The sequence below is a fragment of the Myxine glutinosa genome, chromosome 8 (genome assembly GCF_964187855.1).
Source record: "Myxine glutinosa chromosome 8, kmMyxGlut1.1, whole genome shotgun sequence".
Classification (NCBI taxonomy): domain Eukaryota; kingdom Metazoa; phylum Chordata; class Myxini; order Myxiniformes; family Myxinidae; genus Myxine; species Myxine glutinosa.
Window position 1 is genome coordinate 109,055,228 of NC_136268.1, and position 144,179 is coordinate 109,199,406.

Genomic DNA, 144,179 nt, shown 5'->3' on the forward strand with positions numbered 1-144,179 from the left:
GGATGTTGTTGATGCCAGCGGGACGGCCTCCGGCCACCTGGTGGTCCTGTCCACCATCGTGAGGAGGTGGGTGAAGCCCCGCGAGGAGGGAAGGGGTCCCACCAGGTCCACATTGACGTGGTCGAAGCGCCGCGTGGGCACGTCGAATGGTGCCAATGGGGCCTGGGTGGACCTTCGCACGCTGGCAGGCGACACAGGCATTGGCCCAGTCACGGACGTCCTTACGGAGCCCGTGCCAGACGAACTTTGCTGCCACGAGCTTCTGTGATGCTTTCCGGCCCCGGGTGGGAAAGGCCGTGGAGGGCGTCAAAAATGTGCCGCTGCCATCCGGTGGGCACGATGGGGCGAGGTTGGCCCAGGGAAACGTCGCACAGGAGAACTGTGCCTGTGTCCTCGAAGGGGACGTCGGCCAACCGCAGGCCTGTGTCTGCTGTCCGGAGGGCTTACACCGCGGGGTCGGCGGTCTGGTCGTCCGCCATGCGGGCGAAGTCAACACCCAGGTGGACGGCGTTCGCGCCGGACCGGGAGAGGCAATCGGCCACAGCGTTGTCCTTGTCCGTGACGTGCGGATGTCCATCATAAATTCGGACACGGCGGAGAGGTGGCGCTGCTGGCAGGCCGACCACGGCTCCGTAAACTTGGCCATAGTGAAGACCAGTGGTTTGTGATCCACAAACGCCGTGAACGGCAGCCCTCCAAAAGATGGCGGAAATGGCGAACAGCCAGGTAAAGGCCGAGGAGCTCGCGGTCGAAAGTGCTATACTTGCGCTCGTTAGGGCAAAGCTGCCGGCTGAAGAAGGCCAGTGGTTGCCAAGCCCCGTTCACCCACTGTTTATGCACGGCGCCCACCGCGTAGTCGGAAGCGTCCGTGGTGAGGGCGATGGGTGCTTTGAGCGCCGGGTGCGCCAGCATGGTAGCGTTGGCGAGGGCCAGCTTAGCGCCCGTGAACGCCGCGTCCATCTCTGTGGTCCAGGCGACGTCGTGCTTGGCCGGCTTGCCCCGGAGGGCTTCGTACAGGGGGCGCATGAGTTGGGCGGCGCGAGGCACGAACCGGTGGTAGAAATTTACCATCCCCAAAAATTCCTGTAGGGCCTTGATGGAGCGGGGGCGCGGGAAACTTGTGACTGCCTCCACCTTGGTCGGCAGCGGGATGGCCCCGCGCTTCATGATGCGGTGCCCCAGGAAGTCGACGGCCGTTACGCCAAACTGGCATTTCGCCGGGTTGATGATGAGGCCGTGCTGGCCGAGGCGCTCGAAAAGCGTGCGCAGGTGGACGAGGTGCTCCGCCCGGGAAGTGTTGGCGATGAGAATGTCATCCAGGTAGACGAACAGAAAGGTGAGATCGCGCAGCACACTGTCCATCAGCCGCTGGAAGGCCTGGGCCGCGTTCTGAAGGCCGAACGGCATTCGGAGGAACTCAAAGAGGCCAAAAGGTGTAATTACAGCCGTCTTCGGAACGTCGGCCGGCCGGACAGGTACCTGGTGGTAGCCCCGAATAAGGTCGACCTTGGAGAAGATCACCCGCCCCGCCAAACGGGCGGAAAAGTCCTGTATGTGTGGTATCGGGTACCGGTCGGGGGTGGTGGCGTCGTTGAGGCGGCCGTAATCGCCGCATGGTCGCCATCCGCCACCCGGTTTGGGCAGGATGTGCAGGGGCGAGGCCCACGCGCTATTCGAGTGTCGCTCAATGCCCAATCGCTCCAGCGCGTCGAATTCCGCCTTCACCACAGCGAGTTTGGCCGGGTCGAGGCGGCGAGCCCTGGTGTAGACCGGTGGACCTGTGGTCGGGATGTGGTGTTCGACACCGTGCTTGATGGCGACGGCCGAAAACGTCGGCTGCGTGTGGGCGGGAAACTCGGCGAGTAGGCGGGTGAAATCGTCCACGGCCGGGAGCGCGCAGGCTAGCTTGGTCGGCGCGGAGCCGCTCAATGAGCAAGCGAGCGAGCTGAAGGTTTCCGCGTTGATGAGCCGACGCCGTTTGACGTCGACCAAAAGCCCATGCGCACAAAGAAAATCTGCACCCAGCAAGGCCATGGGCACGTTCGCCGTGATGAAGTCCCTCCCACCTGAAGCGCTGGCCCCCAAAGCAGAATGCGACGCTGCGCTAACCGAAGGTGCGGATGGAGGAACCGTTTGCGGCGACCAAGGCGGGCCGCATAGCGCGGCCTGTTTGTCCTCCACCGAGGCGGGTATCACGCTCAGCTGAGCGCCGGTGTCACACAAAAAACGCCGCCCGGACTCCGTGTCCGTGATGAACAGAAGGCTGCCTGAATGGCCGACGCTCATGGCAGGCAGCGAGCGCCGGCCTGGTCGTTTCCCGACCTGCCGAAAGTGCACGGTGGGCGGCACGTTCTGGCCTTCTGCCCGAACCTGGCATGGTAATAGCACATGGTCCGCTCTGGTGGAGGCTCCGGCGGTCGCATCGGGTTCGGTCGACGGGGCGTCGTGGCGGCCGCTGCCGTCAGTGGCGCGGACTCGGCCGGTGGAGGCGCCGGTCGTGGCGCAGGCGTTGCCTCGGTCGGCCCAGGGTCCCAGGCGGCCGCTCCGACATGTCGCCCGGCCGAGAAAAATTTATCAGCCTCCTTGGCCAGGGCGCGAGGGTCTGTGATGGGCGAATTAGCCAAAGCTAACCGTACCTGCCTGGGTAGCCGCTGGAGGAACAGCTCGCGGAAGAGGAAGTCCGGGCTGTGGTCACCGAGAAGAGCAAGCATGTGGTCCATGCTTTCGGATGGACGGGCCTCGCCCAGCTCTGGGAGGTGTAGTAGTTGTCGTGCGCGTTCGGTCTCCGTGAGTCCAAACGCACAGATGAGTAGGCCTTTGAGCGCGCCGTATTTGTCGGCGTTCGGCGGGTGCTGGAGGAAGCTCAGGACCCGGGCAGCGGAGGAGGCGGTGAGCGCAGAGACCACATGGTGCTAGCGCCTCGTGTCCTTCGTTATCTTTCGCAGGGCGAATTGAGAATCCGCTTGAGCAAACCAAACGGCCGCGTGCGACTCCCAGAAGCCCGGGAGCTTCAAAGCTGCAGCTGACTCCATCGCCGTGTTCTTAGAAAGGGGTCACCAATTGTGGGAGCTGTGTTCGCACGATAAAGCCAGACAAAATGGACGACACAGGAACGAAGTTTCACCGAGCTATTTATTTAGCTCAAAACCAAAGAACTGAAAAGCACACTGAATCCGCCCCTCGAACGGGCGGCAATTTATATCGCAAACTGAACACACAAAAGCCACGCCTCTCAGGCGGGGCGTGGTATGCAAAATAGGTAAGTCACGCCTCCCGACGGGGCGTGGTATGCAAGGCAAGTGTTCGCCCGAGAAGGGCAAGTCTGGACACGCCCGGGCGAGTCCGGACACGTGACCGCTTGCCGGTTGCGTCATCGGCCGGTGCACGGTAATTGTGTCATGCTTCCGGTAACCGCTACAATATACTGTACTGTACAAGGAACTTGGACACAATGGATACAATTAGGATAAACTGTACAAGGAACTTTGACACCTCACGGATACAATTAGGTTATACTGTACTGCACAAGGATCTTGGACACACACCCCACTGATACAATTATGATATACTGTACAAGGAACATGCAGGACACCGTCGATACAATTAGGACATACTGTACAAGGAACTTGGACACTGCAGATACAAATAGGATATACATATACTGTACTGTACAAGGTACTTGGACACACACCCCGCAGATACCATTACAATACCGTGTACTGTACTGTACAAGGAACTTGGACTCGGTCTAACAGGTTTGACTAGGTTTGGGATAACTGGGTCTAACAGGGTCCTCATGCCCAATGTCACGTTACATATTGGTGACCTAATGACCTCAACTGGGAAACCATGCTCTCAACGTCCACTTATGTACCTACTTATCAAGTACGGCCAAGTGAACCATGAGTAAACGTTGGCTATTTACTACTGGAGCGAATCATTGGGTACCGGTACAACTTTCTGTCTATGTATTATGTACATACTATGCCAGACCAATGAAGGAAAGGACAACCAGACAGGTTTGAAAGATGCTTACCAAACAATGCAGCAAGCATTTATTTACAATCACTAGGGGGCCCGTTGGTCCATTGGACCAAATTTTCATTGGTCTTCACCGCTTTGTAGCATACCTGCCTGCCAGACTCGGGGATATTTTGGGTCCTCCGAGTCTTTTGGGTGCTTGCGGACTTTTGGGTCTTCAGTCTTTTGGGTCTTCTAGTTATTTTTGGTCCTCGGGGACTTTTGGGTCTTCTGGGTCTTTTGAGGCCTCGGGGACTTTTGGCTCCTCTGGGTATTTAGGGGTCTTAAGGATCTTAGGAGTCTTAAAGGGTCTTCAAAGGTCAAACGGGTCTCAGCAGTCTAAAAAGTTAAAAGATACATTTCAATAGTATGTAATATGTAATTAATTAATAGACACAAAAAATATGCCTCACACACACACACACACACACACACACACACACGCACACACACACACCTTGTCAAAGCCAGACAGTTCAATCTTGGTTTCATCAGACCAAAGAATCTTGTTTCTCACAGTCTGAGAGTCCTTTAGGTGCTTTTTTGCAAACTCCAAGCGGGCTTTCATGTGTCTTTCACTGAGGAGAGGCTTCCGTCTGGCCACTCTGCCATCAAGCCCAGATCGGTGGAGTGTTGCAGTGATGGTTGTCCTTTTGGAAGTTTCTCCCATCTCCACACAGGATCTCTGGAGCTCAGCCAGAGTGACCATCGGGTTCTTGCTCACCTCTCTTACCAATTGTTCTTGTTCTTGCTCACCTCTCTTACCGCCTTCTCCCCCGATTGCTTAGTTTGGCCGGGCGGCCAGCTCTAGGAAGAGTCCTGGTTGTTCCAAACTTCTTCCATTTAAGAATTATGGAGGCCACTGTGCTCTTGGGAACCTTCAATGCAGCAGAATTTTTTTGTACTCTTCCCCAGATCTGTGCCTCGACACAATCCTGTCTCTGACCTCTGCAGGCAGTTCCTTCGACCTCGTGGCTTGGTTTTTGCTCTGATATGCATTGTCAGCTGTGAGACCTTATATAGACAGGTGTGTGCCTTTCCAACTCATGTCCAATCAATTGAATTTACCACAGGTGGACTCCAATCAAGGTGTAGAAACATCTCAAAGATGATCAAGAGAAATGGGAGGCACCTGAGCTAAATTTCAAGTGTCGTAGCAAAGGGTATGAATACTTATGTCAATGTGATATTTCAGTTTTTTCTTTTTAATAAATTTGCAAAACTTTCTAAAATCCTGTTTTCTCTTTGTCATTATGGGGTATTGAGTGGAGATTGATGAGGGAAAAAATGAATTTAAACGATTTCAGCATGAGGCTGCAACATAACACTAGAGGTTCCAGGGAAGCTGAACTCAACTGGTCTATATCAATATGGTTAGAATATGCATAATAGAACCACAAACTATATAGTTTATATGTGCTAAAGAGGTACAGTAACGTTGAAGGTATCTCGTGTTTAAACAGGAAACTAGAAAAAATTGAGTTTTAAGTGAGGCATGACAAGTAAAACTACAATTACTTTTCTCAGATTTCAGATTGACAAAAATTGATTTTTCAATATGGCTGCTTTGCCACGCCCATTTTTCGGCGTGCAACGCCCAAATGCAATCTCAAACTAGTTTATGTCTTAAAGATGCTGCATAACAAGTTTCATCAAATTTAATCAATATTTGTGACTTTTAGAGCATAGACGTCGAATTGTTTACAGACGACAAACAGACAGACAGACAGACAGACGGACGACGGACACTGGGTGTCGACAAAAACTCAGCTAGACAGAGCCCAGTTGAGTTAAAAATGTGAAAAAAATGAAGGGGTCTGAATACTTTCTGAATGCACTGTACCTGACCCCCACAAACGTAACCATATGTTAATGATGATGTCATAGATGCCTCCATTATGATGTCATAATTCGACAAGTACAAAACTTTATCCGATCAAGATGAAATTTATTGAGCGTCATCTATGGATACATTGGTGGAGAAAAAAAATGATGACGTCATAGGTCACGTGGTTCGGCCGCCATATATTTGCTTTAACACAAAAGCTTTAAAAACCACTGAAAACACGTCCTGGTGAGGGTCTGCAAACTCTGATTGCTCGTTCTTGTTTTAATATGTAGTTTGTTGATTATCTCCACCACCGAAGATGGACGGGGGTTATGTTTTCACCCATGTCTGTTTGTCTGTGAACAGGATATCTAAAAAAGTTGTGGACGGATTTGGACGACATTTGGTGGAGAGGTTTGGTTTGTTACACAGACGAAATAATAAGATTTTGGTGAAGATCTGGATCTGGATCTGAGAATTTTTGAGGTTATTTTTCACCATTAAGAGATACCGCTAAAAGCTATATATAGCCCTATATCGCAAAGATTTGCGGACGGATTCGGATGAAACTTGGTGGACAGGTTGTGTGTGTGATCAGGAAGAATTGCTTGCATTTTGATGAAGATCAGAATATGGATCCGGATATGAGAATCACTTATAATACGAACTTATAAGTGATTACTCAGCATTGACAGGGCCAAAAGCGATGTATAGCATGATAGTTCAAAAAGTTATGGATGACTAATGACAAGACGAGGTGGATGAGTTGTGGAGGTGACAAGAACACGCAGATTCAATTTTAGTTCAGGTCAGAATCCAGATCTGGCCTATCAGTGGGATATACATTACTCGCAATAAGTTAGGGATATTGGCAGGTTCTTCGGTGTGGTTGATTTTGTGTATTAATTATGTTGAAAAAAGTTGTTGCTCCAAATTCTATGGTTATTAATGAGTGTGAAAAAACACAGCATTCTTGATTTCAATACCCTAAACCTAACCCCTATAAGAAAAAAAACTCACTCCCACAATATCCCTAACTTATTGTGAGTAATGTAAACGTAAACTGTTCAGCTTCGCGGAGGTATGCTCTCTACCAGCATGCCAATTCTAGTTTCCACTTGTGGTCAGTTTATTATTCCGCAGTGGTGTTGGAGCACCGGCACTGCTCGTTGATTTATGGCTTTGATTTTGTTGTTTGGGGAGAGGTATTCATCCTCGTTCTATGCAGGTATTCTTTAGTAATTGTTTTGCGCATTTGTTCGTGACATATTTGTTGGTCCTCTTTTACTCTGAGGTATTTGTATGATGCTTCCTTTTATAGCTCCTGTATTGTTGTATTTGTGTCTATTTTTATGTTGTCCGTTTTCATTGGTCAACCTTGCATGAGTGTGCACTTGGCACACTTATCTAGGCCAAATTCATTTTGTTTTTTTCGAGGAGAAAAGTTGTAGATCATCCATGTACAGTAATTGGATGTGTCACCTTTCCTGTCTCTTTGGGCGTTCTCTTATTTGATGTCAGGGTGTATATCTGCCCTTGCTCATTAATGAGGTTGCCCAGTGGGTCCAGGACCAGGCAAAACAGGAGGGGAGAAAGGCGGTCTCCCTGCAACATCCACGTCGTATGTTCACTCTTGGTGTTTCGATCTTTCCTTCCAGGTACTGTAGTATCAATGTCGTGTTCCAGAGCTCCATTTCTCCCTCCATCAGGTTGATTATTTGTGGGTTGGTCAGGGGGTTGATTATTTGTTGATTGTTGATTATTTGGGGGTGTGGTGTTTCATGCGTGGTGTGTTTCTCCATCGTTTTTATTGATTTCGCAAAAGCTTTCAATTCCATCAACCGAAATGCCTTGTGGAGGATACTTAAACGTTTTGGTTGCCTTTCAATATATATATATATCTATCCTCAAAGAATTGCATGAGAAGATGGAGGGGAAAGTTCTCCATTGTGGGAACCAACCAGAACGCTTTCCCATCAATGGATGTGTGTTAGCTCCAACCCTGTTCTTAATGTGTAGGGGGCATGATGTAGGGGGCATGCTGGTTTCTTACTCGAGTTACCACAGAAATCACATATGGTATCAACACAAACAACAACAACAACAAGATGCATTTTGAGGCCATTTTCCCGACTAGAGCGGGGGTTAGCCTTGCTAATGACATGACAATCTTCTCCATCTTGCCATATTTTCTGCATCTCTCCTTGTTAACCCCCTTGCCCGCATTTCTTCTTCCACCATCTTTAGCCAAGTCTTTCTCGATCTTCCCCGTCCTCTACTTCCTTCTACATTCATTTCCATCACTCTTCTCAACCAGTCACTTTCATCCTTCCTCAACACATGACCAAACCATCTCAACCTGTTCCTCTTCACAGCATCAATCACAGGCTCTATTCCCATCATCTTTCGCAATTCATCATTTGTCTTCCTCTCTCTCAACGATACTCCGCACATCCACCGAACCATTCACATTTTCACCCTTTCCAACCTTCGTTGCTGCTCTACGTTCATTACCCATGTCTCGCTCCCATAAATCATAACACTTCTCACACATGCAGCATACACCTTTCCCTTCAGCTTCAACGACACTCCCCTCCTTGTCAGCACGCCACTCAATTCCCGAAACTTCTTCCATGCACATCTCACTCCAGCAACCGTTGCCGAGTCTGATCCACCTTCTCCATTCAGCATGTCTCTGAGGTAGCAAAATGTTTTCACACCTTCCAGCTTCACGCCGTCTCCAAGATCCAACTCAACATTTCCTCCATCTGCAGCTACCTGTGTTAGATATGGTATCGAAATAAAATATTGAGTAGATGGTAAATTATTTAATTTAAGACGTCTTCAATCAAAAACTAAAGTCTCTCTCACCACAATATCCGAAATGCAGTATGCAGATGACTACCATTTTTCTGAAGTCTGCTGAATGAATTAGAGTCAGTTGAGATTTTCCATACCTCTAGTATCCTCTCAAGAAATGCAAACATTGACGACGAAATCCAGGCTCGTATAAAATCAGTCTCGGACTTGAAGGCATCAGCCGAGGATCCTGAGAAATTTCACACTCTTACTATGTCTCTCCGAAAAGACCGACTGGACAACCCCCTCCCACCCCCTCCCCCCCCCCCCCCCCATTTCTACCTCAACAATCCTCTCCAAGAAGTTCTGTCACTCAAGCTTTTGGGTCTCCCTATCTGCCATGATCTTTTCTGGGAAAACCACATTTCCAAGTTGGCCTCCAAAGCCAGTCGCCGACTGGGCATCCTCATCCTTCCTTGGCACACCTGAGCTCCTCACCACATACAAGGCTTTCATCCGCAGCTCAATGGAATACTGTTCTCCCCTCTGGGCCGGTGCTAGTGCCTCACACCTATAGTCCTTGAGCCAGACCAAAAGTAATGCTCCGGCGGGGGGAGTAATTCTCATTTTGATTTTCCATTAGACCAATGTCTCAAGTGTCAGAAAAGGTGTGATGGACATCTGAGAACGGTAGCTTAGTGCCCGGATGGACGCCATCTTTGAAACCACCCAGCTCGAAAATGCCCATTTGGTGGGGTACATTGTTGCACGTGTATCTGGACTTCTATACTAGCTATCGATGTGCGGTTGACGACTAAATATACGTCCGATGTGTACCGTCTAAATAAAAAATAATATGAAGCATTTTGTTTTAGATTAATTATTATAAAAATCAATTATCGAAAAAAAATCATATATTTTTCAATATTTTATTATTAGACTTGTACTTTTTTTAGTGAAACAACACTGGTATGATTTTCCAAATTATGCATTGTGCTACACCGTTTATCTGTCTATAAAAATAACTCAAAAACTAAAACATATCATCCACCACGAGTTTACAACAAATAAATGTAAAGAGGCATAAAATGACTTAGGCCGCCGCTGGCATTATCTATTCTGACGATAACGCAAGTTAGGAATGTCGTACGGAGAGGATTTTAACACCATACGATATCTAATAAGCAGGCGGAAATTGTTACATAGGAAATCTGCACTTTGGTGGCCATCTTGGATTTCAAAATGGCCGCCAATTATATTAATTATTCATTACTAGAGTTTGGAAAGACGTATGGAGCTGATTTTAACACCATACGATGTATATTCCTAATAAGCAAGCGGAGGTATCATTGAACATGTCATGTTTTAGTCAAATAACACCGGTATGATCTTCCAAATTATACATTTTGCTAAACCGTTTATCTGTCTATAAAGATTTTCAGGCAATTTGGCCTGCATTATAATAGAGAACAACATATGCTATACAATATACAGTGCACACAAAGTTAATCATCAGAGTCGCCATCAGAGTCATTGGCATCCTGAGCCACGATAGCATCATCCTGCACCATGTTGGAGCATCCCTGCAGCTTACACACAACAGTGCACTTCAACCCATTCAGTATGCAGGAGCAATCTGACGGTCGACACGTCCTTCTGCATGTGCATGAGATGAGATTCAAGACGACATCTGGAGCTGGTAGACCCGCCATCCATCGGATTGTGAGCGAACCGCCATCATCGAGTTCCCAACCATGTCCTGCTGATGGTGTTGGGACGTCTGGTAGGTTTTCAAGGCTGCGTCGCCAGATAGCCGCCTGATAGTTGGCCCTAAGCGTATGCTGCATCAAGGAGTCTTCACAAGGCGGCAATTGTCCAGATTCGATCTGGCCCTTCTTTGCACAGAACATGTGATAACGGAGCGAATTAACACCGACGATCTTCGTGTTCTTGGCGTACAGCTGACACGTGAAGGCCTGAATGCTATTGAAGACGTCTGTTGGTACATTCCACGAAGATCCCAGATCTGTGAATGCTTGAAGATACAGCTCATTCGCTTGCACAAGCTTCAAAGCCTTTATCTTTCCTTGGCTAGCCAGAGCACTCACAGTGTCACACCCGCTCCATGCATGAAGCCCTGGCAATGCACTGCAAACTCCAGACCCCAATACCGCAGCCAACTTTCCAACGTCGATCATTCTGACTCGAACCTTTGTTCCTCGTCTGATGAAGAGCTGACTTTCGATGGTTCTGCTGAGATGAAGACTGATGATCAGAACGTCGGTGTCATCTGCCACTAAGATGATCGTCTTGTAGTGGGTAGCGGCGTGCTTTGCGTGGAGAAACATACGCGTGTCTGCTTCCTCGTGGCTACATTCGAGTGCTTGCACCAACTTCCACCTATCGCGGGTCAGTACCAGACATTTTTCACCACAGGTGACATACAGTGTTCTGTTGCCTAGCTTTTCGCGATTTGTTTCATGTTTCCACGACTCCGCCAGAAACACAACCAGTTTCTCCTTTGTCTGGCTGCAAGCAAGGAGACGCCGCCAGTTCATGATTTTGTGTGCGGGTCTGATCTCGCTGAAACTGATGCCTTCATTTGAACCGCGGTTCACACGCTCAGCTGCTTTGATGGATTCTTCTGTGTATGTGTCAAAGACAACATCGATGCGCTCACTGCCTTGACCAGCGTGAAGCGCTGCAGCAAGGATGCGGTCAGATAGTTCTTCGAACGTGTCGTTCTCGCCATGCATCTTTTGTATGAGAGCCATCGCATCAATTATTGTTGCACTTCGCTTGTCAACGTTCTCGGCTGGTTCCACAAGACCTTCCATGTGTTTCGCAAGTGCAGCTTTGTTCGTTTTTTTCATTGACCCATCAACGTTTGCCAAAGACCATGGTAACGGCCCTAGTGGGTGACAAAGGACAAGTTGCATGTCGAGGTTCCTTGTCTTGGCGATGAGTATCATGGTGGCAAACAGTTGTCTGTCAGCTCTCAGGACGATCTCCTTGTTTGTGCCCTTCACAACTTTCTGCTTGATCTTACCAAAGGTCTTCAAGTTTAGCTTGTTCAATGTGTCATGAAAGCCTGTTCCCTCTTCAAGACGTTTCTGGAAGCTTTGATACGCCGCTTCCCCCTTTTGCAGGGTGTTGAGTAGGTCATTAGAAACGTCCTCCCTCGCAGCCGCTCCGGTAGATATACTGAGAAGACATGACGGATCATCGGCGAATGGATTGGTCCAGTCATTTTCCAGTAGATCACAGATAGCTGTGACGCCAGACTCATCACGTTTGATGCGAGAAGTAGACAAGTCAGGGTGCTTGGCGTGAGATGTGTCGCTGCCATTCACAAGGATAGTTTCTCGTAGTTGCCTCAGTGCAGTAGCCCGATTTTCTGCAGTTAGATAGTATCGTGACACAGCCCCTTGTCGAAGACTAAAACCTCGTGTTCCTCCAGCTGTTTGCGTATCTTTGTTTACTGTTTCTTCTGTTGTCTGATCAACAGCGATTCTGGCAAATGGATTCCCTGGTCTAAGCTGTACGGAGAAGTAGCCTTGATTGAAATGCCTGTACAACTCGGGGCATGTTTCGTGGAGTTGCGTCATCTGTGCATAGTACACTGGTAGATATCTAGCATAGTTCACCTTGTTCATTGCGAAACACCAAGGGATCACTCTTCTGACACAAGCCAAGTGAAGCATCCAGTCGCCTTCTCTATCCGCACGAATCAACCCCAGCAGGGTCTCTACCATATCAATATACATCATCCAGAAGCGAGCCAGGTCTCCATGTTTGGTTCGCAGAAAATGTAGGTATTTCGCGAACATGTCAAAGCTCTGTACACATGAATCATCATCGAGAGCAGCAGCGAGAGTCTCGTGGCAAACATCCTCCTTGATGCTGCGAATTTTGAGGTCAGTGCTTCGAATCTGGGGTTCCTTGTCAGGATGATTGCTTTCTATCCACACCTGGAAGCCCTTCCAAATGATGCGCATTAGTGCCTCGTACATCAACTTGTGGAGTCGCACAGCACGGTTGTATTGCTTGCCTTCCAGAACCCTGTTTATGGAACCTTCAGCGATTACTCCTGACTCAACAGCTACATCCCGAAGGCCTGCATCTCCAAACATTTTCCCAATGCTCGACATGAAGTTACAGATGGTATGGAAGTTCCCCATCATGAGCACGATTCTTCCATATCGATCGACATCTTTCCATGCTATTTCGGTCGCCTTAGCAAATAGTGCCTGGTCTAGCACCACCGGTATACGCTCAAGCTGAAGTGATGACATGATGTTCAGAGCTTCTCTGAGGATTTCTTGCACTGTTGCCATATCTGTGGCAGGCGCGTTTATAGTCGGCAGGTAGCCAACTACATCTTCCGTCACCTGAACACGATCTCTAGTCATGATGTTGAAACCAGTCCACGAACTGATTGTCTGGTCGCATGGTTCCAGCATGCGAGTCATAATGCATACGTGATTTCGGCGCTGCGCAAGGGATGTTGCGCCTGCAAGAGTGTCAGAAAGATCTGCAGGCTTGATTGCAGGTGGGCCCTCTCGTTTCCCACCGCTGTATATTGGAACTAAATCGCTGGATGACGGGATAGATCGCTTCTTATCTGCTTTGGATACTGCCGATGGAGGTTGGGGCGGCAAACACGACTGCGACTTCGGTTGGACGATGATACCGTTGACGCGATGCGATGTTCCGCCACCACTCAGCGATTCCTCTAGCCTGTCGATGTTATCGAATGCTAATACAGTCGGGACCGAAGGGTGCACATGTGACGGAAGTGGTACTGTATCTTTCTCCACACTTGCTAATTTGTCTATGCATAGCGCTGTCTCGATTTCTTCCAGAACTGTGTACGAACATCCGTGCCCGAGTCGATTCAATATTCTGATGACCTCTGTATTACCGGTGAGCGTTTTCATGACCCATGGAAGTAGGACATGCTTCGATGTTCTGATGGTACCCCGGTGTACAGCATTGATGATATCTTGAGCCATCGACCATACCAGTGTGTCGGCACGCGCAGAGCTACCCCCACTCCCGCAAATCAAGGTATGCAGAAATACACGAAGAGAATCTGGTATCTTCACGTAATCTGAAGTGAGTTCTGCTGGCTGAGGCGGCCAACGTTCATTGTAATGAGCATCTTTGATCTGGTGTCGCAGTGAAGTAGCTGCACGCACAATGTTACTTTCACCGTCCGTTCGTTCAAATGCTTTCACTTCTGCTTTCAGGTTTACGCACTCTGCAGCAATCTCTCGCTTTGTCAGATTATCGGGCATCAAGTATACACGGTGTTTCACATTGAAGAAGATGAGCGATTCTCCAAACTCTCTTTGTAATGTGCGCTGCAGATTCTTCTTGATGGAGTCACGAACATCAACTGAAAATGTATCTGAAGACAGGATATCTGTTGCAACATCAACTATTGGAACAATCCTCGGGTTCAAGAACAAGTCAGTGCGAATGAAATTGAATATACATCGTATCATTTCTTTTTTCTCGATATTATCTTCAATGTCAATTTCTACTTGAGGTTTTTGGGGCCGTGTGTAGTTTCTATAGCAGGAGAAGTGGTAGTGAGCCTCAGCTGCAACCATATCTCGTGTAGTCAATGCCAAAACTCTCTCATCATTGCGAGCTGTCGCAGCATCTCTTATTGTCTTATCTGCTCGAAGTTCAACAGCCAAGACAACTGTTTCACGGGTACGACTGCCTTTTATGAATTTTGAAGCACGCTGGCAAAAAATGCATTTATCATCGTAGACCGTTGAAGTTGATCCTGTCTCTTCCCGTGATGATCGCCGTCGCACCGCATCGCCAGTATCAACTGAAGAACTTCTAGCTGCATTGGTCAAAGTAGCTAGGTGGTTTTTGTGAGTGAAGTCTGATCTACAAGCCCTATGGTATAATATTGGAATATTAGGAAGTTCAACTGCACCTTCTTGGACTAGCTTTAGAATTGGATAAAAGTTTCTAACTGCGGCTGCGTCACACAATGTCTTCCAAGAACTGTTGCCCGCTGCCTTGCTTAGTTCAGAGAGTGGCGACTTCTTGCTGCACAGGATGCACGTTCCGGACTCAGGTTCAATCTTCGCCCGTTTCGCCTCGACACCGGCCATCTCAGCTGAAAGAACAAAAAGACTGACGTTAGATTACTCCGATATCCGAAAAGCTCGCCAGCTTACATAGACATACTCATCCAAGTCAGTGAACATGTTAGATGGCGCCACAATACAACTCTATAATAGAGTTGTATGTGGCGCCATCTAACATGTTCACTTTTAGTTCTTAAGCCACCCACCCCCCCACCCCCCTCAGAAATTAATCAGGTCACCGCAACAAATCTCAGACTGAGATATAGAATATAGAATATAGATATAGAATAGACTGACGTCACTTTCGGCACTGGGTTCTGTGGGTTGATTATCGGCGGGAAATTCCAACTGACATAGTTTCGGTTTGTGGAAAGTGCATGCCTTTTCATATATTTTTTGTGTACACTCGTGGTGGATGATATGTTTTAGTTTTTGAGTTATTTTTATAGACAGATAAACGGTGTAGCACAATGCATAATTTGGAAAATCATACCAGTGTTGTTTCACTAAAAAAAGTACAAGTCTAATAATAAAATATTGAAAAATATATGATTTTTTTTCGATAATTGATTTTTATAATAATTAATCTAAAACAAAATGCTTCATATTATTTTTTATTTAGACGGTACACATCGGACGTATATTTAGTCGTCAACCGCACATCGATAGCTAGTATAGAAGTCCAGATACACGTGCAACAATGTACCCCACCAAATGGGCATTTTCGAGCTGGGTGGTTTCAAAGATGGCGTCCATCCGGGCACTAAGCTACCGTTCTCAGATGTCCATCACACCTTTTCTGACACTTGAGACATTGGTCTAATGGAAAATCATAATGAGAATTACTCCCCCCACGGAGCATTCACTTCAAAAAATGGCCGGTTGGCTCAAGGACCACTAGCTCGGCTTCACGCCGTTGAAACCAAAGCTTTCAGAATCATTGGAATCTCCCGTGATTAAGCTAACTCCGAGGGCCTTTCACTCACTCACCGCAGGCAGGGTGATGGTCTTTCTGTCTTCTACAGACTCCTCTCCGGCCTTGCTCCCCCAGCTCTCTCTGTGCTCTGTCCCCCAAATATTCCTACAGGTCGCACAAGATCTGCCAGCAACCCTCTGATGGTTAAACTGCCAAAATCTAGACTCTCTGCTCACCTTCACTCTTTCATTCCCCTTTTCTCCCGCCTCTGGAACAAACTACCCCACTCCCTTCAATCCCACTCCTCCCTCCAGGTCTTTACAACAGTTGTTCACCACCATCTCTTATCATCCCCCCATCCAAAACCTTGATCTTTTCTACCCCCGCTAATTCACCCCAGATACACTTTTTTGAAATTCCAACTTCTTTCCTGGAGATCCTTGCAGTGTCCATATGTTTTATACCTCTCCCACCTCCCCCCAAGCCCTCTCCCTCTCACATTTCTCTCGATGTCCTTGCTCTCAAATGTTGTGTTTGTGTCCTTCCCCCTCTCTCCCCATCTTGTCTAGGCCTACCGCTCCCCTTATTTTGTGTTTTATGTGTCGGTTTGACTTTTTGTGTGATTAATGTTAGCTCTTTCACGAGCCTCGATCTTGTATCCCCCCCCCCCCAAAAAAAAAAGACACTTAAGACCCAAAAGCCTCTGAAGACACGGAAGACCCAAAAGTCCCTGAAGACCCAAAACACCTCAAAGACCTAAAATAACCTTTAATGCCCAGAGGATCCAAAAGACCCTGAAGACCCAAATGGCCCTGAAGACCCAAAACACCATGAAGACCCAAAAGACACCGAAATGGTCAAAGATCATAAGATGCCTACCCCTCTGAAACGACGTGTGGTGAGGTGTGCGGGGCGTGCATTGTGCGGGGCGTGCATTTCAACATGTTGATTTACTCACGCTAGTCGTATTAACTCTCCTCAAGCCACCATATCCTCCGCGTGTTGTGTGAACAATATTAAGAATTAAAACAAATCCTTATCGTTTCCATTTCGTATTTTCCTTTCTAACGATCTTATTGGTTCTGGCTATCACATGCGAAGAAGAGGCGTAGCGTGGTTGCGCATGCGCAGCGTTGGCACGGATCAGCGCATGCGCAGTACGTGGCTGTGTTGGGAAGCCAGGAAGGTTTTGTTTGTTTTTATTTTTTTTAATACTCTCGCAAATCTATTTGTCCGTTTTGTTTATTTCAACATGTTGATTTACTTCATTTTCCCAATTATGTCGAGTTAATAAAAGTTAATAAAACAACGACGTTTCCTGATGGATGTTGTTGGTGAAAGTCATAGAGAAATTTCTGATCCGGCTGAGGGGAAAAGAGGGATCTGAGCAGGAATTTAAGATTTCATCGCAGGATGTATAGAAATCGAGACGAATAAACAATCTCCTCACGTTTGAGCGTAATGATTGAGGTTTGACTTTGCTGAGTGCGAGGAAATAATGGAAAAAGGATTGCGAGAAGATGGGGACGGCAGAGGATCTGCGATGGAATACGAGCCAGCACGAGCCAAGCTTGCGGCCAGTCTGACATGGCTCCACAAAAAACTCGATGGGCCAGGTGAGCTGGGATTCCTGGGGCGGGGGATGTTTCTGGTAGCCTGGTTTGGGGATGGGCTGCCTCCTGTTAGCCGCGTTGATGATGGGCTGCCTCCTGTTAGCCGGGTTGATCATGATGATGGGCTGCCTCCTGTTAGTGTTAGCCAGGTTGATGATGGGCTACCTCCTGTTAGCCGGGTTGATGATGGGCTGCCTCCTGTTAGCCGGGTTGATCATGATGATGGGCTGCCTCCTGTTAGCCGGGTTGATGATGGGTTGCCTCCTGTTAGCCGGGTTGATCATGATGATGGGCTGCCTCCTGTTAGCCGGGTTGATGATGGGCTGCCTCCTGTTAGCCGGGTTGATCATGATGATGGGCTGCCTCCTGTTAGCCGGGTTGATGATGAGCTGCCTCCTGTTAGCCGCGTTGATGATGAGCTGCCTCCTGTTAGCCGGGTTGATCATGATGATGGGCTGCCTCCTGTTAGCCGGGTTGATGATGGGCTGCCTCCTGTTAGCCGGGTTGATGATGGGCTGCCTCCTGTTAGCTGGGTTGATGATGGGCTGCCTCCTGTTAGCCGGGTTGATGATGGGCTGCCTCCTGTTAGCCGGGTTGATGATGGGCTGCCTCCTGTTAGCCGGGTTGATGAGCTGCCTCATGTTAGCCGGGTTGATGAGCTGCCTCATGTTAGCCGGGTTGATCATGATGATGGGCTGCCTCCTGTTAGCTGGGTTGATGATGGGCTGCCTCCTGTTAGCCGGGTTGATGATGGGCTGTCTCCTGTTAGCCGGGTTGATGATGGGCTGCCTCCTGTTAGCCGGGTTGATGATGGGCTGCCTCCTGTTAGCCGGGTTGATGATGGGCTGCCTCCTGTTAGTCGGGTTGATGATGGGCTGCCTCCTGTTAGCCGGGTTGATGAGCTGCCTCATGTTAGCCGGGTTGATCATGATGATGGGCTGCCTCCTGTTAGCTGGGTTGATGATGGGCTGCCTCCTGTTAGCCGGGTTGATGATGGGCTGTCTCCTGTTAGCCGGGTTGATGATGGGCTGCCTCCTGTTAGTCGGGTTGATGATGAGCTGTCTCCTGTTAGCCGGGTTGATGATGGGCTGTCTCCTGTTAGCCGGGTTGATGATGGGCTGTCTCCTGTTAGCTGGGTTGATGATGGGCTGCCTCCTGTTAGCCGGGTTGATGATGGGCTGTCTCCTGTTAGCCGGGTTGATGATGGGCTGTCTCCTGTTAGCTGGGTTGATGATGGGCTGCCTCCTGTTAGCCGGGTTGATGATGGGCTGCCTCCTGTTAGCCGGGTTGATGATGGGCTGCCTCCTGTTAGCCGGGTTGATGATGGGCTGTCTCCTGTTAGCCGGGTTGATGATGGGCTGCCTCCTGTTAGCCGGGTTGATGATGGGCTGCCTCCTGTTAGCCGGGTTGATGATGGGCTGCCTCCTGTTAGCCGGGTTGATGATGGGCTGCCTCCTGTTAGCCGGGTTGATGATGGGCTGCCTACTGTTAGCCGGGTTGATGATGGGCTGCCTCCTGTTAGTGTTAGCCGGGTTAATGGGCTGCCGCCTGTTAGCCGGGTTGATGATGGGCTGCCTCCTGTTAGCCGGGTTGATGGGCTGCCTCCTGTTAGCCGGGTTGATGATGGGCTGCCTTCTGTTTGCCGGGTTGATGATGGGCTGCCTCCTGTTTGCCGGGTTGATGATGGGCTGCCTCCTGTTTGCCGGGTTGATGATGGGCTGCCTCCTGTTAGTCGGGTTGATGATGGGCTGCCTCCTGTTATCTGTGATTTGTGATTGTGTTACTCATGTTACTTGGGTTTGGTGATGGGCTGCCTCTTGTTACCTGGGTTTGGTGATGGGCTGCCTCTTGTTACCTGGGTTTGCTGATGAGCTGCCTCCTGTTAGCTGGGTTTAGCGATGGGCTGCCTTCTGTTACCTGGGTTTAGCGATGGGCTGCCTCCTATTACTTGGGTGTCATGATGGGGTTCCCCTTGTTACCCGAGCTTGGCAATGGGCTGCTGCCTGTTGCCTGGTTTGGCGATGGGCTGCCCCCTGTTGTCCCAGTATAGTAATGGGCTGCCTCCTGTTACCTGGATTTGGTGATGGGCTGCCTCTAGTTACCTGGATTTGGTGATGGGCTGCCTCTTGTTACCTGGGTTTGCTGATGAGCTGCCTCCTGTTAGCTGGGTTTAGCGATGGGCTGCCTTCTGTTACCTGGGTTTAGCGATGGGCTGCCTCCTATTACTTGGGTGTCATGATGGGGTTCCCCTTGTTACCCGAGCTTGGCAATGGGCTGCTGCCTGTTGCCTGGTTTGGCGATGGGCTGCCCCCTGTTGTCCCAGTATAGTAATGGGCTGCCTCCTGTTACCTGGATTTGGTGATGGGCTGCCTCTAGTTACCTGGATTTGGTGATGGGCTGCCTCTAGTTACCTGGATTTGGTGATGGGTTGCCTCTAGTTACCTGGATTTGGTGATGGGCTGCCTCTTGTGAGCTGGATTTGGTGATGTGATGGGCTGCCCCTTGTTACCTGGGTTTGCTGATGGGCTCCCTCCTGTTAGCTGGGTTTGTCAATGGGCTGCCTCCTGTTACCTGGATTTGGTGATGGGCTGCTTGTTACCTGGATTTGGTGATGGGCTGCTTGTTACCTGGATTTGGTGATGGGCTGCTTGTTACCTGGATTTGGTGATGGGCTGCTTGTTACCTGAATTTGGTGATGGGCTGCCTCTTACCTGGGTTTGCTGATGGGCTGCCTCCTGTTAGCTGGGTTTAGCGATGGGCTTGTGTTACCTGGGTTTGGTGATGGGCTGCCTCATTACTTGGGTGTCATGATGGGCTTCCCCCTATTACCTGAGCTTGGCAATGGGCTGCTTTTAGTTACCTGGATTTGGTGATTGGCTGCCTCTAGTTACCTGGATTTGGTGATGGGCTGCCTCCTGTTACCTGGATTTGGTGATGGGCTGCCTCATGTTAGCTGGGTTTGGTGATGAGCTGCCTTCTCTCCTGTTACTCGGGTTCGTTGATGAGCTGCTTGCTGTTATTTTGGTTTGTTGATTTGGCTACCCTTTGTTACCTGAGTTTGGTAATGAGCTGCTGCTTGTTGCCCGGGTTTGGTGATGGGCTGCCTCGTGTTAGCTGCGTTTGGTGATGGGCTGCCTCCCTGTTGGCTGGGATTGATGGGTCTGCATTATTTTGGCTGGGATTGATGGGTCTGCATTATTTTGGCTGGGATTGATGGGTCTGCATTATTTTGGCTGGGATTTATGGGTCTGCGTCCTTTTGGCTGGGATTGATGGGGTCTGCATCCTGTGGGCTGGGATTGGTGGGATCTATGATCTGTGGGCTGGGATTGGTGGGATCTATGATCTGTGGGCTGGGATTGATGGGATCTGCCTTCTGTGGGTTGGGATTGATGGGGTGTGCCTCCTGTGGGCTGGGATAGGTGGAGGTTTGGGAGTGCTGCCTTTGGTTGGCCTGGATTGGCAAGCTGGAGAAATATAAGATTTTAACAATGGCAACATGGCATAAAATGTAGTTTATGATTACTGTTTGCTCGAAACACAGTGCCTCAAGTTAATAAAATAAATAAAATATTCAGAGTCTTGCATTACTGTCGAATGGGATCTTTTCAAGATGAGGCGAGTGGGTTTCGTGCATTCTTGCGATGTGGAGTGATAAATCGGGAGTTGCAAGGAACTTTGGCACAAGAGCAGGCCTGTTGGCCCATCAGCCAGCATGCTTACACCTTAACATTCATTCAAATCAACAGTTTATCCACTTAATTTCACTGGAGGTGAAGGGGTGGAACGGTCTACACATGTCCACAATAACCATCCACACCGAAGTTGTGAATAATAAGTAACGGTCCTATGTACCCAGAGGTACCCTATTACTTGCATCCTCCCAGCTAGACATCCTTCCACTCGCTCTCTCCTTCCCATCACTAAACAGTTTTTCAATACCGTTAATTACTCTGTGAGGTCATGTCTGACTGTTTTTATTCTTCATTTTTGGTTCTCGATACGTCCAGAGTCTCAGCTGTGAATATCATTATTGAATGAATGATCGTTTTAAGGCCATTTTCCCCGCTAGAGCGGGGGTTAGTCTTGCGGGCCCCATGGCAATCATGGTTCCCTGTTTGAGGCAATGTTTTTATGGCCGGATGCCCTTCCTGACACCAACCCTTGGTCGCCTCTTACGGTGCGCAGGGATACGGTGTACCTATTCTAAGCCGGGGTACACACCGGGATCATTCATCCCAGAAAGCTGGTGCTCAATTTGCCGACCTCGGAAGGATCACAGGCTGAGTCAACCCCCCTGGTATTAATTCAGCGATCGACCGGGATTCGAACCTAGGATCCCAAGCCGGCACCCTAACCGCTAAGCCAACACCAGGATATTATTGGCAAATTAATTTAAGTACACTATTTCATGGGTTAGGTTGAGACGTATAGTTTGAGGGAACAAGGTAGGAGGAAAAGAGGTAGATTGTGGTTGAGATGGGAGGATTGTGTGAAGAGGAATATAAGTAAGGTGGGGATGGATGGACAGAGCGGAGTGGAGGAGTATCGTGGTCAAGGCAGGGCAGGAGCTTCGTGCCATCGGACCTCACCCCTTATAAAGGGAAGAGGAGGACAATTTTTTTTTGTCATGGATACGAAACCCTGATTTTTTTTGATTTTTTTTAAAATTTGAATTCCCAGCGTGAAGATCCAATTTTGTTTGCAAGTAGAGCATGTCGCATTGATATGGAAAACTGGCGCATAAGCAGTCGTGGAAAAGGAACTGAATGCTGTGTGCCATATTTATACCTCCATGGAATGCTGGTTTGGCCTAGTTTTTTTTTGTAAAGGTGGTGTGTTGCCAATCGCAATCTCTGGGCTGGTTTAACATGCTTCCCTGATTCTTTGCATTGTTGGTCGTGTCTGTGTAGCAGATTCGTTATGCTGCGGCACCACCGATGAACCACTGGTTTCGGTACCCGATACGTCGAACTGAGTACACCTTTGTTGTTAATTTTGTAGTTTTGGAAAGGATGCACATTCATAATGATTTGTAGCTGCATTTGTGTCCGACGGTCTTGCACGCTGATGAAGACAAAAATCGAGATGGCAGTGTTTGTTTAAGCACACTGCGACGTGCTACGTTGAGTTGGCATTTCCTGATTGTAAAGGAGTCTTCGTTTGTGTTCGACGTCTGTTGGGACTGGCGTGGAAGGTTTTGCACTAGTGTCGGCTGGCATCATGTTGCCAAGTAACATGTAACAGGTATGTCACACGCCAGTCGAGCAAGCTTGTAATTGTACGATCCTGCGTGTATGCCAAACAAAATGCTTGCTTCCTGAAACGTGCACGTGGTGCTTCTTGCTTGCTTGGACGACCTGGTCCGTCCAATGTTGCGTGTAGACAAAGCCATTGTTTGTTCGTTTGTTTTCTCCTCTTGGCAGATCTCGAGGCTGACTTTGCCTCGACGCAAGTGAACTGCACAATGTGGATTAACCTCAAAGTTGAGGACTTGAAGTGTGCTTAGAAACACTTGCCCACTGTTATCGGAGTGCTAGCAATACGAGTTCGGCTGTTTTTTGGTTTGCAGCTTCATTTGAACCTTTCTCTATGTCGTTGTAATTCCACCGCATTCATATTCGGCTGGTGCTCTTTGATAGACATAGTTTCAACTATGTACCAACTTAAGGTCTGATTTAAACAAAAATTTTTTTTTTTACATAATTGGCTTTAATTCTATGTATTTATTAATTCTCTCCTTTCTGAAAAATTTGAAACGGTGTTTATTGAACTTTTTTGAACACTCGCAATATGACTTTGAAAATGTGTCCCGCAGTTGGATTGCGAATGACCTCCGCTTGTCGCTCTTCCAAAACAATAACCTCTTGGATTCGAGCCCAAACACACACACAATTGTTGTGTACTATCCGCGCCGCCCCTTTTATTTTAACCGAAAAATACAACTTGTTTGGGCCTCGGTAGTCTGAGTCGAGGGTGTGGGGGGCTCGCATCTCTGGTTTCACTCGGTTGCATTCTTTGTTTGAACGAGGTGCTTGAACCGCTGATGGCAGCAATGTGGCTTTGGTGATGTGCTCGCTCCAACGTAATTCAGGATATGCCTCCAAATCTGGTAACTTGTACATTGTAATTACCTTTAGGTTTGGTAATCTCAAAAGCGCCGATAAACATCGAGTTTCATAGGTGTGCAAATATGATCCCTGACGGCAATGGAGAGGCTTTTAAGGTACTTTAGTTTTTCTTTCGCCACAGAGTAATTTGGGCACTAATTATACCCATAATCCTTTGTTACAGATGTCCTTTTGGAGCCGTTCGTGGCCGAGGGCAGCGGAAGCGAATTGCACCCAGAGCTAGCTGAGACTCTTGCATCTGGGGAACTCTACAACCGGGTCCTGTGCCGGTGGTTGCATCCTTCGGGACTCCCAGCTGTGGGTGGTCATTGGGCTGTGATCCAGGCGCTGGCACGTCGGGGACTCTACGTCGTGGACAATGAAGAGACACCGGTGACTGAGAACGACTTGCTGGAATTACCTCTGCACGCGGTGAGATTGGAACTCGATGTCGTCACTCGTTTTTAACCGATAATCCTGATGAGGATCTCTACCTGCCATGACCGTCTGGACTTCACTAGTTGTTGTTGTTGTTGTTGTTGTTGTTGTATAGCCCAGGACGATTCTCTCGAACAAGCCCACGGCACGGAGACAGCTGGTCAATCTCGCAGGAGTGACCCAGAGAAACGCCCCCTCACCCCCCACATCCAGGCTCGTGTACCCCCCACCTTCATGAAGTCAGGGCCGTGAGAGAAGAGAAAGAGGGAGGGAGGGAGAAAGAAAGAGAGAGAGAGAGAGACACACACACAAGAGGGAAAGGGCCAGTCCATGGGGACAGATGGGCACCGTGACCGCTCTTCCCTGACGAATCCGGGCAGCAGGGAAAAATGGGGAAGATTTGGCCCCTGACTTGCGTTGGGGGGGGGGGGGGGGTACAACCACCGTGAAGAAGTATCCCCGATAGTTGTGGACTGCACTAGTTGTATCGCTTGGTGTTTAGTTAAACCTTTTAAATGGATTCGCCAAGCTGGTCTGTTGGCTACCCCGTTAAGAGCTAGTAAAAACCTGCTGTGACTTGAACCCTGGTGTGACTCCCTGTGACGAACGTAATCGGCAGGTTGGCACAATATACAGGTATGGCATTCCTGGTATCTGCATTAATAATTGAAGACTGCTTTGTCCACTCGACTCCACTGGGCCGTATAACAACGCTCACCAAACGAGCTATTTGTTTGCTATGGTTATTGGTCTCGAGAACGAAATGGACTTATGAAGTGGGAAGGATTGGGTTTAATGGCTGCAGACGTTTAGTAATGATCTTTTATCTCTGGCTTCCTCTGAACTGGTTTAGATGGCTGGATATCAAGGGTTAAAATATCCTCGTAGGGGATTGTGGGAAGCTTTAATCCACCAGCGTTTGTATTGTGTGCTATTTTCCGTGTGTCGAGGGGTTTTGTATCCATGAACAGAGCGAACGGAGCATTTTCCATTTTGAACCCCACATACGAATGGATCGTTGAGTAATCACGTCGACGTCGATGTTTGACCTGACAACGTGGGCACATGTTTGGTGGTACATGTGAGTGCTGAGCTCGTGATGTTGAAATTCCACGTTCAAACCCCGACGTGCTGTTTGTCTACCGTCTGCCATCTGCCGTGCGTGTCCCCGTACGTTATGCATTAATTTCTCCATCACTGTTTGTACGAGGTGATAAGAAAACACCTGCTCTGACATGCACCTGGTCTTCAGATTCCCTGAAAAATCTTTGTAAATATTTTATTATTTGTCATTGTGCGGCAAGCCTGAGCAACACGCAATTTGAATACACCACAAAGGGTTCATACGTGTACAACAAAAATGGTGTAAAGTGCAGTCTGCAAGGGGGTTTGTAGATGGAGGTTTAGCTCCTTAACTTCCGTGCATGATACAGTTCGAGGGAAACAAAACGTGTTTAATCCCTGCATACGTGTTTGAGCAGGCCAATAAAAAAAATTTGTCGGCCCAGAAAATGTGTTGGGCCATGAGGGTTGCGGTCAGTTCCGTTTTATATAATTTGAACCTTGCAGGAGATTAAATGTTTTGAGTTGAGCTGGACGTGCAGTGTGTTTTAACAGGTGGTTGCATCGTGTCGAGTTGCAACACCTTTGTCTATTTCCTCGGTGCGCCCTGCATCATGTTTGCTGTTTCTCAATCATTCTATGCCACGTTGATATCCTGCGTGCCTGAATGAAATGAATTTTCCTTTGCAAATGAGAGTAATCTTTTTTTTGTAAAATGACAACTCCACAGTTTGAGGGAAGTTATTGAATTTGTGACAAAAGTCTGTGCAGTGGTGAACGTAACATGATTTGCAAATTGCGAGTATGGGGTAGGCACGGTTGAGGCAGTCTCCATTGATGAGGACGAACAGAGATGGACAGGTGTGGACAAGGATCTATGAATGGGATCCTTTTTCTCAAAGGTCAAGACCTCTGACTGTTCCCCAAGTCACCTGTTGAGTTGCTCTGCAAAGGAAAAGTGGTTTCAAAATCACAAGGATGTGAGGTTTGCTGCAGTTACGAATCAACATTTGATTTATCTTCAATACGAGAGAGCTGTTTTTAGTCTCCATCTCCCCTCCTCCATCTCTTCCATAACCCATCTCTCCATCTCCCCCTTCCACATCTCTCCATATTCTCCCCCCCCCCCCATCTCTCCATATCCCCCTTCCACATCTCTCCATATTCTCCCCCCCCCCCCCATCTCTCCATCTCCCCTCCCCCATCTCTTCCATAACCCATCTCTCCATATCCCCCTACCCCATCTCTCCATCGTCCCCTACCCCATCTCTCCATATCCCCCTACCCAATCTCTCCATATCCCCCTACCCAATCTCTCCATATTCCCCTACCCAATCTCTCCATATCCCCCTACCCAATCTCTGCATATTCCCCTACCCAATCTCTCCATATCCCCCTACCCAATCTCTCCATATCCCCCTACCCAATCTCTCCATATCCCCCTACCCAATCTCTCCATATTCCCCTACCCAATCTCTCCATATCCCCCTACCCAATCTCTCCATCTCCCCCTACCCAATCTCTCCATATCCCCCTACCCAATCTCTCCATATCCCCCTACCCAATCTCTCCATATTCCCCTACCCAATCTCTCCATATCCCCCTACCCAATCTCTCCATATCCCCCTACCCAATCTCTCCATATCCCCTTACCCCATCTCTCCATATCCCCCTACCCAATCTCTGCATATCCCCCTACCCAATCTCTCCATATCCCCCTCCCCCATCTCTCCATATCCCCCTCCCCCATCTCTCCATATCCCCATCCCCCATCTCTCCATATCCCCCTCCCCCATCTCTCCATATCCCCCTCCCCCATCTCTCCATATCCCCCTACCCCATCTCTCCATATCCCCCTACCCCATCTCTCCATATCCCCCTCCCCCATCTCTCCATATCCCCCTCCCCCATCTCTCCATATCCCCCTCCCCCATCTCTCCATATCCCCCTCCCCCATCTCTCCATATCCCCCTCCCCCATCTCTCCATATCCCCCTCCCCCATCTCTCCATATCCCCCTCCCCCATCTCTCCATATCCCCCTCCCCCATCTCTCCATATCCCCCTCCCCCATCTCTCCATATCCCCCTACCCCATCTCTCCATATCCCCCTCCCCCATCTCTCCATATCCCCCTCCCCCATCTCTCCATATCCCCCTCCCCCATCTCTCCATATCCCCCTCCCCCATCTCTCCATATCCCCCTCCCCCATCTCTCCATATCCCCCTCCGCCATCTCTCCATATCCCCCTCCGCCATCTCTCCATATCCCCCTCCGCCATCTCTCCATATCCCCCTCCGCCATCTCTCCATATCCCCCTCCCCCATCTCTCCATATCCCCCTCCGCCATCTCTCCATATCCCCCTCCCCCATCTCTCCATATCCCCCTCCCCCATCTCTCCATATCCCCCTCCCCCATCTCTCCATATCCCCCTCCCCCATCTCTCTCTCTCCACATTATGCATTTACTCTCTCTCATCATCATCAAACTGATTGATCTCTCCGTAATTATTTATTTTGTTTTTTTCTCACCTTTCACTTTAAACTGCTTTTTCCCTTTTCCATGCTGAACTTTGACATATCTAAGTTTCTCTACCCCAAGTGTGCTGCATTTTATCGCTAGTTTTGGGTTATCCAAGTCTGCACATACTGTGCAAGTAAGATATGGTGTCTCTAATGAGAGAACATCGGGAACACTTTGACTTTGAAAGGTGTGTGTGTGTGTGTGTGTGTGTGTGTGTGTGTGTGTGTGTGTGTGTGTGTGTGTGTGTGTGTGTGTGTGTGTGTGTGTGTGTGTGTGTGTGTGTGTGTGTGTGTGTGTGTGTGTGTGTGTGTGTGTGTACCTACGTACACACAGTATAGTATGTACTGTATTGTGTTGAGAAAAAAACCGAAACATTGAATCGTCTCCAGTGTTTGCTCATCGAAGGTGGCATGTGATGGGCCATGCATGATGGAGTTTGGTTTCCTCGAGTTCGTAGAGAGGGAATTTGTTTATCAATTATGCCATTCTGGAGCACCCCCTTCCTCAGACGTTGGATTATATTGATCATCAAGGAGGTGGATTCAGTCGCCATCATAATTCCAATTTTTTTTTTTTTTTTTTTTTTTTGTTCCCGGATTCTGCCATCCAGTGGTTCGTGTGTCTATCCATAAGTTACTGAATTATGAAGTAACGTGAGGGTTAACCCTCACACTGATTTCCCCCCTCCTCCCCACACTTGTTTTTAGGACTCTCACATGGCCATGCTTGACTCTCTCATACTGGCATGTTCTGTTGAGCGGATGAGTGTGGAGCAGGCGGTGGCAGCTACTCGTCGTATATCTCCTCTTACTCCCGGCCGAGACCTTCCTTACGACCTCGAGGGGGCCATGTTGCTCTGGATCAACAAGGTGCCCATATGGATGTAGTACTTGATCTCGGCTGGTAAAGCAGTTCGAGTAATTCCTCCCTTCATCTATTGTGCTCCCTCTTCGCGTTCATTACAAGCCATCTCTCGGGTTACCGTAACTAGTAACCTCATTAACCAAAATGAAAGTTATTCGTGCTGCCATAAATCGACTGCAATGAATTCCATTTTAAAGTCTTGAATTTTGAGATTATTTTCCCCCATATAATGAGAATTTTATTTAAATGCTCGAATATTGCTTGTAAGGTTATCTACTGCAAGTAATCATACCTGCACCGAAGTCTGTACTTTGTTAACTTTGTTAATTTGAGGCTCAACTGATGAGACATGCACATTAAATTATATAAGCCTGTCAGGCATTGGAATTGTGTGTAGCTTTAACTGGATCCACAAACCTCCTGTGATTGTCAGAGCTATATTTACTCGACCAACTTGGAGTCTCTTTGGGCTAGAGAAGGATGGAGAGGCTATAAATGAAGGAACTGTTATTGATAAGATGCGGTAGCAAAAACAATTACATGTAGTGAAATGTTAAAAAATATTCTTTATCAACACTAGGAATTTTAAAAGTTTGATGAGCTTGAAGTTGAAGTACATAGTGAAGAGTATGATAGTTGCAGAATGTGAGGCCTGGTTTTCTGAGAGAAATTGGAGGACAGGATTAGAAGGCTACAAGGTGTATCGGTGTGATGGGAAAGGGAGAATTGGAGGTATCGCAATTTGGGTAAAGCACAACATTGTATCGCGAGGAAGGGATTTTTTTTTAAATTATTTATTTATTTATTTATTTTTGTATACTGAATCGAGGCTCGTGAAAGAGCTAACATTTATTTCACAAACAAATCAACCAGACAAACAAAATATACAAAAAGAGGGAGTGGAAGACAAGATGGGGAGAGAAGGGGAAGCACACAACCACAACATTTGAGAGCAGGGAGAAGTGTGGGAGGGAGAGGGCTTGGGGGCAGGAGGCGTGGGAAGGGGAGGGGGGAGGGGGGGGAGAGGTATAAAACACAAGGGGACCGAAATTAGCGGGGGTAGAAAAGATCAAGGTTTTGGATGGGGGAGGATAAGAGATGGTGGTGAACAGCTGTTTTAAAGACCTGGAGGGTGGAGTGGGATTGAAGAGAGTGAGGGAGTTTGTTCCAGAGGCGGGAGAAAAGAGGAATGAAGGAGTGAAGGTGAGCATAAAGTCTTGATTTTGGCAGTTTAACCATAAGAGGGTTGCAGGCAGATCTTGTGCGACCTGTAGGAATATTTGGGGGACAGAGCCCAGAGAGGGCTGGGGGGGCAAGGCCAGAGAGGAGTCGGTAGAAGATGGAAAGACCACCAACCTGCCTGTGGTGAGTGAGTGAAAGGCCCTTGGAGTTAGCTTCATCGCGGGAGATTCCAATGATTCTGAACGCTTTGGTTTCAACAGCATGAAGACGGGCTAGGTGTGAGGCAGGAGCACCAGACCAGAGGGGAGAGCAGTATTCCATAGAGCTGCAGATGAAAGCCTTGTATGTGGTGAGGAGCTCAGGTGTGCCAAGGAAGGACTTTGCACGACGGAGGATGCCCAGTCGGCGACTGGCTTTGGAGGCCAGATTTGAAATGTGGTTTTCCCAGGAAAGATCATGGCAAATAGTGAGACCCAAAAGCTTGAGTGACAGAACTTCTTGGAGAGGATTATTCAGAAAGTGGATGGGAGGGTTGTCCAGTCGGTCTTTTCGGAGAGACATCGTAAGAGTGTGAGATTTATCAGGATTGAAAGACATGTTCCATTTGTTTGCCCAGTCTGTGATTTTGTCCAGGTCTGCAGAGAGTGAGGAGGCTGCAGACTGCCGATCTGAGGGATGAGGAATGGAGCGACAGAGAGTAGAGTCGTCAGCAAAGAGATAGAGAGGATTTTCAAGAGAGTCAGAGAGATCATTGATGAAGACCAGAAAAAGCACAGGGCCCAGAACACTACCTTGGGGAACTCCAGCCTGAACAGGAAGAGGAGATGAGAGAAACCCATTCAGGGCCACACGTTGACTACGACCAGAGAGTAAGTCCGCCAGCCATGCGTGGAGATTTCCATGGATACCAAAGGAGGAGAGTTTGGTGAGCAGAGCAGGGTGCCAGACCGTATCGAAGGCACGTGAAATGTCAAGGGAGACAGCTCTAATTTCCTGTTTGGCGTTGAGGACCTCCATCCATTGTTGAGAAAGCAGAAGCAGCATGTCCAGAGTAGAGTGACCAGGTCTGAAACCAAATTGATGATCAGAGATCAAGCCATTGGAGAAGAGGAAAGATTTCATATCTGAAGCAATGATGGATTCCATGACTTTGCTGATAATTGGGAGAAGGCTGATTGGTCTGTAGTTGCTGGGATCTGTTTTTGCACCTGTTTTGTGCAAAGCGGTGATGTTGGCTGATTTCCAAGCAGATGGCAGATGACCTTGAGCAAAAGAGAGGGTGAAGAGAACAGAAAAAGGGAGTGAAAGAGCGGAAGAACATGATTTTAGGACCCGTGGGCTGATGCCGTCAGGACCATTTGCAGAATCAGAGTCGAGGGTTGACAAACTTTTTCACCTTGTCAGGAGGAAAGGACACAGAGTCCAGGAGCAGCTGGGTACGACTGGGTACACTGGGTACAGTGGGTACAGAGAGGGATGGGTTTGGGACACAAGATTTAGAGGCAAACACAGAGTTGAGGCATTCAGCTTTTTCACGTGCGGAGTCAGCCGTTAAGCCGTTTGAGGTGAGGGAGGGGATGGAGGGGGAACAAACACCAGAAACAGATTTGACCAGACGCCACCAGGATTTGGAAGAGGGAGACAGATAAGAGAGTTCGGTCTTGAGAACGGTGAGATATTGTTTCCTGGCTCTCCTGAGGGTGGACACACACTTGTTTCGGGCGTTGTGAAAGGAAATGAGATTTCCTTCTGTTGGATTTGCTTTCCAGGAGACGAAAGCAAGTTGTTTCAGGGCAACAGCCTCACCACAAGATTCCGTGTACCATGGACGGGAGGAAGGGTATGACAACTGAAGACGAGATGGGATAAATCTGTGCATGAGAGAGAGCAATTTACTTTGAAAGAATTCCCAGGATGAGTTGATGTCAGAGGCGGTAGAGATGGGAGACCAGTCCAGATGATTGATGGCTGCTTGAAGACCGTGCCAGTTGGCCTGAGTGAAATGCCAGACTCGTCGACGCTGAGGAGGCTCTCTGAGAATGGTCAGAGAGATGTCCACTTTGACAAGCACATGATCAGATGAGCCGATTGGAGCAGAAGAAGAGCAGCAGACATTTTCAGGGAAGTTTGTCATAACCAAATCCAGAAGAGAAGATGCTCCGTTGACTGAGATCCGGGTCGGGAAATTGACAGATTGTGTCAGTCCCAGTGAGTCGCAGAAGTCCTTTGCTGAAGTGCCATGGCTGGTGAGAGAGGTACCCACACCCAGCCAACTGGCATGGTGACAATTGAAATCACCACATATGAGGAAGAGAGAGTTGGGATGGGTAGATAGAAGTTGGTCCATATTATCAGACAGCGAGATGTAGATGGAGTCATCGCTGTTTGGTGGACGGTACAACACACATATGAACAAAAGGTGGGAGTGAAGGGGAAGCCGTAGCCAAAGGTATTCCTGGGGGTGAGGTGGAGAGAGGGCAGTGGAGGGCGAGTGAGGAAGAGAGTTTTTTATAAAGATAGCAACCCCACCTCCAGGACGAGGCTCAGGTCTATCATACCGGAGGAGGGAGTAACCTGGGAGAGATACCAAGGCATCAGAGACATCCATTGATGACAAGGCATCAGATGACATTAACGAGGGAATTGATAGAGAGGATTCTGTGCAGATGGAGATTATAGATATTTTATGGGGCTCCTGGTGTAAGGGAAGAGCAGGCAAGAAGAGTTCAGTAAGGCATGTGGTAAGGGAAGAGTATTGATTTTGGGGGATTTTAACTTGCCAGGAATAGATTGGGTCCAGGAACACTGCAACAGGGAAAGGGCAGAGCTGATGAGGATTTCCTAGATCTAGTCCAGGATTGCTTTTTAACCGAGTTTGTAGATCAGCCCACGATGGAAGGGGAAAGGGGGGTGGGGGGGGGGGGGCGCAGTGTTAAACTTCCTTTAAAGTAACAATCCCAATATGGTGGAGGTTGGGGAGCATTTAGGATCAAGATATTAAATCTTCAGATCAAGCTTCAGATATTAAATCTTTCCTCTTCTCCAATGGCTTGATCTCTGATCATCAATTTGGTTTCAGACCTGGTCACTCTACTCTGGACATGCTGCTTCTGCTTTCTCAACAATGGATGGAGGTCCTCAACGCCAAACAGGAAATTAGAGCTGTCTCCCTTGACATTTCACGTGCCTTCGATACGGTCTGGCACCCTGCTCTGCTCACCAAACTCTCCTCCTTTGGTATCCATGGAAATCTCCACGCATGGCTGGCGGACTTCCTCTCTGGTCGTAGTCAACGTGTGGCCCTGAATGGGTTTCTCTCATCTCCTCTTCCTGTTCAGGCTGGAGTTCCCCAAGGTAGTGTTCTGGGCCCTGTGCTTTTTCTAGTCTTCATCAATGATCTCTCTGACTCTCTTGAAAATCCTCTCTATCTCTTTGCTGACGACTCTACTCTCTGTCGCTCCATTCCTCATCCCTCAGATCGGCAGTCTGCAGCCTCCTCACTCTCTGCAGACCTGGACAAAATCACAGACTGGTCAAATATGTGGAACATGTCTTTCAATCCTGACAAATCTCACACTCTTACAAAGTCTCTCCGAAAGGACCGACTGGACAACCCTCCCATCTACTTTCTCAACAATCCTCTCCAAGAAGTTCTGTCGCTCAAGCTTTTGGGTCTCACTATCTGCCATGATCTTTCTTGGGAAAACCACATTTCCAAGCTGGCCTCCAAAGCCAGTCGCCGACTGGGCATCCTCCGTCGTGCGAAGTCCTTCCTTGGCACACCTGAGCTCCTCACCACATACAAGGCTTTCATCCACAGCTCAATGGAATACTGTTCCCCCCTCTGGGCTGGTGCTCCTGCCTCACACCTTGCTCGGCTTCACGCTGTTGAGGCCAAAGCCTTCAGAATCATTGGAATCTCCTGCGATGTAGTCAACACCGAGGGCCTTTCACTCACTCACCGCAGGCAGGTTGGTGGTCTTTCTGTCTTCTACCGACTCCTCTCCGGCCCTGCTCCCCCAGCTCTCTCTGTGCTCTGTCCCCCCAATATTCCTTCAGGTCGTACAAGATCTGCCTGCAACCCTCTTATGGTTAAACTGCCAAAGTCGAGGCTCTCTGCTCACCTTCACTCTTTCATGCCCCTTTTCTCCCGCCTCTGGAACAAACTCCCCCACTCCCTTCAATCCCACTCCTCCCTCCAGGTCTTTAAAACAGCTGTTCACCACCATCTCTTATCTTCCCCCATCGAAAACCTTGATCTATTCTACCCCCGGTAATTCACCCCAGAGTCCTTGCAGTGTTCATATGTTTTATTCCTCTCCCACCTCCCCCCCAAGTCCTCCCGATGTCCCTGCTCTCAAATGTTGTGTTTGTGTCCTTCCCCCTCTTCCCCCTCTCTTTTGTGTCCTTCCTCCTCTCTCCACATCTTGTCTGCCGCTCCCCTTGTTTTTTGTGTTTTGTGTGTCGGTTTGTCTTATTGTGTGATTAATGTTAGCTCTTTCACGAGCCTCGATCTTGTATCCAAAACAAAACAAAACAAAACAAAACAAAACAAACAAAAAAAAAAAAAAAAAAAAAAAAAAAAGCCATAACATCGTGTGTGCAAGAATTGTGTTAAGGGCTAGAGTGCAGGATAGTAGAGCAAGGTTATTAGATTTCAGGAAGGCAAGCCTTGAGGTTAAGAGGAGAGAGTTAGGTACTGCATATTGGGATAAACTAACAGTAGGGTAATCAGCATAGATAAATGGGAAACCTTGAAGGAGCTATTGTGCTGTGTACAGAGTAACTATAGGGTGTCCCACAAGTCCCTTTACCCCCATGTTAACATTGTTTTTTTTTTGTTTTTTGCTGTTCCAGGTAAATTGGGGTAAGGGTTTTTGAAGATTATGTGAGATAAGAGTGGAGGAAGTTAAGAAGCAGCTTTGAAAGCAAAGCAAAGACAAGATAAAGCTCCAGGAACAGCTAAGATGCATCCAAGAGTAATGACTGGGGTGTTGGAGCAGATAAGTGAGGTGGTAATGGATATCTTTAATGGATCATTGGAGTCAGGGCATGTACCAGAGGATTGGAAAGTAGTAAATGTAACAGTTATTTAAGAGAATTCAGAGAATAATTGGGGAACTTTCGATCTGTTAGTTTGGAAACAGTGGATAGGTTTAAAATTTAGTTGAAGCAGTACCTGGACGCTTTTCAGATAACGGAGTACATTGATATTTTTACAAATGGTAGGTAGCTGAGATATGAACCACCCCTCCCTTCCTCGGTTAATGTTTAAGTTGATAAACTGTCAGATTGAATAAATGCTGTGTTGATGTAGCACCGGCTTTGTTTTGTGGGCCAAATCACCTCCTCCACCATCAAAGTTCCTCGTGTATCCTCGAACCACCATCTTGCTTCGGTACTTAATTGCCATTACTTTTTGAAGAGATTTGAGCATTCGATTGCTTTGGATATCCCTTGTGGTTGTCTGTTTTGCAGGCAGTTAAGAAAGTGAAAGAGTTTGAAAAGGACAAGAGCCTGGGAGATGTGCCACAGGCAAGTAAACCACTGGTGTCATGGAGCTGCACGGAGAATGATTCATTGTTTGCTTTGTCTTGTTCTTTCTGCCCTACTTTTAACACAGTGCAATTTCACTTCCTGTCTTTCCAACTGCTGATAAAATCAAAATTAACTCCTTTTAGTTTCCTCTATATCCAGATATAAGGCTCTCAGTGGGGCTTGAACATAAATCACATGCAGGACAAACATATTGGCAGACATTGTACTCAAAAGTGAATTGCAAGGACGTTGGTAAACAATGGACAAATACATATTACACTCTTGACACAAATATTGAGCAACAATAGCTTTGATGCTTGTATTGTTTCTCTGGTTGAAGAGAGACCAGCACATTCACCTTGCTGTAGATGCCATAAACAAATATGTCAGCGGGAGCCACGGTTACGTTTTTATGCAAAAAAACATTGCAGTCTGAAATGAGCATGCAAGTTGGCAACAACAATCAAGACAGGTTTACAATGGCAGAAATGGCTTTTGAAGTGTACCATAACACTTGCGTGACCACCATTGACCCGATTACAAGCTTGTGCACCTCTTGCCATTAACCAAAGACTATACAGCCAACCAGATCCAATTTGTCATTCGAGAGACTCGAGATGCCACCCGAGGATGGCCCAAGCATGTTCAATGAACATAAATCGATGTCCCAATATAAATATTCGCCTCTGTGTAAGTTATTTTGCACTCTGAAGCAGGTCCTCTTCAAGTATTTGCCTGTATTTGGCTCCATTAATTGTTCCCTCTATCCTTGCATGTCTCCCAGTCCTTGCTGCTGAAAAGCATCCCATAGCATGATGCTGCCACCACCATGCTTCACAATAGGGATGGTGTTAGATTGATGATTAGCTGTGCTTGGTTTCTGCCAGACAAAGCACTTCGCATTCAGGCAAAAGAGTTCCATTTTCGTCTAATCAGACCACAGAATCTTTTGTCTCATGCTCTTAGAGTCTTTCATGTGCATTTTTGCAAACTCTCGGTGGACTGTCATGTGCCTTTTTCTCAGGAGTGGCTTCCGTCTGGCCAATCTCCCATAAAGCCTATATTTGTGAAATGCTGCAGAGATTGTTGTCCTTCTGGGAGGTTCTCCCATCTCAGCCAAGGAACTCTGTAGTTTTGTCAGTGGTCATTGGGTTCTTGGTCACCTATCTGACCAAGGTCCTTCTTGTCCGGTTGCTCAGTTTAGTCAGAGAGCCATCTCTAGGAAGAGTCTGGGTAGTTCTATATTATTTCCATTTCCTGTTAATGGATATTATTTCTATTTCCTGTGCTCTTGGGAACTTTCAACACTCTAGAAATTATTTTATCCCCTTCCCCATATCTATGCCTCCTCACAATGCTATATCGGAGTTCTACGGACAGTTCCTTGGACTTCATGGTAGAGTTTCTGCTCTGACATGCAATGTCAACTGTGGGACCTCATAGAAAGGTGTTTCTTTCTAAATCATGTCCAATCAATTGAATTGACCACAGATGAACTCCATTCAAATTAGAGATCTCAAGGATGATCAAAGGAAATTGGATGCACCTGAGCTCAATTTGGAGGGGTTGAATACCTGTTGACTCGAGACATTTCAGCTTTTCATTTTATATTATTTTGAAGAAAAAATTCCACTGACATTATGGGGTATTATTATGTGGAGATCAGTGACAAAAAAAATCTCAATTAAATCCATTTTAAATTCAGGCTGTTGCACAACAAAATGTGAAAATGTCAAGGGGTGTGAATACTTTCTGAAGGCACTGTATACAAAGATCATGATATGGAAGATGATCGTCTCTAACAAATGTAACCAGGTATTACAAAAGAGTCGCAAGAGATGTCATTATCCAATGTACCTACTGACAAAGGTAGTCGACCAGGTGAATTGATGTGAGTGCATGATTGAACAGAAGTAAAATGAGATCCAAAACCCCCCAATATTGGAGTAAAAGATACTAAAGTAGTTTGAGCATTGTGCATGAGATGGTGGGTTGACCTGTGCATGTATAGTTATTCTTCTGTGATTGTAACATCATATTTCGTCATGATTAACAGACCAGACATTATCAGTCACAGCTAACTAGAAAGTCCAAAACAAGGCGAAGACATTCCATGGGGGTCCAAGGAACTCAAACCAACCCATTGTTGTAACAATGCCACTCTGATGGCCTCAGTAATGCAACCAAAAGTGGCTGCACGGACCACCATCCATGCATGTCCATGGCAGTACAACCACTTTGACACTGCACCTGTTGATAGATCAGCCTCCCATAACATTAACAATGGGTTCGGGATCCTATACTACCAGGCGGCCATGACCTGTGACGTGTTTATTTCCGGTACCCTTCAGAGAGGCTGAATTAATCAGATTCCACAGAAAGTACCAGTCAGGAAGGACACAGGACAGCTGAAACGGAAAGTAGCAGAATATAATAGAAATAAAAAGAAGAAGAAATGGGGAAATGAAAAGGAAGAAGAAAAAGAAGAAGAGGGATGGGGAAAAAAGAGCATAAACCACGACCCAAGATGACACAGAAACCAAAATAACCAGCTCTTTGCTCTGAAACAAAACATGAGAATCCAGTTTATTCACTGTGCAAGTGGAACTGGAAGGGGTAAACAAATCCGTGTCAAGGCAACAGGAGGTGCCTCTCATGCTATTGGTGGTAGACCGCCGGCCAAGGCTGACGAGCACTACTTGTCCCGGTTTGAAATAAGAGTTGTCCTTCTCTTAGTCAGACGGCAAATCAAAGCTAATGAGTTCCACCTACCTGGAGCAACCACCTGGATTTGAGATCCAGACACCCACCTTTCTCACCTCTGCATTTGGTTAGAAATTCTTTCTTAAAAGTGAATACTTTCTGAAGGCACTGTATGTCCAGAGAGATGGCCCCGAACTCATGTCTGACATATATATTATACTAGTATAAAGCCTCGCAAATGTGACGGGTTGGAACAGTTTATTCGACCGCGCAGCCTCGTGAGCATGCCAACGTCTGAAGTCTCAGCCTAGTGTCAGGCATGCTTGTATTTTCTTTATTTATTGACATGATGACATTATTAGAGACTGGATGTAAATGAACACTCGTTTTACTCTGTGCACGTTGCATATCACGTGCAGCGAATTTCACCTCCGTGCCTTGTATTTGTTTTTGTTTTTAATGCTGCTGCACACACTGCCTTTGAGGCTCGGTTTGCAAGCTTCAGTCCAATATGTCCAATTGAATAATTCCAATAGAAGAGACGTGGGAAATGTTTTTCGAGTTTGTTTTATCCTCAAAAATTTACCGTAGTGAACAGACATTCATGTTAAAAGGTTGGCCTTTAAAACCTACCCTTATGAAGGAGGACAGCCATCTGTACAAACACACAAACTGACATTGTGTTTTATGTTTTATATGGTGGATGTTTAAAAAAAGTTTCCACGAGCTCATCAGTGTTTTTCTTTGTTCTCCTTTTGTATTTTCCTACTTCAGCTTGTTGTTTCCCATTTATTTATTTTTTGTATTTGTATTTGCAGGTGGAATTTGTGCTTTCTTTTATTTGCTTGGTCAGTTAACCCAGCACCCCACATGTCACCTGCAGTTAATCCATAGGTGGAGTCGAGAGCACATTTATAAAAGACTTTTTGCTTTGGCAGTGACTTTAAGGAGTCTCTTGCTGCATATGGAATTGCGACAACCAACCCGACCTGTTGGGTTTTAGCTGTGTGGATTCTAGGTAACATTGCCTGTTGGCTTTCCATCTGTGTGGAGTTAAGGTAACCTTGCCTGTTGGGTTTCTAGCTGTGTGGAGTCAAGGTAGCCTGCCTGTTGGCGTTCTGTGTGGAGTCGAGGTAGCGTTACCTGTTGGGGTTCTGGCTGTCTGGAATCAAAGTAACCTTGCCTGTTGGATTTCTAGCTCTGTCTGGAGTCGAGGTAATCTTGCCTGTTGGATGTCTAGCTGTGTGGAGACTAGGTAACCTTATCGGTTGGGTTGATCGTGTGTGGAATAGAGGTAACTTTGCCTTTTTGGTTTCTGGTTGTGTGGAGTCGAGGTAACTTTGCCTGGTGGGTTTATAGCTGTGTGGAGCCGAGGTAACCATGCCTGTTGGGGTTCTGGCTGTGTGGAGTCAAAGTAACCTTGCATGGTGGGTTTCTGGCTGTGTCTGGAGTCAAGGTAACATTGCTTGTTGGATGTCGTCTCGCTGTGTTGAATTGAGGTAAACTTGCCTGTTGGGTTTATTGCTTTGTGTGCAGTTGAGGTTACCTTGCCCATTGAGTTGCTAGTTGTGTGTGCGTGTAAAAATTGGTCGATGTGACTAAATGCTCGGAAATGGCACCCCGCCCTGTTTCCTTTCCACGGTTCATGCCAACAGCCTACTTTACTCCCTTCTCTGCAATTTCGTTTCGCAACGATTTGAACATTCTCAAAGTGCTTCTCATTTATGCTTCATGGCAGGAATTTTAAATTACTCCCGCTAGGGAGTAATGCATTCACTCGTGTCCGTGTGTGTGTGTGTGTGTGTGTGTGTGTGTGTGTGTGTGTGTGTGTGTGTGTTCGTATGTTCTTGTGTTCGTGTGTTTGTGAACAAGATATCTGGAAAAGTTCTGAACGGATTTGGATGAAAGTTGGTGGGATGATTGCCCTTGGGATAAGGAAGAATTCATTAGTTTTTGGTGAAGCTCAGGATATTGTTCCGGATCCAGGAATTTTTTTGAAGGATTTTTTACCATTGGAAGATAGGGCTCAGCAGCGGCCACCCACGGCGGGAGTATGCGCTCTACTGAGTGGCGTTCTAGTTTATTATGTCATGTTTGAAGAATGACGTCAGTTTGATTTTGCTGGGTTATAAAACTATTAAATAACATTACCTTTTAAAAAAATGCGTTAAATCCTTTGATACTCTCCACGATAGACCAAGCCGTTTCCACAATAACAGCACATTACCTGCGTCCTTGTTTGGTGCACATGATCTGCAAGTGAGGTACACCTAAACGTTATGCCCACCTCCCTTCATCCATTCCCCTCTTGTCTCGCACGTGGAACAGTCTTCCCGAGTGTCGTCTCGTGCGCTTCCTTCCTTCCTTCCAGGACTTTTTTTTGTATATTTAGTCGAGGCTCGTGTAAGAGCTAACACATATAAACTTATAATAAAGGGAGCGGGAGACAAGAAGGGGAGAAGTACGAATAAGAGAGTCTAGAGGGGAAGAGACTTTAGTATGTTGCCCACAGCCACCTCATGTTCTCGAGTTATTCAACTCTGAATTCCACTGCAGCTACTGTAACCCTGTCCCCCTTTAACCTACGAGTCTCCTCATGCTGTGCTGTACCTGTGCCGCCACTTAGTCTGTTGATCATTTGACCCCAGTCGTTCCACACTTCCATGAGCCTCGATACGTATCTGAAAGGAAACGCAGCTCTCCCATCAGTCATGGGGGCAGAATAGTTTGCCTGAAGTTTGTTTCATGATCCCTGACATTGATCTGTATAAACTCTCGTTCTGGTGTGATGCAGGCAGGGAATGCTGTACCCTTAAGCATGTTGAATTGTTTTTATTTATTTTTTGCACAATCAAAATAAAGTACTTATGAACACCAGACTGAAACAAATGTAAGCTGTTTTTCACAATGCTTCCTTTACAAGTACAATACAGTCCATTTTTTATGTCATGGTAATTTTTGGCAGTTTTAAAACAACCGTAATGTTTAACTCCTGTGTCGAGCATTAAACATTTGAAGGCGTTTGCAATCTTCTTCTGGATGGTGTACAGACTTGTTTGATTTTCTTGGTATTGGTAATTACTACACATGGAGTGAAAAGTGCAGTTAAGCAATTGGTTCATCTGGTCTGTCTGTCCACTAGCGTTAGTCTATGATAGAAGAACGACTTGATTTTTTTTTGAACACGAATCGGAAAACGAAGCTGTAGTTTATCGGCACTTTGGCTCTGAATCCGTTCCCATTGCATATGAGCAGAGGAGTTGGATACTTTTTAAGCGGTGAAGCCGCTTCGCTATTTGGCTATGTCCTTCCTTCCATCCGCCTGTCAAAAATGAAGAAGAACCTTTCTAACCCATCATGTTTAATTGTAAAAGGTTCCAAAGGGTAATTGTAGTGGGTTTTAAAGAGTAATTCTAATGGGTTCCAAAGGGTAATTATAGAGGGTTCTAAAGGGTAATTCTAATGGGTTATAAGGGGAAATTCTAATGGGTTTTGAAGGGTAATTATAATGGGTTCTAAAGGGTAATTATAATGGGTCCTAAAGAGTACTAATGGGTTTCGTTCGTTTCTAGGCTTTGCCAATTTCATATTAATAACTAGAACAATGCGACTGTCGCCAATATGCCTCCGCATTGTCCCACAACAGGTAGATACCATCGTTCACTGCCCGAAAAATAAACAAGTTTGAATTTAAATCCCTTCAGCTGTTTTCAAGTATCACATTTTCACCAGCCATGACAGGTTTCATATCGATCCGTGAAACAGTTTGAGACGTTTTTAAATATCGGCTTTCAAGCTAATATGGCTGCCATACCACATGCCATATGGCCTTTAAAAATGTACACTCTGCATATGTATGGGTAGGGAATCACGTTTGTGAAGTTTCGTGTTGATTGGATAAGGTGCGTTTTTCTATCCAAGATATCTGCCAAACCACGTGACCTATGACGTCATAATTTCCAAAGTATATGCAACAGTGCTGTTCGATATTTGTAAAATTTTACATCGATAGGGTGAGCGGTTTCAGATATAATTATTTAATATTTTCCTTCAATCCAATATGGCTGCCACACCATGTGACCAATTATATTTTCATGATCATCTTTTAATCGTCATGCCTAGTCAATGACACGTAGTTTTGAGTCAATCGATTTGGTGGTTTGGGAGATGTTTTTTTAAAGGTTTTCGGTTAAATCCAATATGGCTGCCAGCCATGTGACCTATGATGTAATAAATTTAATCTCAATACAAATGGGTCATAGATCATGTGCATGCAATTTCAGATTTTTAGGATAAGGAATTTGATTGAAACATTTTTGGTTCATACACCACTTCACCTATGATGTCATCATTATCATGCTTTTGCTCCCCATTGGGAGTACTTGACAATGTGAAAAGTTTCAAATTTTTCCATTCAGTGGTTCCGAGAAATAATTTTTTAATTATTTGCTTTTAATCCAAGATGGCTGCCATACCACGTGACCTATAACGTCACAATTGTCATAAAAACATTCTGCATGGGTGTCACTCCTACCCTGAAAGTTTCGTCCCAATCGAACATATGGTTGCTGAGAAAAACGAGGTTTAGCCCGTATGGACGGACGGACAACGTCCCGAAAATTAATGCTTCCGTCGGCGGAGGCATAAAAATGCCAAACTGAACCACTTGCTTCACACACGGCTGCGATTTTTTTTTTTTTTTTTTTTCTTTTTTTCCTACTCTGTACTGCTAATCAGGTTCACTATGTTTTTTTCGTTCAAAATCATGGTAGATTAGCAAACCTATACATTTTTGGAAACGTTATTACATGGAAAATCTGAAAATCAATGTTTACATTTGCCAATTCCGACCAATTCGATTCGACCAATTCGACCAATCGACCAATTCCATTCGACCAATTCGACCAATCGCTTCGATCGACAATTCGTTCGATTCATCGAATTCGATTCGTTCGACCAATTCGATTTGCCAATCAATTTGACCGACCTTTGCTTGTGTGGAACGGACTGTGAAAACGATGCGGACTATATTGTCGGATACGACACACAGGACAGTGATGACGAACTCTAAATGGCATATTCTGTAATCGTGTATGTTTGATGCCATTGACTGCCTGTGTATATTTTGTCATTGACTGCCTGTGTAGATGTGAAGTTATACTGACTGCATGTGTATATATGATTTTGCTGACTGCCTGTGTATGTTTGGTGATATGAATTATTGTGACACATTTTGATGTTATTAACTGCCTGTACAAAATGATAACATGTATTTGATTATGCAACTTATCGCGAATATAAAGACAGTATTTTGCAATTCAAAACCTTTGATTCGTGTCTTACCATTCCCCATAGCACTAATTTGATACTTTCATTGGATTCCTTGTCCCTGAAAATATAGGTTTAGTATATTTTTTTAAAGTTTTTCGGGTAATTAGAGGCAGAAATAGAACAAAATATGTATTTTATAGTGGCCATTTTGAAAATCCAAAATGGCCGCCATACAGGTATCTCTCCAAATGTAAACATTGATTTTTAGTTTCCTTATGCTATAACCTTTCCAAAAATGTATAGGTTTGCTAATCTACCATGATTTTGAACGAAATATAATTTATTGACATAGTGAACCTGACTATGCTGCCTGTCTGGCAGTCAAACAATATTTAAAATCATTCGAAAAGGAAACTTACCATTTTTAAGGGCATCATAGATTACTCAAACAACAGGCACGAAGAACTAACTTTGTGCACCAAACGTGCATCCTTAAATTGCTTCCGTGCAAACTTTGTGCATCCTTAAGCGAAGAGATCCCTATTTCCTTCCGAGCATATATATATATATATATATATATATATATATATATATATATATATATATATATATATATATATATATATATATATATATATATACATACACATCTATATCTATATCTATATATATATTTTGTATACAACATTGAGGCTCGTGTAAGAGCTAACATTAATCACACAAAAAAAAAAAATGGACACATAAAACATACAATAAAGGGAGTGGGAGACAAGATGAGAGAGAGGGAAGCACACAAGTACAACAGTAGAGAACAGGGATATCGGGGGATCTGTGAGGGGATTGAGGGGAGGAGGCATGGGAAGGGGGTGGGTGGTGGGAGAGGTATAAAACACATGGACACTGCTCGGACTTCCACGAAAGAAGTCGGTGTTTCAAGAAAGTGTATCTGGGGTGAATTAACGGGGGTAGAAAAGATCAAGGTTTTGGATGGGGGAAGATAAGAGATGGTGGTGGACAGCTGTTTTAAAGACCTGGAGGGAGGAGTGGGATTGAAGAGTGAGGGAGTTTGTTCCAGAGGTGGGAGAAAAGAGTGAAGGTGAGCAGAGAATCTTTATTTTGGCAGTTTCACCAGAAGAGGGTTGCAGGCAGATCTTGTGCCACCTGTAGGAATATTTGGTGGACAGAGCACAGAGAGAGCTGGGGTTGCAAGGCTGTAGAGGAGTCGGTAGAAGACAGAAAGACCACATACCTGCCTGCGGTGAGTAAGTGAAAGGCCCTTGGAGTTAGCTTCATCCAGAGAGATTCCAATGATTCTGAAAGCTTTGGTTTCAACAGCGTGAAGCCGAGCTAGGTATGAGGCAGGAGCACCAGCCCAGAGGGGAGAGCAGTGTTCCGTTGAGCTGTGGATTAAAGCCTTGTATGTGGTGAGGAGCTCAGGTGTGCCAAGGAAGGACTTCGCACGACGGAGGATTCCCAGTCGGCGACTGGCTTTGGAGGCCAACTTGGAAATGTGGTTTTCCCAGGAAAGGTGGTGTAAAAGACCCTGCATCAATAGTAGGAAACCTTTGAAGAATTTTTTTTTTCCACCATTAAAATTTGATCTCAATTGAATTATATACTTGAACAATGTAGAACACAAATCGCCTTTTTGGCACTTTCAACAACCTTTCGTTTAGCAGTACTTGGACAAAATATCACTGCATTTTACATCATCTCGAACAATCAAATTTGCTGCCCGCAGACCCCGCCCATGTCCTTGTTTCTCAATACTGCATGGGGCAAGGTGTTCTCTGAAATGTGCAGTTCTGATTGTAGTGAGTTTATCTGGTTGTCCTCATCACAGTTAGCCTTTTTGGTGTTCCCATCTAAGCATGTGACTCTTCGTCCCGGGATTCCAAGTTGGAATCCTGCACCAATTCGTTAAATAGTTTGCAAATGTCGTCGTGATTCGTGCAAAAGTACATTACGCTAGAGACGCATCAATGTTACATTGTCGTCTCCTGCGTCCTTGTCCTGCATACGATCTGTGTACAAGCTCCTCCATAAGTGAAGAGCAGTATTAACTGTGTCGTAAATTTAAGGTTTGAAGTTGATCGATTTAATTTTTTATTTTTTTTACCTGTCCTGGTTCCCCTTCAGCCAGCATTCCCAATACTTCATGACCTGAAGGACATGCACGATGGAAGAGCCCTGTTGATGTTACTACATTATTACTGCCCCAGCGTCCTGCCTCTCGACGGTGTGCTTGAGCAGAGTCTCATTTTACAGCTTCTCCGAGTCGGGTGACCTTGCATCTTTGCTTTGCCCAGCCATGCTCTGTATATTTATTCTTTGTCCACCCTCAGACATCTGTATGCATGAGCCGATGACTATGGTCGACTGTCTATACAATATACGGCTCCTGCAGGAGGTCTGTCAGCAGCACTTGGGCGTCTGTCTGTTGCTCACACCAGACGACGTGCTCCACTGTCTCCCCGCCCTGCAGGTCGGTTTGTATTGCTGGGAAAATCCACACATTTTTGCCAGAGTATGGATGATGTGTGGGAGATGGTTTTGAAGAAATGTTCATTTTCTTACGGCTTCATTTGTAAACCTGTTTGGAAGATCTAAGAAGGTGATTTGTGTGTGTAATAAGGGGGAGGCTCAGCATTATTGGCACACTTTTTTTTGGATGTGTCCCGACTCGTCTCAATATTTACAAAAATTAAAAAGAGCCTGTTCTGAGCTTCATGGCAATATTAGCCTTGCTGTTTGTGAAATGAATAAACAGACATGTTTGATTATCACAGTCATCTGTGACATCTGCGCTTCCTCCCTTGTGGGAGGCTGTAATTTGTGCAGGGCGTGGGTTTCATTGGGAATAGTGTGTAGCACGCAGATAGGGCAGGCCTGCTAATGAACGGCCACACCCAGGTTGGTAAATTGCATGACTTGACCCGACAACAGGTATTTGAAAGGTTTATTTACTAAAATTGAGACCATAAAGAGGAATTGACTTTTGTGAATGGTTGCTTAATGAAAATTGAATGGATTGACAATGATTGCTTTTTAAATTTTGCCTTTTCTAATTATTAATTCCTCTTCTTTCCCTTCCAAATTGACTTGTTTTCATTCTTTAGCCCAACATAATGGATTTTGTGGCTGATATTTTTTGGAGGGTGGCAGTCGAGCCGGCAGACTGTGTGCAGCCACTCGGGGGAGTAGAAGATCCAACGATTGACGGTGAGGGAGGAATAATTGAATGGAGAGAGCTTTTATTTAGTTAGTTTCCTTTCCAAGATTGAGGTTCGTGGAGGAACGAGGTAACAGATGGTGAAAAAAAAAAATGGCCTGATAAATGGGGCAACAGTTGCACACTAAGCAAGGGAATGAATGAACAAGATGAGAGGAGGAAATGCCTTAACCTGCAATTAAGAGGGTTGGGTTAGGTGGGGTCAACAGAAGTAGAAATGATTGTGGGTAAAGTTGGAGCAAACATGAAGATGTGGTATACTGCTGGTGTTGGAGCCCTGGAGGGAAGTGGAGCCTTTCGAAGTCTCTAGAAGGCAGTTCCACAGATGAGAGAAGGAAGGAACAAGTACAGATACATTCAAAGTATCTGGCCCCCATGCCAAATAAATAAATATCCTCTAGCACGGCATTGCTGGGGCGCCTTAGGCCGTAAAATATTTTCTTTCTCAATTGGCTAATAACATACCTAAACCACCAGTGCTTCATCCGAAGCTGTAACTTTTTGAAAATGTATTAAATAAGTCATCAATCTTTTGGGAAATTTTTTAAATAAATAATCAATCAATTAATTGATTAATCAATAAATCAAAAATACCCTTTACAACCAAATCACTTGGTCATTGTCATGTCCAAATATCAGCTTCCTAGCTCAAAAGGTTCCTGAGATAATGCCCAGAAGAGAAAGGAAATAAATAAGTACTTAATTTATCGATAATAATTCAGTAACTAATCAATTAATTCATTAATCAAAAAACGAAAAATACCGTTTTTCCCAAAGAACTTGCTCACTTTTGTGCCGAAATGTCAGCTTCCTAACTCAAAGGATGGCTGAGATATCACCCGGCCAAACAAACAAGAAAGAAAGAAACCGGAGTGAAAACCGAGTACTCCCTTTGTGTGCGTCATTGCCGGGCTCCCTTCGGTGCCCGGAAATGACGTCATGCAGCGCCTGGAGATGGAATAGGAAAGGAGCGGTGTACAACAAAGTTGAGGTGTGCAATCATTCTTGATTTGGGAAGATTTGATCTGCCAGGGGTTCCTGGAGTAGTTTTGGGAGGGTCAGTGGGATTTGGGGGGCCGGGGGGGGGGGCACAGGGTGTAAGGGAGGCTTTTAAAGAAACATAGGGGCAATACCCCTGGTGCTCACCTGGTAGAATAAACAGTATACTACACTGACTAAAGGTATTTTGAACCAATTTCATTGGTTGATAGAAGACAGGGCAGCATGTAGAATCATACTAACATAATCATAAGACTTTAAACAAACAAACAAAATACCTATTTTGGGGGGCAACCTCTCACCCCTCCCCCAACCCCCGTATACCTCCTCAGACCCCAATTTTTCTCATGCCTTGAACAAACATTGATACATCACGGATGATGAAAGTTGTGGTGAAGTTTCATCGAAATCATGTGTGTAGTTTGTCAAGAAAGCAAATTCCTTTGGGGGGGGGCAACGCCCCCCCCCTCCCCATTGACCCTCAAAAGTGAAGGGCAGATATATATATATTTTTTGCTGTGAACAAACGTACTGGTGAAGATTATGGTCAGGTTTCATCGAAATTGTGTGTAGTTTCAGAGGAAAAAGCCAATTCCTATTTTGGGGGGTCAAACCTGGATCCACTTTGACCCCGGTAGACCCCCATAGACCCCAATTTTTTTTATTTTTTTTGTTAATGCCGTAAACAAACTTTAGTCACAACACAACAAATATTTGTACCAAGTTTGGTCACATTCCTTCAGCGGTTTCGGAGAAGAACTTGCAAGTGTTGACGGACAGACGGACGATGCGCCATCGCATAAGCTCCTCTGAACTTCATTCTAGGTGAGCTAAAAATGAATAGATAAATGAAGCCACCGGCCTGCGTACAATGTGAAAGCAGCATACCTTGTGCTTCAGTGTTATTGTGGGATATTCCAATAATGTTGAGCTTTAGATTCCACACAATCCTGAAGAGATGTGAAGCCGAGGTACCATCCCATAAGGGAGAGCAGAACTCCATTGAGTTACAGACAAAGGGTTTTTTTAGGCTAAGTATTTCATATTTTAAGGAAAGACTGAGTGACAGAGGATGTCCATTCTGTGGATGGCTTTGGTGGTCAGCTTTGCTACATGGTTGGCCCAGGAGAGGTAATGAGGTTATCTCAAGAACTTTGGTGAGGCCTCAACCTTCTTGAGATAACCCATTACGGTGACTTTGTAAAGTTTGAAAGTGAAGTGGACATACATGGGGGTAGGATGAGATAAAGTCCAGCAGTGGTTTCAAATTGACCAAAGAGCTACATGTCAGCTGATTTGTTTAATCACAGGATTATCATTTTGTATTTAAGTTTTGCATTGCAGGTTGGTTCTTCTTTTTCTTCTTTTTTTTTTAAACCACCTCTCCTCTGATGTAGTTATCTACTTCCCTAGCTCCTTCAGAATGCACGTTCTTCCAGTAACTCACCCCACCCCCTCCTGGTTAAACTTCCAAAAGCAAGGCTGAATGCACACCTTTACCCTATTCTCCCATTTGTGTAACTGCCCTCTGGAGGTGGTTTGACTCCACACTATCCTGCAGTGTTCCAAACTGGCAGTGTGCCACCATTTCATGTCCCCACCGCTCTCCCCCCACCCTGCCAATCTCTACTCACTGTCTTTACTACCCTCATTATTCCTACATAATTGGCCCTCTTACTTGCTGGATATTCATTATTCCTCTCGCTTGTTTTGGCCAACGTGTGTGTGTGTGGGATGTGATATAGTAGTAATGAGACCTCCAAATGTGTGAATTTCAGAGCCTGTAGATGCAAGTGATGGAGGTGTTGATATCTCTGATGGAACAGACGCTGAACAGAATCAAAGGTAAGCAGATTTTTCCTGGTGTAAGCATGTTGTTCATACATGTAAGAGTAACAGATGTACTTGTGTAGTGGGTAACGTGTTTATCCACCATGACATTTATTCAAACCACCTAGATAGAAGTTTTTTATGCCGTCACCGGAGGCATAATGTTTTCGGGTTGTCCGTTCGTCCCTCAGTGATAGGTTTACGTTACCGCAATAACTTGAGAACGGCTGAAGGGATCCAAGTCAAACTTGGTGCAGATTTGTATAATGAGGTAAAGATGAACTGATTCGATTTTGGGGTCATGAGGTCAAATGTCAGATGTCATGTTAGGTAAAATGCCAGTTGCTGTGATAACTTGTGAACAAGTGATAGGATTTTGATTAAAGTTTGTACAAGTGTATGTACGATGATGCAAAGATGAACTGATTTGATTTTGGGGCCAAGAGGTCAAAGGTCAAAGGCTGTAATAGGTTTATAACTTGAGAATGACTGAAGGGATCTAAGTCAAACTTAGTACAGGGAGGTATAATGATGTAAAGATGAACTGATTAGATTTTGGGGTCAAGAGGTCAAAGCTCAAATATCAGATTTGAGGGTAAAAATTCCCATTGGGTAAAAATTATGTTAGCGAGCTAACTTGTAAACCAGTCAACTTGATGTCATGGGATGTTCACCAAACTTGGTGTAATTATATATTTTATGATGAAAACAACAACATGCATTTTAAGGCCATTTTCCCCGCTACAGCGGGGGTTAGCCATATTTTATGATGAAAAGAGGAACCGATTCGATTTTGGGGTCAAAGGGTCAAAGGTCAGGTAATGTTAAGTAAAAATGATGTTACCAGGCCAATTTGTGAACCAGTGATGGGAGTTTGACCAAACTTGGTAGAAGTATCCATTATTATGCAAAGATGAACTGATTTGATTTCTGCATGAAGAGGTGAAAGGTCAGTTTCTGTAATAGGTTTTTAGTACCATGATAACTTCATGACTGAATGGAATTGAGCCAAACTTGGTGCATGTATAATGATGTAAAGATAAATGGATTATATTTTGGGGTCAAGAGGTCAAAAGTCAGATGTCCCATTAAGTAAAATTTGTTACTGCACTAATTTGTGAACCAGTGATGGGACTTTGACCAAACTTGGTGCTACTATATATGATGAAAAGATGAACTGATTAGATTTCTACATCAAAGGTCAGAGGTCATGTCCGGTAGCAATGTGATACTTGAGAACAGCTGAAGGAATTTAAATCAAACTTGGTATAAATATGTATAATGAAGTAATAATGTGGGTGAAGGCATATTGGTCGACGTCGTGACGTCGAAGAGTGCCGTTCTAATTTTATTTTAGTTTTATATAACGTCAAGGCTCATGGAGGAGCTAGATGATTAAAATGATGTTACATGAATAAGTTCTTAAAACGTACATCGTAGTACATTTAATTTTTTGGAGAATCGACCATTTAAAATTGTTTGAATGCTCTCCTGAAGCAGTGTTTATTGTCATGTTGTCCTCAATTTCAATTTAGATTTGATTTTCTGTTTGAAGGTCTCTTCCACAGTCCATCTCCTTTGAAATAAGCTTCGATGATGACAACAACGGTGGCAGTACTGTACGTCATGCGCCTCGCAATGGTCTTCCACGTTCCCGTAGCAAAGATGGTCTTCAGCGTCCCACCAGACCCCGTGTGCGCGCACGCAACAGTGACCTTTCACCTGGCTCCCCATTGAAGTCTGCAGCCATGAAAAGATTGCAAAGTGACGAACCACATTCGCTTGCAAATGGCAATGGAAAAGAAATTCGGAGTGAAGATCCCTTTAAGGAGATCGGTTCTGTCGGCCCACTGCAAGCTCATCGCCGCTGTCACACACCGACAGCCAATGAAGGCTCCGATGGATTCTATCTGCATCCTGGGGGACACGGTGCCAATGGGACAGAGAAAAATGTTGTAGATCGTACAAGTTACATCTTGAATTCGCCTTTCGACTCGCCTGAAAAGGCGATTGCTGCAGGGCTGCCTCTTGTGCCTGTGGTCAGTGAATGGGATGAAGAAAATAAGCAGGATCCTGATTTTGGAGAAAAGTTTGACATAGATGGTGGTAGTCACCAAAGGATGTCTCCAGAAGCGAGTCCCAGCCCTAGCCCTTGTCCAAGTGCTGATAGTACAGCCTCCTCCAGTTCTGGTGTGCGTTTAACAAGCTTTGCAGAGCGGAAACATCATAAACTAATCGGTGGAGGTGAGACTCGCTCAAGTGTTGGTAGTTCTTTGCGCTCCACACCAGACAGCTCAGAAAGCAGTTTTCCCCAAACTGTGACAACAGGTGGCACGCATCAAGGCATACGCAGCACTCACAACCCCTCTTCGCAGTATACTTCATCACTTTCTGATGGTATTGCAAGTGACGATTGTACCGTTGTGCCACCCAGCCGACACCCCATATCCAGCGAGGTTACGCGACTGCAATTGAAGTTGGAACAGAAGCGACGTGCCATCGAGACTCAGCGACGCCAGGTAGAAGCACTGTGTGCACAGCAAAGAGAGCGCTGTGGAAAGGAAGCATTTCTACACGTGATTAAAGGCAGTAAACGAGAAAGGCCGGAGCCACAGGGGGCTGGTGAGACTGCAATGCCATTGCCACGCAAAGGACAAAATAGGGAGAAGGGAGAAACCTCTGCTTGTTTTCAGCAGAAGTTAGAGAAGGGTGGCCATGACTTGGTTAGGCAAGAAAGCTGTGGTGGTGGTGGTGGTGGTGGTGGTGGTGAAGACTGGGCAAATCCTGAAAGTACAGAAGAAGAGTATGGTGAGAGCGTTAAAGCAAGTGAAGAAGCGCATGAGGGCGTTGAGGATGGTGGAACATCCGGAAATTCAGACCTTGGCCAATACAGCAAATCGATTGGAAAGCTCAATGAAACACTACGTGGATTGCAGCAGGAAATGGTGCGCTTGGCACATCAGCAAGACAACCTCCTTGCAATGCGTGACAGCCAACAGGCCATGGCAGATGCTGAAGCAAAGCTGCAACCAAAGGCCTATGACACACTCCCAGGTCGTCGTACTCCATCCAGGTCTCCAGCACGCGGTGCCCTTCGTAGCCGTCAATTGGCTAAAGCCAAAGTCAAAAGGCCAACAGAGCTTCGTTGGTCTGCATCTCAACTGTCTGCCGACTCCCCAAAACCAAATTTGGCACGTGTCCTCAGGGCACAACCTTTTATTGATCACATGCCACACCTTAGGCGCTTTTCACCTGAGCAAGTTCGTCTCCAGACTAAATCAAGTATCCAGTTTGGCTTCAGCGAGGAGGAAGACGACGGAGATATTTCAGGAGAGACTCCAACCGATCCAGCCCCAAATACTCGAGTAACTGCTCGGCTTAAGAGCGAGTCAGAAGAGCCTCCAACACCCACTCAATCTTCATCACCTCTCGATTCTGATTCCCCAATACTCCTCAAAAGCTTGGCGGTCAATTCTGGAAAAGAGCCAGGAAATGGAGAAGGTTGTCCCAAATCAGAGAGTAGTTCTGCCAGAAGTCCACACTTCGTGGGGAGTCTGGCAGTACAAGTATCCGTCGAGGAGGGAAAAGAAGATACCAAGAGTTCAGAAGTGAGCATATCAGATGTGGATGAATTGAATGCTGCAGAGATGGACACAGCTGAGTTGGAAAAGAAATTTGCTGAAGGATTCTTCTTTGTAAGTACTGTACAAGTTTTGTTTTGATATGCTGTTTTTATAGTATCCTTCATGTCTTCCCTGGTTTTGGGCTAGTGGCTAGGGTGCCGGCTTAGGATCCTAGGATCCTGGGTTCGAATCTCGGTCGATCGCCGAATTAATGCCAGGGGGGTTGACTCAGCCTGTCATCCTTCCGAGGTCGGCTAATTGAGTACCAGTTCACTGGTAATTCCCTGTTTGTCGTTGAAGGCGGCAAAAAGGGTTGGCGTCAGGAAGGGCATCCGGCCGTAAAACATTGCTTCAAAAAGGGGACCAAAAAACAACAACTACCACGGTCCCCGAAAAGGCCAACCCCCGCTTTGCGGGGAAAAATGGCCTCTAAACGGTGGTTTATAGTATCCTTCATGTGCATCATAATTGTCCTGCATCTTTTTCTCTTCACCCTTGCTTGTCTTTTCTTTTATTATTGCATTTGGCCATTTTCAACATTCCGCCGAAGGTGGACGGAGGTGGACGGAGGTTATGTGTTCACCCGTCTGTCAGCAGGATATCTCAAAAAGTTATGGCCAATTTAGGCCGAAACTTGGTGGACAGGTTGGGTGTGTGACAGGAACAAATTGATTCGATTTTGGTGAAGATCTCAATATTATAATTTTTGAAGTGATTCTTCACCATTTTGCGATAGGACCAAAAACTATATGTACCATGATATTTCAAAAAGTTGTGGATGACAAAACTTGGTGGATGAGTTTGTGAGGTGACAACAAGCCGAATAGATTTTGGTTGAGGTCTGAATGCAGATCCAGCCTATTAGTGAGCTACAAAACGTAAATTGTTCATCCTGGCAGAGTTATTCGCTCTACCGAGTGCTGTTCTAGTTCGTGCGTTTTGGTTTGCCTAAATGAGGGCTACATGAGATTACACTGGATCATTCCGGTAGCTTATTTTAGAAGGTAGTTCTGCTTGGAATTTGTTCTTGAAGTGACAGTAATTGGGGAGGGCACGGGGCGGAGGGGTGGTTAGATAGACGGGCAAGTAGTTTAATTTGTCCTGCAGAAGAGTGCAAGGCAGGTGAAGTGACATCTTGTCACCAGCTGGTTGTTATACTTGAGAATGAGAGATGTGAGGGGAGATTTTAAAGTAGTGTCTCGTTGGCAGCAGAGCGGCGGTCTGCCTCCGGAAGAGTGCGAACGGCGGAAAGCAGCTTTGTTGCAGCGACAGCAACAACGGAAAAGGCAGCTTGCAGCTGAAGCTGAACAGCGGCGGGAAGAAGAAAGGTAAGCAGGACTGTAACGTGATTGTGATTTAAATGCATTCAGGATAAATAAATAGAGGTATATGTTTTATCACTTGTTCATACTATCGGTGTATTTGTCAGTTCTGAAATTAGGTTTCGTTTTCCGAGTATCAGTACTTCAACCACGCTATCTTCTTAACGATGAGTTGTAATTGTACATGCTTATCACAGACGTCGAGCGGCAGAGAATGAAGAGAAGGAGAAAAAGGACGAGGAAGATCGAGCACGGCAGCAGAAAGCTGAATGGAAAGCTGAGCGCGAGTACATTCAAGAGACTTTCCGACGTCGGCAACAAGAGCAAGCGTGGCAACAGCGGCAGCAGCCACGTCAGCCAGCTAAAGGCCTTCGGCCACGACCGAAATCTGCGCAGCGTGGGGATTCAGCAAGCGTTGCTACTTCGCCGTACAAACCACCGCTTGGTAAGCTCTGGTCATCAACAACCAAGCTGCCGCTACGCAAATTCGGGTCTTGTTAATATATTAACTTGATGTGAATCCATTTTTCTGTCGTTGGTTCATCTTGATCTAAGGAATATTGAACAAAAAGCAACACCTCATACTTCCAACGGGTTATGATAAGCAGTACGAGACCACGTTTCTTGCAGGCACTTCGATGAATCGCTTCCATTCGGTTTCCAGCCTCTCCATTGCTTCGACAACTGTCAGCGATCCCAATTCCAGCACGCACGATCACAGGTTGCAGGCGACTTGAGTCTTTTATTAATCTGTTCTTTGCACTTGGTTTTATTTTTGAAGACTTAAATGTTGATTGGGTGGATAGTTCACTCCTGTCTGGAGATTGTTCTGATTACGGTCTAATTGTGACAGATCTGGCTCTGTGGATATGCTCGACATCGATGATGGCTCTGGAGACAGCCGCAGTGGTGAACGAGATTGGGATGCGGTATCTCAGATATCATCGCAGGTCTCCACTGGGGAGTACTCGGGTGAGAAACTTTTCCGTTATTGTTCTCTATTTGACTACACCCGATGTGTGGTCCATCGCAGAATGACCGATACTGTATAAAAACCAGGACCGAAGCTGTACAAGGAGCCGAGTGCAAAGTCCAACAGACACATCATGCACAATGCGCTGTCCCACTGCTGTCTTGCTGGGAAAGTTAATGAGCCTATTAAAAACAAGGTCATCGAGGTATGATCTCAGTTTCTTATGTCATCCTTACCACTCTCCCCTTGCCCCCTCCAATTTTATATTTATCCTTTGTTGCGCAGTTCTCTGTCCATCTCCATCACTTGTGTACTGTACAAGTTTCCACTTTTCTGCTTGTCCTCCTGGGCCACTCTCCTTGCAGGTCCTCGATGCCTGTGATGCAAACCACTTCCTCATCCTGTTCCGTGATGTTGGTTGCCAGTATCGTGCGCTGTACTCATTTATTCCCGAGTCGGAATCCATCACCCGTCTCTCTGGCGTCGGCCCGAAGACCATCACCCCTGACATGGTCGATGGTCTCTACAAATACAGCTCCAGCCGCAAACAGTTTACAGCGGTGCCCGCACGCAGCGTCTCCGTCAGTATGGATGCGCTTACTATCTACAACCACCTGTGGCATCCACGGCGCATGTCGATGCCGACAAACACCTCAACCCCATGGAAATCTGGACCATCCAAGGCCTAGCATGGAAGCCAGTTTGTCTGTTTTCTCTCTCCTTCGATGTAGTTGTTGTTAGGGCTGCCAGCCATATCTGCCCACTGGGTGTTTTCATTCCCAACTCTTTCAGCTCTTTCCTCCCACCCTCACTGATGGATGTTTTTCGAGTCTCACGGGTGACGTTGCTGATACGTGGGGCTTACTGCAGGGTTTTGCTTTAGGATTAATTGTGCGAGGTGGGAGAGGGAGACTTGGGGAGAGAATGGTGCTTTGCTGGAAGTCAAGCCACAATTATGGAAGCTGTAAATGTTCCTTTGTATTGTTTTGCACAATTCAGAACAAATTAAGCTTTATCTGACAACAGGATTTTGGTCCTGTTGCTTCATGGATTCCTTCGTTTGAAATTTGAAATGCACTACACAAGGAAACTACTGAATGCAGCGCTTGGAAATAGGTGCTGAATACTTGTATCAAATGAACTTTTTTGATACTTGGAGACCATTCCCTTTTACCGACCTGTCGCCTATTCCGTTGCACCTGTGAACACTAATACTGTATTCAACACTGAGTTCGACTTTAAAATCGCAAGCCAGGCAATTATTCACTTTTTTAATCCGCATTCTTGAGGGGGCCATTGAGGAAGTTCCTACAGTACTTACGGTCCACCTGGACATCAAGGCCAATAAAGGGCACTTTTAACACAGCAGGGCTGGTACGGTCCCCAAGTGTTTCAACCCAAGCCCATATAGTGCGACGTGCTTGTCGAATCAGGAAGCAATCATGGGTGCTGCTCGTCGTCCCTTCCCATGTAATCCTGTGTGTATTTTCATTCCCATAATTGTGCTTGAGGCACAAATGTTTTTGTATTTATCGTAGTTTATTTACATGGTATGCCCGATTAAGTTCCGCAGTTGCAGCCATCGAGTGCTTCCCAGTGTAGCGTGACGAGTCTTTTCCTGTAACTTTCCGTTCGTCGAGATTGGGTTGGGGACCACAGTTTAAACTGCTAAACGCTCTGCACATGGTGTAACAGCAAATTATGAATGCATGCTCTTCTTTTTGTAAAGGATAATATTTAAACTATAGCTTCATACAAGGATGTAGAAATTGCAGTTTTAATACCGATTCCTCAGTGTACATAGGCAAAAGGAAAAGCCCAATTATGGACCAGGCCTGCTTGTAGAAATGAGTATATGAAAAGGGAGAATGTGTGATAAATCAGCATTTTAAACTTCTGCTAATAAAAGCATGGAAACACTAACTCGTGTCTGGAGTTTTCACCACTCACCGTGGTGGCTGTAAAAAGGATGGGTTTAAACTTTATTTACGAAGGGGGAGTCGGGATGAAGGTTTCTACCAACTGGGTAGGATCGACAGGAAGATAATCACTTGAGTGATGCAGAGCACAAGCGAACGCGACTTGGAGTCACAAGACGCAGCTTCAGTCCTGTTTGAGCCCACCAAAAACTTCTGTTGGCACGGTTTTCTGTTCAAGTTGCACTTCTGCAAAGAAAAGAAAAGAAGAAAAAAAAAGTAGGAAAATCAGTTTCGAGCTCCATCTCCCAAACGCTTGCACAATGCCTCGGAGTGAGTTTTCAATAAGCATGGTATGAGGAGAGCGAAGGTTTATTTTAAGCGGGTTCGAGTGTCTTACCGTCTGGTTCCTTGTCTGATCCTCCGTCAGAATCAATATTGATTTCATCCGGGTTTGCCTGTTGCTGCGTCAGCTGTTCCAGTTCGTTCTGCGTTGTATCTCCCCTGTGCACAATCACAAATGATGCCTCACTGACCAGACCAAAGTAAAAGAATTGTGGAGCATCAGTTCAAATTTGTTTTTGATGGAATCCAGGCTCGCCAATGGTTCAAGAATGTATTTTCACTTGAAAGATTGAGGCTGAGCAGAAGTGTGAGAAATCATGTGATGCTCTACGCCCTTGGTGAGATATTGAACATCCGTCACATGATGCCCACACGGTCCTCATTGAAGACCGTGTGCAGGGGTCGAAACGTCAGACCTGAGCCTTGCTCGCTGAGCAGTTGCACCAGTTGGTGCCTTCAGTTTTGAATCTCATGGATCTTCCCCACTGACAAGATGATTTCATAAATATCTGTTCCCTCAATCCAGAAACACCTTCCATAATGAACCACCACCTACCTGACAAAAAGGATCTTCTCCTTGGGCTTGTCTTTTTCCGCCTCTCCTGCGAGTCTATGAGCTTTTTGTTCGAGCATCCGCATTTCGTCGGTGCGCCCAGGTGCCAAATCGGACACTGCATACGAAACACACAAACATGATTTACCAATAAACACCAAATCTATGATGGCATCAGCAGAGACAGAGAAAAATAAATAACTCACCGACTTGGTGTTGAACCAGTTGAGGCCTACATTGGCAGAAGTGTGACGTGCCAAAATTACAGGATTGAAAAGCCAGTACCACATACGCAATGCACGAAGAGATCAAACCTCAAAAAAGGAAGATAAATCTCGTGAAGGTGCAACGGTTGTCAGTTTGTGTAGCATTAAATACAAAACGTGTGAATATTATTTGTTTTGCACTTTTTCACTTTAAGGGAGGACTTGGGCTGTGAATTGTAGGGCCTACAATGAGGGACTCCACTCTTGCCAGGGCAAGACCAACTAACAATGCAAAGGAGGCAACGTTTTCATGTGGGGCTTTCAATTCGGACGGAACCAATATATACCCTGCACTCGCGAAGCGAAAAGCAGGGTTCGGCATCCGGTTGTGCACGTGTGGCGTGTCTGCATTAAAAAAATTCATTTTCTCGGCAACCAGTGGTTCGATTGACCCAATTTTCACCATAGGAGCGCCCCCACCTTTAGAATTGTAGTGATAACTATGACATCATATGCCACGTGGTATGGGCACCATCTTTGAAAAATATTGCACCTCTATATCTCTGAAACCACTCCATGGAAAAAGTTGAAACATGGCTCGTTGTCAAGTACTCCCCATGGGGAATAAGATATGATAATGCCATCGGTGCCTTCGTTATGACGTCACAACTCGACAAGTACAACGCTTCATCCGATCAGTAAACTTTTTTTTCTCTGCAACTATTGGTCTGATGGACACGAAATTTTCACTGAAGGAGCACTTCCTCCTCAAGAATATTTAATGACAATTATGACGTCATTGGTCACGTGGTATAAGTGCCATCTTGGAAAACCAAAAAACGTTGCACCTCTAAATCTCCGAAACCGCTCCATGGAAAAAAATTGAAACGTGGCTCATTGTAAAGAACTCAATGTGGGGAATAGGTGTTGTTAACGATGACGTCATAATTCGACAGGGGCAACACTTCGTCTGATCAGTTTGAAATTTATTGAGCGTGATCTACACAACAATTATATTAGAGAATATAAATTTATGATGTAATCACTCACGTGGTCTGGCAGCCATATTAGATCAAAGAAAATTTTTCAAAAACAGAAAAGTTGGCTCGCACCAATTTAACTGTGCAGGCCAGTCCGATGAATACCATCTATGCAGATGGTATTCATAGGTTTTCTATGAATACCATCTAGTTTGTTTCGTGTTCTTCCCACCCTGTCCGACAAAGCCTGCTGTGTCTTCTGCAACTACATCCTCATTATTTCATAATGTAGTGCATCGAGTTGTCGGCCCATTTCCCTCTACCTTACTGTTAATTTCTGAACCAGTAACCCCGCAGAAGTACGAGTCTCAACGTAAAAGATAACCCAAACTGGCCGGACTTTGTCTTGGTCTCACCCGTGCCCGGTGCAGCAGAACCAGAGACTGCAAGCATTTGTGCCGTCATGAAGTTGACTTGAGTGTTGTACGTGGCCTGTACACTGCGCTTGATTCGTAACATTTCTCGCACCGTGTCCTCGTTACCGTGCTTGATCTCGAACTCCTTCCACGTCTGCCAGAAGCTGGCCGTCACCTGGCACATCATATGTTACGTAAGGACGAGACGCATTGAAAGCAATCGGATACATGACAATTCGAACTGGGGTGAAAAGGATCGATAAACATCATATAATATTCACAATGCTCCATCAAATTCAATCGCCATTTTATCGCAGATTCCTTTAACCGGCCCTCCTGTGCACTCACACGAGGGTCAGACATCTGTGAGCAGTACGAGTAGATCGCACGGGCACGATCGATTTCGCCAAGCTTGCATTCCATATCCGCGAACCGGATACACATGTCCCGTGCCTGATTGTCCGGCAGCATCTGAAGGGCCAACATCGTCACGGTCGACAACGGAACCAATTCTATAAGTTGGAATGTGATAGCGAAACATCATGAAATATAAATGGACAGTTTTTCTAAAGCTGGACGTTTCAACATCACCGTTGTATATGTGTAGCATGTCGATAAACGTTCTATGAGTAAAGCAAAGAAGAGTCGTTTCAAATCGACGACAATCGTCAATCAGCACAACATTCCCCACCTCAACCGCCTTCTGATAGATGGCACGTGTATATGTAACTCCGTATATCTCAGCAGCACGGCGCAGGTAGATGTTGAACATGTCGTAACGTTCCCCGGATTCGACAGCGCTTGTTGCACGATCGTACACCGCCATGGCGTGACGCGCCAGCCCGTGTTCCTCCTCCAGCTTGGCGTACAACAGGAATATGTCTAAGTTTATGGATGTCGGTGGATAGCAAGTGTACAAAAAAGCTCACATTAGTATCCTTTCGAGTCAATACCACCGTTTAGAGGCCATTTTTCATTAGGCCATTAGAGGCCTTTTGAGTCAATATTATAATAAAAAGCTTTAACTCATTTCAAGTTCATCCTTTGTGCCAACAACAGTGGCTAACTAAACATACCTGAGCAGTCTGCCACCACCTTAAAGTACAATGCCAATAGAAAGCCCACACCCCCTTTCAAAATGTTCACCTTTTGTTCCCTTATAGCCTGGAATTAAATTGCATTAAATCAGACTTTTTCCACCTTTATTTACACATCGTAACCCACAACTTCCAAGTGAAAAACAAGTTCTACAAATTTCAAAAAATTAATTAAAAATACAAAACCAGAATGTGTTGGTTGGATAAGTATCCACCCCCTGAGTTAATACTTGGTGGAAACACCTTTGACAGCAATTACAGCTGTGAGTCTGTTGGGAAAGGTCTCTACCAACGTTGTACACCTTGATTGGACAATATTTGCTCATTCTTCTGTATAAAACTGTTCAAGCTCAGTAACGTTGTGTGGGGAGTGTTGATGAACGGCAATATTCAATTCATGCCACAGATTTTCGATTGGATTCAGGTCGGGGCTCTGACTGGGCCACTCAAGGACATTTATCTTTTTGTTCGTTCGCCACTACAGTGTATCTTTGGCTGTGTGCTTTGAGTTGTCATGCTGAAAGGTGAAATTCCGTCAAAATATCAGCTTTCTTGCAGAGGGAAGCAGGTTTTCCTCGAGGATTTTTCTGTATTTTGCACAATCCATTTTCCCTTCTATCCTGCCAAGCGCCCCAGTCCCTGTTTATGAGAAACATCCCCTTAATATGATACTGCCACCACCATTCTTCACAGTAGTGATTGTGTTCTTTGGGTGATGTGCTGTGTTGGGTTTGCACCAAACATTTAGGCCAAAAAGTTCCATCTTGGTTTCGTCAGACCACAAAACGTTTTGCCACATGGCTTCAGAATCTCGTAGTTTTTTTGCATACCTCAAACGGGACTCAAGGTGGGCTTGTTTGAGTAATGACTTCCTTCTTGCCACCCTCACCTTCAAGCTAGACTTGTGGAGTCCTTGGGATATTGGTGTCAAATACACACAGTGAACAGTCTTTGCCATAAAGGCCTGCAGCTTTTTGATCTCTGATCAGTCTCCTACTTGCTTGGTCATCCAGTTTGGAGGAACAACCTGATCTAGGCAGGGTCTTGGTGGTGCCATTCACCTTCCACTTCTTAATGATTGTCTTGACTGTGCTCCAAGGGATATTCAAGGCCTTTGAAATATTTTTGTACCCATGCCCTGATCTGTGCCTTTCCACACCTTTATCCGGAGGTCTTTTGAAAGCTCACCTTCACTTCTCACCTTCTCACTGAAGGTCTCACCTTCACTCCTTCATTCCTCTTTTCTCCCGCCTCTGGAACAAACTCCCTCACTCTCTTCAATCCTACTCCTCCCTCCAGGTCTTTAAAACGGCTGTTCACCACCATCTCTTATCTTCCCCAATCCAAAACCTTGATCTTTTCTACCCCCGCTAATTTCACCCCAAATCCACTTTTTTGAGGTGACTTTTGACTTCTTTCCTGGAAGTCCTTGGTGTCCTTGCGTTTTATACCTATCCTGCCTCCCCCCAGGCCCTCTCCCTCCAAAAACATCTCCCAATGTCCCTGCTCTCAAATGTTTTGTGTGCTTCCTCCCCTTCTCTCCCCATCTTGTCGACAGCTCCCCTTTTTATATACTTTGTTTGCTTGTTTGATTTGTTTGTTTGATAAATGTTAGCTCTTTCACAAGCCTCGACTCTGTATACAAAAAAAGAAAGAAAAGAAGAAGCTCTTTGGTGCCCATGGTTGTCTTTGCTGTGAAATGCACTACCCAGCAGAGGAAACATACAGGAACGGCCGATTTTATTCTGAAATAATCAGAATCACTCGAATTTAACAAAGGTGGAGGCCAATTAACTTGGTGTGTGATTTTGAAGGTGACTGTTTACACTTGAGCTAATTTACATTTGCTATGAGGAGGGTGGGACACTAACTCAACCAACATATTAGTTTTGTATTTTAAATTAATTTTCTGAAATTTGTAGAATTTATGTTCCACTTGGAGGTTGTGGGTTACAATGTGTAAATAAAGGTAGAAAAAGTCTGATTTAATGCATTTTAATTCCAGGCTATAAGGGAACAAAAGGTGAAAAATTTGAAATGGGTTGCCGACTTTCTATAAGGACTGTATTAAAAAAAAAAAAAAAAAAACCTTCAGAGGCCATTTTTCCCCGCAAGCGGGGGTTGGCCTTTTTCGGGGACCGTGGTTGTTGTTTTTTTGTCCCCTTTTTGAAGCAATGTTTTACGGCCGGATGCCCTTCCTGCCGCCAACCCTTTTTGTCGCCTTTTTACGACAAACAGGGAATTACCAGTGAACTGGTACTCAATTAGCCGACCTCGGAAGGATGACAGGCTGAGTCAACCCCCCTGGCGTTAATTCAGCGATCGACCGGGATTCGAACCCAGGATCCTAGGATCCTAAGCTGGCACCCTAGCCGCTAGCCTAACACCAGGCTTCTATAAGGACTGTATACAATACACAAATACAACAACGCTTCCGAACACGAACTACTCTTTTTATCAACAAACAACAGGCATTTTAAGGCCATTTTCCCTGCGAGAGCAGGGGTTAGCCTTGCAGTCCCCATGACAATCTTCTCCATTTTGCCCTATTTTCTGCATCTCCCCTTGTTAACCCCCTTGCCCGCATTTCTTCTTCCACCATCTTTAGCCAAGTCTTTCTCGGTCTTCCTTGTACTCTACTTCCTTCTACATTCATTTCCATCACTCTTCTCAACCAATCACTTTCATCCTTCCTCAACACATGACCAAACCATCTCACACTGTTTCTCTTCACAGCATCAATCACAGGCTCTATTCCCATCATCTTTCGCAATTCATCATTTGTCTTCCTCTCTCAACGATACTCCGCACATCCACCGAACCATTCACATTTTCACCCTTTCCAGCCTTTGTTGCTGCTCTGCGTTCATTACCCATGTCTCGCTCCCATAAATCATAACACTTCTCACATGCAGCATACACCTTTCCCTTCAGTTTCAACGACACTCCCCTCCTCATCAGCACACCACTCAGTTCCCGAAACTTCTTCCATGCACATCTCACTCCAGCAACCGTTGCCGAGTCTGATCCACCTTCTCCATTCAGCATGTCTCCGAGGTAGCAAAATGTTTTCATACCTTCCAGCTTCACGCCGTCTCCAAGATACAACTCAACATTTCCTCCATCTGCAGCTCCCTCTGTGCACACCTTACATTTGAATGTAGCTGCCACACTGGTTAATGACCCTCTCAGACCACTACATTTTTGATGAACCCACTCAGTGCACATTGTACATTGAATGGAGTTCACTCCGACACCCTTCCTGCACACAGCACACGGCCACTTCCCAGTTCTTTCCACCTCACCACATGTTTTACCACTTGCCATCATCTTCATCTTTCCAATATTCACCTTCAGACCTTTTGTCTCCTTACATTCCTTCCACTTGTTCATCTTTTCCTTCAGTCCATCCATACTTTCCACAATCAACACCAGATCATCTGCAAACAAAACTCCCACGGTAAACCCTCCTTTACATTCCGAGCCGGCACCTCCATCACAGCTACAAATAGTAGTGGACTTAGTACCGACCCCTGATGCACTCCCACCTTCACCTCAAACTCACGACTGTTCCCGTCCTTCGTCCTTACAGCTGTGCGCGCTCTTTCGTACATTGCCATCACTACTCTGATCAACCATTCCTCAACTCCTAACTTCCTCAATGCCCATGTCACTACTTCCTGTGGAACCCTATCGAATGCTTTCTCCAGATCGACAAACCCAAGAAACAACTTCTTCCTCTTCTCCATATACTTCTCCTGCAACTACCTCAATAAAAAGAGCGTCCGTCATTCCTCTTCCTGGCATAAATTCAAACTGCATTTTGTCAATCTTCACTTTCTTCCTTATCCTCCTCTCCACCACCCTTTCCAATCCCTTCATTCCATGCTCCAATAACTTGATCGCTCGATACGAGCCACAGTCCAGAGGGTCACCTTTCCCCTTGTATAGAGGGACAAGGGTACTCAGTTCCCAATCCACTGGAATGCGGTCTTCTTTCACCACCAGATTACAGATCTCTGTCATTCTCTTCACACCCCAACTTCCTGCTGCCTTCAACATATCTCCCACAACTCCCGTCGGCCCTCCCGCTTTTCTACTCTTCATTGCTTTTATCGCTTCCTCAACTTCCTTCTCAGTTATCTTCTCTGCCGGTCCTAAAGGGTTACTCCCTATGTTGCCATCCCATTCATTCTCTGCATTCAACAGCATTTCCATATATCTCTTCCATCTTCCTTTAATTCCATCTGGGTCCACAACTATTTGTCCCACTTCATCCTTCAAGTAAAACAACCCCATCACATCACACCTCTTTCGCTATCTGCTTTGCAATCCTAAATACCGGTATACTGCTCTCTGACACTCTATGATATATATATATATATATATATATATATATATATATATATATATATATATAAAATAATATACAGTCACGTGAAAAAGTAAGTACACCCCATGTAAAGTTTTGACTTTTTCAACATATTTCAACATACAGCTATTTCATCTTCATTTCAACAATATTGACAGATAAAGGTGATATAATATAACAAATATCATGAAACATTTACATTTTGTAGTCCATTGTATAATTTAAATAAACAAATGCAAATTTTGCATGTGGAAAAAAGTACACCCTTGGCTCTAATAGGTGGTATTGCCCCCTTTGGCAGAAACAACCTCAATTAGGCGTTTCTAACTGTCTACCAGTCTCTGACATTGACTGGGAGAAATTTTTGCCCACTCCATGCAGAATTCTTTCAGCTGTGCAATGTTTGAGGGGTTTCTTGCATGCACAGCTCCTTTCAATTCCCCCCACAACATCTCGATGGGATTTAGATCCGGGCTTTGACTTGGCCATTCCAGAACCCTCCATTTCTTTCTTTTCAGCCATTCCTTGTTGGATTTACTGGTATGTTTAGGGTCATTGTCATGTTGCAAGGTCAACCTTCGGTTGAGCTTCAACTTTCCGACAGATGGCCTCACATTATCCTCAAGCACCCTCTGGTACAATGAAGAATTCATCGTGGATTCTATGATGGTGAGCTGCCCAGGCCCTGATGCAGCAAAGCTGCCCCAAACCATAATATTTCCACCACCATGCTTTACAGTTGGTATCAGGTTCTTGTGGTCAAATGCTGTCTTTGGTTTTTGCCAAACATGGCTTCTGGTACTGTGGCCAAATAGCTCTACCTTTGACTCATCTGTCCAGAGCACATTGTTCCAGAAGTGCTGGTCTTTGCAAAGGTGTTCATTGGCAAACTTTAGTCTTGCCTTGATGTTCTTTCTGGACAGCAAAGGTTTCCTCCTGGTAAACCTCCCATGTTGATAATTTGTGCAGCCTCTTTCTAATGGTAGACTCGTGCACTTTGACATCAACAGTGGCAAGAGCTACCTGTAGATCCCGTGATGACATTCTGGGGTTCTTAGAGACTTCTTTCAGCATTTTGTGGTCTGCTCTCGGGCTGAACTTGCTGGGGCGGCCTGGCCTGAACAAGTTGGCAGTTGTGTGGAATCTTCTCCACTTGTAGATCTTCCAGACAGTCGAATGATTGATTTCAAATTGTTTGGAGATCTTTTTAAATCCCTTCCCAGACTCGTAGGCATCGATAACCTTCTTTCTGAAGGCCTCAGAGAGCTCTTTTGGTCTCGGCATGGTGACACCGCACACTTCAACAACAGAGCAAACCAAACTAAATGTCTGAGGTTTATATAAGACAGGTTCCTCCGAGATCCTCTCTAACGATGTTCTAATCATTTGCACCTGAGCTGGTGCACCTGATTCTAATTTTAGGTATTTGAAGTAGTGATAAATGTATGGGTGTATTTACTTTTTCCACATGCGAAATTTGCATTTGTTTATTTAAATTATACAATGGACTACAAAATGTAAATGTTTCATGATATTTGTTATATTATATCACCTTTATCTGTCAATATTGTTGAAATGAAGATCAAATAGCTGTATGTTGAAATATGTTGAACAAGTCAAAACTTTACATGGGGTGTACGTACTTACTTTTTCACGTGACTGTATATATATTATAGACTATATTTATATATATATATATATATATATATATATATATTACCTCCTCGACTATATATTTGGTGGAGAACATATCTCCGCCAACTGAACAGTTTACGTTTTGTATCCCACTGATGGGCCGGATCTGAATTTGGACTTGAACCAAAATCTAAACGGACTGTTCTCGTCATCTAACCAACTCATCCACCTAGGTTTGTCATAATCCGTCCACAACTTTTTGAGATCATGCTATGTATCGTTTTGGCCCGATCTGTCAATGGTGAAGAATCACTTAAAAATTATATTATCCAGATCCGGCTCTTCACCAAAATCTAATCACTTGGTCCTTGTCATATACCCAACCTATCCAAAAAAATTCGTCCGAATCCATCCACTATTTTTTGAGATATCTAGCTTGCAGACAGACAGGGCTGAAAAAAAGGAAAGAATTTTTTTTTTAAACGTTCAATTTTACAGAAAACCACAATTTCCAATAGAGCTTGTTCGTGAAATCGGACCAAGCTTTCAGCCAATTTTAGTTGGAGACCTAAACACAGAACGGTGGTGCTCACTTTTGGCAAACTTTGGTGGACACCCATCCAGGGCCTGCTCAAACAGATCCCGTGCGCGCTCCAGCTTCTTGCCCCCATAGCGCTCGATAAACTTCACCAGGTACGTGTTCCAAATGTCAAACACGTTGGGCCAACGGAACAGCGCCACACCCCGCTCGTACGCCTGCCAGGAATGGTCGTGTCAGCTCGGCAAGCAGAGGTCCACACCACATTTCTCAAGGTGCTGGATTCACCGATACCTTGAAGCTCTCCTCGAAGTAGTTGTGCTCCTCGAGGAACATGGCGTAGTTGATGATTATCTGCGGCGTGGTGATGCGGAGGTCGATAATACGATCGTACACGGCCTTTGTTGACTGCACAGACCAAACAGAGAGATTTGGTTAATTGTAGCCGACTTGTCCCATGTGATTCTCCAACAAGGAATCCCAGACGTGACAGTGCATCTGGGATTCCTTGTTAGAGACTGCCTTGGTTTACAGAAACAGAATCAAAGTACATCATGCTGCTACCCACATGCAGATTTTAAACCCATGACCTCCGGAATGCCAGACCAATGTCCTTACTAATAAGCTACCCCACGACATTGAAACAACATTCAGGAATACCACATACAAATGGACAGACCTTGAAGGTTCCCAGACTCTCTTCGAGATCAGCCAGCATGGACCAAACTTTTAGCGATTTGTACAACCGTGCCTGGACAGTCTCCGAGGGATCAAAGTAATCTGCTTTGCGTGCTGGCATAGCTGTGGCTCGCTGAGGATGGAAAGAGGAAAAAGGGCAAAAGAGGTCCAAGGAATAATCAAACATCATTCCACAGATACTCTCTCTCCAGTGCCGGAGAAAAGTTTTCCACGTACTACGGACAATCCGAATTTCCAGTTACATCCGAAGCCCCAACTAGAGATCAATACCAACAAAACAAGGCTCTACCCGAAGGAGACGCAGAGCAGTGTCGTAGCTCTCGTGCCGAAGCTCCATCTCGGCATACTCGCAGCACACGGCAGCTAGGTCGTCTACCGCACGCAGGTTTACTTTGGTGGCCTTCTCAAAGATAGTCCGTGCCTGTGGAATCATATGCATCCCAGCGAGAGTGTACAGAATCATTTCACAGTTTTTTGTTCTATTGCTGATGCACATTGGATGAAACCTAGCATGTTTTTCAAAACTCTTAACACACCATATCATACTATGACTCAAAGATACTCCCGGAAAGCCAATTCTCCGAAAGCCCAAATTGGACGACCAAACAATACTGCAAACTTACATCGTCCAACTGGTCATTAGCTTCATAAAACTTGGCAAAGGCAACCCATAGGGTGTGTGGTTTTCCCGTGGCCTTGGCAGGGTTCACTGTCTGCACAGCCTCTGTGAAGGTGTTAATGATCTAAGGAACGGCAGGGAGAAGGAGATCCGTGTCAAATCTTAGGCAAGGAGCAGTGGTCTCCTGAAAGAAAGAGAGCAAGATGGATTGAGAAAGAGAGGGAGAGAATGACTACAGCGAAGGAAATGTGGGATGGTTATGAAAAACAGAGCGGGGATGTTGTGCGTCAAATAATAAAGAGAAAGAGTGAAATTTATGAGAAAACTAGAATAAGTCCTTGTAGATAGAAACTGAGCAGGGGCAGGTTGAATCCACAGGTTGTACTCTGTGCACCTCTCGAGGATGTCCTTCGTACAGCTGCACACGTCGGTGCCATTCATGCACATTGTGAGGGTTCTGTCGAAGTAGAACACTATTGAGCAGGAGCGGGCGTCGGTCCATCAACAGCTCAAACCGTGCCAGACGCAACTCCAGGTCCACGTCGTCTGAAAAAGGGGAGCTTGACCTTAATTTACGGGTCTTATGGAAGGTTACCTGGCAGCTGCTCAGGTTTACAAAGCAACACATTTCCTTGACTCTGACCTCGTCCTGCAAATACACCTTTGAACAATTGATGAAGTCAAAAAGTACTCAAGTGAGCTTAGTTTATGGTTACAAATCAAAAAAGAAGTCCATATTACAAAACTTGCAAACATCACCACCTTCTTCAGTCGGACCAAGCTCGGTGGTGGACTCGATGCGAGCACTGATCAAGTTTTCCTCACACTGGGCAAACGCGTCAAACACGTGAGAGAAGTCTCGCACTGTCGTCACAGTCTGGATTGCCTCCTCGTACACATCCCGGGCCTATCAGGAAGCACAGTAATCACTTAAGCACATTACACAACCATATAATGGGCAAAACAGTTTATGGGTTGTGAACCCGAGATGAGCATCACGGTGCTCAGAAAGAAACACAATTCCTTTGGCTACTCCATCCGAATTTTCTTGCACCAAAAGTATAAAGAATCAAAGATTGCTGAACAGGAGATTTACAGACTAAACAAAGTTTGACTGAAATGTTACAGTAACAAGACCTTCTCAAAGTGCCCGCTGTGGATGTAGTAATTGGCGAGTGAGCACCACAGTTGGCCGAGTTGATCCGTGAAGCGCGTTAGTCCACCCCGGATAATGGCTCCGACGTCCAAAGACTTCACCTTGTCTGGGTTTTTGGAAATCAATTCGCACAACTCGTGCCAAAGCTGAAATGGATAAAGAAAAAGGAAAACGATGCGAGTTTGAGATTGATGAGTAAGGGATACAAAACAAAAGGGACTTGTTTAAAATTTTAAAAAACGAAAAACGTTGCACCACTCTATCTTTGAAACCGCTCCGTGGGGGAAAAATTGATCGTAAGAACTCCACATGGGCAATAAGTGGTGGCAATGATGACGTCATTAGTGCCTCAATTATGACGTCATATTTCGATAGTGACAACGCTTAGTCTGGTCAGTTTGAAATTTATTGCGCATGATCTACGCAGCAATTATATTCGAGAATGTAAATTGATGATGTCATCGCTCACGTGGTCTGGCAGCCATATTAGATTAAAGTAAAAAATACCTTTTAAAAACAGAAGAGTTGGCTCGCACCAAGTGGATTGTGCGGGGTAAATATTCTATGAAAACCATGCACTTTAGCTCAAGTTTTCACAAACCTGCTGGGCAAGTCTAACGCAACTGAACTTGGTAGGAATTTGTGATTTGTTCAAAGTTCCAGCAATAACTACTCTACACAATCAACACCATGGGATATTTACATACATAATTCTAGCAGATTGGATACTCAGCTTATCATCCACCCAAAGGTCGTCACACTTTGTGATGCCACACCTTGCTTGCGAAGCACCAGTTTGACAGTATATAGTTATCGGTCAATAATATAACAACGCTAGGGTCAAAAATCAAACCCGAACTGGATAACTCAAAAGTGTACTACGTCGACACCATCCTGTCAGAATATCAGACGGATGATACCTGTAGAGTTTTACTTTAATTTTAACAGTGGCCCTCTTAGCCCCCCCTACCCCCCACCACCCTCCCCAACCTACAAAACACAGCCCCGAAGCTTTACATTTTTGTGCTGACAAGTAATTTTGACCATGTGGAAAACATTTTCATGAAAAAAAGGCAGAACATCTTCACTCCAACCAAGTTTGTGCTCGTTTTATAGGGTACTCACCCCAATGATATCCTTTGTAAAACATAGTGTGTGATCCGAGGCAATTTCATTAACACGTGTTGTTCAACAACACCAGCCCATGCAGCTGAACTTGGGATTAATGAGTCAAAGCATAAATATAAATAGCCAGATATAGATCCTGCTCTTACACGGAAGCATTAACTCACCTGGTGATTCGACTTCCCCTTCTTAGAGACAAAGCGGTCGTTATTTACGATGGCAGCAAGACGGAGGGCAGCCTCGTCGAGACGGTCTATGGACACCAAGTAGTTGATGTATTCCTCGGCATTCTCTGGTGAGAGCTGCAAATCACGGAATAGTCAGATATTGATGCAAAAGCAAATCAAACAAAAAGAAAACCTGGCAGAAAAGGAAACCTGAACCAATAGCAGAGAATGTTCCACACTACATAAGACCCTCAACACTATTGGAATCTTCCACGATGAAACCGAAGCACAAGGTCTGCTTCTTTCACCCCGTAGGTCTCTCTGTGTTTTCCTCCTCTTTTCCAACATTAATTGTTATTAAGCGTTATTTAACCCTGGTGTTAGCTTAGCGGCTAGGGCGCCAGCTTAGGATCCAAGGATCCTGGGTTCAAATCCCGGTCGATCGCTGAATTAATGCCAGGGGGGTTGACTCAGCCTGTCATCCTTCCGAGGTCGGCTAATTGAGTACCAGTTCACTGGTAATTCCCTGTTTGTCGTAAAAGGCGACAAACAGGGTTGGCGGCAGGAAGGGCATCCGGCCGTAAAACATTGCTTCAAAAAGGGTACCAACAAAAACAACAATAACCACGGTGCCCGAAAAAAGGCCAACCCTCGCTTTGCGGGGAAAAATGGCATCTAAAGGTTTGTTTTTTTTTTTTCCAACATTGATCCCTCTGCCCTCAAGTCCTTAAACCATCCCCATCTACTTTAGCATGCACGTTGTTTTTACGGCGTAGCCCATCGGGCAGAGCCGTCTAGAACGGTGTTTGTCCGTCCGTCCGTCCGTCCGTATGTATGTATGTATGTCCCCTCAAACGTACACCAATCAGAGCTGAGAATCTGGTCACATGACAGGGTGATGTGATTACGTCTGATGTCATTACGGCGGTGCGGCTGCTGACTCTCCACCACCACCATTTTGATTTATATGCCGTTCTTGCCGAACATATCGTCGAACCTGTCATATATCACAATCGACATGCTCTACCTTTACGTTTTTCATTCTGTGTGAAACACAAACGAACCGATTGTTAAAATGACCATGAAATATCGAAAGCATCGGCATTACGTCTCTCCCAGCAATACGGTACGTATAGGCCTTCGGCGTTATGCTTCATCTTCGGACCACTACAGACAAATGAAGCCCAGGTTTCTTAATACAGTAGTGTATCGTTTCAGTAGTATAGTTTTCGTAATAGTAATAATAATAACTAGCCGAAACCCGTGGAACATCCACAGAAGGGAGGATGTGGTGTATGGATAGAGTGTACCATTATGGATGGCATAGGGGAGCGCTCATGGGATCTTCTTCTTCCGTTAAGCTTAAGCTCCAATTTTTTCTCTTTAAGTTAAGTCCAAACAGTCCTCTCTGCTCAAAATGCTCAGGCCATGCCTTCCCGCTCTCATACTTTTATTTCCGTTCGGTGTAGAAAGAGATTGACATATCGTTCGTCTGTTTTCAGCTCGTTATCTTTAAGCTTCCTTACGTCTCGCCACCTGCTACACCTCTCTGAGTTACGAGGATTTATGCAACGCACCCCGAGTATCGCAACGTCACTCCATTTAACTTTATTAAAATGACGATAAAGACGTTTCCTTATATATCCTAATTTAAAATGTTCAAGAGAATAAAAAGACCATTTGGTTCACACCACCCATGTTCACACCACTCGACTGTCCAATCAGCGGACGGCTCGCTTCGCCTTCGCCCAGCAGACGCCAATACGATGGTGTCGTAAGATGGCGTCGTATCGGCAGTTAATCGGATGCTTTTGGGCCCCAACGTCGGCTAATTCAGATTTTTCGAGTATGTCTGTACGTGATAAACAAAAAGCGCGGTTCGTAGATCGTAAATCCATTAGTGCCGTGGGCATCGGGTCACTGGGTGCGGCGTAAAAGGGATAACAAAGTCGAGTCCTTACGCTATAATTATATAGATAATACAGTAAATATAACCATAATACTTTAATCCCAATGTCGTGAATTGAAGGTTTATGGATTGAAGGGGTTCATGATCAGTGATGAGCGTTGTTCGGCACTAATATTAATAACCGAGGAAGTAAGGAATTCGCCTCTGTTTTTTGATAGTAATATCATTTTCGAAATAATAACGTAACATTAATATTATAGTAAATCTAATCATAACACTAATTCCTTCGTAGTGACTGCAAACTTACTGGAAGTTAAAATATATCAGTTTTGTGTCCATTACGTCATTCCATCTATGATGTCATTACGACGGCTGAGTTCACCAACCGACATTTGAATTTACAAGTATACCCGCACACTACGGGAGTGGCAGGAGGGGTCATTCCTCTTTGGGGTACATAGATTACAGTCGATCTATGGTCGGGTCTCAAGAACATTGGGTGTGTGTTCATTTACCAAGTTTCTTGTGGAAAGATCACCAAGTGGTTAAAGCATTTGAGCAAGCACTCCATTCAAAACCCTTAAGGAACGGCTGCTTGGTAAATGAGCACACCTCCAACCCTTGTGGGGTATAATGTAGATTAGAGTAAATCTTCGCCCAGTTCGGGAAGTAAAACTTACCTCATGGATGTCGAGATTCCTCCAAATTTCTTTGTTTAATGTTATAAGCAGCATTAGCGACTGTTTTAAAAGCTAATAATGTGTTTGTGAAAAATGAATGAATGAATGATCGTTTTAAGACCATTTTCCCCGCTAGAGCGGGGGTTAGCCTTGCGGGTCCCATGACAATCATGGTTCCCTGTTTGAGGCAATGTTTTTATGGCCGGATGCCCTTCCTGACGCCAACCCTTAGTCGCCTCTTACGATGCGCAGGGATACGGTGTACCTATTCTAAACCGGGGAACACACCGGGATCATTCATCCCAGCAAGCTGGTACTCAATTTGCCGACCTCGGAAGGATGACAGGCTGTCAACCCCCCTGGCGTTAATTTAGCGATCGACCGGGATTCGAACCCAGGATCCTAGGATCCCAAGCCGGCACCCTAACCGCTAAGCTAACACCAGGCTATGGTTTTATAATATTTTACAAGCCTGGCTACACCGCTGCTCGACTTTTGCTCTTGTTTTAAAGTAACCCACTCGTGGTTAAACTTCCAAAATCCAGGCTGACTAGACCTTCCAGGGGCAGTTCTTTCCCATTGTTTCCTCCAGAGCTTCAAGCAGGCAGTACACTACCACCTCGTATCATCCCCCATCCTGACCCATTATCTTTTATACCCCCCATTAATCCTTTCCCAATTGTTGCCCTGCTACCCCACTGCCAGTTCAACCTTGCTCTTCCATGAGCCTCGCTCTTTTAGACAAAACTAATGTTATGGGATAATTAAAGCCTCAAATAAACCGCATCGGAGATCTGACACACGGCCAGGAACCCAAGACGCATGAGATGGTTTTATATAATGTCAACATCCCGTGAGTGCAAGCACATACGAATAGCTGACTGAAATGTCTCTAGTGCTGCCCTTTTGCACCACAAGTGAACGGCTGTTCTGCTGCACCAAAAGCCACTGTTCTTGGTGGTCCACATCAGGACCGGAAGGACATGTTAAAGTCATCATCACGCATCACGTTGACAATCAGGGAGAGTTCCCAAGAGGTAATGTGGCAAAAAAGCTAAGAACATTGGACCTCGTACATATGCATCATCAAAACAGCTCCTCGTTACATGGCACTTGCCTTGAGGTGCCGGCGGTATACGCGTACAGCCGTCTCTGGAAGAGGGTGACTGCGGACAAACTTGAGGTAGAGGGGCCAGATCCGGGAGTGCTGAGTGACGGGTAGAGCACGGAGCGCACGGTCCAGCGTACGCCGGGTACGCGTTACTTTGCACTGTTCCATCAGGAACTGGCAGTAATCCAACCAAACCCGCGGCATCTGATGGGGATCAGTACGTACACGTCACAACAGGAGCTTTACTTTACACCACCAACAATCATTATGGTCCATGCGCTTTGGTGCTTTAATATCCATATGATCGATTTGATTATCGCTCAATGCCTGGTGCGATTATCAGCCTGGTGTTGGCTTAGCGGTTAAGGTGCCGGCTTGGGATCCCAGGATCCTGGGTTCGAATCCTGGTCGATCGCTGAATTAACGCCAGGGGGGTTGACTCATGACTCAGCCTGTCATCCTTCCGAGGTCGGCAAATTGAGTACCAGCTTGCTGGGATGAATGATCACGGTGTGTACCCCGATTTAGAATAGGTACACCGTATCCCTGCGCATCGAAGAGCGTGACCAAGGGTTGGCGTCAGGAAGGGCATCCGGCCATAAAAAAAACATTGCCTCAAACAGGGAACCATGATTGTCATGGGGCCCGCAAGGCTAACCCCCGCTCTAGCGGGGAAAATGGCCTTAAAACGATCTTCTATTCTTCAATGATCAACTTTGTTGTGGTTAAGCATCAAAAATACCTAATGCGATTTTATGACTATACCGTCAGAGCAACACACCAGTCGTTCCATCTTTACGATGGGAAATCCTGCTTTTAGTGGCCTGGAGTTGTAGTTTAGTGGCGTATAACCCCAGACAGTTCTCTTGAACAAGCCCGTGGCATGGAGACAGCCGATTGATCTCCCAGGAGAGATCCAGAAATCCCACCCATCTAGGATGGTGTACCCCCGCCTTCACGAAGTCAGGGCCACAACAGAATTCGAGTTAGAGAGGAGGGAGAGAGACAATAGGGAAAGGGCTGGTCCACCGGGACCGATTGGCACTGACTGTGACCGCGCTGCCCTGACAAATCTAGTATGGATAGTGGATAGAAAATAAGAAGCGACCTCTAGCTCTTGGCATGCCGTATTAAATGATCTCACTCCTCCCGCGCATATGTGCGATCGGGACAATCGGGACAATTCAAAATATAACAATCAATTGAAATAAAGTTGTTCCTCGATCATAAACCGACGATTGTGAAGAGACAGAAGTGAACCAATTGCTTAAACCCGCTTATCGCTCCGCATGCTTGGGCTAATGAAGCAAGTTTGTCTGCCTGTCCTCCGAACCAAGGACCCTTGCACACCAGATAATTAATTAATTAATCGATCAATCAAACAAATCAATGCTACAAAATACAAATGAGGAAAGAATCAGATCAAAGATTAAATGAAAAGCCTTCAAAAAGTTGTTGTACAAATAAGGGTTTCCGTTGGCGGATTCAAGCACCTTATGCATGAACACCAGGGATCTCTCGTGACACCTGTTTGTGTCCTCAAATGCTGAGTCTGTCACACATCGACCTTTCACCTGGCGCCGACGCAACTTCAGGTAGTTGTACCAGAGCTTGTAGCTGTGCAAGAAGGGAAAAGGGTTGAAGAAGTAAAACCAGCAACAGCAGCAGCAGAAGCAGAAGCAGCAGCAACAACAACAACAACACCAGTGACAGCAACGCCAGTGACAACAACAATGCTAGTGACACCAACAATGCCAGTGACAATGACGCCAGTGACAACAACAACGACGCCAGTGACACCAACAACAACGCCAGTGACACCAACAACAACGCCAGTAACAACAACAACGACGCCAGTGACAACAACAACGACGCCAGTGACAACAACGCCAGTGACAACAACAACAACGCCAGTGACACCAACAACAACGCCAGTGACACCAACAACAACGCCAGTGACACCAACAACAACGCCAGTGACACCAACAACAACGCCAGTGACACCAACAACAACGCCAGTGACACCAACAACAACGCCAGTGACACCAACAACAACGCCAGTGACACCACCAACAACGCCAGTGACACCACCAACAACGCCAGTGACACCACCAACAACGCCAGTGACACCACCAACAACGCCAGTGACACCACCAACAACGCCAGTGACACCACCAACAACGCCAGTGACACCACCAACAACGCCAGTGACACCACCAACAACGCCAGTGACACCACCAACAACGCCAGTGACACCACCAACAACGCCAGTGACACCACCAACAACGCCAGTGACACCACCAACAACGCCAGTGACACCACCAACAACGCCAGTGACACCAACAACAACGCCAGTGACACCAACAACAACGCCAGTGACACCAACAACAACGCCAGTGACACCAACAACAACGCCAGTGACACCAACAACAACGCCAGTGACACCAACAACAACGCCAGTGACACCAACAACAACGCCAGTGACACCAACAACAACGCCAGTGACACCAACAACAACGCCAGTGACACCAACAACAACGCCAGTGACACCAACAACAACGCCAGTGACAACAACATCAGCACGATCTATGCGCGACCAGACGAACCTCCCAGGGAGCTCCTTGAGCGCTCGCTCGTAGACCAGGTTCACCACGTGATTTGACGATCCCTTCTTGAAATCCACGTAACGCATCCAGCATTTGACCGAGTACGGGTTCCGAATGATCTCCTCCTCGTACGGCAAGTCATCCTCGTCCTGCCAGACAAGATAATGCACACAGGTCGCATACAACGATCCAAGGCCCGGGTCGAACCACAGCATTGCTCAGTTCAGCATGTGGCGACACGAAGTGTTCGAGAAAGCGGGTGAGAGTGTGGTGGGTACTGGACCCGCATCAACAGGTATACAGGTGAAGGTACCATGAATAAGATGGAATGTAATGATAAAGTCTTACAATAAGCAGTTCGGCACTGAGCCGCGAACTCCGCATGACTGATGACTCGACTAGACCAGGCCCAGGAAGTAAAACGATTGCATCATTGCATCCACCGAGATTGATTCAATGATTCGTTCAGTTTTTACAGAATATACATCTAATTGTCTTCATATTAAATCTAGTCACCTGATATTAAGAAACGTGCTCTGTCAAAAATAAATTACAAAACCTGAATACGTAAACGAACCAACAACGTATACGGAAGCCTTGGCCAATACACCGTTCGGTTTCCCCTCACCGAAAAAAGGTTTTTATCCTGACGTATTAAAACGGTTAAATATGTCATGTATCCAACTCGATACAGAACGTCGGTTCCGTCGAAGCAGCTTCTTGGCGATGGTTACAATCACAGGCGGAATTGGAGGCGAGAATGGGGGGCAGGCTGACTGAGGCGAGCATGGGGGGCAGGCGAAATGAGAGGTGAGCATGGGGGGCAGGCAGAATGAGAGGCGAAAATGGGGGGCAGGCGGAATGAGAGGCGAGCATGGGGGGCAGGCGGAATGAGAGGCGAAAATGGGGGGCAGGCGGACTGAGAGGCGAGCATGGGGGGCAGGCGGAATGAGAGGCGAGCATGGGGGGCAGGCGGACTGAGAGGCGAGCATGGGGGGCAGGCGGACTGAGAGGCGAGCATGGGGGGCAGGCGGACTGAGAGGTGAGCATGGGGGGCAGGCGGACTGAGAGGCGAGAATGGGGGGCAGGCGGAATGAGAGGCGAAAATGGGGGGCAGGTGGAATGAGAGGCGAGAATGGGGGCAGACGGAATTAAAGGCGAGAATGGGGGGCAGGCGGAATTAAAGGCGAGAATAGGGGGCAGGTGGAATGAGAGACGAGAATAGCGGGCAGGCGGAATGAGAGACGAGAATAGGGGGCAGGTGGAATGAGAGACGAGAATAGGGGGCAGGCGGAATGAGAAACGAGAATAGGGGGCAGGTGGAATGAGAGACGAGAATAGGGGGCAGGTGGAATGAGAGACGAGAATGGGGGGCAGGCGGAATGAGAGACGAGAATAGGGGGCAGGCGGAATGAGAGGCGAGCATGGGGGGCAGGCGGACTGAGAGGCGAGCATGGGGGGCAGGCGGACTGAGAGGCGAGCATGGGGGGCAGGCGGACTGAGAGGCGAGCATGGGGGGCAGGCGGACTGAGAGGCGAGCATGGGGGGCAGGCGGACTGAGAGGTGAGCATGGGGGGCAGGCGGACTGAGAGGCGAGAATGGGGGGCAGGCGGAATGAGAGGCGAGAATGGGGGGCAGGCGGAATGAGAGGCGAAAATGGGGGGCAGGTGGAATGAGAGGCGAGAATGGGGGGCCGGTGGACTGAGAGGCGAGCATGGGGGGCAGGCGGACTGAGAGGCGAGCATGGGGGGCAGGCGGACTGAGAGGCGAGCATGGGGGGCAGGCGGACTGAGAGGCGAGCATGGGGGGCAGGCGGACTGAGAGGTGAGCATGGGGGGCAGGCGGACTGAGAGGCGAGCATGGGGGGCAGGCGGACTGAGAGGCGAGCATGGGGGGGCAGGCGGACTGAGAGGCGAGCATGGGGGGCAGGCGGACTGAGAGGCGAGCATGGGGGGCAGGCGGACTGAGAGGCGAGCATGGGGGGCAGGCGGACTGAGAGGCGAGCATGGGGGGCAGGCGGACTGAGAGGCGAGCATGGGGGGCAGGCGGACTGAGAGGCGAGCATGGGGAGCAGGCGGACTGAGAGGCGAGCATGGGGGGCAGGCGGACTGAGAGGCGAGCATGGGGGGCAGGCGGACTGAGAGGCGAGCATGGGGGGCAGGCGGACTGAGAGGCGAGCATGGGGGGCAGGCTGACTGAGAGGCGAGCATGGGGGGCAGGCGGATTGAGAGGCGAGAATGGGGGGCAGGCGGATTGAGAGGCGAGAATGGGGGGCAGGCTGACTTAGAGGCGAGCATGGGGGGCAGGCGGAATGAGAGGCGAAAATGGGGGGCAGGTGGACTGAGAGGCGAGCATGGGGGGCAGGCGGAATGAGAGGCGAGAATGGGGGGCAGGCAGAATGAGAGGCGAAAATGGGGGGCAGGCAGAATGAGAGGCGAAAATGGGGGGCAGGTGGAATGAGAGGCGAGAATGGGGGGCAGGCGGACTGAGAGGCGAGCGTGGGGGGAAGGCTGACTGAGAGGCGAGCATGGGGGGCAGGCGGACTGAGAGGCGAGCATGGGGGGCAGGCGGACTGAGAGGCGAGCATGGGGGGCAGGCGGAATGAGAGGTGAGAATGGGGGCAGACGGAATTAAAGGCGAGAATGGGGGGCAGGCGGAATTAAAGGCGAGAATAGGGGGCAGGCGGAATTAAAGGCGAGAATAGGGGGCAGGTGGAATGAGAGACGAGAATAGCGGGCAGGCGGAATGAGAGACGAGAATAGGGGGCAGGTGGAATGAGAGACGAGAATGGGGGGCAGGCGGAATGAGAGACGAGAATAGGGGGCAGGCGGAATGAGAGCCGAGAATAGGGGGCAGGCGGAATGAGAGACGAGAATATGGGGCAGGCGGAATGAGAGACGAGAATAGGGGGCAGGCGGAATGAGAGACGAGAATAGGGGGCAGGCGGAATGAGAGACGAGAATAGGGGGCAGGCGGAATGAGAGCCGAGAATGGGGGGCAGGCGGAATTAGAGACGATAATAGGCAGAATGAGAAATAATAGGCAGAATGAGGAGCAGGCAGAATGAGAGGCGAAAATGGGGGGCAGGCGGAATGAGAGGCGAAAATGGGGGGCAGGCGGACTGAGAGGCGAGCATGGGGGGCAGGCGGACTGAGAGGCGAGCATGGGGGGCAGGCGGACTGAGAGGCGAGCATGGGGGGCAGGCGGACTGAGAGGCGAGCATGGGGGGCAGGTGGACTGAGAGGCGAGCATGGGGGGCAGGCGGACTGAGAGGCGAGCATGGGTGGCAGGCGGACTGAGAGGCGAGCATGGGGGGCAGGCGGACTGAGAGGCGAGCATGGAGGGGCAGGCGGACTGAGAGGCGAGCATGGGGGGTACAGGCGGACTGAGAGGCGAGCATGGGGGGCAGGCGGACTGAGAGGCGAGCATGGAGGGGCAGGCGGACTGAGAGGTGAGCAGGGGGGTACAGGCGGACTGAGAGGCGAGCATGGGGGGCAGGCGGAATGAGAGGCGAGCATGGGGGGCAGGCGGAATGAGAGGCGAGCATGGGGGGCAGGCGGACTGAGAGGCGAGCATGGGGGGCAGGCGGACTGAGAGGCGGGCATGGGGGGCAGGCGGACTGGCGGACTGAGAGGCGAGCATGGGGGGCAGGCGGACTGAGAGGCGAGCATGGGGGGCAGGCGGACTGAGAGGCTAGCATGGAGGGGCAGGCGGACTGAGAGGCGAGCATGGGGGGCAGGCGGACTGAGAGGCGAGCATGGGGGACAGGCGGACTGAGAGGCGAGCATGGGGGGCAGGCGGACTGAGAGGCGAGCATGGGGGGCAGGCAGACTGAGAGGCGAGCATGTTGGGCAGGCGGACTGAGAGGCGAGCATGGGGGGCAGGCGGAATGAGAGGCGAGCATGGGGGGCAGGCTGACTGAGAGGCGAGCATTGGGGGCAGGCGGATTGAGGGGCGAGAATGGGGGGCAGGCGGAATGAGAGGCGAGAATGGGGGGCAGGCTGACTTAGAGGCGAGCATGGGGGGCAGGCGGAATGAGAGGCGAAAATGGGGGGCAGGCGGACTGAGAGGCGAGCATGGGGGGCAGGCGGACTGAGAGGCGAGCATGGGGGGCAGGCGGACTGAGAGGCGAGCATGGGGGGCAGGCGGACTGAGAGGCGAGCATGGGGGGCAGGCGGACTGAGAGGCGAGCATGGGGGGCAGGCGGACTGAGAGGCGAGCATGGGGGGCAGGCGGACTGAGAGGCGAGCATGGGGGGCAGGCGGACTGAGAGGCGAGCATGGGGGGCAGGCGGACTGAGAGGCGAGCATGGGGGGCAGGCGGACTGAGAGGCGAGCATGGGGGGCAGGCGGACAGAGGCGAGCATGGGGGGCAGGCGGACTGAGAGGCGAGCATGGGGGGCAGGCGGACTGAGAGGCGAGCATGGGGGGCAGGCGGGCTGAGAGGCGAGAATGGGGGGCAGGCGGAATGAGAGGCGAGCATGGGGGGCAGGCGGATTGGGAGGCGAGAATGGGGGGCAGGCGGATTGAGAGGCGAGAATGGGGGGCAGGCGAAATGAGAGGCGAGAATGGGGGGCAGGCTGACTTAGAGGCGAGCATGGGGGGCAGGCGGAATGACAGGCGAAAATGGGGGGCAGGTGGACTGAGAGGCGAGCATGGGGGGCAGGCGGAATGAGAGGCGAGAATGGGGGGCAGGCGGAATGAGAGGCGAAAATGGGGGGCAGGTGGAATGAGAGGCGAGAATGGGGGGCAGGCGGACTGAGAGGCGAGCGTGGGGGGCAGGCGGAATGAGAAACGAGAATAGGGGGCAGGTGGAATGAGAGCCGAGAATGGGGGGCAGGCGGAATTAGAGACGATAATAGGGGGCAGGCCGAATGAGAGACGAAAATGGGGGGCAGGCGGACTGAGAGGCGAGCATGGGGGGCAGGCGGACTGAGAGGCGAGCATGGAGGGCAGGCGGATTTGAGAAGCGAGCATGGAGGGCAGGCGGAATGAGAGGCGAGCATGGGGGGCAGGCGGACTGAGAGGCGAGAATGGGGGGCAGGCGGACTGAGAGGTGAGCATGGGGGGCAGGCGGACTTAGAGGCGAGCATGGGGGGCAGGCGGACTGAGAGGTGACCATGGGGGGCAGGCGGACTGAGAGGCGAGCATGGAGGGGCAGGCGGACTGAGGCGAGCATGGGGGGGCAGGCGGACTGAGAGGCGAGCATGGGGGGCAGGCGGACTGAGAGGCGAGAATGGGTGGCAGGCGGAATGAGAGGCGAGAATGGGGGGCAGGCCGACTCAGAGGCGAGCATGGGGGGCAGGCGGACTGAGAGGCGAGAATGGGGGGCAGGCGGACTGAGAGGCGAGCATGGGGGGCAGGCGGACTGAGAGGCGGAAATGGGGGGCAGGCGGAATGAGAGGCGAAAATGGGGGGCAGGCGGACTGGGAGGCGAAAATGGGGGGCAGGCGGACTGAGAGGCGAGCATGGGGGGCAGGCGGACTGAGAGGCGAGCATGGAGGGCAGGCGGAATGAGAGGCGAGCATGGGGGGCAGGCGGACTGAGAGGCGAGAATGGGGGGCAGGCGGACTGAGAGGTGAGCATGGGGGGGAAGGCAAAATGAGAGGCGAGAATGGGGGGCAGGCGGAATGAGAGGCGAGAATGGGGGGCAGGCGGACTGAGAGTCGAGCAGGGGGCAGGCGGACTGAGAGGCGAGCATGGGGGGCAGGCGGACTGAGAGGCGAGCATGGGGGGCAGGCGGACTGAGAGGCGAGCATGGGGGGCAGGCGGACTGAGGCGAGAATGGGGGGCAGGCGGACTGAGAGGCGAGAATGGGGGGCAGGCGGACTGAGAGGCGAGCATGGGGGCATGCGGACTGAGAGGCGAGCATGGGGGGCAGGCGGACTGAGAGGCGAGCATGGGGGCAGGCGGACTGAGAGGCGAGCATGGGGGGCAGGCGGACTGAGAGGCGAGCATGGGGGGCAGGCGGACTGAGAGGCGAGCATGGGGGGCAGGCTGACTGAGAGGCGAGCATGGGGGGCAGGCGGATTGAGAGGCGAGAATGGGGGGCAGGCGGAATGAGAGGCGAGAATGGGGGGCAGGCTGGCTTAGAGGCGAGCATGGGGGGCAGGCGGAATGAGAGGCGAAAATGGGGGGCAGGCGGACTGAGAGGCGAGCATGGGGAAGGCTGACTGAGAGGCGAGCATGGGGGGCAGGCGGAATGAGAGGCGAAAATGGGGGGCAGGCGGAATGAGAGGCGAAAATGGGGGGCAGGCGGAATGAGAGGCGAAAATGGGGGGCAGGCGGAATGAGAGGCGAGCATGGGGGGCAGGCGGAATGAGAGGTGAGCATGGGGGGCAGGCGGAATGAGAGGTGAGAATGGGGGCAGACGGAATTAAAGGCGAGAATGGGGGGCATGCAGAATTAAAGGCGAGAATAGGGGGCAGGTGGAATGAGAGACGAGAATAGGGGGCAGGCGGAATGAGAGACGAGAATGGGGGGGCAGGCGGAATGAGAGGCGAGCATGGGGGGCAGGCGGACTGAGAGGCGAGCATGGGCGGCAGGCGGACTGAGAGGCGAGCATGGGGGGCAGGCGGACTGAGAGGCGAGCATGGGGGGCAGGCGGAATGAGAGGTGAGAATGGGGGCAGACGGAATTAAAGGCGAGAATGGGGGGCAGGCGGAATTAAAGGCGAGAATAGGGGGCAGGTGGAATGAGAGACGAGAATAGCGGGCAGGCAGAATGAGAGACGAGAATAGGGGGCAGGTGGAATGAGAGACGAGAATAGGGCGCAGGTGGAATGAGAGACGAGAATAGGGCGCAGGTGGAATGAGAGACGAGAATAGGGGGCAGGTGGAATGAGAGACGAGAATGGGGGGCAGGCGGAATGAGAGACGAGAATAGGGGGCCGGCGGAATGAGAGCCGAGAATAGGGGGCAGGCGGAATGAGAGACGAGAATATGGGGCAGGCGGAATGAGAGACGAGAATAGGGGGCAGGCGGAATGAGAGATGAGAATAGGGGGCAGGCGGAATGAGAAACGAGAATAGGGGGCAGGTGGAATGAGAGCCGATAATGGGGGCAGGCCGAATGAGAGACGAGAATAGGGGGCAGGCGGAATGAGAGACGAGAATAGGGGGCAGGCGGAATGAGACTAGAATGGGGGGCAGGTGGAATGAGAGATGAGAATAGGGGGTAGGCGGAATGAGAGATGAGAATAGGGGGCAGATGGAATTAGAGGCGAGAATGGGGGGCAGGCGGAATGAGAGGCGAGAATGGGGGGCAGGTGGAATGAGAGGCGAGAATGGGGGGCAGCCGGGATTAAAGGCGAGAATGGGGGGCAGGCGAATTGAGAGGCGAGCATGGGGGGCAGGCGGACTGAGAGGCGAGCATGGGGGGCAGGCGGACTGAGAGGCGAGCATGGGGGGCAGGCGGACTGAGACGAGCATGGGGGGCAGGTGGAATGAGAGGCGAGCATGGGGGGCAGGCGGAATGAGAGGCGAGCATGGGGGGCAGGCGGAATGAGAGGCGAGCATGGGGGGCAGGCGGACTGAGAGGCGAGCATGGGGGGCAGGCGGACTGAGAGGCGAGCATGGGGGGCAGGCGGACTGAGAGGCGAGCATGGGGAGCAGGCGGACTGAGAGGCGAGCATGGGGGGCAGGCGGACTGAGAGGCGAGCATGGAGGGGCAGGCGGACTGAGAGGTGAGCATGGGGGGCAGGCGGACTGAGAGGTGAGCTTGGGGGTACAGGCGGACTGAGAGGCGAGCATGGGGGGCAGGCGGAATGAGACGAGCATGGGGGGCAGGCGGAATGAGAGGCGAGCATGGGGGGCAGGCGGACTGAGAGGCGAGCATGGGGGGCAGGCGGACTGAGAGGCGAGCATGGGGGGCAGGCGGACTGAGAGGCGAGCATGGGGGGCAGGCGGACTGAGAGGCGAGCATGGGGGGGCAGGCGGACTGAGACGAGCATGGGGGGGCAGGCGGAATGAGAGGCGAGCATGGGGGGCAGGCGGAATGAGAGGCGAGCATGGGGGGCAGGCGGACTGAGAGGCGAGCATGGGGGGCAGGCGGACTGAGAGGCGAGCATGGGGGGGCAGGCGGACTGAGAGGCGAGCATGGTGGGCAGGCGGACTGAGAGGCGAGCATGGGGGGCAGGCGGACTGAGAGGCGAGCATGGGGGGCAGGCGGACTGATAGGCGAGCATGGGGGGCAGGCGGACTGAGAGGTGAGCATGGGGGTACAGGCGGACTGAGAGGCGAGCATGGGGGGCAGGCGGAATGAGAGGCGAGCATGGGGGGCAGGCGGAATGAGAGGCGAGCATGGGGGGCAGGCGGACTGAGAGGCGAGCATGGGGGGCAGGCGGACTGACAGGCGGGCATGGGGGGCAGGCGGACTGAGAGGCGAGCATGGGGGGCAGGCGGACTGAGAGGCGAGCATGGGGGGCAGGCGGACTGAGAGGCGAGCATGGGGGGCAGGCGGACTGAGAGGCGAGCATGGAGGGGCAGGCGGACTGAGAGGCGAGCATGGGGGGCAGGCGGACTGAGAGGCGAGCATGGGGGGCAGGCGGACTGAGAGGCGAGCATGGGGGGCAGGCGGACTGAGAGGCGAGCATGGGGGGCAGGCGGACTGAGAGGCGAGCATGGGGGGCAGGCGGACTGAGAGGCGAGCATGGGGGGCAGGCGGACTGAGAGGCGAGCATGGGGGGCAGGCGGAATGAGAGGCGAGCATGGGGGGCAGGCTGACTGAGAGGCGAGCATGGGGGGCAGGCGGAATGAGAGGCGAGCATGGGGGCAGGCGGAATGAGAGGCGAGCATGGGGGGCAGGCGGACTGAGAGGCGAGCATGGGTGGCAGGCGGACTGAGAGGCAAGCATTGGGGGCAGGCGGAATGAGAGGCCAGCATGGGGGGCAGGCGGACTGAGAGGCGAGCATGGGGGGCAGACGGACTGAGAGGCGAGCATGGGGGGCAGGCGGAATGAGAGGCGAGCATGGGGGGCAGACGGACTGAGAGGCGAGCATGGGGGGCAGGCGGAATGAGAGGCGAGAATGGGGGGCAGGCGGAATGAGAGGCGAGAATGAGGGGCAGGCGGAATGAGAAGAAAGAATAGGGGGCACGTGGAATTAGGGGCACCTGTGCATGTGGGCATCGGGGGAAACGAGGCCTGCGATCATTCAGCAATTCTGTGCTGGATCCCTGTGCATGTGGGCATCGGGGCAAACAAGGCCCGCGACCTTGTGGCCAAGCGTGCACTCAAATCCGAATGTGTTACCCAAATCCCTCTGGGACCGTCGGATATTGTGAATGTGGCCAAGGTTGTAAAAAAAAAAAAGACAAGCCCAGTTGGACACCACCACTAAGGGTAGGTTTTGTTGCAGAGTGAATCTGGAGGTGACACCCCTGTAAGGCTTCCACGGCTTCCACGGCTTTCCCGCAGAGACCAAGCCGCTCTCTCCAAGTTTCCCGCTCTCTCCAAGCTACGACTTGGACACTGTCGCCTTAATTCGTACCGTCACGCGATAGGGTGTCACCCTACCAGGACCTGTAGGAAATTCGGAGACTGTAGGAATGTAACACCTGTAGGAAATTCGAAGATTCAACCCACCTGTGTCTGGAATGCCACCTATGTGATGGATCCCAGTTTGCTCCTAGTTAAAATCATTGGAGAGGCGGCGATTGGTGTGTCAGATCTGCCAATCATTTTCGGTTATCAAAACCAGAAGCATCCTCGATTCTGCAATGTGGTTCTAAGTTTTTTTTAAAGTGAGCGGGAGACCCATATAGTTTTATGGATATCCCATAGACTCCTTCATTCACCACAGTTATGTCCAGGAGCGTGGCAAGTGTAGCTCAGCCTCACGGCTCTGAAAACGCCATAACACCTAAAAGAAGAAGAAGAAACAGAACGGAGAACGCAGCCCTGCCACATGTCTCAAAGTGTGTGTGTGTGTGTGTGTGTGTGTGTGTGTGTGTGTGTGTGTGTGTGTGTGTGTGTGTGTGTGTGTGTGTGTGTGTGTGTGTGTGTGTGTGTGTGTGTGTGTGTGTGTGTGTACACACTGTTACGTTTGTAGGGTGTAGGCAGTGATTACCTTAGTCCAGGTAGAATTGTATGGGTAGTGTGCTCTGACTGTCGTGAAGAAGAAGAAACCCCATTTATCATAAGTAGGGATCTGGTAGACTGTATGTCGTGTAAGCGAGTATCTTCATTCCCACCATGAGGGGTGGGGTTTGTTAATTAGTTCGTGATTATGGGTAATTCATCCCCTGTATGTAATGGCCTTTGTTATTTTTCCTCTGTTACTTATGACACCAGCAGCACACACACATAGCCAGGCAATCGCGCATTTATAATACTAAATAAAAGCGACCGGAACTGGGACATTCAACTACCGCTGGTGCTGCAGCCGTCACATCGCAACACAGGAAGGCAGGTCCGGGAGGCCACGCCCCGAAGAGCAGTGATTGGTCAGGACACCAAGAGCGATGAGATGGCACTAGCTGATAGGAGCGGACACGCAGACGCGTAGGATGACGTCAGTGCCTTGAGTACAAAGGAGTTGGAGGGAGGACATTTTGTCTCTTGGGTCCTGGAGGTGTTGGTGAAAGGCAGACGCATTTGTGTGCTCTCATCTTCTGGGTTTGGTGGCGAACGGTCATCTTCCCGACATTTTGTGCTTCTTGTGGCTTTTCTCTTTGGAGCGAGGGACATTCATAACGAACGGTCGAACATCTTATTGGTTGTCCCTCTTGACTTCCTCGCATCTTCTGGCTTTGGCGATGAACGGTCATGATTTTGATATCTCGCTCTGCTTCGGGAGTTCACAGTGAGTGGTCGGATTTAATAGCGCTCCTGCGCGAGCAGAATTCATTGGCGAGGGGGGCGAGTGGAACGGGCGCGGCCTGCTGACTTTGCGCTCAGCGGGGAGAGATGCGGACTGCACAGGAGGCCTAGTTACCTTCGCAAAAGCGGAAGGTTATGTTTTGATCGCTGTGTATTTATTTGTATGTCTGTGTGTGTGTGTGTGTATGTTATTCGCATAACTCAAAAAGTATTCAACCGAATTGCATGAAATTTGGTGGGATGATTGGTTATTATACGGGACACATTTGATTAGATTTTGGGAGCAATCGGGTCAAAGGTCAACAGAACAGTAGCTGCGGCGAAGGTATGCGCTCTACCGAGTGCCCGTTCTAGTTCCCGCTTGCGGCAGCGCAGCCTGCGGTTCCCGTGTAAGGACATAGAGGCCTGTGACAAACCAGGATGATTGCTGACGAGGTTCAAGAGCAGCTCGGAGCTAAGTGCCCACAAAAATAACGCATTGCTTTTCACAGTTATTTTTCCCTTTGTCTGTATTCGAGTCTGTATGGGTACGTCCCGTTTAGGATTTTATTTGGCCGTGTTTTATTTTGTTCCCAGCATTCTTCAATAAAGGCGGTATTTTTGTACATTTTAATTCCGTGTCAGTTTGAGTTAATTGATTATCCAGATGCGAAGGTGTGTGTGTGTGTGTGTGTGTGTGTGTGTGTGTGTGTGTGTGTGTGTGTGTGTGTGTGTGTGTGTGTGTGTGTGTGTGTGTGTGTGTGTGTGTGTGTGTGTGTGTGTGTCACATGTGTATGTGTGTGTTTGCATGTGTCATGTGTATGTTTGTGTCTTGTGTTTGTGCATGTGTATGTGTGTGTATGTGTCATGTGTACGTGTGTGTAGGTGTGAGTGTATGTTTGTGTGTATGTGTATGTGGGTGTGTGCATATGTGTGTCATGTTTATGTGAGTATGTGTGTGTCATGTGTATGTGTGTGTGTGTCATGTGTATGTGTGTCATGTACATGTCATTTGTATGTGTGAGTATATGTGTCGTGTGTATGGAATTTGTGTGTGTGTGTGTGTGTGTGTGTGTGTGTGTGTGTGTGTGTGTGTGTGTGTGTGTGTGTGTGTGTGTGTGTGTGTGTGTGTGTGTGTGTGTGGCTGTGTGTGGGGGGGGGGGGATGTGTGTGTGTGTGTGTGTGTGTGTGTGTGTGTGTGTGTGTGTGTGTGTGTGTGTGTGTGTGTGTGTGTGTGTGTGTGTGTGTGTGTGGGGGGGGGGGGGGGTGGATATATATGTGTGTGTGTGGAGGGGTTGGGGTGTGCATGTGGAGGAGGGGGGGATGGGTGTGTGTGTGTGTGTGTGTGTGTGTGTGTGTGTGTGTGTGTGTGTGTGTGTGTGTGTGTGTGTGTGTGTGTGTGTGTGTGTGTGTGTGTGTTGGGAGTGGGGTGGGGAGATGTGTGGATGTGTGGATGTGTGGATGTGTGGATGTGCATGTGTGTGTGGGTGTGAGGGGGGCGGGTGGATATGTGTGTGTGTGGAGGGGTGTATGTGTGGAGGGGTGTTCGTGTGGGGGGAGGGGTGTGGGGGTGTTTGTGTGTGTGCATGTGTGTTAGGGTTGGGGGGTTGGGGGGATGTGTGCATGTGTTTGTGTGTGTGTTAGGGGTGGGGGATATGTGTGTGTGTTTGTTTGTGTGTGTTGGGGGTGGGGGGGATGTGTGCATGTGTGTGTGTTAGGGGTGGGGGGATGTGTGTGTGTGTGTGTGTGTGTGTGTGTGTGTGTGTGTGTGTGTGTGTGTGTGTGTGTGTGTGTGTGTGTGTGTGTGTGTGTGTTTGTTGGGGGTGGGGGTGGGAGGATGTGTGTTTGTGTGTGTGTATGTGGGTGGGGGGGTAGGGGGAATGTGTGTGTGTGTGTGGGGATGTGTGTGTGTGTGTGGGGATGTGTGTGTGTGTGGGGATGTGTGTGTGTGTGGGGATGTGTGTGTGGGGGTGTGTGTCGGGGGATGTGTGTGTGGGATGTGTCTTGGGGTTGGGGGGAGGGGGATGTGCGCTTGTCTGGATATGTGTGTGCGTGTGGGGGGAGGTGTGCGCGTGTTTGTGTGTGTGTGTGTGTGTGTGTTGGGGGTGGGGTGTGTGTGTGTGTAGGGGGGATGTGTGTGTGTGTGTGTGTGTGTGTGTGTGTGTGTGTGTGTGTGTGTGTGTGTGTGTGTGTGTGTGTGTGTGTGTGTGTGTGTGTGTGGGGGGGGGTTGGTGTGTGTGTGTGTGTGTGTGTGTGTGTGTGTGTGTGTGTGTGTGTGTGTGTGTGTGTGTGTGTGTGTGTGTGTGTGTTTGAGGGGAGGGGTGTGGGTGGGGGTAGGGGGGATGTGTGTGTGTGTGTGTGTGTGTGTGTGTGTGTGTGTGTGTGTGTGTGTGTGTGTGTGTGTGTGTGTGTGTGTGTGTTTGGGGGGAGGGGTGTGGGTGGGGGTAGGGGGGATGTATGCGTGTGTTTGTGTGTGTGTTAGGGGTGGGGGGATATGTGTGTGTGTGTGTAGGTGGGGGGGGGGGGAGTTGTTGTGTGTGTGTGTGTGTGTGTGTGTGTGTGTGTGTGTGTGTGTGTGTGTGTGTGTGTGTATGTGTTTAGAGGGGTGTGCGTATGGGGGGAGGGGTGTGGTGGGGGTTAGGGGGGATGTGTGCATGTGTTAGGGGTTGGGGGATTTGTGTGTGCATGTGTGTGTGTGTTGGGGTGGGGGGGGGGTGGGGTGGAAGGGGATGTGCGTATGTGTGGGTGTGTGGAGGGAGGGGTGTGGGGGTGTTTGTGTGTGGGTGTGTGTGTGGATATGTGTGTGTGTGTGTGTGTGTGTGTTGGGGGTGGGGTGTGTTTGTGTATGTGGAGGGGGGGGGTGGTGTGGGTGTGTGTGTAGGGGGTGTGTGTGTGTGTGTGTGTGTGTGTGTGTGTGTGTGTGTGTGTGTGTGTGTGTGTGTGTGTGTGTGTGTGTGTGTCGGGGTTGTATTCAAGGGGGTTGTGTCAAAGCATGTCCAATGAAAGTGGGGTTGTATCAAAAGTGGGGTTGTATCAAAAGTGGGGTTGTATCAAAAGTGGGGTGCGAGTAAACCGGTCATCACTGCCAGCAGTTTTAAAGTGGCAGTTCTAGATATTGTGGACATCTGGAAGGTCACGGCCAGATATTGACCTGAAGGAGAGCATCAGTGAGTTTGAGTTTGCAGAATATCCTCATTCACTCTTCACTTTTGATGGTATCTTGCGGTCTTGTGTTGCCAAAAGTAAGCTGATGACTATCTTGGAACGTTTGCCTGACGAACAGCACCTTGTTGTTGCACAAGGAGAGCAAACACAGCATGGCAGAGTCACAATCGTTGATGGAATGGCCGTGGTCCAGTCAATGGGGAAACCTACATGGGTGAAAACTTGCTACGATCTCGCCAATCACTTTTTGCATGTCCTCGATTGCAAATCTTAAGGATTTCATGAAGTTCATGTCGTTTTTGACCGATATGACATTCCTAACTCCCTGAAGGAAAGAACACGCAATTTGCGCCTAGGATATCATAGAAGCCTTGCTTACAATATCTCCGATGAGGCAGTCATTGAAAATGTGACGCTAAAGCAACTGCTGAACAACCAAGACAACAAGCAAAGACTCACTCTCTATCTAGCATCACACATCTTGAAGCATCGCAAGGAATCTGAGAAGATATATGTGACAACACTCAGTGAGGAATGCAAATCAAACAAGCTCATATTAGATCATCTGAACAGTACACAAGAGGAGGCAGATACAAGAATGCTACTTCATGCTCTTGACGCTTCGCAGAGGGGGGCCACGTCGATCTGCATTCAGAGTCCGGATACAGATGTGTTAGTTCTCGCCTTGTGCTGCGACAAGGACTTGTGTCCTGCAACATCGATGCTTGTTGGAACAGGTGGTCTATGGCGAACTATTGATTTAGGTCCTATATATTGTTACAGATCGCGGTTAGATGTTATAGACCGAGCGGTGGTGTAAGACCGCGACCTAACAAAACTCACCCGATTCACCCAGAACTTTGGCCGTATCGCACCGTAGCTGCTCAATGAGGGAAAAGACAAAAACGACGCAATGCAAGAGGAAAAGGAATTAAAACGAGAAGACGTACAGACGAGTAATGGGGTTTATTATTTACACACACAAGCAAAAAGAAAGCAGTCACGTTTATTTACAGGCACATGAGACGCAGGTGACACAGTGAAAATGATTAGCTTACCTACAGACTTAATGTATTCCCAGGACAGAACAAACAAAAGACACTGACTCACGCGGGGAATTGCAGGAATGGCAGGAGGTGGATGGCTGGAGGTGAACGCTTGGTGGAGCCAACGCGGAGCTTGGCGGAGCTTTGGTGGAGCTGAACGCTTGGTGGAGCCAACGCGGAGCTTGGTGGAGCTGAACGCTTGGTGGAGCCAACGTGGAGCTTGGTGGAGCTGAACGCTTGGTGGAGCCAACGCGGAGCTTGGTGGAGCTGAACGCTTGGTGGAGCCAACGCGGAGCTTGGGGGATTGGTGTGACGGGTTCTCTCTCCTTCCTTAGTCCCACCCAGTCCAACAACTTCCTCTCTTGCTTAGTCCCACCCAGTTCAACAACTTCCTCTCTTGCTTCAGGACTCTTTCTCTCCCTTTCTTGGTCCCTCACTCTTTACCACCGACTCCTCACCAACGCAACCACTGACCCTTCTCAGGCAACCGACTCAGACCAACTCAGACCAACTCCTTGTGACCAGCTCCAGGCCTTTCTGTCTTCTGCTCTCCTCTGTAAAAACGCATCTCTGGTGTAACGAAGAGTCAGAATTAATGGAAACGAGTCCTTAACTGACATAGACTAAGAATAACTAGCAAGATGTCCGAAAGTTGTCTACGTGAGATGCGGTGGACCTGGGCACGACATTTAATGGGGGAAAAAGGGGAAGGTCGGTTCTACAGAGTGTTATTTACAGGCAATGGGACTAGGGAATGGGGGATTGGGGATAGTTGGGGAGTATTGGGGAAATAGGGGAGTATTTACAAGCGGATATTGAGGCCAAGTCCCATATCCGCAACATTGCACCCTTCTCTACCCTCGGGACGTCCCGACCCGATAAATTTTTACCTATTTTAGTGTGGCACTCAGATGTAGTTCCATCTACTATTAACTCTACCCTGAGTGCGACAGTTTTACAGATATTCACAAATGAGTAAATATGTCCCCCTGCGACGTTGCACCCTTCTCCTCACAGAAACACACCCACAGGATAACCGAATCCGGAAAGAATTCGCAAACTAAACATACAGCCGGTAGGGAGCATTATTTACAAGACTACGCTGATATTTACACTACGATCCAGGACCTGTTTTTGGAGGAACACATGCAGATGTTATGCATAGAGAGAGCACGCATGCCAGCATCGATACACCAACCCACGAGTGCTCTGTGGCCTACGGCCTTTAATAATGTGCAGAGCACCCATTCCAAGCACCAAAAGCACCACCCCATCACACAGTCAGCACCATCCGGTGCACCAATAAAGTGTTTATGAATCACCGGTGGTGTCACAGCCGGCCGATGTTCTGCCGCTGGTCTTGCCTTCGTGTGGTGCACTTGGTGTTCTTGCCTCTTTCAAACAAAATAAAGAAAGGCGCCAACCGCGTCCATTTCTGTATTGTGGCCGTCAGGGGGCCAACTATAAGTGGTTCACCTGTATGGCATAGGTGCCACGTTGACCCATAGGTCCATCCACGGGTGGTGCTTGGCCGCATAAGAACTGCGGTCCATGGTGGGTCGCCACAAACATTGCGGTCCATATGGTGTATCGATCCAGGCAGCAAGCAGCGAAAGTGCAGGCCCACAACTGCGAAGCCAGCACCTCTCTCTCCTCTCTCTCTGCCCCAAAACCAGATCCTCGGAGGTGGGAGACAAAAGAAGCAGACAAGTGAGTAAGGTGGTAAGGGCGCAAAAGTGCACGCAATGCAAGGTAATGCACACTGGGGGCACATGGGAACCAGGTGAGACAGGTACGTTCCTACCGTACGCCCCCCCCACCAGGTAACCTACATGGCCCCTCCCTTACCCCTTACTGTATCCACAAAACACAACACTACCCATAAACATCTACTTTACTAATCAACAAACGTCCCTACTGTCTTCCCCGTTCCTCCCATAAACCAAATTTGTCTTCTCTCCCTCCTAACCAATCAAATTTGCCATTTTCAACTCTCATCAAAATTTGCCATCTCCAACTCAACATCATAATTTGCTATCACCAATTCATCATCAGTCCCTCCTAAGGAGGGAGAGATGGAATCACCCCAATGTCTCATCCACGTCGTGATGCGTCTCACCAATCCACACAGCAATTCTCATTTCCTGCACACAGAACAAAGAAAACACAGGTGTGGAGTCCTCATCATCACCACAGGTAAGTGGCTGCGTGTGGTGCGACAGGTTCATCAATCCTAACTATTTCCTAAATGACTTTAACAACTTTACACTACCCTGGGTCTTTCTCCGGCCAAACCATTGGCCCTCTTACACTATGGGTTCTAAAAACCAATTCCCATTGGCCAAACTGTGGTGCTTTTCAATTTGGGGTCTCACTCCCCCGATTCATCTCCCGGTGCCCTCGCACAATTTCTGGGCCGCGATGTGTAGCTCTCCCAACAGGTCTACCCACCTGCACACCTCCACCACTGCAGTTGCCTCCGAGCTTACCTGCTCCTTACCCTAACCTAACTACCTGGGGAAGGCCCTCTGGCGCTCTCCCACTCGGTGCCCTCTCTGGCACTGGGCTACCCGGGTCCGTCCTCCGGATCCTCGGGCCCCATCCACAACTCTACCGGCTCCCAGAGCCCACCTGCGGCCTCACCTGGCCGACATCCTCACAGTGGTGGAGTGCCCAACCAACTACACACACTAACAGGCTACACGCCCAGCCATTTCCACAACACTAATGCACCCATTCACAACACCATTCTGCAACCGCACCACAAATGCCAATTTCCAACCACAATTTACCTATACCCTCTACCTAACACTTACACTACCCGCCCCGGGTACTCGTGAAAGGGGTCCACTCTTCCCCCATCCACACCTTCGCACCATGCACACCACTCCATACCACTTACTCCAACTCTCTCCACACACCTGTACTTGCACACCTGTGCTCTCACACCTGGTGCCACCTGCACCCTTCTCTCCCCAAGCGCATTCGCGCTGATCCACAACACTCACTACTCATACACTGCTCCACACACCTGTCCAGTTGCACACCTGTGCAATCACACCTGTTCCATTCTCACACAGCATCATCTCATCTAACTACTCCCCTCTGAAACTTGCGCTTCCCAGTCGTCCCTTTAAACTATTGCGCTCCCACGTCATTATCATCCACACTAATCTACCTGCGCCCCCACTACAGGTATCAGTCACTAACTAAACTTAACGTCACCTAATGTCATCTTCTAGGGCCCTACAATATAACCTAACCCACCCGGGCTAGTTTTCACTGCCATACACCCCATAAGCTATTGCTCCTTTGCCCCCCTTGGGAAGGGTGGCAGGGATGCCAGCCTTACCCACCGGGCCCATCGCTCACTACCAATTTTGCACATCAAATTTCAACAAATTAAAAATTTGGCCAATCACTACCCATCATCTGCCAATCACTACTGCCAATCCCTTGCCAATCATCAAATTTTGTTTTTCTCTAATTCTGGGGCCAAAACACTATCCTCATCACCCGTCTACTCACTAATACTTCTCGGTGCGCCAATTCCTGTCCAAAGCCCGGCTTCGTAAAGCCAAGCCATGAATGCGGGTTGTTCTGTGCCAGCGGCTGGATGCGTCCGGCACTCGGTGCAGGGAAGGGGGCTTACCCGGGCCGAGATCCCACGCACCATCTCGGCGTGGAGCCATCCAATGTCCCGATCTCGACCTGCCGGAATGCCTCAACAAAAGGTGGTCGCCATGACGACCCTTTCTATCGGGCTGCCCGCTCCGCCTAGTGGAGCACGGACGCGGCCGTTCCACGCGAGGCCCAGCACGCACCGAGGGCCCGCTTCGGCTAAAAGTCGACCTAACCTCTAACCTGGTTACCGTCGATGCTTCACCTGGATTCTTACACCCCGCAGCCCGTTCCTTGCTCACACATCCAGCCGTCTCCATGCTCCTCGTCGTACCTTTCCTTACACACCCAGGTACTCTCATTCCACTCACAGACTTGGTCACACACCTGACCACCGAACACCTTGGCACACATTCGTTGGTCGCACACCTCACCAACACACCTCTTCGCGCCCCCTCCTCTGTCACCTCCTCGGTGACAATCACAGGTGTGCTCTCATTCGCACACCCAACCACGTGCCTCACTACCAATTCCAGCGTGCATTCCCACTCACGCTCCTTGTCACTCTCACTCCTCTCACCTCCATTCTTGACAACGCACTCACCCTTACTCTTGACAGCGCACTCACCCTTACTCTTGACAGCGCACTCTTTCCTCATGCACCTGTCCGTTACACACCTTTCTCGCGCACACTCTCCCGTCACACCCTCTGTAACACTCACCACACCGCGCTTCCATGTGCTCCCTCGCACACGTGCTACGACCGACTCACTCTCGCCAGCACTCTCACTCCTTGGCACGCACTTTTTCCTCACACACCCCAAAGTCGGACTTTCTCGCACACCTCCTCTTTCGCACACCAGACCTGTCGCACACTTCACCAACGGCCTCTCACGAACACCCGGGTCCATCTCGACCCCCAAGCTTCTTAAATCCCCTGGCGCATCATACGCACGACCATATTGGTCACCACTTACACCAGGTCCTCTTCCTCTTCGCTTCTCCTCCATCACCTGCGAATCCCTCATCCGGTTAATGAGCACATCATCGCGATTTGAACACAGACTTTGGACCAATTCTTTTACTTCCTCCTTTATCTCTTTCTTATCCTCTCTCCGTCGCTTCTTAATTTCGCTCACCCCTTCTTCCACTTCTTCTAATTTCTGCTTCACCTCTTTTATTCCCCGGTACGTCTCCTCAAGCTCATCCTCTAAGGCTACCTTGACCGTTTCCATGTGCGTCCTCACCTGCCGGTCCTTCGTCTCCATTACCTCTATCACCTCGTCCAACCTCGTTGTCAGTCCCTCACGTACCATCTGACATTCCCTCTTCGTCGCTACCAAGTCATTTTTTAAGTCATTTTGTGTCGCTTTTAACCCTCCTATTACCGCTGTGTTCTTCTTTACCTGGTCCGTTAGTTCTTTTTGTCCCTCCGTCAGCTGTTCCACCTCTTGCGTCAGGTCCTCTATGCCCCCTTGCAGTTGTACAGTCCCCTTTCTCACCTCCTTCTCCATGTGCTCCTTACAGTGCCTCACCTCCTCGCGCACTCCTCCGACCTCCTCACTCACTCCTCTTCTGATCTCCTCTCCCATCACTTGCATCTTCTGCCCAGATGCCACCCTCATCTGCTCCATTTCCTCCCTGTGAGCATCCAGTTTGGTTTCTACCCCCATTCTGACCCCCTCTATCTGCTGCCCCATTTGGTTAACTTCCCTTTCCGCTTGGTCCCTCATGTCCCTCAATTTGCCTTCCATCCTGTTTTCTAACCCCTCTAACCCATTTTTCACTCCCTCTATCTGATTCTCCTGGGCAGCCATTCTATTTTCTACCCCCATTAACCCCTTTTTCACCTCTTTTATCCCGTTGTCTAACCCCTCAAATTTGTCGTCTAACTTCCCAAATTTCTTGTCTAAACCCTTAAAATTATTGTCTAACCCCTCACCGGTTCCCCTCGCTTCGTCCCTCATTACCCCCATTTCGTTTCCCATTACCCCCATTTGGTTTCCCATTACCCCCAATTGGCCCTCCAATCGCTCACTCTGAGCATCCATCCGGTTCCCCATTACCCCCATTTTTGCTTCTAGCCTCTCCATAAGGGCCCCCATTTGCAACATAAAAAGGTTCGGATCCACCAGGGGCGCTGCCACGGTCGCGGGCGCGGTGACCAGCGAGGCGCCATTTTGCGCGTCTACTACCCTCGCTGCTTCGCTCTCCTCGCGTCCCTCAATTTGGTCCTGGACCGACCCTGCCTCACTCTCCCCTACCGGACCCCAGCTGTCTTGATCCGCCATAGCGCGACTTTCAAAATTCGGGTTTTTATTTCCGTAAAACAAATTCAAATTTCGCCGTTATAATTTCGAGCGGGAAACGCGCTCCGGGTCGAATTCTACCTCCCCAACACCAATTGTTACCCTAGTGGTACAATTGGTGTTCCAAAATTTGGGCCTAATAAATTTAGTCCCGGGTCCGAATCCCACTCCTGACACCAATTGTTAAAGATCGCGGTTAGATGTTATAGACCGAGCGGTGGTGTAAGACCGCGACCTAACAAAACTCACCCGATTCACCCAGAACTTTGGCCGTATCGCACCGTAGCTGCTCAATGAGGGAAAAGACAAAAACGACGCAATGCAAGAAGAAAAGGAATTAAAACGAGAAGACGTACAGACGAGTAATGGGGTTTATTATTTACACACACAAGCAAAAAGAAAGCAGTCACGTTTATTTACAGGCGCATGAGACGCAGGTGACACAGTGAAAATGATTAGCTTACCTACAGACTTAATGTATTCCCAGGACAGAACAAACAAAAGACACTGACTCACGCGGGGAATTGCAGGAATGGCAGGAGGTGGATGGCTGGAGGTGAACGCTTGGTGGAGCCAACGCGGAGCTTGGCGGAGCTTTGGTGGAGCTGAACGCTTGGTGGAGCCAACGCGGAGCTTGGTGGAGCTGAACGCTTGGTGGAGCCAACGCGGAGCTTGGTGGAGCTGAATGCTTGGTGGAGCCAACGCGGAGCTTGGTGGAGCTGAACGCTTGGTGGAGCCAACGCGGAGCTTGGGGGATTGGTGTGACGGGTTCTCTCTCCTTCCTTAGTCCCACCCAGTCCAACAACTTCCTCTCTTGCTTAGTCCCACCCAGTTCAACAACTTCCTCTCTTGCTTCAGGACTCTTTCTCTCCCTTTCTTGGTCCCTCACTCTTTACCACCGACTCCTCACCAACGCAACCACTGACCCTTCTCAGGCAACCGACTCAGACCAACTCAGACCAACTCCTTGTGACCAGCTCCAGGCCTTTCTGTCTTCTGCTCTCCTCTGTAAAAACGCATCTCTGGTGTAACGAAGAGTCAGAATTAATGGAAACGAGTCCTTAACTGACATAGACTAAGAATAACTAGCAAGATGTCCGAAAGTTGTCTACGTGAGATGCGGTGGACCTGGGCACGACATTTAATGGGGGAAAAAGGGGAAGGTCGGTTCTACAGAGTGTTATTTACAGGCAATGGGACTAGGGAATGGGGGATTGGGGATAGTTGGGGAGTATTGGGGAAATAGGGGAGTATTTACAAGCGGATATTGAGGCCAAGTCCCATATCCGCAACAATATGATGCCCTGGGCAGTCAGAAAGCTTCTGCACTCCCTGGCTTCCACGTCTTAAGTGGTTGTGACCAGACTGGCACATTCTGCGGGAAATCCAAAATTTCCGACTGGAATACACTGCAGAAAGCCAATGGTGATATTGTTAGAGCATTTGGCAACCTTGGAAACACTCCAAGCATACAGGAAGATGACGTCAGTGAATTGGAGCGCTACGTATGTCAACTCTACGTTCCTGGCACAACAATCTCTTCTGTGAACGAGATGCGTTGGTTCCTCTTCAGTAAGCGCCAGTACACAGATGAGAAATTGCCCCCTATAAAGGCCACCCTAGTACAGAAGATCAACAGAGCAAATTATGTCACCATGATATGGAAACAATGCGGCACTGCATCTTCAACTCTACCTCCACCAACTTCTCATGGATGGCGTCTGGAAGGTGACCGGCTTCTTCCCGTACCAACAACAGTTTTGCCAGCACCTCAGGCTGTGCTTCAACTCGTCAAATGTGGATGTAAAGGAAGTTGCTCAAGATGATCTGCTCATGTCGGAAGCACAATCTCAAATGCATCACAGATATGTGTACCTGCGAAGTAGCTTGTGAGAACAGAATTGTTAACATACATACTGCAGGTGACGACAGTGACGATGATGATGATGTTCTTGAAACGTAGCTCATGCGGTCAGCTCCAGATATGTCCATGTACTTATTTTTGGTTTCCTTGTTTTAAAACCATTTCATGTATAATGGCACTATTGCATACATCAAATGCATGGTGAACACTATATTACTATGACATCATAACTAATTTGCATATGATGGTTTGATAGGTCCCCTTGAATATAATGAAGATAGTATATTGAAAACCCCAGCACAAGACTTTAGTAACAAAAGCAAAGGAAATACCTTTATGTACACGGAAGCATGAACATTTTCCATAGGCTTTTAAAAGGTATGACATATCATACTTGAATAGAAAGCAAAACGATGATTGAGACATGCTTTTTTCCTAGTTTATATGTGATAAATATTAAACTAGAGGTATTGACACCATAATGTATCTATGAGAGCAGGAAAATTTAAAATAGCATTGTAGATGACAGCCAAAATGCTAATGTTTGCATTTTTTTATGTGTATTCTATGGCGTCATAGTTCATGTGCACAAAAAGGTGGGAAAAAGTGTTCGAAAAAATTGGCGCCAATGTTTTTTTGATTCAGTGGTCATCGTAGATTAGATTCCAGTAGAAATTAGGAAATAAACATGGACGGCCCACGGGAGCCATTTTGGAGACATACGGCACCGCACTAATAGCCTACCTCGGCTGTTGACTCCGTATATCATCGCAAGTACAGGAAGACTATCTCGAATATTTGGGTGCAGTTAGTACAGGTGTTGACAGCACATATACAACTGAAGAGGATGTGAGAAACGTAAATGTTCCGACAGATCTTGGAGAAAAAAATCATTGGGCCTAATCAACCACATCTGATTTTACAAACAGAATTTTTGGGGGAAACAATCGCTCTTTTTCATTTTTGTACTTCAACAATTTCCTTTGGTTTGAATAATCTGTTGAACATGATGTTGAGTTCTCCTTTCCCCACCATCACTTCCACTCAGAAACAGGCTAAGTTGAGGATTCGTTTATCAAAAATGGGGTGCAGAATTGGAAGAATATGTTAGAAAAGCTATCTGAACATTCTGTTTCCTTGGTTCATTTGGAATGTATGGAAAAGTGGGGATGCTTCAAACATAGCGAAGAAACGGGATTCAGTGGATCATAGCGAAGAAATGAAGCTTTTGGGAAGTCATTAAAAGCTCATTTGAGAGAAACAGGGATTATACCTTGTTCTTTAAGATAACTTCAAGCAAAAGCCTCTCTAAAAATACACTCCATTGTATATTTATACTGACAGTAAAGCAGATATGATGTTGTAGCTAATGCAGTATTAAGTTACCCCCCATTTACATTCACATGAGGCCCAGGAAAAATCCATGTATAGCCCATGCAAATCCCATGTCCAGCCTATGTGGGCTAGCCCACAAAAAGCCCATGCCCAGCCCACATTGGGTAGCACACGAAAAGCCCATGCCCTGCCCACATGGGGTAGCCCACGAAAAGCCCATGCCCTGCCCACATGGGGTAGCCCACGAAAAGCCCATGCCCTGCCCACATGGGGTAGCCCACGAAAAGCCCATGCCCTGCCCACATGGGGTAGCCCACGAAAAGCCCATGCCCTGCCCTGCCCACATGGGGTAGCCCACGAAAAGCCCATGCCCTGCCCACATGGGGTAGCCCACGAAAAGCCCATGCCCTGCCCACATGGGGTAGCCCACGAAAAGCCCATGCCCTGCCCACATGGGGTAGCCCACGAAAAGCCCATGCCCTGCCCACATGGGGTAGCCCACGAAAAGCCCATGCCCTGCCCACATGGGGTAGCCCACGAAAAGCCCATGCCCTGCCCACATGGGATAGCCCACGAAAAGCCCATGCCCTGCCAACATGGGGTAGCCCACGAAAAGCCCATGCCCTGCCCACATGGGGTAGCCCACGAAAAGCCCATGCCCTGCCCACATGGGGTAGCCCACGAAAAGCCCATGCCCTGCCCACATGGGGTAGCCCACGAAAAGCCCATTTCCTGCCCACATGGGATAGCCATTAAAAGCCCATTTCCTGCCCACATGGGATAAACCCATGAATAGCCCATGCCCTGCCCACATGGGGTAGCCCACGAAAAGCCCATGCCCTGCCCACATGGGGTAGCCATTAAAAGCCCATTTCCTGCCCACATGGGGTAGCCCACGAAAAGCCCATGCCCTACCCACATGGGGTAGCCACGAAAAGCCCATGCCCTGCCCACACGGGGTAGCCACGAAAAGCCCATTTCCTACCCACATGGGGAAGCCACGAAAAGCCCATGCCATGACAACGTGGGCTAACCCAGTTGGCACCTCGGTGGAGCCTATGGACAAATCCAGTTGGGGCCTACAGTGGGGGGACACACTTCGGACCAACAAGTTAGCCGACATAGAACTCATATGGGCCTCAGCTGGACATGGTGGCTGGGCTGCAAAGCTTTGCGACATTGTGAAGTTGCTTTCAAAGCATGGTGTACCATTTTGTAGGGACGATGGGGGAAAGGAAGATAAAATGAAAGGGAATTTCCTTGAATTTTGCGATTTATTTGTCTAGCCGAGGTTTAAATCTCGGCCCAACGAATAAAAATCATGAGTGTGCCTGAATTTTAGATTAAGCTGCAAAACCAGAAAATCAAGAATTCTTTTCAGATGAATATGTCAATTACAATTGGTTTTGACACAACGACTGCAGCTTGCAGGGAGACAAATTTACCGGGAAGACGAGTTTTTGCGAGCAGCGCCTTGCAGAACCACTTTTATATGGGGCTGGCAGTTTCATAACAGTCTTTGTGTTCATGACGACGCTCTTCCACTTCATCAGAGTCAGGGAGTGAAAATATAGGATGTTCAACCTTTGCCAAGGTATGGCTGAAGTGTCTGAGAAACTTCAATCGGGCAAAATATAAGACATGGGATTAGTTGGAACATATTTCAACTAACCCCATGCTTTGTATTCCAACGAACCTCCTTGCTATGGTCATATGGTCATATGACAATCTTATGTACAGTACACAACAGGGTTTTGCTACAAGATCTGCTTCACCTCATACTGTGGCTTCACACCTGCATATATAAAACACAAAAGGTAACTGACCTTTATCTAACTATACTTGGCAAAAAAAGAAACGCAAGTTGAAAATGACAATAATAATAATATTCAATAATTGATAATTGATAATATTGATTATTTGAATTGATTGATTGATTGATTGAAATAATATTGAAATTGATAATATTCAATGACAAAGATTTGTAATACCATTATTAGCACCTGTATTTTCAACCACATTTCTTGAGCGTCATGCCTCACTGAACCACCACAATGGGGGTTGAATGGATTTTCAAACAATCACTTACTGTGGCTTCCGAGGCGAAATTGCATGAGAATGTTGATGTTCCTGTGGTGGTCTATGGTCTATGGAGGCTTGAACCGAATTCACTCAGCAGACGACAATGCTACGTGTTGTTTAATAGGGTAGGGTTAGGGTACGGTTAGGGTTAGGGTAGGGTTAGGGTTAGTTGTTAGGGTTAGTTGTTAGGGTTAGTTGTTAGGGTTAGTTGTTAGGGTTCGGGTTAGGGTTCGGGTTAGGGTGGTCGTTAGGGTTGTTAGGGTTAGTTGTTACGGTTAGTTGTTAGGGTTAGTTGTTAGGGTGAGGGTTAGGGTGAGGGTTAGGGTTAGGGTGGTTGTTAGGGTTGTTAGGGTTAGTTGTTACGGTTAGTTGTTAGGGTTAGTTGTTAGGGTTCGGGTTAGGGTTAGGGTTGTTAGGGTTCGGGTTAGGGTTCGGGTTAGAGTTAGGGTGGTTGTTAGGGTTGTTAGGGTTAGTTGTTACGGTTAGTTGTTAGGGTTAGTTGTTAGGGTTCGGGTTAGGGTTAGGGTTGTTAGGGTGAGGGTTAGGGTTCGGGTAGGGTAGGGTTTGACATAAAAACTTGCGTTTCTTTTTTTGCCAAGTATAGTTAGATAAAGGTCAGTTACCTTTTGTGTTTTATATATGCAGGTGTGAAGCCACTGTATGAGGTGAAGCAGATCTTGTAGCAAAACCCTGTTGTGTACTGTACATAAGATTGTCATATGACCATTGGAGGTTCGTTGGAATACAAAGCATGGGGTTAGTTGAAATATGTTCCAACTAATCCCATGTCTTATATTTGCCAAGTATCAAGATAAAATAACTTTTTCCTCAAATAAATATTTACTAACAATTGCAAACATCATACATATCGTGCTTTTCTCTTGAGCACAACTTCTTTCCTTTTGTATTGAAACCAATATGGTGGAAGGGTGACGTCATTATCGACCACGACATGGCAGCACCATCGAGACGTCATACTTGGTTTCTTTGAAAACTGAAATGTTCCAACTAACTCCACCTTCCCCTATATATTTTTAAATACATGGTCTAGGCTCGTGGAAGAGCTAGGACACGGAACATATCAGGACACAACATAACAAAGGGGAAACGGCAATGACAGGGTGGAGGGAGAAGGTAGATGGAGACAGACAAACAAGGGATGAAGGTAACGATGAACGGTAGGGGAAAATGTAAGGGGTGGAAAAGATGGATAATTACACAATATTTTGGGAGGGGTGGAGTGGTTATTGGGTGTAGAAAAGATCATGGCTTTGAATGGGGGATGACTTGAGATGGTGGTGAACAGCTGTCTTGAAGACCCAAAGGGAAGAATTGGATCAAAGTGAGCATGGAAGGCGGTTCCACAGGTGAGAACAGAGAGGAATAAATGAGTGGAGGTGAGCAGGAGTTCTCGATTTAGACAGTCTCTCTCAGAGGGGGTTACTGGTGGACTGCATGCGTCCAGCAGATATTGGGGGGTGGGGGGGGGGGCAGAGCACAGAGAGGGTAGGGGTTGGAAGATCAGAAATGAGGTGGAAGAAGACAGAAGCGACCTGTCAGTAATGGCGAAGTGATAGGGCCATAGACTCAGCTTCATTGCTAGAGATTCCAATGGCCTTGAAAGCCTTAGTTTCCACGGTGTCGAGCTGAGCAAGATGTGAGGCAGGGAAGCTAGCCCAGAGGTGAGAGTAGTACTCCATCAAGCTTTGGTGGACCGCCTTGAATGTGGATAGAAGCTCAGGTGTGCCAAGGAAGGACTTATCACAATGGAGGATGTACAGTCAGCATCTGGCTTAGGAGGCCAACTTTGAAATATGGCTTGATCAAGAGAGATCATGGCTGATAGAGACCCAAGGGTTTCAGTGACTGAACCTCTTTGAGACGGTTGTTGAGAAAGTAGATGGGAGGATTTGCGGAATGGTCCTTTTGGATAGAGAAAGAATGGGTGTGTTGGATTTATCAGAATTGAAAGACATGTTCCAGGTGTTTGACCAGTTTGTGATTTTTGTCAAGGTCTGAGGATAGGGTAGAGGCTGCTGCCTGTCTGTCAGAAGGATGAGGGATGTCACACAGAGAGTAGAGTTGTCAAAGAGATAACGATGGTTTTCCAGAGAGTCAGTGAGATAATTGATGAAGACCAGGAACAAGATGAGATCAAGAACACTGCTTTGGAGTACTCCAGCCTTGACAGGGAGAGGAGAAGAATGGGTTCCGTTGAGAGCCACACATTGGCTACGAGAGTGGAGACAGTGAGTAATCCAAGAGTGGGGTTGGCCTTGGATTTCATAGAAGGACAGTTTGGTTTCCATAGGCAGAGAGCAGGATGCCAGACTGTATTGAAATCTCCAGATATGCCAAGAGAGACGCCCCTGATCTCAGGTCTGATATTGAGGGCCTCCGTCCATTGTTGGGAGAGTAGAAGCAGCATGTTCAGGGTAGATTGACCAGGTCTGAATCCGAATTGATGATCTGAGATGGTTGTTGGGGAAAAGGAATTATTTTACGTCAACTGTGATGACGGATTCCATGACCTTGCTGATGATTGGAGGTGAGCTAAGTGCTCTGTAGTTAAGTTGTTCAGTTTTTGCACCTTTTAATGTAGTGCAGTGATCTTGGTGGATTTCCAAGCAGATGGAAGATGACCTAGTGTAAATGACAGAGTGAAAAGGGCAGAGAGGAAGTGCAAGAGCAGCAGAGCTGATTTTAGGACACGTGAGCTGATGTCGTCTGGTCCAGTTGCAGAGTCGAGGGTTGACAGAAATGTATCCACCTTCTCAGGTGGAAAAGACAGAATCCAGGAGCAGTTGGGGACGACTGGTGAGTACAGAGAGCAAGGGGTTAGCGACAGAAGATGTTGAAGCAAACACAGAATTGAGGCATTCAGCCTTCTCATGAGTGGACGCAGCTGTGGTTCCATTTGAAGTGAGGGAAGGGGATCATACACCAAACCAAATGTGACCCAAAATGGGCAGAAACACCCAGTAAGTATAAACTTGTATGGCCAAAGGCAAAATAAAAAGACTTTTGCAAACTTTTATTTTTCTTTTCATGCAACAACAACAGGTATGTTATTTATTTTCCTCGCAAAGTATGCCACGTACACGTCATTTGCTCTTTCAAGATCACAATTAAGCACAATGTCTACAGATGAAAAAGGTAACACGACATGATTGAAAAATCTCACCAACTGAGCTTGTAAAGTACAAATCACAAGCGTTACAAGAAAACGTCAATTTTCTTTTTTTTCTGTTGACTTTGATCAGACCTCCAAAACAGAAACCACCAACACAGCAACTTCTGGCTGGTCTATCGACTCCAGAATGGTTTATATATCCGGTATCCCCCTCACACCTCTCAAGCAAATACAGCACCTTCAGAAAGTATTCACACCCCTTGACTTGTTCACTTTTTGTTGTGCTACAGCCTGAATTTAAAATGGATTAAATTGAGATTTTTTTTGTCATTGATCACAAATACATAATACCAAATAATGTCAAAGTGGAGTTTTTTAAAAGAAATGTTTACAAAATAGTTTAAAATGTAATACAGAAATATCTAATTTACATAAGTATTCAACCCACTGAGTCAATACTTCGTAGAAGCGCCTTTGGCAGCGATTACAGCTTCGAGTCTTCTTTGATATGTTTGTATCAGGTTTGCACATCTGGAGTTAGGGAGTTTCTCTCATTCTTCCTTGCAGATTTGCTCAAGCTCTGCCAAGGTGGATGGGGAGCGTCGATGAACAGCAACCTTCAAGTCTTTCTACAGATTCTCAATGGGATTCAGGTCTGGGCTATGGCTGGGTCACTGAAGGACTTTCAGGTTCTTGTTCTGAAGCCATTCCAGTGTTGCTTTGGCTGTATGCTTGGGGTCATTGTCCTGTTGGAACGTAAATCTACGCTGCAGTATAATGTATTTTGCATTGTATTTTGCTCCATTCATTGTTCCCTCCATCCTTACAAGTCTCCCAGTGCCTGTGGCTGAAAAGCATCCCCATAGCATGATGATGCCACCAGCATGCTTTGAGGTAATTATGGTGTTAGATGAGTGATGGGCTGTGCTGGGTTTCCGTCTCATCAGACCACAATATATTTTGCCGCATTTTCACGTGCCTTTTTGCAAGCTCCAAGTGTGCTATCATGTGCGTTTTTCTCTGGAGTGGCTTCCATTATGGCCACTCTCCCATAAGGCCTGGAATTGTGAAGTGCTGCAGAGACTGTTGTCTTTCCAGGAGGTTCTCTCATCTCAATCAAATAATTCTGTAGTTCTGTTCGAGGGCCAGCTTTAGGAAGAGCCTGGGTAGTTCCATATTCTTTCCATTTCCTAATAATGGAGCTCAATGTGCTCTTGGGAACTTTCAACACTAGAAATTGTTTATACCCTTTCACAGATCTATGCCTCCTCACTATTCTATCTCAGAGTTATATATGCATTTGCTTGGAGCTCATGGTAGAGTTTTCACTTTAACATGCACTGTCAACTGTGGGACCTTATATACAGTAGAAAGGTGTGTTTCTTTCTAAATTTGCAGTGTCATAGCAAAGGGGTTGAATACTTATTGACTCAAAACATTTGAGCTTTTCATTTTATTATTTTGTAAAATTTTCTAAAAAAAAAAAATCCACCTTGACATTATGGGGTATTATGTGTAGAACATTGACAAAAAAATCTCATTTTAATCCATCTAAATTCAGGCTGTAACGCAACAAAAATTGTCAAGGGGTGTGAATACTTTCTGAAGGCACTGTAACATCCTCTTCAGTTTGTTTCACCAGGGTAACAGGACGTATGGACCAGGCTGTAGATTTCAATCACAAAGTGCCTCAATTCAATTTGTCAGTCACATTCTTTCCCTCAAATACACAATGCGTTTTCCTGCTTCTTATGATCCAGTTTATATTTATATCCCTCACGGTCATGCATCATGCCCATCACTTCGTATAAACTACCAATAAAGGCAGGAGACGTAATAGAAATACATTTAATTCAGCAAGCTTGTTGGCAGTGAAACTGTTGTTATGAGAATAAAGTAAGAAAGTCCAGGCATGCAGTATCCATCAGTGCGCCTGCAGCATCAGAGTGCTGGTTGCATCATCATTCCTGGAGGTGCGACGGGGCCGCCAATCCAGAGACGGCGAACTATTGGCCGTAATCACTCCAAACCGGGCCGGTCGACGAATGCCACCCGTTGCTCATCCTTGGCGTTGACCCTCTGGATGAGCTGCAGGAAATCTTCACCAGGTATTGTTTGTGCTCGGCATGGAAAAGGTGGTGGAGCACAGCGCTGGTCATCCAACCTGGAGCCCTGCGTAAAGATCCCTCACTAATGAATGAATTAAATATTGAAATAAATACCAAAGCCATTTTTAGGTCACCTGGAGTTTAGTCGAGCAGTGTCCGTAGGTAAGTCAATGAATCAGTGAGTCTGCAAACACTTCCAGTCATTATCGCTTGAATCAAACTCACAGTTTTGGTGAAACTTGGCCACAAACTTAATAACTGTTCCCGAACGAAGGTGTATTGACCACATCAATTTTGTGCTCAATAACGAGTTTAAATCAGGTGTAAACGCTAAAAAAAATTCCTGTCCAAACAATTGCATCAGCTACACAACCATGCCCTCAGACAAAAACATGACCTGTAACCTGTAAAATCATGACCTGTAACCTGTAAAATCATGGGCTGTAAACATGTAAAAACATGTCCTGTAAACTTGTAATAACATGACCTGTAACATGTAAAAAACATGAGCTGTAACCTGTAAAATCATGACCTGTAACCTGTAAAATCATGACCTGTAAACATGTAAAAACATGACCTGTAAACATGTAAAAACATGACCTGTAAGATGTAAAAACACGACCTGTAAACATGTAAAAACATGACCTGTAAACATGTAAAAACACGACCTGTAAACATGTAAAAACATGACCTGTAAAAATGTAAAAACATGACCTGTTAATAAGTAAAAACATGACCTGTAAATAAGTAAAAACATGACCTGTAAACATGTAAAAACATGACCTGTAAATAAGTAAAAATACGACCTGTAAACATGTAAAAACATGACCTGTAAACATGTAAAAACATGACCTGTTAATAAGTAAAAACACGACTTGTAAACATGTAAAAACACGACCTGTAAACATGTAAAAACATGACCTGTAAACATGTAAAAACATGACCTGTTAATAAGTAAAAACATGACCTGTAAATAAGTAAAAACATGACCTGTAAACATGTAAAAACATGACGTGTAAATAAGTAAAAACATGACCTGTAAATAAGTAAAAATACGACCTGTAAACATGTAAAAACATGACCTGTACACATGTAAAAACATGACCTGTAAATAAGTAAAAACATGACCTGTAAACATGTAAAAACATGACCTGTAAACATGTAAAAACATGACCTGTAAATAAGTAAAAACATGACCTGTAAATAAGTAAAAACATGACCTGTAAGCATGTAAAAACATGACGTGTAAACATGTAAAAACATGACCTGTAAATAAGTAAAAATACGACCTATAAACATGTAAAAACATGACCTGTAAACATGTAAAAACATGACCTGTAAATAAGTAAAAACACGACCTGTAAATAAGTAAAAACATGACCTGTAAGCATGTAAAAACATGACGTGTAAACATGTAAAAACATGACCTGTAAATAAGTAAAAATACGACCTGTAAACATGTAAAAACATGACCTGTAAACATGTAAAAACATGACCTGTAAATAAGTAAAAACACGACCTGTAAACATGTAAAAACATGACCTGTAACATGTAAAAACATGACCTGTAAACATGTAAAAACATGACCTGTAAACATGTAAAAACATGACCTCTTAATAAGTAAAAACATGCCCCATAAACATGTAAAAACATGATCTGTAAACATGTAAAAACATGACCTGTAAACATGTAAAAACTTGACCTGTAAACATGTAAAAACATGACCTGTAAACATGCAAAAACATGACCTGTAAACATGTAAAAACATGACCTATAAACATGTAAAAACATGACCTGTAACATGTAAAAACACGACCTGTAAACATGTAAAAACATGACCTGTAAACATGTAAAAACACGACCTGTAAACATGTAAAAACATGACCTGTAAACATGTAAAAACATGACCTGTAAACATGTAAAAACACGACCTGTAAACATGTAAAAACATGACTTGTAACATGTAAAAACATGACCTGTAAACATGTAAAAACATGACCTGTAAACATGTAAAAACACGACCTGTAAAGATGTAAAAACATGACCTGTAACATGTAAAAACACGACCTGTAAATAAGTAAAAACACGACCTGTAACCATGTAAAAACATGACCTGTAACCTGTAAAATCATGACCTGTAACCTGTGAAATCATGACCTGTAAACATGTAAAAACATGACCTGTAAACATGTAAAAACACGACCTGTAAATAAGTAAAAACACGACCTGTAACCATGTAAAACATGACCTGTAACCTGTAAAATCATGACCTGTAACCTGTAAAATCATGATCTGTAAACATGTAAAAACATGACCTGCAAACATGTAAAAACATGACCTGTAACATGTAAAATCATGACCTCTAACCAGTAAAATCATGACCTGTAAACATGTAAAAACATGTCCTGTAAACATGTAAAAACATGACATGTAACCTGTAAAATCATGACCTGTAAACATGTAAAAACATGACCTGTTAACATGTAAAAACATGACCTGTAACATGTAAAAACATGACCTGTAACTTGTAAAAACATGACCTGCAAATAAGTAAAAACACGACCTGTAACCAAGTAAAAACATGACATGTAACCTGTAAAATCATGACCTGTAACCTGTAAAATCATGACCTGTAAACATGTAAAAACATGACCTGTAACATGTAAAAACATGACCTGTAACTTGTAAAAACATGACCTGTAACCTGTAAAAACATGACCTGTAACCATGTAAAAACATGACCTGTAAATAAGTAAAAACACAACCTGTAAACATGTAAAAACATGACCTGTAAATAAGTATATACACGACATGCAAACATGTAAAAACATGACCTGTAAACATGTAAAAACATGACCTGTTACCATGTAAAAACATGACCTGTAAATAAGTAAAAACATGACCTGTAAATAAGTAAAAACATGACATGTAAACATGTAAAAACTTGACCTGTAAACATGCAAAAACATGACCTGTAAACATGTAAAAACCTGACCTGTAAACATGTAAAAACATAACGTGTAAATAAGTAAAAACATGACCTGTAAATAAGTAAAAACACGACCTGTAAACATGTAAAAACATGACCTGTAAACATGTAAAAACACGACCTGTAAACATGTAAAAACATGACCTGTAAACATGTAAAAACATGACCTGTTAATAAGTAAAAACATGACCTGTAAACATGTGAAAACATGACATGTAAATAAGTAAAAACATGACCTGTAAATAAGTAAAAACACGACGTGTAAACATGTAAAAACCTGACCTGTAAACATGTAAAAACACGACCTGTAAACATGTAAAAACATGACCTGTAAACATGTAAAAACATGACCTGTTAATTAGTAAAAACATGTCCCAAAAACATGTAAAAACATGACCTGTAAATAAGTAAAAACATGACCTGTAAATAAGTAAATACATGACCTGTAAACATGTAAAAACATGACGTGTAAATAAGTAAAAAGATGTCCTGTAAATAAGTAAAAACACGACTTGTAAACATGTAAAAACATAACCTGTAAATAACTAAAAACACGACCTGTAAACATGTAAAAACATTACCTGTAAATAAGTAAAAACACGACCTGTAAACATGTAAAAACATGACCTGTAAACATGTAAAAACATGACCTGTAAACATGTAAAAACATGACCAGTTAATAAGTAAAAACATGCCCCGTAAACATGTAAAAACATGACCTGTAAACATGTAAAAACATGACGTGTAAATAAGTAAAACATGACCTGTAAACATGGAAAAACATGACCTGCAAACATGTAAAAGCTTGTCCTATAAACATGTAAAAACATGACCTGTTAATAAGTAAAAACGTGACCTGTAAACATGTAAAAACATGACGTGTAAATAAGTAAAACATGACGTGTAAATAAGTAAAAACACGACCTGCAAACATGTAAAAACATGACCTGTTAATAAGTAAAAACATGCCCCGTAAACATGTAAAAACATGATCTGTAAACATGTAAAAACATGACCTGTAAACATGTAAAAACATGACCGGTAAACATGCAAAAACATGACCTGTAAACATGTAAAAACATGACCTGTAAACATGTAAAAACATGACCTGTACACATGTAAAAGCATGACCTGTAAACATGTAAAAACATGACATGTAAACATGTAAAAACATGACATGTAAACATGTAAAAACATGACCTGTAACCTATAAAAACATGACATGTTACCTGTAAAAACATGACCTGTAAACATGTAAAAACATGACATGTAAACATGTAAAAACATGACATGTAAACATGTAAAAACATGACGTGTAAATAAGTAAAAACATGACCTGTAAATAAGTAAAAACACGACCTGTAAACATGTAAAAACATGACCTGTAAACATGTAAAAACACGACCTGTAAACATGTAAAAACATGACCTGTTAATAAGTAAAAACATGACCTGTAAACATGTAAAAACATGACATGTAAATAAGTAAAAACATGACCTGCAAATAAGTAAAAACACGACCTGTAAACATGTAAAAACATGACCTGTAAACATGCAAAACACGACCTGTAAACATGTAAAAACATGACCTGTAAACATGTAAAAACATGACCTGTTAATAAGTAAAAACATGCCCCGAAAACATGTAAAAACATGACCTGTAAATGGGTAAAAACATGACCTGTAAATAAGTAAATACATGACCTGTAAACATGTAATAACATGACGTGTAAATAAGTAAAAACATTACCTGTAAATAAGTAAAAACACGACCTGTAAACATGTAAAAACATTACCTGTAAATAAGTAAAAACACGACCTGTAAATATGTAAAAACATGACCTGTAAACATGTAAAAACATGACCTGTAAACATGTAAAAACATGACCAGTTAATAAGTAAAAACATGCCCCATAAACATGTAAAAACATGACCTGTAAATAAGTAAAAACATGACATGTAAATAAGTAAAAACATGACCTGTAAACATGTAAAAACATGACGTGTAAATAAGTAAAACATGAGCTGTAAATAAGTAAAAGCATGACCTGTAAACATGTAAAGACATGACCTGTAAACATGTAAAAACATGACGTGTAAATAAGTAAAAAAAATGGCGTGTAAATAAGTAAAAACATGACGTGTAAATAAGTAAAAACACGACCTGCAAACATGTAAAAACATGACCTGTAAACATGTAAAAACATGACGTGTAAATAAATAAAAACATGACGTGTAAATAAGTGAAAACACGACCTGCAAACATGTAAAAACATGACCTGTTAATAAGTAAAAACATGCCCCGTAAACATGTGAAAACATGATCTGTAAACATGTAAAAACATGACCTGTAAACATGTAAAAACATGACCGGTAAACATGCAAAAACATGACCTGTAAACATGTAAAAACATGACCTGTAAACATGTAAAAACATGACCTGTACACATGTAAAAACATGACCTGTAAACATGTAAAAACATGACCTGTAAACATGTAAAACATGACCTGTAAACATGTAAAAACATGACCTGTAACCTATAAAAACATGACATGTAACCTGTAAAAACATGACCTGTAAACATGTAAAAACATGACCTGTAAACAAGTAAAAACATGACATGTAAATAAGTAAAAATATGACCTGTAAATAAGTAAAAACACGACCTGTAAACATGTAAAAACATGACCTGTAAACATGTAAAAACATGACCTGTAAATAAGTAAAAACACGACCTGTAAACATGTAAAAACATGACCTGTAACCTGTAAAAACATGACCTGTAAACATGTAAAAACATGACCTCTTAATAAGTAAAAACATGCCCCATAAACATGTAAAAACATGATCTGTAAACATGTAAAAACATGACGTGTAAACATGTAAAAACATGACCTGTAAACATGTAAAAACATGACCTGTAAACATGTAAAAACTTGAACTGTAAACATGTAAAAACATTACCTGTAAACATGTAATAACATGACCTGTAAACATGTAAAAACATTACCTGTAAACATGTAAAAACATGACCTGTAAACATGTAAAAACATGACCTGTAAACATGTAAAAACATGACCTTTAAACATGTAAAAACATGACCTGTAACCTGTAAAAACATGACATGTAACCTGTAAAAACATGACCTGCAAACATGTAAAAACATGACCTGCAAACATGTAAAAACATGACCTGTTAATAAGTAAAAACATGCCCTGTAAACATGCAAAAACATGACCTGTAACCTATAAAAACATGACCTGTAAACATGTAAAAACATGACCTGTAAACATGTAAAAACATGACCAGTAAACATGTAAAAACATGACCTGTTAATAAGTAAAAACATGCCCCATTAATATGTAAAAACATGACATGTAACCTGTAAAAACATGACATGTAACCTGTAAAAACATGACCTGTAAACATGTAAAAACATGACCTGTAAACCTGAAAAACATGACCTGTTAATAAGTAAAAACATGCCCCGTAAACATGTAAAAACATGACATGTAACCTGTAAAAACATGACCTGTAAATAAGTAAAAACATGACCTGTAAACATGTAAAAACATGACCTGTAAACATGTAAAAACATGACCTGTAAACATGTAAAAACATGACCAGTAAACATGTAAAAACATGACCTGTTAATAAGTAAAAACATGCCCCATTAATATGTAAAAACATGACATGTAACCTGTAAAAACATGACATGTAACCTGTAAAAACATGACCTGTAAACATGTAAAAAGATGACCTGTAAACCTGAAAAACATGACCTGTTAATAAGTAAAAACATGCCCCGTAAACATGTAAAAACATGACATGTAACCTGTAAAAACATGACCTCTAAATAAGTAAAAACATGACCTGTAAACATGTAAAAACATGACCTGTAAACATGTAAAAACATGACCTGTAAACATGTAAAAACATGACCTGTAATTAAGTAAAAACATGACCTGTAACCTGTAAAAACATGACCTATTAATAAGTAAAAACATGCCCCGTACATGCCCCGTCTGCAGCGACATGTATCGCTGTAATCACTGTCGAGAGGGGTTCCTTTCAACCAATCACGTGACCAGATGCTACACACTGAACAAAATTTCGATATTTTATGACGTCGTTGACTGTTGCTCCTAACCCAGGTTAGTTTTGGACCCACGGTCTAATTTTTATCATCACTTTTGAGCATTATTACCCCGCGTGTGCAGCGCAAAGCGGAGTTTAGCAATAAGTTCACCATGTCTATCTACATACATTAGTCAATGCTCAACGAACTTCTTAATTTTGATTGAATTTTATATTTTGAACTCTATAGAATATGAATCGGAACATGAATAAGAACATAAACCTGCAGTTTAGCAGTACTTTGGCTCTAAATTTGGCAAATAGTACGGGATCTTGGCCCAAGCGCACATGTACACAGAAGAGTAAGGAAATTATCTTAATTTGGAAAATTCTGCTACCCTAAAGTAAGTTATTGGTGGTTGTGACTTATTGGTGGTTGTACTGAAGTATCATGCCTTTCATGTAGGTAGTGGACATCGATAGGCATGATAAACATGACTATATTATAAAACAGGAGTGTCCGTCTGTCTGTCCATCCATTCCAAAACTACTCACTCCGTTTTGGAGCTCGTCCCCCCAAAATGAAAATATAGACATATTGAGTTTCAATGAATGAGGAAATGACGTGAGGGTTTCTACTTTCTACCCGTGACAGTCACGGATTCCCATTTGCAATTTCGCCATTTGCTGGGTAGAGCAACATTCAGACTGGGTACGTTTTTCTGCCCAAGCCCTTCACAAACTTGCTGTCAATGTCTGACGTTCGACTGCATGTGGCATAGAAATATGGAATTTATTACCTCCGCCATCAAAGGTGGATGGAGGTTATGATTTCACCCCTGTCTGTTTGTCTGTCTGTCCGTTTGTGAGCGAGATATCTCAAAAAGTTGTGGACGGATTTGGACGAAACTTGTTGGACCGGTTGGGTGTCCGACAAGGACAAATATATTCGATTTTGGTAAAGATCTGTATATGGATTCGGATATGAGAATTATTTAATTTTTTAGTGATTCTTCACCATTGAGAGATCGGGTGAAAGGGATATATAACATGATATTTAAAAAAGTTATGGACGAGTTATGACTAAACTTGGTGGACGAGTTGGTAAAGTGATAAGAACAAGCCGATTCGATTTTGGTTCAGGTCCGAATCCAGATCCGGTCTATCATTGGGATACAAAACATAAACTGTTCAGCCTGGCGGAGGTATGCGCTCTACTGAGTGCCGTTCTAGTAGGTTCATGGTTTAGCACTCACCGTTTCCACATTATCTGTTTGCTTTTGGCTTCCCACCCAAGTGTAGCATGGGAACCTCACTAGTTTTTAATACTTCAAGCCACCCCGCACTCGACAACATTACTTCCATACAATAAAGATATGCATTTATTTTCTAAAGCTAAACGAAGAGCTTACAAAAGTGTAGCCATCAGCTGAGTCCTCACTAAGACCTGCAGAGGATGTTGCGACACCTCACCTGACATCGCATGACCATGTCAAAGAATGCTTCATCGGTAGCCTGGGAGGAGCATGGTTGTTGGGAGTCAGCAAGAGTAACCAACAGGCCATTGCTTTCGGAACGGTGTGCAGGTGTTCCACCTGCTTGTGTGGGCTGCGTCCCCAGGAGAGATGGAGCAGAGACTCTCTGGTCATTCATTCTGCAGTCCTGTGAGTGAGCTATCAACTCCATCAGGTCATCCATCTGTGAGGATGGCACAGATCCCAGGGGGGCAGCTGGGGATGGTGGAGAAGTTGGGAAACGGAATGATGTTTTTCTTTGAATCGTTATTGTTCTGATGTTTAAACCAAAAGAGATATCCCAGTCATACTACACTAACTAGTTCATAATGATGCATTCAGCGTGTATGTTGTCTTTTTATCTAATGGGCTGTTTGTCCCCAATTATTGATCTGAACCCTTCCATGTACTCAATATTGCTTGTTGGGGCTTTCCTAGTTATCAAATGGCAAATCTAGATGAAATGATCCACTAGTGAAGATGCCTTAGCCAAAAGGGAACTTGGAGATGTATTGAAATAGGTGTCCGCAACTGTCGCTCCATATACCCCCCTCATCTGGCTCAAATTTATCTGTCGAGTTCTGCAGCTCACGAGCAGTGGCACGTCGTCTCGGTGAAGCCGATCTCGGTAGCATTTTATCTCTCGCTTCCATTTCTGTTCGCCCACCATGGGATCTGTTGAGCAGGTCAATGAATTCTTCACCATTATAGCCAGAGTTTGCGCTTGATACCTGTGGCACATAAAGGTAAAAGTGGAGAGGGTGTTCAAACACAATTTGCTTAATTGAAGTGGAACATCGTATGCAAAAATGGCCAAACTTATGACAATGTAATAGGAAAGACCATGAGATTAATTTTGGGAAAAGAAAGAGAAATTAAACAAAGGCTTTGACAGAGGCAGGTGTGAAATGTACGCAGATAAGGCCAAGTCCTACAATATTAAATAAGGCAATTCTCTTTATATAAGTACAGTGTCTTCAGAAAGTATTCACACCCCTTGACTTTTTCACATTTTGTTGTGTTTCAGCCTGATTTAAAAATGGATTCAATTTAAATTTTTGTCCTTCATCTACACATAACAGGTTCTTCATTTTTCATTTTTTTCATTTTTTTTTTTTTTTTTTAGAATTTTTTATAAATTAATTTAAAATGAAAGGCTGAAATGTGTTGAGTCAATAAGTATTCAACCTCTTTGCTATTACATTCCAAATTGAGCTCCGGCGCATCCAATTTCCTTTGATCATCTGTGAGATGTCTCTACAACTTGAATGGAGTCCACCTGTGGCCAACTCAATTCATTGGACATGATTTAGAAAGAAACTCACCTTTCTATATAAGGTCACACAGTTAACAGTAAATGCCAAAACAGAAACTCTACCATGAAGTGCAAGGAACTGGTCATAGAACTCCAACATATAATTCTGAGGAAGCATAGATCTGGGGACGGTTATACATCAATTTCTGGCGTGTTGAAAGTTCCCAATAGCATAGTAAGCTCAATCATTAGGAAATGGAAAGAATATGGAACTACCCAGACTCTTTCTAGAGCTGGCCGTCTGACAAAACTGACCAACCGGGCAAGAAGGACCTTGGTCAGGGAGGTGGCGAAGAACCCAGTGACCACTCTGACAGAACAACAGAGTTCCTTGTCTGAGATGGGAGAACCTGTCGGAAGGTCAACAGTGTCTGCAGCCCTTCAAAAATATAGGCTTCATGGGAGAGGGGCTAGACGGAAGCCACTCCTGAGAAAAAGCCACATGACAGCACACCTGGAGTTTGCAAAAAGGCACGTGAAACACTGATAGCATGAGGCAACATATTCTGTTTGATGAAACGAAAATTGAACTCTTTGGGCTGAATACAAAGCGCTACGTCTGGTGCAAACTGAGAAAAGCTCATCACCCATCTAACACCATCCCTACCGTGAAGCAAACTGAAGCATGGTGGTGGCAGCATCATGCTATGGGGATGCTTTTCAGTGGCAGTGACTGGGAGACTTGTAAGGATAGAGGGAACAATGAATGGAGCCAAATACAGTCAAATCCTTGAGGAGAACCTGCTTCAGAGTGCAAAAGACCTTAGACTGTGGTGAAGATTTACGTTCCAACAGGACAATGACCCCAAGCATACAGCCAAAGCAACACTGGAATAGCTTCAGAACAAGAATGTGAAAGTCCTTGAGTGGCCCAGCCAAAGTCCAGACTTAAATCCCATTGAAAATCTGTGGAAAGATTTGAAGATTACTGTTCGCCGACGCTTGCCATCCAACTTGACAGAGATTGAGCAAATCTGCAAGGAAGAATGGGAGAAACGCCCCAAATCCAGATGTGCAAACCTGATACAGACATACCCAAGAGGAATCAATGCTGTAATCGCTGCCAAAGGCACTTCAAGGAAGTATTGACTCAGGATTGAATACTTATGTAAATTAGATATTTCTATATTTCATTTTCAAGTAGATGGCATTCATAGAGTACTTACCCCACTCTTAAGCTCGCGTTGCTGCGAGCCAACGCTTCTGTTTGTTAAAGGTTTTATTCTTTGATATAATATGGCTGCCAGACCACGTGACCGATGACATCATAAATTTACATTCTCCAATATAATTGTTGCGTAGATCACGCTCAAGAAATTTCAAACTGATCTGACTAATCGTTGTACATGTCGAATTATGATGTCATAATTAAGGCACAAATGACGTCTTCGTTAACAACACTTATTCCCCTAAGGAGTTATTAGTCCCCTACCGGTGTACACCGGAGGGGACTATAGGTTTGTACTCCGTCCCTCCGTCTGTCAGTCTGTCAGTCCGTCACGTAAAGAACAGTTTTCCGGACTTTTTTTCTAAACTCTTAATGCTAATGATCTCAAACTTGGTACATGGCTTCCTCATGATAAGTTACAGATCAAGTTCGAACTTCACGACGTTTCGATCATTTTTGACAAAGTTATGGCACTTTGAACTTTGGTAATTTCCCCAACAGTTTTCTGGACGACAGACTGCCGGAAGGGGACATGTATTGCAGCGCAATACTCAGAATGCTTGTTTCCAATGAGCCATGTTTAAATTCTTTCCTTGGAGTTGGAGTGGTTTGATAGATATAGAGATGCAATTTTTTTTTCCAATATGGAGCCCGTACCACGTGACCTATGACATCATAATTATCACTACAAAATTCTACAGGAGGAGGCGCTCCTATGGTGAAAATTTCCTGTCCATCCTTGTGACACACCAGCACTTGGTGTGGGGATTCTGACCTATAGGGGGTGCAGCAAGCATGGCATAAATCCCGTATGGATCCCTGGCAAGGCACACATTAAACGATTGTCTATCTTTATGCACTCGCTGCCGCAGGCCCGGTAATGAGCAAGGGGGCTCGAGCCTGCATTCATACTCTTGATCCAATGATGGGCTAAAGCTTGAAACGTCAGCTTCACTTTTCTTCCAATGGTGGTTATGTTTCCTTTTTCACCCTTCAGTTATATACACAGAAATAATATACACATGATTTGAGATAAAGTGATGTTGAACTGAAACAAGCTCTTTATTTTATTTGAGCTAAATAGTGCAGGTGTATCTTATTGTAATAGAGCAAACGTATATGGTTAAGTATGCGACCAAAAAGTCTTCTTCTTCTTCTTCAAATAAAATTATTAACACCCTCTTAATTAACCCTCTTAATTACGTTTAGACTTCCGAGACCCCTCAGACCTTGGACGACGGTTTAAAGCCCCCAAGACCCTTAATACCACCAAGATCCCTGAAGACCCAAAAGACCCTGAAGACCCCAAAGACCCAAAATACCCTTGAAGGCCCCGAGGCTCAAAAAGACCCTGAAGACCCAAATGGCCCCAAAGACCCAAAATACCCTGAAGACCCAAAACACCCAGAAGACCCAAAACACCCCAAAGACCCAAAACACCCCGAAGACCCAAAAGACCCCAAAGACCCTTAAAGACCCAGAGGAACCAAAAGACCCTTAAGACCCAAAAGCCCCTGAAGACACCAAACACCCAAAAGACCTGGAAGACCCCCGAAGACCCAAAAGACCCCAAAGACCCAAAACACCCCAAAGACCCAAAAACACCCCGAATACCCAAAAACACCCTGAAGACCCAAAACACCCTGAAGACCCCAAAGACGCTTAAATACCCCAAATAACCAAAATACCCCCAAAGATTCTTGAAGACTCAGAGGAAGCAAAAGCCCCTGAAGACACCGAAGACCCAAAATACCCCAAAGACCCAAAACACCCCAAAGACTCAAAACACCCCAAAGACCCAAAACACCCCAAAGACCCAAAACACCCCAAAGACCCAAAACACCCCAAAGACCCAAAAAGTTTTTTTGATGTTATTGTGGTTGTGAAATCCACAATTCCCTTGGGTTTATTGATGAGTTGACATTTGCTGATGAGGCAACTTCTTTATCAGAGGTAAACTCAACCGCAAAATTACCGCATTTTTGGGGAACAGAAAAAAAACTCAGGAAGTCTGGCAACATTAAAGAGACTCAACAAAAACAAGGAGAAAAAGACATAAAATGTCATAGCCGCCGTGGTGGTTAGTAATTTTGCTGTAAGAAGTTAAATGCCTCCAGTCGGCCATCTTTGATCAGATTATAAAACAAAATGTTCTGCATATGTATACTCTCATGTATTGTATTTGTGCCAAGTTTGAACAACATCGGTCCATGCATGTCCGAGAAATGGTTGCAGACACGTTTATGTAACAAAATGGCTGCCAGTCGGCCATCTTGGATCTGATCTCGAAAAAAAATGACGTGCACGTGTAAAGCCAACGTTCATTATCTGTGTGCGAAGTTTGAACATCAGTAAATGCATATTCGAGAAACGGTTGAGGACGTGTTCAACATCGGATTTTTTACAACTAAAATGGCGCAAGTCGGCCTTCTTTGATCGCATCACGAAACAAAATGATGTGTATGTGTATGCAGTCATGTATTGCATTTGTTTCAAGTATAAACATAATTGGTCCATGCATCTCCGAGATATGGTTGCGGAGGTATTATGAAAGATTGCGTTTATGTTGAAGCCTAAATTTTTTTTACTTTATTATGTTAAAACGTTATGAATTATACTTTCATGTGCCATTTTCAGTTTATTTATATTGTGTGTACATCGAAATATATTAAGCTTTGAAGTTGCACAGTAACTTTTTAAAACCCTATGTATGGCCATTCAGAAATATTTTTAATTACGGTTCTATGTCTACATGAGTTATGGATAATTATTTATGTACACCCATGCTGCAGGTCATACATTTTATTTAACTTTATTTTGAAGTGCCCCCTCCTTCCTCTTATGAAAATGCTGAATATGCTTCTGAAACAAAGATGTAACTTTCTCACACTCAGTGAAACACGTGGAGGGTGCGATGAAGAGCCAGAGAAAGCAACAGGAGTGATTCCTGGGTCAGGGGAGTCCTCTTTGCGGTACTTTTGACTTTTTCGTCGAGACGGAAATAGGGATGAGCTTGAAGCCTTAGAAAGGAATGGACGAAGTAGACCAGCACCCTGGTAATTATCCTTACCCTGAGCACACTGCCACACCACAAAGACAGAGCAGAAAATAATTTCATTAGTAGACAATGCTGACATTATTTTTTGATAAAAAAATCAGTTTGATATAAAGAGACAGGCTATACCGCTATATAGTTCCACAACTTCTTCCAGTCGTATACATTAAGGTAATGGTACACTGAAGTGCGGTGCTACGCACACAACTTGTTTGCCAAAAAAGGTAAGCCACAATGCGTAGGATCAAAACCAAAAGAGTCTTTATTGTAAAGCTCAAACTGTAGCACTGACTTGCTCGGGGCTGCGAGCCCCGTGTATATCCCGAGGCCACGCCTACCCCTCGGGCGTGGCCGACACCCCAATGGTGCGCGGAATGATGTCACCGCACCAGCGAGCCATCGTGTCCGCCACATGCGCCCCCCCAGAATTCCCGCGCACCTGAAGGGTCAGTTTGCGGGGCAAACGGATGACCCGGCCGAAGCGCCCTCTGGCGGCTGGCGGCGTTTGGGATGCCGAGATGCCATCTGGGATGCCTCTGGCGGCATCTGGGATGGGTGCAGGACAAGGGGGTGGCGTGCCGGCGGGGCTGGGCGGTGCCGGGGGTCCGCCCGCCGGGGGGGGCGGCCCCGACGCGGGGGCCGGGCCACTTGCGGGGGGTGGTCCATGTCGAAGTGGGCCGGCTTGAGGCGGTCCACGGAAACGCGGTCAGGAGTACCGCCGATGTCCAGGGTGAAATGCTTCGCCCCGGTCTCCAGCACACGGAAGGGCCCGTCGTACGGGGGTCGCAGCGGTGTCCGGTGGGCGTCGTGGCGGATGAAAACGTACTCCGCCGTACGAAGCTCCGGGGCGACGTGCGTTGGCGAGCACCCGTGGTGCGCCGTCGGCACTGGGGCAAACCTCTGGGCGGTCTCCTGCAGTGCGGAGCGCTGCCGCGCCGCGGACCATGGTGCCGTGGAGTCGGGGAGGAACTCGCCCGGCACCCGCAGCCGTTGTCCGAAGACCAACTCCGCCGCGGATGCACGCAGGTCGTCCTTGGGCACTGTCCTGAGGCCCAGCAGGACCCAGGGGAGCCTGTCGACCCAGCCGCCGTCGCGGAGGGTCGCCCGGAGCACGGCCTTCAAGGAGCGATGGAAGTGCTCGCACAGGCCGTTGGCCTGGGGGTGGTAGGCCGTGGTGCGGTGCAGCTGGACGCCGAGCCCCCGCGCTACCGCCCCCCAGAGCTCCGAGGTGAACTGGGGGCCGCGGTCGGACAAGATGTCCGAGGGGGCGCTGAACCGGGCAACCCAAGTGGCGAGGAACGCCTGCGCGACGTCCGCCGCCGTCGTCGCCGCCAAAGGCACGGCCTCCGGCCACCAGGTGGTGCGGTCCACCATGGTGAGGACATGGGTGAAACCCTGCGAGGGGGGCAGAGGTCCCACCAAGTCCACGTGAACGTGGTCGAACCGACGTTCGGGCACAGTAAACGGGGCCAACGGGGCCTGGGTGTGGCGGTGCACCTTCGCGCGCTGGCACGCGAGGCACGTCCTGGCCCAATCGCGGACGGCCTTCTGGAGGCCATGCCAGACGAACTTGTCGGCGACCAGCCTCTGGGAGGCCTTCGTGCCTGGGTGGGACAGGCCGTGAATGGCGGCAAAAACCCGGTGCTGCCAGCCCGCGGGCACGATGGGGCGAGGCCGGCCGAGGGAGACGTCGCACAAGAGGGCCGTGCCCGCGACGTCGAACGGCATCTCGGTGATGTGGAGGCCCATGACGGCGGTCCGCAAGGCCTGGACGTTGGGGTCGGTGGTCTGGTCCGCCGCCATCCGGGCATAGTCGATCCCGAGGTGGACCGCGTGGGCGACGGACCGGGAAAGGCAATCCACCACCGGGTTGTCCTTCCCCGCAATGTGCCGGATGTCCGTCGTGTACTCGGACATGGCCGAGAGGTGACGCTGCTGCCGGGCCGACCACGGCTCGGTGACCTTGGCCATCGCGAAGACCAGGGGCTTGTGGTCGACAAAGGCCATGAACGAACGGCCCTCGAGCAGATGGCGGAAATGCCGGACTGCCAGGTGAAGCCCGAGGAGCTCGCGGTCGAAGCTACTGTACCGCCGTTTGTGCGGGCGGAGCTGCCGGCTAAAAAACGCCAGTGGCTGCCAAGCTCCCTTCACCCATTGCTTGTGCACCGCGCCCACCGCGTAGTCCGACGCGTCGGTGGTGAGGGCGATCGGTGCATCGGGCGCCGGGTGCGCGAGCATGGTGGCGTTAGCCAAGGCGAGCTTCGCGCCCGCGAACGCCGCATCCATCGGCTCGGTACAAGCAACGTCCCCTTTGCCCGGCTTCCCACGGAGGGCCTCGTGCAGAGGGCACAGGAGCTGGGCGACGCAGAGCAGGAAACGGTGGTAAAAGTTCACCATGCCCAGGAACTCCTGGAGCCCCTTGATCGTGCGGGGGCGCGGAAACCCCCTGACCGCCTCCACCTTGGCCGGTAAGGGGATGGCCCCGTGCCTGGTGACGCGGTGCCCCAAAAAGTCGATTTCGGCGATGCCGTACCGGCACTTGGCGGGGTTGATGATCAGGCCATGCCGGCCCAGGCGCTCGAAGAGCGTGCGGAGATGGCGGAGGTGCTCCTCACGGGACGCGCTTGCGACGAGGATGTCATCCAGGTAGACGTAAACGAAGTCCAAGTCGCGCAAGACGCTGTCCATCAGCCGTTGGAACGCCTGAGCCGCATTCTTCAACCCGAAGGGCATCTGCAGAAAGTCGAAGAGGCAGAATGGTGTGATGACGGCCGTCTTCGGTATGTCCTCCGGCCTGACGGGGACCTGGTGGTATCCGCGGATGAGGTCCACCTTGGAGAAGAGGGACATTTTCGCCAACCGGGCAGAAAAGTCTTGGATGTGAGGGACCGGGTAGCGGTCGGGGGTGGTAGCATCGTTGAGGCGGCGGTAGTCTCCGCACGGCCGCCATCCCCCGCTGGGCTTCGGCACGATGTGCAGCGGCGATGCCCAAGCGCTCTTGGAGCGCCGTACGATGCCCAGCCGCTCCAGCGTAGCGAACTCCGCTTTCGCCACCGCGAGCTTCGTCGGCTCGAGGTGGCGTGCCCAGGCGTAGACCGGTGGCCCGACGGTGGGGATGTGATGCTCCACCCCGTGCTTGACGGCCACCGCCAAGAAGGTGGGCCGCGTGAGGGCCGGGAAACTGGCGAGGAGGCGGGTAAAGTCATCGTCTGCCGGAAGCGTACAAACCAAACTCGCCGGGACGGAACCGTTTAGCAAGCCGCTTGGTGAGCCGCTCGGTGAGCCACTCAGTGAGCCGCTCAGTGAGCCGCTCAACGAGCTGCTCAGCGAACAAGCGAGCGAGCTAAAGGTTTCGGCATGGACGAGCCGTCTGTGCTTCACGTCCACCAACAACCCATTTGCACATAGGAAGTCCGCACCGAGCAATGCCACGGGCATGCTGGCGGTTACGAACGACCATTGAAAGTGCTGCCCTCCGAACCGCAGGGAGAGGCAGCGCTTCCCGAATGTGCATATGGGTGTACCGTTGGCTGCAAGCAACGCGTGGCCCCGGCCCGCGGTTCGCTTGTCAGATGTGTGGGCTGGGATGATGCTTACCTGCGCTCCTGTATCGCAGAGGAAACGGTGCCCGGACAAGGTGTCCGTGATGAATAAGAGGTTGCCGGAATTGCCGACGCTCAGGGCCACTACCGAGCGTTAGCTCGGTCATTTCCCGACTTGCCAAACGAGCACGGCGGGCAACACCTCTTAGCCTTGTGGCCGAACCTGGCGTGGAAAGGGCACCAGGCTTGCGGCGGGAGTGGCGGAGGCCGCGGCTTTCGCAGCTGCGGTGGTGGTGGGTGGGGCGTGGCGGTGGCCATGAGGTGTGCATCAGCCTCGGGATCCACGAGGTGTGCAGCCGCATCAGCCTCGGGATCCACGACGGCCGCACCGAAGCTCGCCCGCGTGTCACAAGCCGCGAAAAACTTGTCGGCCTCGACGGCCAGAGCGCGGGGTTCCCCTATTTTGGAACCAGCCAACGTGAGGCGTACCTGTGCTGGTAGCTGGCATAGAAAAAGCGCCCAGAATAAAAAATCCGGGGCTTTGTCACCCAGCAACGACAGCATGTAATCCATCCGCACCGATGGTCGTGTGTCGCCAAGTTCGGGAAGGTCCAGGAGGCTGTCCGCCCGTTCGAACTCCGTGAGGCCGAACGTGGCAATGAGGAGACGTTTGAGCACCTTGTACTTGTGCTCTGCCGGTGGGTGCCGCAGGATGGACACGACTCAGGCGGCTGTGCCGGGCCTGAGGGCGGCGATCACGTGGTAGTAACGCGTCTCGTCCGCCGTTATTCCTCGAAGCTGGAACTGTGCTTCGGCCTGCACGAACCATACCTCGGCCTGTGCTTCCCAAAACTCAGGGAGCTTTACCGCGACCGCGTTGCTGGCCATGGCGCGTTCTGTGGTCAGTGACGGCTGAACCAATCGTGGTCACCAGTGAAGTGCGGTGCTACGCACACAACTTGTTTGCCAAAAAAGGTAAGCCACAACGCATAGGATCAAAACCAAAAGAGTCTTTATTGTAAAGCTCAAACTGTAGCACTGACTTGCTCGGGGCAGGGGCTGCGAGCCCCGTGTATATCCCGAGGCCACGCCTACCCCTCGGGCGTGGCCGACACCCCATTGGTGTGCGGAATGATGTCACCGCGCCAGCGAGCCATCGTGTCCGCCACAACACCACTAACACTTCGTCATCCTTCTGAAAGTCCAACTCTCTCATAAACTAATACTTTATGATAATCTCACATTGTATGCTGTTTCTTAGTCTTGTCTCAAGCAGTCGAGTCCTGTTCATCCCTGCCTGCCATATTATACCTACTAGCGTGACTCGGCGTGCTCGGCACGGCTCACCACACGTCATTTCAGAGGGATAGGCATCTTTCACCATTTCGGTGTCTTTTGGGTCTTCATGGTATTTTGGGTCTTCAGGACCATTTGGGTCTTCAGGGTCTTTTGGATCATATGGGCCTTTAAGGGTATTTTGGGTCTTCGGGGCCATTTGGGTCTTCAGGGTCTTTTGAGCCTCAGGGCCTTCAAGGGTACTTTGGGTCTTTGGGCTGTTTTGGGTCTTCGGGGTCCTTTGGGTCTTTAAGGGTATTTTGGGTCTTCAGGTGTCTTGGTGGTATTATGGGTCTTGGGAGAATTAAAGAGTCGTCAAAGGTCTGAGAGGTCTTAGTAGTCTAAACGTATTTAAGAAGGTTAATTAAGACTGTGCGGTAAATTAAGATTTTTAATCTCCCGGTTACCTCCAGGTTACGGGGTTACCACGAAGGGGCTGGCTGTCAGCTCCTCGTCAAGGGCGGAGCCCGGTAACCCCCAGCACCCAATAAGAAGCGGCGGGCCGATTCCATCTGGGGCGGAGCTAACGAGCCGAGGGCGTGTCACTCCCCGCCGGATATACGCAGCGACTTACCGGACGTGACGTCAGATGCGCCCCCAGCTTGGAAAGAGAAGTCGCCACCTCTGAGCGCTGAGAGACCTCCCGCATCTCTGGACCGGACCGGGTCGATTCTGCCCCTGAGCCAAGGTGCACCTTGAGCCTCGACTACCTGCCCTTCCTTGCCATCAATCCCTGTGTGAGTCAGTCTTGTCCTGTTTATCTGTGGTCTGTCGGGGCTACTATAAGACCGTGATTAAGTGCCTACCTTCCTATGCTGTCCCTCTTGTCCTTGTAATCTCAACGTTCCGAAATATTATAACCTCCTCCGGAGGTCTTGAGAACTGTACCCCTGGTGTCGTGTCATTTAACCCAGCCGTTGTGTCCTTTCCTCAATTGATTTAGCGTAGCGCGACTCGGCCAACGTTCGAGTATAATCGGGTAAACTGTGCAGACGCGGTCATACCAAACCGCTCGGTAAACCAACATCCACAACCGCGTCTGTAAGCGCGGTAAATTAAGAGGGTGTTAATAAATATTTTTGAAGGAGAAGAAGACGTTTTGGTCGCATACTTAACTATATACGTTTGCTCTATTATAGGAAGATTCCTCATGGTCAAAGCGAAATCTGTCGATGCTTCTCTTGCACGAGTCTCATAAGCTTGTATTAAAAATAAGAAATGTCAATAAACCGATTACCATTAGAGATGAGGCTTCAGGAAAGAAAGGCCTTCATGGGCCTCCAAAAAAGGCCTTCATCTCGTCTTTTAATTCTAGGAAATGTTAGCACCACTGTGGAGTTGCATTATTGTGAAGTTGCACCATTCTGGAGTTATATCATGCTCAAACTGCATCTCGCTAGACCTGCATCACAGTGGTGTTGCCTTGCGGTGGAGCTACACCATGGTGGAACTGTACCATTTGGGGGCTTCATGACCAAGAAACTGCATCACGAGAACCTGCATCGCTGAGGAGCTGCACCGTGGTGGGACTGCACGACGGTGGAGCTGCATTTTGCTGCATTTTGCTAACATGATGGAACTGCTTTATGATGGAGCTGCTTCGACAGGTCAAAGTGGAACATATTTTCAAAATATACCATCAACAGCAAGACTAGTATGAAGATGCCTCAGACTAATTGAAGTACATGATCGAAATCTGGCTTCGGATTAGAGAATTGGATCTCGTGGACTAAATAAGTGTCGAAATCAGGAGTGAAATTTGAAAATTTAAAGAAATTAGTGATTCATATAACTAAGTGTATTTACTTTAAGCAAGAATGTGATCCTTCCTTCTCCATATTTACACAAGAAAATGTGACATTGCGAAAGCATTAAACTTAACTTTTTCTACTGTTTGGACAATATTGTATTGAGTGAAGAAAATATTAAGGAATGTGCCCAAATTGTGACTTCATTGAATGCAATGAAAACAAGAAAGAGCAATCAGAGATTGCAGACCCTTTCCAGGACGCGTTTTCAGTGGTTTTTAAGGCTTTTGTAGTAAAACAAATATGGCGGCCGAACCACGTGACCAATGACGTCATCCCCCCCGCCCCCCTAAATCAATTTATCCCTAGATGATGCTCAATAAATTTCATCTTGATCGAATGACGTTTTGTACTTGCCGAATTATGACGTCATAATGGAGGCACCTATGACATCATCATTAAGATATTTTATTCCCCAGGGAGAGTTCTTTACAATGAGCCATGTCTCAATTTTTTCTATGCAGCGCTTTCGGAAATATGGAGGTGGAAAGTTTTTCGGTTTTTCCAAGATGGCGCCCATACCACGTGACCTATGACGTAATAATTATCATTAAAAATGATTCAGGTGGAGTTGCACCTATGATGAAAATTTCCTGTCAATTGGACCAACGGTTGTAGAGAAAATCATATATATTCTGTGCGGACAAACAAACAAACAGACAAACAGAAAGACAGACAAATGAAAAAATCTGTCAGAGACCAAGGACTTGCTGGAATGTACTTTTTAAAATTGGCCATTTTGGATCAAAATGGCGGGAAATCTATACATGTATATATACGCTAAGCAATGGAAGGTAACTGAGTAAGTGTACGCATATCTCTTGTCCTTTCAGAGTTATAGTGATTTGAAATATATTTTCAATGAAAACTTGACCCCCTGACCTTTGACCCTCCCCCCCCCCCCTTCATTACCCCTTCCTTGCCATCCTCCTCACTCCCTCCTCGCTCCCTCTCCCTCCTCTCTCCCTCCTCTCCCACCCATCTCTCTCCCCTTCCTTGCTTTCCCCCTTCCTCACCATCCCACCCCATTCCTTGTCCCCGCCTTTATTATTATTTTTAATTTTTTTTTTGTATACAAGATCGAGGGATCGTGTAAGAGCTAACATTGATCACAAAAAGACAAACTGCCACATAAAACATAAAACATATGATAAAGGGAGCGGGAGACAAGATGGAGAGCAGGGACATTGGGAGATCTGTCGGAGGGAGAGGGCTTGGGGAAGGAGGCATGGGAATGGGGGGGGGGCGGTGGGGGGGCGGTGGGAGAGGTTAAAAAAAAACACATGGACACTGCTCGGACTTCCAGGGAAAAAGTCGGTATTTCACAAGAGTGGATCTGGGGTGAATTAACGGGGGTAGAAAAGATCAAGGTTTTGGATGGGGGAAGGTAAGAGATGGTGGTGAACAGCTGTTTTAAAGACCTGGAGGGTGGAGTGGGATTGAAAAGAGTGAGGGAATTTGTTCCAGAGGTGGGAGAAAAGAAGAGTGAAGGTGAGCAGAGAGTCTTGATTTTGGCAGTTTAACCATAAGAGGGTTGCAGGCAGATCTTGTGCGACCATACCCTGGCGGTCTCGTTACCCTGGCGGTCTCGTTACCCTGGCGGGAGTAATAATAAAAGGTTACCCTCCATTTAATGGAGAGTAAACCTAATTAAGCGTTTTTCTCCTTCCTTGCCCTTTTCTCTCATTTCATTGATTCTCTTCGTTTCTCACTCCATTAAAGGGAAAGTGGGAAACTGCAGAGTGTTCCCTGTACTTCAACCCCACTGCCTGCAATCCTCACCGTTTGTGATTTATTCCGCACTTTATACAATCCTTTTCAGCATTACACTATTAGTGTAACTCCGCATGTCCTCTTACAATATCCGCATGTTCAATGTGTTGTTGTCTCTTAACGTTTTAAGCTCTTCCACGAGCCTCGTGTGGCGTCCACAACCACAACATTATAAACCCCAACCACTAATACTAATAATAGTTCTTACACTTTTAAGAATGACATTTTAGAACGAACTACATGAAACTAGTGCGAGCTGGCGTATACTTCTGCTTTGTCCTTGGTGTTCTCCAGGTTGGTATTTCCCAGGTTGGTGTTCCCCATGTTGGTGTTCCCCAGGTTGGTCTTCCCCAGGTGCTCCATTTTCCGTGCTCTGTGTGGATGTTTAATCCCTGCTGGAGTTCCTGCATAGTGCATACAGAGGAGGGCACACACACCCTTCACAAACAATCTACGTTCTCGTGTTTGGGGACTTACCTTACAATGTTAACTTTGAAGATTGTTAATTGTGATGGTCATTTTAGAAACATCTTTTCTATTCTAAAAAATCAGATCAGGTAGTTTAGGGAACACGGGTCCAGTTGTATGGAGCACAGTTACCAAATCCTGAACATGCTGCTGCCTGGTTTTACCAACATGTAGGCCTACATATGCAAGAAGAGTGACGGCGGTCGCTCCAGTGTTTCGACCGTTACAACCGGGGAATGAAAGCAAATGACATGCAGAGCAGTATTCCATTACAAGCTGGGTAGTCATCCCTAGTGCTGATAAGACTTCGAAAGAAGACCTAGGTCTCGTTACCCAAGCCCTGGGATGAGCTTAACAAGCAGGAATCGTGGTGTTGCGAATGCGAGGGTATTCTTACTCGTGAACTCAGGAGTTGATGCGTTCCCAGGTAAGCCGAGAGCCGACTGAATACGACTGGTCGTCCTCGCCAATTACCTCGCCATCACCCTCATCCACCTGTCAGGATGATGTCATAATCAGGCCACATGGTTTCCTCCACAAAATGCATTTAGCGAATGAAAGGCGGATCCAATCGACATTTTGCCTACCTCTGGGCTATCCTGGTACAGAGTTAAATCAAACACCTTGAACCGGTTCCTCCGACAAGCATGTCTAGGACTGTTGAATCACGCCTAAGGCTGTACCTGCACGTATGTAGCACGTGTGTGGTTCTGTGGCACAAGATTTTCCTGATCTGAGCAATCTAGCAATTTCAACAAGAGAGGAAACTCCAGACAAAATACTCCCTCCGAATAAAATAGGAAACAGATGCGAGACAACGGATACGCACACCTACCACTCGGGCTGTCTCCAGATGTCGGAGTACGTAACTCTGAGCTTACACGAGATGTCCCAATGCACGGTGCGCAGTCCCAAGTCTCCAGTAAGGCCGTCCTTCCTCAACTCTGAATTAACACAAGATCTTCACACAACCACCAACATCAAAACTGCTATATAGTATGTGCTTGTGCTTGCGTCACAAGATGGTACTTGACATGCAACAAGCACAATTCGATGGTGCATCGCATTTCTGGGTCAATTAGTGGAGATTTGACACAAATGAGGATTCGGTGGATAAATGGGGACGCAGATGTTTGAGGGCCGTATTCATCTTGCGATGTGCATCGTGACACAGGGTAAGGGGACATTCGGAAAGATTGCAACGACCTGCCGATATACACATCGATCTATCTTTGTGGGTTTTCGGTTTAGGTGGACAGTATATATACCCGGTGAGCATAGAAATGTACCCAATTTGAAAAATCAATATTTTAACAATATTAGTAGTATAGGTAAAAATGTCAAATATAGTGAATTGGGCCAGGTAAGCATTCAAAATTGTTTGTAGTAAATGTATTTTGATATTTGTATTATTATCATTACTCACATCGGGTGGGAGTGTTCATCTCAGCCCACCTTTGGTGGGCAATTTAAAGTGGTGACATTTCCACAAAGTGGTATACATACTTTCTTCTAAAACACACTGTGTAATTTAAAAAATGAGATATACTGTAACCCTATTTGGACTTGCTGGATCACACTGTAATGTTTTTGTCCAATAAAATGCAACAAAAATAGAATAACCAAAAAGTGGTGTTTTCTGGGATACACTGTACACCTGAAAATTATTTTTCGGACATACTATAACCACACTTTGCCTTTCCGAACCACGCTGTAAAGTTTATTTTGAGGTAAAATGCCAAGTAATCAATTTTGAAGCTTTCTTCATATATATATATATATATATATATATATATATATATATATATATATATATATATATATATATAATTGGGAGGCCACGCCTCCCTCTGGAAGGCTTTCGCGGCCCGTTCTCACCCACGCATGAACCAACGTCTTCTTTCAACCACACGAAAAGTTGGAATCCTGCCTAACTCAACGCATATATGCTTTAATTACTACACAATGGGAAGAGAGCTAATCTTTACATTTAATAAGAAATAACTGACTAATGCAGGCCACATGTTGTCATGTATTTAACTAGAGGGGGTGTCTTTTATTGCTCAACCGTAACAATATATACTTCAGATGACGAGAATGGACATTATGAATTTTGTGTGCGATTCGGTAGGATTATTGATCAAGCAGGAATCAACATAGACGACATCATTTTCAGCGATGAATGTCGTCTTTGCTTGAATGGTTTGCGAAGCAAACAGAATTGTCAGTGCTGTGGCATGGCCATCCAACCCACTTTGGTGAGTCCCCAATCCCCAAAATCCAAAATCCAACCCCCAAAAATTACGATATGGTGTGGTCTCAGTTGTTGTCGGATTTACAGTCCATCTTTTTTTGAAGATCAGGGCATCGAGGCCTGTGAATTCGGAATGTTCCGTACAAATGTAGAATATGTTTTTCTGGAGTCAAATGAGAAACGCTCCTGGGCCTTGGTTTCACCAGGATGGACCAACTGAACATACAGCTCCCTTGTCCATGAAGTGGCTCAATAATCAGGTTCCTGGTAGATACATCTCCCACCAATGTGGATTTCTTTGGCCTCCAAGATTTCCTGATCTCTCACCTCTAGATTTTTTTTCTGTGGGTATTTGTTGAGGAAAAATGTTTTCAAAGAGAACCCAATATGAACATTTCTGAACTCAAAGATGCTGTTATGAGGATTATTTTCAGTGTCATTTGAAACGATTCAATATGTAGTCAAAAACGATTCCATATGTATCCATAAATGTGTAGAACTTAAAAGAGGCATTTCTAACATATTTTTATAGTCAAACAAATCTTTACAAATGACCTTATCTTCTATTTATATACAGTCACGTGAAAAAGTAAGTACACCCCATGTAAAGTATTGACTTTTTAAACATATTTCAACATTCAGCTATTTGATCTTCATTTCAACAATATTGACAGATAAAGGTGATATGATATAACAAATATCATGAAACATTTACATTTTGTAGTCCATTGTATAATTTAAATAAACATAAATGCAAATTTCGCATGTGGAAAAAGTAAGTACACCCTTGGCTCAAATAAGTGGTATTGCCCCCTTTGGAAGAAACAACCTCAAGTAGGCGTTTCTTATAACTGTCTACCAGTCTCTGACATCGACTGGGAGAAATTTTTGCCCACTCCTCCATGCAGAATTCTTTCAGCTGTGCAATGTTTGAGGGGTTCCTTGCATGCACAGCACGTTTCAAATCCCCCCACAACATCTCGATGGGATTTAGATCCGGGCTTTGACTTGGCTATTCCAGAACCCTCCATTTCTTTCTTTTCAGCCATTCCTTGGTGGATTTACTGGTATGTTTAGGGTCATTGTCATGTTGCAAAGTCCACCTTCGGTTGAGCTTCAACTCTCCGACAGATGGCCTCACATTATCCTCAAGCACCCTCTGGTACAATGAAGAATTCATAGTGGATTCTATGATGGTGAGCTGCCCAAGCCCTGATGCAACAAAGCTGCCCCAAACCATAATATTTCCACCACCATGCTTTGCAGTTGGTATCAGGTTCTTGTGGTCAAATGCTGTCTTTGGTTTTCGCCAAACATGTCTTCTGGTACTGTGGCCAAATAGCTCTACCTTTGACTCATCTGTCCAGAGCACATTGTTCCAGAAGTGCTGGTCTTTGCCCAGGTGTTCATTGGCAAACTTTAGTCTTGCCCTGATGTTCTTTCTGGACAGCAAATGTTTCCTCCTGGCACACCTCCCATGCAGATCAAATTTGTGCAGCCTCTTTCTAATGGTAGACTCGTGCACTTTGACATCAACAGTAGCAAGAGCTACCTGTAGGTCCCATGATGACATTCTGGGGTTCTTAGAGACTTCTTTCAGCATCTTGCGGTCTGCTCTCGGGCTGAAATTGCTGGGGCAGCCTGGCCTGAACAAGTTGGCAGTTGTTTGGAATCTTCTCCACTTGTAGATGATCTTCCGGACAGTCGAATGATTGATTTCAAATTGTTTGGAGATCTTTTTAAATCCCTTCCCAGACTCGTAGGCATCTATATCCTTCTTTCTGAAGGGTTCAGAGAGCTCTTTTGATCTCGGCATGGTGACACCGCACACTTCAACAACAAAGAGCAAACCAAACTAAATGTCTGAGGTTTAAATAAGACAGGTTCCTCCAAGATCCTCTCTAATGATGTTCTAATCATTTGCACCTGAGCTGGTGCACCTGATTGTAATTTTAGGTATTTGAAGTAGTGATAAATGTAGGGGTGTACTTACGTTTTCCACATGCGAAATTTGCATTTATGTTTATTTAAATTATACAATGGACTACAAAATGTAAATGTTTCATGATATTTGTAATATTATATCACCTTTATCTATCAATATTGTTGAAATGAAGATCAAATAGCTGTATGTTGAAATATGTTGAAAAAGTCAAAACTTTACATGGGGTGTACTTACTTTTTCACGTGACTGTATATAAAAAAGAAAGTTTTTGTTTGTTTGTTTGTCTGCGCAAGCTAATCTGAACGGTGAAAGATAGGAGAAAACTTCTAATACAAAAAATGTCGGGACGGGCCCCGGGAAGGTTTTAGGCTAGGTGGCGAGACCGGTCGAGGCCAACCTCGGCCGGGCCGGGCCCATTTGGCAATTAAAAGCTGAGCTGAATTATAGTAGTCAATCTTCTACGCCGCGAGTAAAAGCTGAATTATGGTAGTAAATTTATTCAAAAACAACGAAAAATGTCTGGACCGGCCCCGGGAAGGTTATAGGCTAGGTGGTGAGGCCAGTCGAGGCCTACCTCGGCCGGGCTGGGCCCATTTCACAATTAAAAGCTGAGCTGAATTATCGTAGTCAATCTTCTACGGCAATGAGTAAAAGCTGAATTATAGTAGTAAATTCATTCAAAAAGAACTAAAAATGTTGGGACAGGCCCTGGGAAGGTTATAGGCTAGGTGGAGAGGCCGGTTGAGGCCCACGTCGGGCGGGCTGGGCCCATTTCACAATTAAAAGCTGAGCTGAATTATCGTAGTCAATCTTCTACGGCAACGAGTAAAAGCTGAAATATAGTAGTAAATTCATTCAAAAAGAACCCGGGCAACGCCGGGTGCTTTCGGCTAGTCTGTCATAAAAATGATGTGGTCTTGCATTAAAAATATCAGATTTAATAAACAATTAAAATTGGGTACATTTTTGTGAATGACCCTGTGCCGTGCAGATCACAAAGCACAGGGGCAGGTACATAAAACGCGCCAACGTCCAACACCAACTCTGTGTGCATTCGAGGCCTTCCTACATCCTCACCATCTCAAGACTCAAACAATTTTCTGAATTGTAAACGACATATAAGTAAGCACTTCAACTAATATGGCCGAGAGAACCATTTATATTTATTTCTTACCTGATTCATTTGAAGATCGCCAACCGTTGGAAGCGTAAAACTGACCGTTCAACACTTCCAGCCAAACGTGTAGGTGCAGTAAGACATCAAGAGATATACTTAACCGAGGTCAGCAGATTACTCAATTTACGAATTGTGAGAGCAGAGAGTTAAATCACTTTCCGATTTCTTCATCTTTCTCAAAAGAGAGGTCACTCGCAAAGATGCACCTACGTGCGATAGCGCTCGCTGCACAGCGCCCACTCTGAAATCCGGATCAAGGCTTTGAGCTCCTATTTTAAGGTGATTGAGGCAGACCAGCCCCATGCATGGACCCTTCAAAACGCCCACCGACGCACGCTGCTTGGCCCAATTAGTGTTGCTGAAGCGGAGCGCACGACAAGGCAGAGATGCTCACTTTGGCTGCTGAATATGCGCCCTCGAGCGTTAGCATCCCATTACAGAGTACGGCAAAGGATTGGGGGAGGTAGACGTTTTCCTCCACAAGTGTGGCATGCTTAATTCTGAGATTTCACGGAGATGTTAGAGAAACAATGTCGATATACAGTGCATTCAGAAAGTATTCAGACCCCTTCACTTTTTTCACATTTTATGTTGCAGCCTTCTGCTGAAATCGTTTAAATTCATTTTTTCCCTCATCAATCTACACTCAATACCCCATAATGACAAAGTGAAAACAGGATTTTAGAAAGTTTTGCAAATTTATTAAAAAGGAAAAACTGAAATATCACATTTACATAAGTATTCATACCCTTTGCTATGACACTTGAAATTTAGCTCAGGTGCCTCCCATTTCTCTTGATCATCTTTGAGATGTTTCTACACCTTGATTGGAGTCCACCTGTGGTAAATTCAATTAATTGGACATGATTTGGAAAGGCATACACCTGTCTACATAAGGTCTCACAGCTGACAATGCATATCAGAGCAAAAACCAAGCCATGAAGTCGAAGGAACTGCCTGCAGAGCTCAGAGACAGGATTGTGTCGAGGCACAGATATGGGGAAGCCTACAAAAAAATTTCTGCTGCACTGAAGGTTCCCAAGAGCACAGTGGCCTCCATAATTCTTAAATGGAAGAAGTTTGGAACAACCAGTACTCTTCCTGGAGCTGGCCGCCCGGCCAAACTGAGCAATCGGGGGAGAAGGGCCTTGGTAAGAGAGGTGACCAAGTACCCGATGGTCACACTGGCTGAGCTCCAGAGATCCTGTGTGGAGAATGGAGAAACTTCCAGAAGGACAACCATCACTGCAACACTCCACCGATCTGGGCTTTATGGCAGAGTGGCCAGACGGAAGCCAAACAGTTCAATCTTGGTTTCATCAGACCACAGAAACTTGTTTCTCACAGTCTGAGAGTTCTTTAGGTGCTTTTTTGCAAACTCCAAGCGGGCTTTCATGTGTCTTTCATTGAGGAGAGGCTTCCGTCTGGCCACTCTGATATGGTATTAACTTTGCCAGGCGGGCAGCTTTTTCTGAAACGAGGTTCGGCTAGGTAGTTTGAATGTGGGATCAATGGAGGGGAGAGGAGTCGAGGTGGTGGAGATGATGCAGAGAAAGAGGTTGGAAGTGTTGTGTGTGCAGGAGGCCAAATGGAAAGGAGACAGGGTGAGGATGTTGGTAGGAGGATACAAGATGTTGCACGTGGGAGGGGATGGAAGGAGTAATGTTGTGGGAATAATAGTATCGGGAGAAATCAGCAAGCAGGTGGTCAGTTATTGGACTACATTCGAATGAGTTTTCATTAGCTACAGGCAAAGAGTGTTTGATAGTCTGGCGTAGATTAGTGAAATATATCAAGGAATTGTGCCTCTGATGATCGAAGCATGGCACAGATTTGGGGGAGGGTCACACAAATGTTTTGGGCTGTCGGGCCATCTCAGATCTGCCCTGTGACAGCTGTGGCAGCCATTTTAAAATGGGGGTTATCATTAAATAAAGTACCCTACACGTAAGTGTATATATATGTTAACTGTTTCGCTTCAGAATATAGCACACCAGTCTTATTATATTTTTTATTTATTTTGAAAGATGGTAAATGTCTTGCATGAGCTCCTGAGTCAGTTGTATAGCATTGAGGGAGCTGCGCTCCAACGCGAGTCGAAAGAAGTGACGCGACCAAAGACGGAATTCGTCCGAGTTGCTTTATTAAAACAAAACAGCTCAGGTATTCTGACAAAAGCCCGTTTATCGGGCAGCAATATATATACACATTTATGTCGGGAAGTTTGCCCGGCAAAAGCTATACCGGGCATGCCCGGGTGTCAAGGGCGAGCCTTGGAAAGGTGAGTCTGGACCTGCCCGGGCGTGTTTGGCTGCGGCCTGGCAAGTCGAGGCTGGGCGTGCCCGGGCGCTCTGGACGAGCACTGGAAAGGCGAGAGCGGGCATGCCCGGACGCTCTGGGCGAGCCCTGGAAAGGCTCACTTTCCTGGAAAGGCCTCACTTGATCTCGCGAGATCTTGATCGGGGCGGTCACGGATTTTCGAAGCTGTTCCACGATCTTCGCGCATGCTCGAAGCTAAGTCATTGTCACATTTGTATTCTTGTCTAAACTGTTTATCTTACGTGTGTGTACCTTTTAAGTGTCCCTCGGAAGTTTTATCGGGGTTAATCTTTCATACCTGTAAAAAATAGTCGAGTATCTCGTGCCGCGCGCGGACCACGCGGCCTAGTTGTTGAAGCTTCCGACCTGGAGGCTTGGTTTCTCTCCGGGCATCCAAAGTGGTTATTTTTTCATTCGTGTGTTTGTCAAATTTCAACTCGTTACTTTATCGTCCATGCTTTATTGTTTGTTTATAGTTAGTTTTGGTTTGAATTTCCTGTAACTCGTAATTAATTAATCCTGTTCTGCGCCTCGTGTGCGGCCTTGTACCCTTGTCGGTGTTTGTTAACTTAAGTCCCCTACATCGTGTTTTGCTTGGCTCTCAGTTTTTCCCTTCTACACCGAACGTAATACTCTCTGTCTAACGTTTTAAATCCACACCCCACCCCACCCCACCACCCCCCCCCCCAAAAAAAAAAAATAAAAAAAAAAATAAACATTTATTTTTCCTTTCTCCACGTGTGCCGTTGTCTCATCCTGTACTTTCTGTCCAGGTGTATCGCGGTGCTTTTCGCCCCGCTCCCATTATCTCCTTGCCATCCACCTTTTGCCCTGTTCACGTGACTCGTGGTGGTCCCTCTCGGCCCTCCCCCCGTTGGTATTTTGTGCATATAAGATTGTTCACGGTTCTGTTTAAATATTATTTTAAATATGTTTACCCTTTCCCCTTCAGTGGTTTATTCAGTGGTATATTACAACACGCTGTTTTTCTTCCTATTTAAAAGGCTTTTCTCAATTTCCTCTCCAACTCATTCCACGTCAAAAAAAAGAAATTCAATATCTTATACGTCTCCCTCACTACATGGTCTAAATTCACATTCATTCCATCCCTCCTCCATCGTTCTGAATCGGATTGCTAACTTGAAAATCACAACAAACCCAATTTGTTATCAATGTTCGTCTTTCATTAATCATCCACTTTCTAAACTCCCCTCTTGCCCCTCCCCTCCAAATCCCCCCCCTTGTACCTACACTCCTAAACTACCCCCTTTCCCCTCCACTCTTAAACTCCCCCCTTGCCCCTCCACTCCTGAACTCCCCCCTTGCCCCTCCCCTCCAAATCCCCCCCCTTGCCCCTCCACTCCTGAACTCCCCCCTTGCCCTTCCCCTCATAAACTCCTCCCTTGCCCCTCCCCTCCAAATCCCCCCCCCCTTGCCCCTACACTCCTAAACTCCCCCCTTGCCCCTCCACTACTAGACTCCCCCCTTGCCCCTCCCCTCTTAAACTTCCCCCTTGCCCCTCCCCTCCTAAACTCCCGCCTCACTCCTCCCCTTCAAAACTCCCCCCCAACTCCTCCCATTCAAATCTCCCCCCATACCATTCCTCTCAAATTCTCCCTCCTCCCCCCTTCTCAAAGTTGCCTCCTCCCCACCTCGTCTCCCTTCTATCTCATGCCTCCACCCCCCCCCCAACCTTCTACTGTCCCATGCCCCCCCTCAAACAACCCCTCACTCTGCCTCATCCCTTCACCACCAAACCTTTCATCCTCCTCATCCTTCCCTTTTTGGGAACTCTTCTGTAATCTCTGACACACTATCAACTGCTCTCCCTACCTCCCCCTCTCATCCTTCATCTTACCCTACTCCTCCCCTCCCCTGTCCTGTACCCGATGCTCCCCCTCTCTCTTCTTTAACGGTATGGACCTCAAACATCCGGGGCCTTCGCTCAAACCTGACTGATCTCTCCATACAGGTTGCTTCTGACAATCCAGACTTGATCTGCTTAACAGAGACTTTCCTCCTTCAAGATGTCTCTGATTCCTCAATATCTCTTCCTGGTTACTCCCTCTTCCGGTATGATAGACCTGAGCCTCGTCCTGGTGGTGGGGTGGCTATCTTTATCAAAAACTCTCTTCCTCATTCTCCTTGCACTGCCCTCTCTCCTCCTCACCCCCAGGAGTACCTCTGGCTACTGGTTCCTCTCCGCTCCCACCTTTTGTTCATATGTGTTCTGTACCGTCCCCCAAACAGTGATGACTCAATTTACATTTCACTCTCTGACAACATGGACCAACTTCTATCCACTCATCCCAACTCTCTCTTCCTCATATGTGGTGACTTCAACTGTCATCATGCCACCTGGTTGGGTGTGGGTTCCTCTCTCACCAGTCATGGAACCTCAGCAAAGGACTTCTGTGACTCACTGGGATTGACACAATCTGTCAATTTCCCGACCCGGATCTCAGCCAATGGAGTTTCTTCTCTTCTAGATTTGGTTATGACAAACTTCCCTGCTAATGTCTGCTGCTCTTCTTCTGCTCCAATCGGTTCTTCTGATCATGTGCTTGTCAAAGTGGACATCTCTCTGGCCATTCTCAGAGAGCCTCGTCAGCGTCGAAGAGTCTGGCATTTCACTCAGGCCGACTGGGACGGGCTTCAAGCAGCCATCAATCGTCTGGATTGGTCTCCCATCTCCACTGCCTCTGACATCAATTCTTCCTGGGAATTCTTCCAAAGCAAACTGATCTCTCTCATGCACAGATTTATCCCATCTCGTCTTCAGTTGTCTTACCCTTCCTCCCGTCCATGGTACACCGAATCTTGTGGTGAGGCAGTTGCCCTGAAACAACTTGCCTTTGCCTCTTGGAAGGCTAATCCAACTGAAGGCAATCTCAGTTCCTTCCACCAAGCTCGGAACAAGTGTGTGTCTACCCTCAGGAGTGCCAGGAAGCACTATCTCTCCTCACTCAAGAACGAACTCTCAAACCTGTCTCCTTCCTCCAAATCCTGGTGGCGTCTGGTCAAATCCGTTTCTGGTGTTTGTTCCCCCTCCATCCCCTCCCTTACCTCAAATGGCCACACAGTTGACATCGCACGTGACAAAGCCGAATGCCTCAACTCTGTGTTTGCCTCAAAATCTTTAGTCCCAAACCCATCTCTCTCTGTTCCCACCTTTCCCAGTCGAACCCAACTGCTCCTGGACTCAGTGTGCTTCTCTCCTGACAAGGTGGAGGAGTTTTTGTCTAACCTCGACTCTGATTCTGCAACTGGACCAGACGGCATCAGCCCACGGGTCCTAAAATCCTGCTCTGCCGCTCTATCTCACCCTCTCTCTGTTCTTTTCACCCTATCTTTTGCTCAAGGTCATCTGCCAGCATCCTGGAAATCAGCAAACATTACCGCTTTACACAAAAAAGGTGCAAAAACAGATCCTTTTAACTACAGACCAATCAGCCTGCTCCCAATTATCAGCAAAGTCATGGAATCCATCATTGCTTCGGATATGAAATCTTTCCTCTTCTCCAATGGCTTGATCTCTGATCATCAATTTGGATTCAGACCAGGTCACTCTACTCTGGACATGCTGCTTCTCCTGTCTCAACAATGGATGGAGGTCCTCAATGCCAAACAGGAAATCAGAGCTGTCTCCCTCGACATATCACGTGCCTTCGATACGGTCTGGCACCCAGCTCTGCTCACCAAACTCTACTCCTATGGTATCCATGGAAATCTCCATGCATGGCTTGCGGACTTCCTCTCTGGTCGTAGTCAACGTGTGGCCCTGAATGGATTTCTCTCATCTCCCCTTCCTGTTCAGGCTGGAGTTCCCCAAGGCAGTGTGCTGGGCCCTGTGCTTTTTCTGGTCTTTATCAATGATCTCTCCGACTCTCTGGAAAATCCTCTCTATCTCTTTGCTGATGACTCCACTCTCTGCCGCTCCATTCCTCTTCCCTCAGATCGGCAGTCTGCAGCCTCCTCACTCTCTGAAGACCTGGACAAAATCACAGACTGGTCAAACAAGTGGAACATGTCTTTCAATCCTGACAAATCTCACACTCTTACTATGTCTCTCCGAAAAGATCGACTGGACAACCCTCCCATCTACTTTCTCAACAATCCTCTCCAAGAAGTTCTGTCGCTCAAGCTTTTGGGTCTCACTATCTGCCATGATCTTTCTTGGGAAAACCACATTTCCAAGCTGGCCTGCAAAGCCAGTCGCCGACTGGGCATCCTCCGTCGTGCGAAGTCCTTCCTTGGCACACCTGAGCTCCTCACCACGTACAAGGCTTTCATCCGCAGCTCAATGGAATACTGCTCTCCCCTCTGGGCTGGTGCTCCTGCCTCACACCTAGCTCGTCTTCACGCTGTTGAAAGCAAAGCATTCAGAATCATTGGAATCTCCCGTGATGAAGCTAACTCCAAGGGCCTCTCACTCACTCACCGCAGGCAGGTTGGTGGTCTTTCCGTCTTCTACCGACTCCTCTCCGGCCTTGCTCCCCCAGCTCTCTCTGTGCTCTGTCCCCCAAGTATTCCTACAGGTCGCACAAGATCTGCCAGCAAGCCTCTGATGGTTAAACTGCCGAAATCTCGGCTCTCTGCTCACCTTCACTCCTTCATTCCTCTTTTCTCCCGCCTCTGGAACAAACTCCCACACTCCCTTCAATCCCACTCCTCCCTCCAGGTCTTTAAAACAGCTGTTCACCACCATCTCTTATCTTCCCCCATCCAAAACCTTGATCTTTTCTACCCCCACTAATTCACCCCAGATCCACCTTGTTTGTAATTCCAACTTCTTTCCTGGTAGTCCTGGCAGTGTCCATATGTTTTATGCCTCTCCCACCCCCTTTCCCATGCCTCCCCCCCAAAGCCCTCTCCCTCCCACAGATCTCTCG

At 47.0% G+C, this 144,179-nt stretch overlaps 3 protein-coding genes across 12 annotated transcripts; 1 reads left to right on the forward strand and 2 right to left on the reverse strand.

Moving 5' to 3' along the window:
- The first annotated feature begins 16,811 nt into the window (after positions 1-16,811).
- Positions 16,812-56,883, forward strand: LOC137432833 (calmodulin-regulated spectrin-associated protein 2). Of its 9 annotated transcripts, none has more exons than XM_078783663.1 (15): positions 16,812-17,295; positions 23,586-23,833; positions 28,131-28,292; positions 34,948-35,004; positions 45,121-45,220; positions 45,327-45,466; positions 46,101-46,203; positions 48,991-49,057; positions 50,598-52,737; positions 53,878-53,993; positions 54,185-54,432; positions 54,618-54,708; positions 54,841-54,959; positions 55,047-55,165; positions 55,326-56,883. In XM_078783663.1, exons 1-15 carry the CDS (start codon positions 17,178-17,180, stop codon positions 55,647-55,649), a joined length of 4,152 nt encoding a protein of 1,383 aa, XP_078639789.1. In that variant the 5' UTR covers positions 16,812-17,177; the 3' UTR covers positions 55,650-56,883. The 9 variants fall into 9 exon arrangements, with proteins under 9 accessions (XP_078639789.1, XP_078639788.1, XP_078639792.1 ...); XM_078783662.1 differs by having other exon boundaries at positions 16,818-17,295; positions 53,875-53,993; XM_068125074.2 differs by having other exon boundaries at positions 16,993-17,295; positions 34,948-35,008; positions 45,125-45,220; positions 53,875-53,993.
- XAB2 (XPA binding protein 2) lies at positions 56,724-77,564 on the reverse strand. Of its 2 annotated transcripts, XM_068125078.2 has the most exons (19): positions 77,439-77,564; positions 77,091-77,239; positions 75,978-76,101; positions 74,491-74,688; positions 70,785-70,919; positions 69,474-69,638; positions 69,099-69,243; positions 68,731-68,882; positions 68,341-68,460; positions 68,007-68,138; positions 67,698-67,829; positions 67,313-67,426; positions 67,074-67,236; positions 60,068-60,258; positions 59,725-59,847; positions 59,377-59,551; positions 57,778-57,892; positions 57,277-57,380; positions 56,724-57,125 (listed from the first exon to the last, which is right to left on the reverse strand). In XM_068125078.2, exons 1-19 carry the CDS (start codon positions 77,472-77,474, stop codon positions 57,064-57,066), a joined length of 2,535 nt encoding a protein of 844 aa, XP_067981179.1. In that variant the 5' UTR covers positions 77,475-77,564; the 3' UTR covers positions 56,724-57,063. The 2 variants fall into 2 exon arrangements, with proteins under 2 accessions (XP_067981179.1, XP_067981181.1); XM_068125080.2 differs by lacking the exon at positions 74,491-74,688.
- Positions 77,565-106,364: 28,800 nt separating this feature from the next.
- Positions 106,365-132,557, reverse strand: LOC137432113 (G-protein-signaling modulator 2-like). Its single transcript, XM_068123837.2, has 7 exons — positions 132,428-132,557; positions 131,990-132,087; positions 131,392-131,528; positions 122,500-122,691; positions 117,721-117,859; positions 117,088-117,344; positions 106,365-108,612 (listed from the first exon to the last, which is right to left on the reverse strand). The coding sequence occupies exons 3-7, from the start codon at positions 131,485-131,487 to the stop codon at positions 108,460-108,462; spliced, it is 837 nt and encodes a 278-aa protein (XP_067979938.2). The 5' UTR covers positions 131,488-131,528; positions 131,990-132,087; positions 132,428-132,557; the 3' UTR covers positions 106,365-108,459.
- Positions 132,558-144,179: the final 11,622 nt, after the last annotated feature.

Excerpts from the sequence above, each read along its gene's own strand:
- LOC137432833 (XM_078783662.1), top strand. The coding sequence starts at position 17,178 with ATGGAAAAAGGATTGCGAGAAGATGGGGACGGCAGAGGATCTGCGATG. Across the intron at positions 17,296-23,585 it reads CAAAAAACTCGATGGGCCAG|ATGTCCTTTTGGAGCCGTTC; the intron begins GTGAGCTGGGAT and ends CCTTTGTTACAG. Across the intron at positions 53,994-54,184 it reads CAGCGGCGGGAAGAAGAAAG|ACGTCGAGCGGCAGAGAATG; the intron begins GTAAGCAGGACT and ends TGCTTATCACAG.
- XAB2 (XM_068125078.2), bottom strand. The coding sequence starts at position 77,474 with ATGCGGAGTTCGCGGCTCAGTGCCGAACTGCTTATT. Across the intron at positions 68,883-69,098 it reads GCTTGGTCCGACTGAAGAAG|ACGACGTGGACCTGGAGTTG; the intron begins GTGGTGATGTTT and ends CCCCTTTTTCAG. Across the intron at positions 59,848-60,067 it reads TCTATCAGAAGGCGGTTGAG|ATGCTGCCGGACAATCAGGC; the intron begins GTGGGGAATGTT and ends TTGGCCCTTCAG.
- LOC137432113 (XM_068123837.2), bottom strand. The coding sequence starts at position 131,487 with ATGGAGCACCTGGGGAAGACCAACCTGGGGAACACCAACATGGGGAAC. Across the intron at positions 117,860-122,499 it reads CTCCACGTGTTTCACTGAGT|GTATCAAGCGCAAACTCTGG; the intron begins GTGAGAAAGTTA and ends TATGTGCCACAG. Across the intron at positions 108,613-117,087 it reads ACATGGTCATGCGATGTCAG|GGCTCCAGGTTGGATGACCA; the intron begins GTGAGGTGTCGC and ends ATCTTTACGCAG.